Here is a 144179-nt window from a genome sequence, read left to right on the forward strand (position 1 = left end):
AACAATTCTCAGATGCCATTAGTTGTATCAATGACCCCTTTGCACATAAACCTAGATAGGATGTTTACTTGGGTGACTACACACAACAGTGCCATAAAAGTTTGAGTCTCTTTCTTCCCCAAGTTTTCCAAGCCTAACTGGATGTGTGCACATGGCCTTTAGTGCTTCCAGGAGATAGGACATCAGTTTTATTTCTCTTCACCTTGTCTTTATAGCAGCTATGTTGGGGCAAAAAGCTTGGAAATGATCAGGTCCACAAAGGACAAAAACAGCTCTGTTCTAGTAAGCAAAACACATTTGTATTTGGTTTCAAGCAGTGTGACAACAGCAAATGGCTCAATCAAATGAAACTTTCATATTTTCTGTTCACTCTAAATCCAATATTGAGTACTAACTGTCTCAGCTTTGGATATGTCTGGATTCTATAGCTATAGCCACATTGCTTTCCAGCTGTTGTCCATGGGATTATCCTCCTTTGCTGATTTGGGTTTTACTCAGAGTGGTACTTCTTTTTATCAAATTCACATGTATCTGGGGATCTCTTACTCTCTTACTAAAATAAAATCTAAGTTCTCACCCAGTTTCAGTATAAGGGCTAAGGGAGATTCCAAGGTGGTAGAGATGATTATAAGACTTTATATAGATTTCTTTAGGCCAGTTTTTCATTGCCCCTTGGATAGCATTGTAAACCTAATTTAGGGCAGTAGTATCCCCAGATAATAGTCAATATTGCATTTGTGTTTTCTACAGAAAATGGTATGTCACAGGGATATCTTCCTAGAAGAGTCAAAACTCTGTTTTAGCAGCCAGGACCCATTTCAAAAAACTATAAGCTCTTTTACTGTTGTCTCCAAATGGATCTAAATATGGTTTAATAGACCACAGGGGGCCAGAGGTGGGTAGTGCTTAGTCTCAAGACAGCACAGCTGTTGACATTCTTTGTTAATAAAGACTAAATGCCTTGCCATCCCCACCCCACTTATGCTTATCCTCCAAGTGAACCAACCATTGCTTGAAGATTCACCTGATTCTACTCATAGCAGCTATAATTTTTTCTCTTCCAGATTTAGTATAGAAAAGCATCTCTTTAATTTTTATCTGAAAGGAGGCAGAACCTTCTGCAGCTGATGAAATTTTTAGTTCTAGTTATTACAATTGTGTAGGACTGACCACCAGGTGACTCACTTGCTGAGCCCGAGTTAGCATCAACCAGGGTATTGTCCTTGCAGCTATCTTTGAATCTACTTCTGGCCACTTGGCCTGGAGCCACCTTTCCAATTTTGGCTCCATTTGGGCTCCAAACAGAAGACCATTTATTGCTTGGCCGCCCGTACTATTGGGTCAACATGGTTACTACCAATCCTGTGGACTTTCCTCAATTTCTATTAATTGGCACATGAAGTCCTCATTCTTTCTCTTTCAGTCTTGTAACTTTTCCATCCAGTCTTCCTTAACTGTCAACAAATGTGAAATGTCTGAGATTCTGCTAAGGTAACAGGTTTCTCTGCCACAATTTCATGGATCCAATCAGAAAAAAGAAAAAAAAAAAACACTCCTGGGTTAGAGGGGGAGAAGAAAGGACATTATTATTCACAACAGTAGCAGTTGCCAGAGAAGCAGCACTTTTGCTGAAACCCTGAATCCCAATTCCTGCAGAGTGATATGAAGAGAGTCAAGTAACATATAATGGGTTGTTATAGGAAGGGCTCCCCTAGCTGAGGAAGTGGAAAATTATTATGAGCTTTAAGCATTCTTGCCCTATGCTCTAGAGCAAAACATTGTATCTTCCAAAGTTGTCTACTGTATATTTTTAAAAGATAGTGTAAGAATAAAGGCAGTCAGTGCCTCTTCTCTCAGGACATGCAAATATGTGAGAGGCCCATGAAGTTTTGTCAATAAGAAACAACCACACACATGTAAAAATAAATGTCATGTTGGATAACACAATTAACATATCAGGCAAATTTCGTTTATAAGCCACAATCTTAAACCCAGAAGATGGAGAGATCTAAAGCAGCCTACTTCTGTGAGATTTTCTCCTTTCTGAGGTTGTCCACTGCTTTGAGTGTGTAAGGTCTTAGGAAAGGGAGCAGAAGGCCAGATGCTCAAGAGCAGCCCAAAATTCTGCTTCTATTTGGTCCACCTCATTCCCCGGAAGAAACACTGGAGCAGCCCTGTTATTATCTGTCCACTCATCACCACAGTACTGGGCTCTGTTTGCAGTTTACTGTATTATGCAATCCATCAACAGTAATATGGCAAAGAGCAAGGCTTCAGCTCAAAAGTTTGATCCTAGATAATTCTCTGGCAATGGCTTCTTACCCTTCTTCAGTCTTCTCCTTCCCCAGGGAATTCTTATAGTCTTTATTTTGATTCTTCCTATCTATTCAAAGTCGTTTTTTTCTCTGCTCAAAATCATTTTTTCATCTCTAAGGTGAAGTAGGGCAAGAGGCCAGCAGCTTGACCTAGTGTACTATCTTGATAGCAACAGCATCTGTTTTGCTTTTATCTTTTTAGAGTTGTTCATTTTCTTGTCCATTTTGGCTCCGAATTGATAAACTCATCCTCACTGAATGATATTGAATGTCACTCTTTTTACTTACTATGTAATTGGATTTAAAGCTGATCCTGTTAGGCATTAAATAATCAATATATTATTTTTTTTCTTGTTTTTTGTTACTGTTGCTTTTTTGTCTCACCACTCAAAACTGAGTTAATATTTTTTATTCTATCCTATTTTACTCAGCTGTAGAATATAAATACCCTGAATCAAGAAAAATTGTAAAATGCAATCTGGATTGAATTTCATGATAAAAGGTATTTTTAAAGCAAAGAGATTTTTTAACAGTCAAGAATTTTTTCATCAATAATGTAAGCTGCTTATTTTAAATTGCTGCACTATTACAGATGTGCATGATAAATTGCTCCTGAATGCATGTTATCCCACAGATTTGAAACATATGAGTAGGATGAATATCGTATTGGCTATGAAGTAGCTCAGCCTTTACAGAAAAGCTTGACAAAATATAGAATGTATTCTATTACTAGCAAGTGCTATCTCACCATTTAACAAGGAGATTATTATAGAAACAAAAAGGAAAGATGAGTCCTGACTTGGATAAATTGTGAATTCACCAACCTCTTTGATTGGCTCTATAAGATTCCAACTTGGACATTGAAGGCTACCCCTTCATAACTCAGAACATCCTGACTTGCCTGTAAGGTTTTCATGCTTGAACTATTTCTGGTGTTAGGCTTTTCAATAAAAATCCGTCCATTCTGGAACCAATTTTCAGTTATTGTCCCAATGTATTGATATGAGCTTCATTCATTCCCTTTATTGAAAGTGGTTTTAGGGGAAGTAACTGTTTAAATCAGTGTTTCATAACATGTGGCTCAAACTGAAATATAACTTTCAGATAAGTTTCAGGGATTGTTTTTTTTTTTGTTTTTTGGTGGGGGTGTGTTTGTTTAATTAAACTTCTTAGGTAATTATGAAGTATACAGATGTTTGAAAGGCACTGTCCTAAACTAAAGCAATAAATAATCCTAATGTTAGAGGCACTGGCTGAAAGGTATAAAAGAAAAACAGTAAGGCACGTAAGACAAGAATGATTTTGTTCCAAATATACCATACTGTTAACCAACTATTACACCCAGACATAATAATGCCTGTCAGGAATCAGTTAAAAATATTTAAATATTCATTATACATGCTCTGCAGTTATATAATTGCTATGTAATTTCTGCCTTTTGGATACATAGTCTTGTCCACATTTGTTCTTGGCATAAAACCACAAATGGATTGGTCCAATTCCTTGTACAATGCAATAGTGAGGGACATGGGTTTTGGGCCATGCTGGGGAATAGTTTTCAATATATGAAATAAATATTCAGTCTATATCACAACACCTGCTTTAAGTGAAATCAGGCTCTTCTCAGAAGAAAATGTTTCCCCCTCTAGCCTCTAAGGCTGGTCCTCATCCTTCTGTCTCACACCCATAATGTGGTTAAGTGAATCACCTTCTGCAGTGCGGCTTCACCCATTTCTTACTCTGTTTATTTGGGGAGTCTTGTGTCATAACTACTCTTTCTCTGGAACTATAGTATATTGGCTTTGGAACTGTCCAGATAGCTTATGACTTTGCTTGCGATTCATTAGCCATGCTATATAGAGTATTTATTTATTTTACTGACATTTTTTAAAAGCCAGATCTTGGTTTGTATGAAATTCTTTTGGTCAAAGAGGGTAATGCAAGCAGTATGTATGAGGCTTTCCTCCCTTATCACCTCCCCATCCTTTTGTCTTAGACCCAGACAAGAAAGAACCCCCATTTAAAGCTCTATGCTTTAAAGGGCACCACATAGCACCAGCATAATGATGGTGTTTAGTATATTATAAAATTTAAGTATACATGATTGCCTTTTCACTCAGCTTTAGGGCCTAATGATGGCATAGCACAGTTCAACTATTTTAGTAACTAAAACCTTTAAGGCCCCACAGAAAAGAGATGTCTCCACATCTCTTGCTTTGTTTTTGGATCAACAGATAAATGAGTTATGCCACTGCTTATGTTTTGAGTAATAGGCACTGCTTTGGAATGAGGGAATGTGAGTTACAGAGTACTTACGAAAGATAAAAGAGATTAATTGACTTTTTAATTCGTGTATCTTATATAACATAAATGCCAATTGATTATTATGTAAAAACTATTATTTTTAACTTTGTCAGTTATGTCAGGGCATTAATTTTCTGTTTTTGCTTATTATTTTTTTTCCATGTCCTAGGTCACTTTCCAGAATTCATCATTAATTAGCAACATTATCATAATGATTACACTATTGGTCTGAGAATAATTTTGAAGCTATGAAATATCCATATTGCATTCTATTTGTACATGTGTAGGTCCAGTTGTAAAGGCATGCAACATAGCAGCAGTTATTTACATTAGCAACTACATCAGGACTGAATGTTGAGATTAAAATATTACTGTTTTCGCAAAAGCAAAAATAAAACTGAATAAAATATTAAAATGTAAAGAAAAATGTCAGAGAATTTTGATTTAAAAATCCAAAACTCATTAACTATACATTTAAATTTCAAGAATATAACTGTTTTGAAAGCGCATGAAAATATTAGTCTTGCATTAATTTTAGCATTAATTTACATGCATGTAAAATCTTATCCAAATTTTGAGTGCTTTGAATACAAAAAATTTGCCAAATCCTTTAGCTCATCACTGTAAATTGAATGCCAATTATGTGAAAATCTTGATCATAACAACATGATCACTCAAATTTTTATGGAATAACTATCTACTAATTTATAAATTATGTATTTATTTCTCATCCATATGTCATTTGCCTATAAACCCTGTACCATACATGCATAATTTTAAGTTGTTTCTGATATTTTTCTTACTATCATGTAAAAAGTATAATTTTACACATATTTTTCTATTTTGTCATAAATTATATTTGTCATGGTATACATTTTTTTTAACAGTTAGCTTGATTTATTACTTTCAAATATGTGGATTCACAGTATATAGTGCCTTATTTATACTTCTTGCCATAGATGCTCTATATTTTAGGAGTGGGCCTCCTTTTCCCCAAAGCATGTCAAAGTAGAGACTCAGAAATGAGAGTGAAGTTTTTGTTTGAACTAAATTGTACTGTACCTATATGTATGTGTGTCTGTGTTCATCAGGTATGAAATCTGCCAGAGATGACAGATAATGGTAGTAGGGAGGAAGGAGGGATTCTAAAATAGTTTAACTCACCTAGCTAGAAAATCAAAAACAAGCACGGTAGCAAACACATTTTATTAGTCACATCGGCAATGTCTGACTGTTCAATTAATTGGGCACGTAGTTCTGGAATTAATATTACATTGATTTCCCCCATAATTAAGGTAGATGTATTTTCAGATATAACTTTTCTGTGGTTTTTCAAAGATGCCAAGAATATGGTTATAACAGGAAAACAATCAGATCTCGATGGGCGAGGAACTAGTTTGCTAATAAAATGTGAATGTGTGTGAAGATAGGTCTCCTCTCTTTCCCTAAAGAGTCAACATTTTTTATCATATGAAATAGAATGGGCTTATATATCATTCTCAGTTGTTGTATTAATTTAAACATTTAGAGGGGAAAAATGCTGAATATAACTTATTTATCAAAATAGGGCATTTTGTTCCACCCAGAGATGGCAATATGTACCCAAATTCAAATACTGCATGATTCCACTTACATTAATTATCTAAAGTTGTCAAATTAATATAATCAAAGAGTGGAATAATGGTTATTAGGTGCAAGGGGAGGGGAAAAATCGACGGGCATAAGTTTCAGTTAAGGAGGATGAATAACTTCTAGACATCTGCTGTTCAACATTGTAAATACAGTTAATAATAAAGTACTATACATGTAAAAACTTCTTAAAAAGGTAGATCTCATATTAAGTGATCTTACCAAGGTAAACGATATGGTGGGAAAACCCTGGATGTCGTGTAAAGATAAAGCACCGGCCCCTGACATAATGGGTGTCCTGAAAAGATTTTCCTGAAATCTGAAGAATGAGTTAGAATACATTAGGCAATGAGTGGGAGGGAGTGTTTCAAATATTTAAAGAGTAGGAACCTCACATACAAGTTCACTGAGATTAACAGAAGTTTCACAAGGAAGGGATGGTAAAAGAACCAATGTGATTTTATCACAGGGATGGATGAGAACAGTGGCAAAGGAATGGACTGCAAAGAAAAGCATAGGTTTTGGGTGCCTGGGTGGCTCAGTGGGTTAAGCCTCTGCCTTCGGCTCAGGTCATGATCTCAGGGTGCAGAGATCAAGACCCACATCGGGCTCTGCTCAGCAGGGAGCCTGCTTCCCCCTCTCTATCTGCCTGTCTCTCTACCTACTTGTGATCTCTGTCATATAAATAAATAAATAAAATCTTTAAAAAAAAACAACAACAAATCAAACATAGGCTTGATATGAATACCTTTATTGGTCTGAAGGATTTTATACTTTATCCAGAAGGCAATGAAAAAGAATTAAAATATTTTAGTGAGAGAGTAATGTGATATCTTTTTCTTTTAAAAGATCCTTATGGCTTACTATAGAAAGGAAACTACAAAGGTAGACATAGGAAGAACTGGTAGATGGTTACCAAAGAACAGGCATGAGTCAGAGTAACTCAGAATAGGAAGATTAGATAGACAGGGAAAAGAGTGGCCACATTTGAAAGTATTTGGAGAAAATCTTGAAAGGAATTGTGGCACCTATATAGTGGATGAGTGTGAAGAGAGTGTCAAGAGGCATTCCAATTTTCCACTGTGTTTAGCTGAAATTCCACTTTATTTTCTGCATATAATTATTTAAGAGTATAGATCTGGAAGACATGCCTGAGTAAAAAAAGAAATAATTTTTAGAGGATGGAGCCATTAATTGAATATGGGCATGAATAAGTTGTATGAACTAGAGTCAAGAGTGAGAAGAAAATAATAGCTTTGGGCTGTTAACAGTTAGAGGTCAGGAGAAAGTACCAAAACAAGACTGAAAAGTGGTCAGAACATAAATAGATGGTGCAGAGTCATAAAAGCAAGAGAAACTGAGTGTTTTGGTTTAAAAAAAAAAAAAAGGATGGTAAACAGTGTTAAATAAAGCTGAGGGGTCAAGTAAAATGGGTTTGAAAATGCGCATTGGAATTAGAGACCCTAGAGAAAAGCATTAATATAGAGTGGCGAAGATCAAAAACCAGCCTCCTGTGGATTAAATAGAATTGAACCTCTGATTCCTTCCAAACAGAAGCTAAAATTATGAGTCTATTAAAATAAGGCTAACACTTGACTTTGTGAGTCAGTATCAGCGATAGAATTAGCAACATGAATATGTCTAGAGATTTCTAGGCAGATGAGGCTAAATCCAAAGAGATGCAGCATCCAAAAAAAAAAATTTTTTTTTTGATGTAGTGATTCACTGGCCAAGAAAAAGTGCTGATATTGAAGAAATTAAGGCAGGAATAAAAAATGTGAGACAAGTGGGGATTTTTTTCTCAACCCCTTCGTTTGAACTCATTATATCATCTGTACATTCTTTGATTTAATTATATGTGTAACGTTTTTCTTTTTCCATGAGATTTTTGGGAGAGTTATCTACAGAATGAAAATTAATAGATGTGTATGAAAAATCACTTCTGTGTGGGGTAGAAGAAAAGTGCAAGGCACTGGCTTTGTTCTCAAGAAGCTTACGTACATAGACATGCATATATAAAGCTTTCAAAGTCCCTAGGTGGAACAAGGAATATTATAAACAAATAAATCCGTAAATCCATATGTTAATACATTTCTCAAGCCACAGATCAACACATGCCATAGGAGTTCAAAGAAATGATGGATTTTTCTAGGCCTAGCTCTAAGCTTTCTGTCATTCCAGTCAGTGTACTGTTTCTTGGAAATAGTCCAGTTAAATTGTCATTGATCAAAACATGCACAGAAATGGACAACATTACCATATAACATTAAATCAACTTTAGAATAAATTGTACATTTAATTCAAGGCATTTCATAAGTGCTGAATTTCTTACTGACAAAAGGGTTTTCTCTACTCCACTAACTTGAGACATCTTTCAAAATCTCATTCACCACTTTCAGTGTATTTTTTCCCATTCAAGTTTTTTCTTCCATTTATACAAACATTTCTGTTCTCTGGTAGATCCTTTTTCTTTTCCTACATCTTGTTCTTTTCCTAGCATGCGCACGTGTGTGTATATGAGTGCTCAACTACATATCAATTACATTAGGACATAAAGGTGGTATTTTTGTGATACATCAATAGAATAGCCATACATTTGCTAATGTATGTTGATCAAAAAATGTGAACAAAAAAGCAGAAATATTATGTGTCTTTTAATGTTAAAGCTAGCAAAGTTATTATGTGACCGGAGCATACATGATAAAAGTTTAAGTAGGCCCAGAGTCCCATATCTGAAAACCCTGAATCCACATGTATTTTGGAATTCAGAATTGTTCAGATTTCAGAAAGATAATACAGGCATAAATTATATTATATAACATTCTTGGCAGGTTCTAGAACAACACTCTCTACTTTCACAAATTGCTATCACCGAAGTTGAACAGCCACCCTACTTGGGACAAAAATCATAAATCATTTGTGTTTAGCTAGAGTCATATCATACAGTAATATTGTTAATAAGTGATACGGTGGATAAGTACAAGCTACAAATATTCCCATACTATTTAATTTTTTAAAGTTTATGTTTCTGTCTCTAAATTTACCTATCTACATGTAATAAATATTTGTTATGTCTGATTGTTTGGGAATCTTAGAGAAGAGTTCACTCCAGTATTGACACCTTCACTCTCATCAGGTTGAGGTGGATATGTGACAATGGACAGAGAGAATTCTCACGTAATGAGGCAGAACTTTGATAGTTGGCTTTTAAAGAGATATTTTAGTTTTGCCTTCCTCATTAAGTAGCCTTCTGTCTAAGCAGTGTCTGAGTAAACTGCTGTAACTTCCTGCTGATTGCTAAATGGACCATGATCAAGGAAATCAATTTTTGATCACATTTTTTTACCGTGTTTTAGGGACTTTTTCCTCCTATGTTCATGAACATTGCTTTCCTCATGCTCATTGTTTCAGCAATTTCTTCATCATCCATGGGATAGGACAAAAGGTGCATGATTGTAAATACTGACCATTCATTCCCTCAATTTTCTCCAAGGATTATGATTTTTGTCAATATCTTATCAGATTTGTCAATGTAATTTTCAGGCACCTCATGATTTGCAGAAATCTTTTGCTATAGGTTTTCAGGAATTTTACATAATGATGCTTCTTGAATTCCTGAATATGTACATTTATTTTTTATTTTTAGTTATTTGTGTAATACTCTAGCTTACTTCATCACCAACAAATCAGTTAGCAGTATAAGTTTACTTCACTGTCAAATCTACTTAATCAGTACCAGTCAGTCTTTATTTTTTATTTGGTTATTTGTTGTTTGTTTTACTGTAAGGTATTTTCCCATTTCTCTTTCCTTCTTGTAACCATTGTCAGGTTCCAGTGCAAAGACTTCAACAACTTAGGTTTCTGTTTCTTCAAGGCATATACGAAAGATTTAAAGAAATATGGAATTTTCTACATCACATTCCTCATTATGATACCACACAAATATACCTTGAAGAAGCTAATGCAATAACATCATTTGTCAGATATTGAAACTAAATTTTGCTGTAATTTTTAGTTTTGTTATTCCTATGGAATTATATTTAATACTTTTGACATTTTCACTATTCAGTTTACCCCAGTGTCATAAAATACAGAACAGTAAGCCAAATATTGAGGAAAATAGGTATGTCACTACTAAGAATACCTAATTTCAGCAGTTTGAATAAGATTTGGCACAAAATAAGTTTTATTGCCAAATTTCAAGAAGAAGGAGGAGGAAGAGGATGGACAAGGAAAATAGAATTTAGATTTTTTTACTCTGTTAGGTTTTGAAGTTGTTCTGAGATATTGCTGATCTATATCAATGTATTAATGAAATTTTGGCATGAGTTAAGGAGAATTTCCTTTCAGCAAATGAATAATCATGATTAATCTTAAAAGATAATAAATGTTAGTAAAAGACACATAATACTAGTTGTTTAATTCACTCCATTATGGTCATTAAAGTTGACGTTATACATTTACATTCTTCTAGTTATAAGATTTTTCATTGATAATGAACATCCTTATATATACCAAAAATGCTAAGAAATTCTTATTTTTTGTACTAAAAAAATTATCATTGTTTGCCTGTATTAAAGAATGCATTTAGAGTTTCAGATAGCAAGACATTCAGTACTCTTCAGAAATTGTTCATCTCACAGTCACTGACTTTTTTCAATAAGGAAACATGTATTATACATGCAAAGTATACCACTAACTGTAAATGGCTAGACCCATGGTATTCAGAAAATCTTAGATTTTTCTGTTTTGAGTATTTATACACAGTTCTATCACTCTTAACACTGTTTGACTCTAGTCTTTATATAACTGTAGATGGGATGATTTTCATTCACATTGCTAGGAAAGCAATAATTGAGGATATTAGGCAGCATATTTGTACTACTAAACACATTTTTATTCTGTTCCTACCATGCCAGTCTGGACCCAGCAGTGAAGGAGTCAAACCTCCTGAACTATGAAAAATTAAATGAGTTAATACAATATGATGCTTAGACGAGTACCTGAGAGAGTAAGCACTTAATAATTATAGCCATTAATACTATTAGTGGTGATTGTATTTTATTTTAAGCAACTCTTCTGGGAATTACATACTATAAATATACACAGCAACTATAAGAGCATTTTATGCGGAGGCTGATGCTTTGAAATAAACATAGCAGATTTAATAGGGTGGGGTGCACTTTAGTTAGAAAAGTGAGAAAAAAATCCTTTCAGGAACTGACACGTAAACTAAAAACTAAATGAAGGGAAATAACTAATGCTACAGAAATCTTGGAAAAGAGTATTTCAGGTAGGATAATATTTAATTGCAATGTGTACAAGGAAGGAGAGATTGGTATGCGTAAAGGGTTGAAAAAATGTAGCTGGCACATAGTACACCAGAAAGAAATAGGTAGGAAATGAGGTCAGAGATTTGTAGATTATCAAACCTCATAAAGGAGACTGATTTTCATGCCAATTGCAATGGGAAAGCAAGTTCAGGGTCTTACAAGGAATGATAATACCCTATTTGAAATTAAAACATCATGCTTGCTGCCCTTTGCTCATGTGTGTGGGGGGAAACCATAGTCCTGGTTTGGGCCACTTTTAGCAGTGGAGATGATGGGTTCAGGACATATTATAGATGGAGCAGGGACAGGATATGTTGGTGAATTATGTATAAGAGATGAGAGAATGAGAGGAATTAAGAATGGGTTTTGAATAGATAATACTATAGGAGAAACAGAATTGGTGAGTGAATGAACTTGTATGTGTGTGCGCATGTGTGTGTCAGGGGGAAGTGAGTGTGTGTGTGTGTGTGTGTGTAAATCATGACTTCTCTTTTGCTAACTATTCAAATAAGACAATGTTCTTTAAGTAGAAACCTATGTGACAAATTCCCTAGATTACATTTAAAGAAAAAAAAATCTTCAATAGTCTGTTTGCTTTCTTTAATTTGTCACTGAGTTTATAGGTGCAGAAAATGTTTACTCTTTCAAGTTAACTACTTGAAAATGGAGAGAAATTTTCATGCTTAATTACAATAAATGATTAATTTTAGATACATACTACATTGCTGTCTGTCTTCCTTCTAACTGGATTTTGAGCAAACTTTACATTTTAATTGGCTTGCTTCATATGTGTCTTAATCGTATATGTTACTTCACACTAGTTTGGAAGCTAGTTACTTAAATCTTAGAGGAATAAATAATAAATATATGAGTGAATTAACAAATATCAGTTTCTTCTAACTCCATCCATCCATCAACAAATTTGAATCAATAACAACACCACATACAAAATGCACTAAACAAAAAGGTTAATAGTATCTAGTGCTTGAAATTAAGCAGATCACCAAATTTGACCTGGGAATCATAAATTTTTTCTCTTTCCTGAAGAATTAACATTTGAATAATTGAGCATATTTTTTTACTGAATTGACAAAGTTGGTTAAATGTAGAAAGAGCCATAGTTTGCTTCAGAGTCATCCATTTAATGTAAGCAAAGGGGCAAGAGATTGTTTTAATTCATATACAGACCAAGAAAAGTCTTGTACACATGGTTTAAGAAGTACCCTTGAGAATGTTAATTTACATATTCCTGTTCAATGGCTGAGTTAATGCAGAAACAATGCATGCATTTAGTTTTAGCCTTAAAAGAGATGTATAAAACTTACTTTACTCTGTTTCCAGAGAAGCTAATAATTCTGGCCTTTAAGTGCTTTACACACACTGAACTCACTTGTTCTCTGTCAGCTCTGGAATAATAGCATAGCTCCACACCCATTTCAAGGAAAACATTGATGGTTTCTGGCCCATTTCCTCTTCTTTGCAACACAACAGAACTGTGCTGCCAGACTGCCCAGTGCTAGCAAACCGCTGTTCCTCTGCAAACTAGCTGTGTGCTCTTGGACAAACTGCTTGTCTTCTGAAGCTTCATTTCTCACTGGCAATCTAAATATGATATAGTACATTTTTCTTTCAATCACAAATAAATCACTTAATATAGTTATTCAGAAAAAAGCAAATGCTAAATTAAAATTAGCACTATCACAATACTGTTTTTGGTTTGTTTGTTTGTTTGCTTGTCTTTCACCTCTGGGCCCAATAACAGGAATGCTTCCAGGAAAGCAAATGATGATAGTTAATTCAAAGTGATTTACTCATTTCTTTATGGAGACTCTCCCTCCAGCAGAGCAAACAGCAAAAACTCTTGATTCACACAATCAAGTCATAAAGTCAAGAGTATGTAGAGGCCACCTAGGAAGTGTCAGGCACAGTAGTGAATAAGTAGTAACTGTATCTTCCTTATTTAGTTTTACATCAGGAGAGATAGAACAGTTATAAAATATTTGCTTGAGCAAGGAGACGAAGATGGAGAATATTGGGGAATGCATAACAATCACCAGTGTCTTGAAACAACACAAATGTCCATCCATGAATGAATGGATAAAGAAAAGTAGCATATGCATACAATGAAACATTATTCAGCCTTAAAAAGAAAGGAAATTATGCCAAATGCTATATTATGGATGTCCCTTGAGGACATTATGCTTAGCGAAATAAGCCAGTCAGAAAAAGACAACTCTTTATGATTCCACGTACATGTGGTATCTAAAGTAGTTAAATTTATAGAAACAGAAAATAAAATGCTGGCTATCAAGGGCTTGCAAGATGGACTAAGGGGAGTGAGTCACTGTTTATTGGGCATAGACTTATGGATTTGCAAGATGAAAAATTTCTGGAGATGTTTTAACGACAATATAAAATACTTAACACTAAAGAACTGTATAGGTATAAATAGTTAAGATGGTAAATTGTATGTTGTGTGTTTTTTACCAGAATAAAAATGCAAACAGATATAAAAATCCAAACAGGAGTGTTACAATTAGTCCACAGAGGTGAGATAGATACCCTTTCCCAAAATTTACTCAGATGTTGAGACTGATGACACTGTATGTGTGCTAGGAGGTTATGAAAAGCTTTGTTATTCACAGAATAACGAAGCTTTTTGGGGAGAGCAGAGTAGATTCCAAAACAGGTCCAAGAACGGTATGAGAGTACAGGAAAGAAAGCTAGCTTGATGTTTTATGGCGGCTAGGGGGTGAGGGAGAGTGAGGGTTCCTGCATGTGGGTTGGAGCTTGTGTGGTCTGTACTTTCTTGCAGTACCAAAGGAGGGGCTATCTGAACTTTCTTAGGTTATCTGGATATGAGGCAAAAGAGGGAAGAGGAGTAGTGGGTCTTGAAATTAATTCATCAGTGGTCAAGTAAGAAATGGAGTCAGAGTGCTACAATTCATAATTGTTACAGATTATTAGAATTCATGATGTTTGGCTGGTGACTAAAATATTCCATGTTTCATTTAATTATATTTGGGCTCATTTAAGTAGGCCACTACTACCCTTTATGATACTTATAGCCGTGAGACCATAAATGAGGTGAAATTTCCAATGAATGCCTTGTTCATGAGCTTGTCATTGTTGGTTTTGTATTGTGGTTTTGTATTGTGGTCTTGTATTGTGGCTTTAGATCTAAGGAAACATGTTTGACATTCATTATATTTAGGATATATGTGAAGGGAGCCATTCCTAGAGTTATTTACCCCAAAGTGGAAAAGCTTGGATAAGAAATTGTTGTTGCTATTGACTAGACCAGACAGTTAAATCATTGGAAGTAGTTTAAGAGTTTGCAAAAATGTGCACATAGGGACTCTTATTGGCCAGGGCATCCAGTGCTGAGATGACTGTCTGAATTTAACCAATTAAGCTGACTCTTGGGTCCTATCCTAGATCAGGTGTATCCTGGTTAATGAAAAGCAGTAGCTCCCCAAGGAGCTCCATCATGCATATGGTGGAGACAGAGTTCTTAAATTATAGGAATTCCCTTTATTATACATTCAGTATGATCAGGACAAGGATGACCTCATCATTCAGCACCATGGTATCTGGCAAGGGACTGACTTCAGGAGAGGTCACCCCTTCCTATAGGCAAAATATACCAGAGAACCCAGGCATGGCTCTATCTTGTAGCAAGGAGAGCTTGGTGACCATGCCAAGCTTGCAGGTACTGCAAAGCATAATGGGTAGCTAGGTGTCAAGGATCATAGACTCAGGGCCCATGAGATCCTCTATTTCCAGAAGAGTACAGTAGGACCCAGTTATTACCAGTCTAATGATGTATAGCATGGGCTGAGAAGAACAGTTTCTTGTACCAGAAGTTCACAGGCAATTTATGGCCATCATGAGTGGCTGAGAAATTCCAAGATGCATAAGGAAGACTTCACAGGGAAGGAACTTTGGGGAGGTACTAATGGGAACATTGCTGTATTGCCGCTTGGACAAATTCTAGAACCTTTGCTATGGGGGGCCTCATTTCCAAGTGGGTCAATTTTCAAGTAACAGCTAGCATAAGTAGGCTTAAGTAAGACTTTTGTAAGAAATTAAGTAAAATGGAGAGATATATTTCCTCTAGAATCTAAAACACAATGGTTTTGTTTTGCTTTTATGGGTATAAAGAGGGCCAGTGACTGTTTCATTTTTTTTTTTTTTTAAGATTTTATTTATTTATTTGACAGAGAGAGACCACTGAGAGAGAGAACACAAGCAGGGGAGAGTGGGAGAGAGAGAAACAGGATCCCTGCTGAGCAGGGAGCCCCTGGGGCTCGACCCCAGGATGCTGAGACCATGACCCAAGCCGAAGGCAGATACTTAACCAACTGAGCCACCCTGGAGCCCCAGCAACTATTTCTTGACAATGTTAAGAGCAGCCTTGATTACCAATTAATTTTCAGGAATTTAAGTGCAGTGACAGAGCCCTGTACTATGTGTGGGGCAAGGATCCATCTCCTTTTCATGAGTTCCTTTGTGAGTATTGTATATCTTGGATGATTGTCAACTGAATCTCCTCAGTGGAGGATATCCTCCATGTGATGTCATACCTGTGTTCTTAGAAAAAGTCAGATATGGTTAAAATCTTTCCTGCAAAGATTGTATGTGATGGGAGGGCTACTGAGGTACTCCATGAGTAGCTGGTGAAGGTGTATTGTGTTCCTTCAAAGAGAAGTGCAAATTGTATCTGCAAGCCTGTTGAAATAGGTACTAACTAAAGTGAATCTAATCTGTGAGTGAAGTGTATTTTGTACCCTGAAGGGTACTACCTGTTGCTGATTAGGTGGCATTGATAATTTTAATAACTGGCAATAGATAGGGACATCAGTAGAGTCACATGCCAGGATCACTTTAAGGAGAGTCTTGTTTTCCGTACTCATTCCTAAACACCAATTATAACTTCTGATTTAGTTTGGGATGAATCTGTAATGGAGGCAAACTAGAACCCAGCAAATATAGCACAGAAGGGCACAGATCAAAGTACAAACTTGCCACCAGGCATCAACACGACTCAAAGCAGGCTAACAGCAAGCAGCAGAGCTAGTGAGCAAGAGAGAGCAAGAGAATAAAGATTCCCCAGGGGCCGTGGTCATTGCCCAGGGTTGCTTTTCTCTTTGCCAGTAGTTGTGTCATCATCAGAATGGACTCATTCAAAATCTGGTTTGAAACTAACAATGTAACACGAGTATTAGGGGGATTTAAGAACATTTATTACTCACATAACAAGGCTTTCTGGGGGAAAGCAGGGTGGACTTTCCCACAGATCCAAGAATGGCATGAAGCAACAGGGAAAAGAGGCTGGCTTGGGGTTTAATGGTGTTTATAAGATGGGGGGTTTAGGATTCACATACCAGATCATTGTTTGAGTGGTTTGAATTTCCCATAGGTGCCAAAGGAGAAAGTGTCAAGGCTCCCTTACCCATTTGCCCAGATGTGGGGCCCAAGGGGAAGGGAAAGTGGTAGAAATTGAAAGCTGTCAGTAATGGAAGATCAAAAATGAAGTCAGACTATTAAAAAGAGCATGCTCAAGTCACTGAGGTCAGTGAGAACATAAAATTTTAAAGGAAATGTGAGTGTGGCTAAGTGTTAAGAATAAAGCTGGAAATAAAAAGGGAAGGCTATGGTGAAATGTGTTAATTATCTTATGCACATTCTTGCATATTTTTATAATAGCAAAAACACCTATTCTTCACAATGAGAGTAACTTAAAGAAATCTATGTGAGAATGCATAAGAAAATATTTTGACTACTGTTGGGATATATTTCATACTAGCTTCATGAAAAAGTTATCTACTCTTCCCACTTTCTGCATTGAAAGCTCCTGTAGTATCCAGAGACAAAAGGAAGAGAAAATAAACGTGTCCCAGTCTAATCCTGCTAACTTGTAGTTTTATTTTATTTTATATTCATTCTATATAGTTTCTATTTAAATAATTCATGTCAACAAATGGGATGTGTTTTCTTGTAATATACACACATAAAATTCTGAGATTTGCAAAGCAAGATGAACACAGCATTTTAGGCCAACTTAAAATATTTATTTTAAAATAGTGACTGCCATTTGCCTACACAATGGTTTTTGAAAGTCCTTTTGTACACATTATTGCATTTTGCCTCCAAAATAATCCCATAAAGACAAATAATATATTGAAAATCTGTGTACATGCATATGTCTATGCATACATGTATATGTTCTTTATGCTTCAGTTCATATGTAAAGCCAAAACACACATTGTATTCTGTTCAAAATTAGGTAACCAGAAATAAAATCTATCTCCTAACTTGCAGTTGAACACCTTCTTAATTATGAAACATTTAAATCCAAGCATTAGAAAAAAAAATATTAGTATAAACTGACATTATGTATGCATCAGAGTCCAGCCAAAAAACGAGAACCCACACTAGCAGAGATTATTGAAAGCAGGGTTTTGGTTGAAAAGGTGTTAGGAAACTGTAGCCAGCAAAAAGATGACTGGGAGATAACATATAGCCAATGGTAGGGAGCAGCTACCATCCCTGAAGGGAGATAAAAATGAGCCAAGCACTTGAAGGTGGGTCCTGAGGAGGGGGAGCAGATCACCAAGGGCAGGGTATTGCCCAACTGCTGGATACTACACAACTCCTTTGAGGCATTGTGATAAAATTGGTTTGGCAGTGGAGAAAATAATAGAATTGACAGTGGGAAGCAACAGCTTCTGCAGGAATTAAGAGCAGTTGGCTGAGTGACTCTACAGGCACAGTAGGCAAACAGGAAGGGAAGAGTCCTTGCACTGCCTACAGCTTTCAGATCTCCTTAAAGGGCCATTGTTGGCAGAACCTAATAGGGAGTCAGCTAGTAAAGAGGGAAATGTAGTTTTCACAGTCAAGTCTTAACCCCAGCATTATATAAGTGTAGGTGGGTGAGTTTGGAGCTGGAGGATTCCAGCCTGATAACCAGCACAACATGGAACTCAAAATCTATTCAGTGTATTTATAATGAGGTTGGCCTGAAATGATAAATAATATGTTTAGGGAACAGTAAACTATTTCATACTCATGTAGTGAAACATATAGTGGATATTTTTAAGGATGAGCACTGCCCTCAGTCCTCTTTTCTCTTTTCTCTTTGGGACTAGAGTAATTTTTGATCATCTACAACAGTGGTCCATAATACAAGAATGCTTTTCATAGATTGCTAGCATCTCAATAGTCTATAGGTCATTTTTCTAACCTTCTTTACATAGATACTACTTCTAATTTGGTAATGGTGCCATATTGATTAATTCAACAGGTGTGTGTTGAATATCTACAATTTTGTGTTATCAGTGGCTAAAAAAAAGCATTTAGATGTCCTAAGAACATGATAGATTTGGAAAGCTCATTTCTCCTGGTATATAATAAAAATATGAAATAATGATATCTGAAATTTATAGACATGCTGAGTTAAAAGTAGACTTTATAATCAAATTCTGGGCAAGTAAAAAATCTGAACTAATCATCTTCTTTCCTTCTGTTCTTGCTTCTACTAGCTCTTCTATACCAGGGACATGGGTGACCATGTCATTACATGGATTACATAGGCTTTCATCCTCAGTAATCTGGCGTAGTACCAGAAGCCCATAGGTCAGCAAGACTTAGGCTTATTGCACTTGTGGAACTTATACAAGCTGCCAGCTTCCAGATGATGATTCTCTTTTCCTGCCAAGTATAAGCAAGCAAAGAAATCTTGCTCACTTTTTATGGCCTCAAGACCATAGGGGGATTTGTGCAGCCTATACAGAAAAGAGCTCAGACTCTAAATTAAAGTATATCCCATCAATTTTCAACATGTTACATTTCAATGGCCTTCTTACCTTTAAAATCTGTAGTTTTAGGTAACAGATGTGAAATATTAGCTTACAAAAACCAGCTGTATATGGTGGTGTGACTTTTGTCCAGAAAAACCGTGTTACGACATTTTTAAATGATCATCTGCCTTTAGAAGCAGGAGGTTTCGTGTTGCACTCCCATGTGTGCCTTCCCAGTGCTTCCTCATTTCCATCATCTAGTCTGTGATAGATGTTCACCCTGAGCAAATTTGTCCTAATAGAGGTAGTTCTGCCCCTTTCTAACTAAATAGATGGGACAGCAAGTAAGGATAAAATCAACGTTAATTTTTGGTGAATTGTGTTCGTATGAAAATAACCAATCATTCCAGTTACAAGGAGACAGAAAAATAGAAAACAAAATGGAGAAGTACAGTTTCTGCTCAGCTTTTTTATTTGTTTATTTTGTTTCTATTACCGATAAACTCAATCTTCAATGATCCGTTCTGTATTCTTTCTCTGCCTAGTTTCACTGTTTTGCAGTGGATGAAGTAAAGAAATGGTAGCATCCATTGCTATTTAGAACATCTATCTTTAATTATGAAATATGCAGTGTTTCATATATATAATATGTATGTATGCATGTATATGATATATGATCTAGATGTAAACCATGTATTTTTTTTTTTTTTTTACATATCCTGCTGACCTGCCTGCTTTTACCTTTCTACTTATCTTTTCTTTCATCCTAGTATTTGTGAATGCTGTGAAACTGTTTGTAGGGATAGTACACAGGTATCAAAGAGGAGTTAGGTCTCTACTCCTTTCCAAATCCAAGATTTCCATAGGGATATGTAATAAGCATAACAATCAAGATTAATTGTACACAGTCCTCACTTCAATATGTTAAGTAGAATCTCAGGAGACTTTCCTTCTACAGAAACAATTTTAGAAATGGTACACAAGTCCCTAAACTGTCTATCTTATTCTCATTAATAACATGAATAAGTAATCAAGGAATAATAATAGAAAACATACAGGGAAGCAATGTTTTCATGGAAAAAGGCATTCAGAGTTCAACTTGTGGGCAACATAATACCCCGTCCACAAGAGGAGAGGCAGTAGATGGAGTCACTCTTTACCTTTAGACGACCTACTTGAGACAGTTTACTCATCTATAAAATACGGGCAATGACATCATCTATATCAGAGTGTGAGTGTGGGAAGTAAATGGGACAATATGTGTAAAATGCTTAACACCAGGCTTAGCATTAAATGAACTTGAGCTGTCACCGTGATGATGTCAGCACTTTGCCCTTTCCTTATGCCTTGGGAAATTAGAGATCAGACTCACTGCAGGAGCTTGTTCATGTTCAAGATTGTGTAGATATGGGTCTTGGTGTGGTAATAAAATGTGGCTGAAGACATGGGATTTAGGACTTTATGGTAGATAAGAAAGAGCATTAGACTTGAATCCAGGAAAATTAGACTTGAGTGTTGATGCATGAATCATTCATTCTCAGTAAGCTTTAATTCAACTACTTCATTTGAAAATAGGTGTAATATCCAGAGAAAAACCACGGTAGATGTGATGTTCACATTATGCCTATAAAAATTATGTTGAACTATAAAAATTTTGTAGAGATGCCATGTTCTATTATGATTTTTACCACAAGTAATAGGATTATCATTTAGTTCAGAGAAGGTTCCTTAATCAACCTTCTGTTTTCCTTACAGTCTCTAGAACAGACTAATCTATTTTCCCTTAATTATCACGACCAAGATGATTAAATTAACCCTCATCTTAATGGATATATAATAGTCTTACAATGTTTAACCAACTTTTTAGTTTCTAAAACAAACACAGCCCCAATATTGCTCAGTCTCCTCTTCTCTTTTCTTTTTTCTCTCCTTTCTTCATCCATCTCTTCCTTCCTTCCTTCCTTCCTTTTCTCTCTTTCTTTCTCTTTCATTCTTTCTCTCTCTCTCTTTCTTTCCTTCTTCTTTTTGGTTTTATAGGTTATTTTCTAATGTAAATAATGAGGTGATGGCTGAAATGTAGATAAAAGTAGTAGACGTAAATAAGTATATTTACAGGAAGACATATGTTTTACTTAGATCATGTAGGAAAAGACAACTTTTCATAGATCATAATTTGTTTTCAGAGAAGAAAGAACAGAAGGAAGATTGATCCACATTCATAAAAAACGACTGAGGCTTTGTTTTTCTGTTTGTTTGTTTTGTTTTGTTTTAACACCATGCTATAGCAAAGCAGTTGTGGTTGTTAAACAGAAGTCAGTTTGGGAGGAAACTTAAGGCCATTAGGCTGGGGTTAGGATGCTGCCCTAAGGAACAGGCTTCTGAGACTAAAAATGAAAAATTATAAAGTGAGGAAGGATGTACGGCTGCCTTAGATTATCCTTTTATTTTTCTCACTTGCTATCATATTCTAGCAATTGAGGAATTTCCAAAGTAAATGCCCTTCTCACCATTTCAACAGAGGTTTGTCGGCTACTGACCAATAATTAGAATCTTAAAGTTTGAGTTAGGAAAAGTCACAGGGGTCAACAAATGCAGTTATTTCCAAATCTCCCTGAACATAAGAGATACTAGGAAACTTGTTTCCTGGAGATTCTGACTTAAAATGTCTGTGGTGTGCTCCAGGAATTTATATTTTCAAAAATGCTTAGGTGATTCTATTGATCTAGCAATTGTAAGAATAATCTCAGGTTTTTGCCTTGGAGCTAAAAACTTTAAGACAGCATAGCAAACAAATGAATTGCAAGATCTTGTAAACTGAAAGGTGGCTAAAAACAAGTTAGTGCAAAACTTGTGTCATGAATCCAGAACTCTTAACTTTCAGACCAGAGCCCTTTTCTCTTTTTTTTCCCCCCTGATTTCATAATATTTATTTATTTATTTATTTATTTATTTTTAATTTTATTTTTTATAAACATATTTTTATCCCCAGGGGTACAGGTCTGTGAATCGCCAGGTTTACACACTTCACAGCACTCACCATAGCACATACCCTCCCCAGTGTCAATAATCCCACCCCCCCAACCCCCCTCCCCACATCAACCCTCAGTTTGTTTTGTGAGATTGAGAGTCACTTATGGTTTTTCTCCCTCTCAATCCCACTTGTTTCATTTACTCTTCTCCTACCCCCTTAACCCCCCGTGTGGATTCTCCTCTCCCTCATATCAGGGAGATCATATGATAGTTGTCTTTCTCCGATTGACTTATTTCGCTAAGCATGATACCCTCTAGTTCCATCCATGTCGTTGCAAATGGCAAGATTTCATTTCTTTTGATGGCTGCATAGTATTCCATTGTGTATATATACCACCTCTTCTTTATCCATTCGTCTGTTGATGGACGTCTAGGTTCTTTCCATAGTTTGTCTATTGTAGACATTGCTGTTATAAACATTTGGGTGCACGTGACCCTTCGGATCGCTACGTTTGTATTTTTAGGGTAAATACCCAGCAGTGCAATTGCTGGGTCATAGGGTAGCTCTATTTTCAACATTTTGAGGAACCTCCACGTTGTTTTCCAGAGTGGTTGCACCAGCTTGCATTCCCACCAACAGTGTAGGAGGGTTCCCCTTTCTCCGCATCCTCACCAGCATCTGTCATTTCCGGACTTGTTAATTTTAGCCATTCTGACTGGTGTGAGGTGGTATCTCATTGTGGTTTTGATTTGTATTTCCCTGATGCCGAGTGATATGGAGCACTTTTTCATGTGTCTGTTGGCCATCTGGATGTCTTCTTTGCAGAAATGTCTGTTCATGTCTTCTGCCCATTTCTTGATTGGATTATTTGTTCTTTGGGTGTTGAGTTTGCTAAGTTCTTTATAGATTTTGGACACTAGCCCTTTATCTGATATGTCGTTTACAAATATATTCTCCCATTCTGTCAGTTGTCTTTTGGTTTTGTTAACTGTTTCCTTTGCTGTGCAAAAGCTTTTGATCTTGATAAAATCCCAATAGTTCATTTTTACCCTTGCTTCCCTTGCCTTTGGCGATGTTCCTAGGAAGATGTTGCTGCGATTGAGGTCAAAGAAGTTGATGCCTGTGTTCTACTCAAGGATTTTGATGGATTCCTTTCTCACATTGAGGTCCTTCATCCATTTTGAGTCTATTTTCATGTGTGGTGTAAGGAAATGAACCAATTTCATTTTTCTGCATGTGGCTGTCCAGTTTTCCTAACACCATTTATTGAAGAGGCTGTCTTTTTTCCATTGGACATTCTTTTCTGCTTTGTTGAAGATTAGTTGACCATAGAGTTGAGTGTCTATTTCTGGGCTCTCTATTCTGTTCCATTGATCTATGTGTCTATTTTTGTGCCAGTACCATGCTGTCTTGATGATGACAGCTTTGTAATAGAGCTTAAAGTCCGGAATTGTGATGCCACCAACTTTGACTTTCTTTTTCAATATTCCTTTGGCTATTCGAGGTCTTTTCTGGTTCCAAATAAATTTTAGGATTATTTGTTTCATTTCTTTGAAAAAAATGGATGGTACCTTGATAGGAATTGTATTAAATGTGTAGATTGCTTTGGTAGCATAGACATTTTTACAATATTTATTCTTCCAATCCAGGAGCATGGAACATTTTTCCATTTCTTTGTGTCTTCCTCAATGTCTTTCATGAGTACTTTATAGTTTTCTGAGTATAGATTCTTAGCCTCTTTGGTTAGGTTTATTCCTAGGTATCTTATAGTTTTGGGTGCAATTGTAAATGGGATAGACTCCTTAATTTCTCTTTCTTCTATCTTGTTGTTGGTGTAGAGAAATGCAACTGATTTCTGTGCATTAATTTTATATCCTGACACTTTACTGAATTCCTGTACAAGTTCTAGCAGTTTTGGAGTGGAGTCTTTTGGGTTTTCCACATATAGTATCATATCACCTGCAAAGAGTGATAGTTTGACTTCTTCTTTGCCAGTTTGGATGCCTTTAATTTCCTTTTGTTGTCTGATTGCTGAGGCTAGGACTTCTAGTACTATGTTGAATAGCAGTGGTGATAACGGACATCCCTGCCGTGTTCCTGACCTTAGCGGAAAAGCTTTCAGTTTTTCTCCATTGAGAATGATATTTGCGGTGGGTTTTTCATAGATGGCTTTGATAATATTGAGGTATGTACCCTCTAACCCTACTCTTTGAAGAGTTTTGATCAGGAAGGGATGCTGTACTTTGTCAAATGCTTTTTCAGCATCTATGGAGAGTATCATATGGTTCTTGTTCTTTCTTTTATTAATGTGTTGTATCCCATTGATTGATTTGCGGATGTTGAACCAACCTTGCAGCCCTGGAATAAATCCCACTTGGTCGTGGTGAATAATCCTTTTAATGTACTGTTGAATCTTATTGGCTAGTATTTTGGTGAGAATTTTTGCATCTGTGTTCATCAAGGATATTGGTCTGTAGTTCTCTTTTGTGATGGGATCCTTGTCTGGTTTTGGGATCAAGGTGATGCTGGCCTCATAAAATGAGTTTGGAAGTTTTCCTTCCATTTCTATTTTTTGGAACAGTTTCAGGAGAATAGGAATTAGTTCTTCTTTAAATGTTTGGTAGAATTCCCGGGAAGCCATCTGGCCCTCAGCTTTTGTTTGTTTGGAGATTTTTGATGACGGTTTCAATCTCCTTACTGGTTATGGGTCTGTTCAGGCTTTCTATTTCTTCCTGGTTCAGTTGTGGTAGTTTATATGTCTCTAGGAAAGCATCCATTTCTTCCAGATTGTCAAATTTGTTGGCGTAGAGTTGCTCATAGTATGTTCTTATAATTGTCTGTATTTCTTTGGTGTTTGTTGTGATCTCTCCTCTTTCATTCATGATTTTATTTATTTGGGTCCTTTCTCTTTTCTTTTTTATAAGTCTGGCCAGGGGTTTATTATTAATCTTATTAATTCTTTCAAAGAACCAGCTCCTAGTTTCGATGATTTGTTCTATTGTGTTATTTTGGTTTCTATTTCATTGATTTCTGCTCTGATCTTTATGATTTCTCTTCTCCTGCTGGGTTTAGGGTTTCTTTCTTGTTCTTTCTCCAGCTCCTTTAGGTGTAGGGTTAGGTTGTGTACCTGAGACCTTTCTTGTTTCTTGAGAAAGGCTTGTACCGCTATATATTTCCCTCTCAGGACTGCCTTTGTTGTGTCCCACAGATTTTGAACCGTTGTATTTTCATTATCATTTGTTTCCATGAATTTTTTCAATTCTTCTTTAATTTCCTGGTTGACCCATTCATTCTTTAGAAGGATGCTGTTTAGTCTCCATGTATTTGGGTTCTTTCCAAATTTCCTCTTGTGATTGAGTTCTAGCTTCAGAGCATTGTGGTCTGAAAATATGCAGGGAATGATCCCAATCTTTTGATACCAGTTGAGACCTGATTTACGACCGAGGATGTGATCTATTCTGGAGAATGTTCCATGGGCAGTAGAGAAGAATGTGTATTCTGTTGCTTTGGGATGAAATGTTCTGTATATATCTGTGATGTCCATCTGGTCCAGTGTGTCATTTAAGGCCTTTATTTCCTTGTTGATCTTTTGCTTGAATGATCTGTCCATTTCAGTGAGGGGAGTGTTAAAGTCCCCTACTATTATTGTATTATTGTTGATATGTTTCTTTGATTTTGTTATTAATTGGTTTATATAGTTGGCTTCTCCCACGTTAGGAGCATAGATATTTAAAATTGTTAGATCTTCTTGTTGGACAGATCCTTTGAGTATGATATAGTGTCCTTCCTCATCTCTTATTATAGTCTTTGGTTTAAAATCTAATTGATCTGATATAAGGATTGCCACTCCTGCTTTCTTCTGGTGTCCATTAGCATGGTAAATTCTTTTCCACCCCCTCACTTTAAATCTGGAGGTGTTTTCAGGTTTAAAATGAGTTTCTTGTAGGCAACATATAGATGGGTTTTGTTTTTTTATCCATTCTGATACCCTGTGTCTTTTGATTGGGGCATTTAGCCCATGAACATTCAGGGTAACTATTGAGAGATATGAATTTAGTGCCATTGTATTGCCTGTAAAGTGACTGTCATTGTATATTGTCTCTGTCCTTTCTGATCTACTACTTTTAGGGTCTCTCTTTGCTTAGAGGACCCCTTTCAATATTTCCTGTAGAGCTGGTTTGGTGTTTGCAAATTCTTTCAGTTTTTGTTTGTCCTGGAAGCTTTTAATCTCTCCTTCTATTTTCAGTGATAGCCTAGCTGGATATAGTATTCTCGGCTGCATGTTTTTCTCGTTTAGTGCTCTGAATATATCATGCCAGCTCTTTCTGCCAGGTCTCTGTGGATAAGTCTGCTGCCAATCTAATATTTTTACCATTGTATGTTACAGACTTCTTTTCCCGGGCTGCTTTCAGGATTTTCTCTTTGTCACTACGACTTGTAAATTTTACTATTAGGTGGCGGGGTGTGGACCTATTCTTATTGATTTTGAGGGGGGTTCTCTGAACCTCCTGGATTTTGATGCTTGTTCCCTTTGCCATATTGGGGAAATTCTCTCCAATAATTCTCTCCAATATACCTTCTGCTCCCCTCTCTCTTTCTTCTTCTTCTGGAATCCCAATTATTCTAATGTTGTTTCGTCTTACGGTGTCACTTATCTCTCGAATTCTGCCCTCGTGGTCCAGTAGCTGTTTGTCCCTTTTTTGCTCAGCTTCTTTATTCTCTCTCATTTGGTCTTCTATATCGCTAATTCTTTCTCCTGCCTCATTTATCCTAGCAGTGAGAGCCTCCATTTTTGATTGCACCTCATTAATAGCTTTTTTGATTTCAACTTGGTTAGATTTTAGTTCTTTTATTTCTCCAGAAAGGGCTTTTATATCTCCTGAGATGGTTTCTCTAATATCTTCCATGCCTTTTTCGAGCCCGGCTAGAACCTTGAGAATCGTCATTCCGAACTCTAGATCTGACATATTACCAATGTCTATATTGATTAGGTCCCTAGCCTATGGTACTGCCTCTTGTTCTTTTTTTTGTGGTGAATTTTTCCGCCTTGTCATTTTGTCCAGATAAGAGTATATGAAGGAGCAAGTAAAATACTAAAAAGGTGGCAACAACCCCAGGAAAATATGCTTTAGCCAAATCAGAAGAGATCCCAAATCGTGAGGGGGGAGAAAGGGGATTAAAAAGTTCAGAAAGAAAAAAAAAAAAAGGAACAATTAAAAAAAGAAAACTAATAAAGAAAAAATAAAAAAGGAAAAAAATACATATATTAGATAAACTAGTTAAAAACGTTAAAAAAGTAAAGGGTAAAAGTTAAAAAAATTTAGCAGAAGAAGAGAAAAAAACAATTAAAAAAAATTTAAATTAACTGCATGGCTAAAGAATCATGGGGAGAAAGCCATGAGTTCCGTGCTTTGCTTTCTCCTCCTCTGGAATTCCGCTGCTCTCCTTGGTATTGAAACTGCACTCCTCGTAAGTGAACTTGGTCCTGGCTGGGTTTCTTGTTGATCTTCTGGGGGAGGGGCCTGTTATAGTGATTCTCAAGTGTCTTTGCCCCAGGAGGAGTTGCACCGCCCTTACCAGGGGCCGGGCTGAGTAATCCGCTCGGGTTTGCTTTAGGGAGCTTTTGTTCCCTGAGCGCTTTCTTTAGAGTTCCGGAGGACAGGAATGAAGATGGCGGCTTCCCAGTCTCTGGCCTGGAGGAGCTGAGAGCCCGGGGCCCCACTCCTCAGTGCGCCCTCAGAGAACAGCGCCCAATTACTCCCGTCACCCTGCCTCTGGCCGCGCTCCGAGCTGACCGAGCCTGCGACCAGTTCAAGGTATCCCTGAGCTTAGAGCTCACTCCTCGTCTCTGTCTCTGTAGCCGGCTTCCCCGTTCTAATACCTGTAAGCTCTGCGACACTCAGACACCCCCGATCCTTCTGTGACCCTGCGGGACCCGAGGCCACGCTGACCCCGCATGGGCTTCACCCCGGTCAAGCCTCTGGAGCGATGTCCCTCAGCGGAACAGACTTTTAAAAGTCCTGATTTTGTGCTTCGTGGCTCCGCCGCTTGCCGGAGCCGGCCCCTCCCCCCGCGGTCTATCTTCCCGTCGCTTTGGATTCACTTCTCCGCCAGTCCTACCTTTCAGTAAGTGGTTTATTTTCTGTTTCTAGAATTGCTGTTCTTCTCTTCGATCTCCCGTTGGATTTGTAGGTGTTTGCAATCTTTAGATAAGCTATCTAGCTGATCTCCCGCTACCTGACATAGTCTCAGTGGGCTACTTCTCCGCCATCTTTACTCCTCCCCCCCCTTTCTCTTTTAATTCAGAATCTGACTAATGTGAACAACAGTGCATGTCTTTGTATTTTTTGGTATTCAGCAGTCTACACCTCATAAGAACAATGCGTGTCAAAACAAGAATTGTTTTTGTCTTGTGTACTCATGAAAAGTAGAACAACCTACCCAAAACCCTTTTAACAAATTTTTATCTGTGAGGTGAGCTAGGATTTAAAACTGGAACTTGACAAGTTTACAAGGACAGTTATAAACTGAAATAAGCTACTGAGTGAGGCTTTAGAATCCTTTTCTCTAGGGATTGTTGTGTTATTTTTTTTGTTTTTGTGTTTTGTTTTTACATGCTATAGAACCAACGGGTAGTGGAAAAAACAAGTTGACACAGCTGGAAATGTACTTTAGTACTATAATTTTTTAATTTACCAACTTTTTTCCTTTAGATTCCAACTTTCCTTCATTTACAAGAAATGATTAATAATTATATGCATATATATAGGACCTCTGAATGAATACAAGGAAACAACACAGATACAGTATCTTAGATTTTAGATCAAACATGTCATTTACAACCAGGAATTGCTCCAAAAATGAACATAAATTTATCCACATCACATCTCATGCTTCTTTTCTTGTCATCAGTAATCACAAAACAATTTAAAAAAAGACATCAATAGTACAGTGAGAAAAATACATACACAGATAATTAATAAGATAAAAATGCAGTTGTAAAGAGAATAATGCTATTTAATATTATGACTAGTCAGATATATGAAAATCAGTCTTTTCATCTGATTTTCAGTTTTTTTAAATGTTCCTCACTTTATTTATTTATTTATTTATTATTATTTTTTAAAGATCTTATTTCTTTATTTGACAGAGAGAGACACAGTGAGAGAGGTAATACAAGCAGGAGGAAATGGGAGAGAAAGCAGGCTTCCCTTTGAGCAGGGAGCCCGATGTAGGGCTCGATCCGAGAACCCTGGGATCATGTCCTGAGCAGAAGGCAGACACTTAACGACTGAGCCACCCAGGTGCCCCTGATTTTCAGTTTTTAAAAAATTTAAATTAATGATAAATTTTAGAATAATCACTGGGATATACAAAAGGAACACACAGATTTTGTTGGGGAGTTAGTAAAAATTAACAGGAAGACAATTTGGCAATTTGTAAAATGTCTTCAAAATGTTAATAGTCTATAGCATGGTAATGCCACTTTCAGAAGTTTTTCTAAAGAAATATTAGACAATTTCCCCCCTGAAAATCATTTATTAATTTATTCACTCAACAAATATTGAGCATCTGCTATGTGTCAGGTAGTGTTTTCGTCAATGGACATATATATTTGACATATATATTTGAGCAAAATCAAGTACAGCTCATACTTTCAGGATACTTTCAATCTAATAAGGGAGTTGAGAAACAACCCAATAGTCACAAATAGATGCATATATAAACAGGGAAATTCTGTGAAGTTTAAGAACATGATGTTATCAGACACATCTCTACTTCTCTTCATGATTATTTCTCCTGAGAAAACAATTTAAGCTAAGACTTCAAGAACAAAATATAAGTGAATTACCCAAAGATAGTTTTGGAGAAGGAACAGTAATTCAAGGCACGGGATTGGCAAGCCGTATTCTAGTCAAGAAATTGAAATACGATCTATATGGAGATGGTAGGTGTGGGGAGAAGGATGATGCTGGAACAGTAAATAGAATAGGATGGAACCCTGGCAAGCCATCTTACAAATACTGTTATTTTATCTAAAAACAATGGAAATGCATTAAGCAGACTTAGTAGGGAGTAACAGAATTTTTCATTTTTCTTTTGAAAATGTCTCTCCAGTTGCATTATAAAGAACAGATCAAAGAGTCAAGAAGAGATTATAGAAAAATAGTTGGTAAGGGTGTGCTTGGGTGGTTCAGTCTGTTAAGCATCTGCCTTTGGCTTGGGCTCTGATCCCAGGACTCTAGGATCGAGCCCCACATCAGGCTCCCTGCTCAGCAGGAAGCCTGCTTCTCCCTCTCCCACTCCCCCTGCTTGTGTTCTCTCTCTTGCTGTCTCTCTCTCTCTCTCTCTCTGTCAAATAAATAAATAAAATCTTTAAAAAAAATAATAATAAAAAGAAAAACAGTTGGTGGGCAAAAACTGTCCTGTGTAGTAGAGGTGACTTGCTTATATTAAGGTAGTGTAGGATAGCTGGAGAGAAATAAATGAACTCAAGCATTACATAAGATGCAAAATCTCTAGGATTTGTTGTGGGTTGGATATGGGGAAGGAAGGAGAAGGATTCTTTAGGAGTGACTCCAAGGCTTGCTGAATGACTGAAAAGACAGTACACCCAATCAGAAAAATGAACAAATCATGGCTGGGGGCAGAGTTTTGATAAATTGTGGGGGAGAAAATACCAAGAATTTGATGATTTGTAGCTGTTATAAAGGAGTTGGTTCTAAGAATTCTAAGTAATAACATCAGTAATTCACTTGAATATTCAGGCCTAGAGTTCCAAGGAGAGATATGAGATGAACATATAAATATATGTTTACATGTATTTGATAATTATTAAAACTATAATCATGAATAAGTTTTCCTGAAAATATGTAGGGTAAGGGGAAAAAAAAGAAGAAAAGGAGGCCTAGGAACTTTGAGTTATTTGAAGACTCTGGCTTAAACAGTAGTGGAAGTTCTGCAGCAGAAACTGAGAATAACAGTTCTATCACTAGAGAGAAAACCAGGAAACCCTGGTGATAGAGAAGCTATTAGCAATAGAAGGAGTCTCAAAGAGCATAAAGTAATCAATATTTGTACTAAGATTTTATAACTAAGAAGATGAAGGCAAGGATTGACTACATTTAGTGAGTTAGAGCAATGACACTGTTGGGACAATGTAAAGGAGAGCCATGTTGGAGTGAGTTGAAGACTGAGTAGGTGTATGAAAGTGGGAGGCACTGAAGATTGAAACAGTACTAAAACAGAAATTAAGTTAGTATTGTATTCGAAAAGGGATGTGGGGTTAAGGAAGTAGTTTTGGTTGTTGTTATTTTTTTTCCATTTGTTTTGTTTTAAAATAAGAAAGATATGAAATAATTCAGAGATGGGGGAAGAAGGAAGCACTGATAATGAGATTTCCTAGGGAAATAAGAAGCATAGTCTCCTCTGTGTCAAATAAATGTGCATCCTTTATGTTAACAGGATACTTGTACAATTAGTTCATTAAATTGAAGAATTTGTTTTGTTTATTTGTTTTTATTCTAAAGGAAAGTTAGAAGTTGCCTAGATGTTAAGCCAATATGGGGTTAATTAAATAAAGTATTGTATAAATAGGAAATAAATTATAATTTGACCATTAAAGTCATCTATATTTTTATTTAACTGAAAATATCTTCACAGTAGTACTATTGTCCATGATTTTCTCTTTTTACCTTATGCTTAGCAAAATGTTTTACATATATATAATGGGTATTAAAAAAAAAACTGATGAAGTAAGTAGAGAAATGCACTATATGGGGTAAAAATTCTAGTACACAATGGATATACAAGGAATACTGTATACCTGTTCTTAATTCTCTATAAGTCACTTAATTTTGATGCCAAACTCTTCTTTCATGGGGACTGGTGAAAAATTCTGTCTTGGTGTCTACCTATGCTGTTTTGCTTCCAGGAACTCTACCAGAGTTTTAGGGAGGTACCTCTGCTCATGGCAGTGTTTATATATGGCTACCTATGTTCTGGCTTCTATGGCCCTTTCCAGTCTGTTATTTTGTCTCCTGTGGTAAGTGAGAATCTTGGGCTATAGTCCCAGGGTGCAGGATCTGGCTGGTCTCAAGTGTGTTAAGTATCCTTGCCCTCAAAGAATATATTGACACCTCTCAGGATACCACCAGAGAGGTAGCACAGGCCCTGTTGGCTTATATGACTCATGTCTATCTCTCTCATTTCCAGAAATGTTTAGCCAGTGAAGCACCTCCTCTTCTTTCATCATCATTCTTCTCAATGGTTTTGGACTTCGAAAGCAAAAGATAGCTCTATAGCCATACATAATGGGTATTTAAAAAAATACCCATTATGCCCTAAATCATAGAACATGCTATGTCTTAGGGTCCAAAAAAGTAATATCTCAAATATTATCTGGCCTAATATATTAATTTTGTGAAAAAGTCATGAGAATGTGGATGGATAGATAGATGGCAAAACAGGGAAATGGAAAGACTGATAAAACTCTGTGTAGTGGGACACTGTGGGAATACTTAAATTTTGTTTTACTTGACTCATTTTCTTTTTTCCATTACTTTTTAATGATGTCTTTGTTAAATATTATTTAATAAATAAAATAAATACTGGAAAAAGAAGAAATAACTTTAATATTCTGTAAACATAAATAGTTTGCCTTTGAAAAGTATAGCATTGCCTAGAGCTGACACATGGCAGAGTCTACTAACAACTCTAGCTTCTGAATGGCCAGAAATATATAGGTATAAGAAATCCCTGCTCCACTTTTGGCTCTTATAAGCTATATCCAACTGTTGCCTTGGGGATACACTGTATTAATTACATGCTGTACTTTTGAGTATTTTTCTTTTCTAAATAGTCATATTGTATGTTTTTCATACAGAGTAACACCGTATTTTTTTTTTCAATGGACTCCATCCTGCTTTGCATTTAAGTGGTTTTGGATATATTATGAAAAAGTCTCCAGTTACAGTTGGAGGACAGAGTTTAATAAATCACAGAGAAGGGAAATTTTATATGGGAAAAGGCATTTTCCATACCTTTGCCATTTCTAAAATTTATCATTTATCCATAAAAGGATTGTGCATGTTTATATCCTTTTTGAGCATATTCTTGAATTGACCAAGCTTTAGAAAGTGTAGGCTCTATTCAGACTGCAATACTTGTTACTTGATCTTCCAGCATTTTCTTTCTTTTGCTTCACTCTCTGAGAACTGTGAGATTGGGAATGAGAATTCTGTTTTCTTCTTTTCCCCTTAAGTAGTCATTTGCTTTGACTAAATTCCTCTCGGTAATGCTGACAGGCAAGCTGCCAAGAGCATTCACTGCTTATTGCTGTTGACCCTGCTCTGCTGGACTCAAGGCTACACACCAAAGGGCACATTCTGATCTCCTCCATAGTGAAAGCCAAAGCGAAGTATGAAATGATAGCTACCTACTGTTACTTTGGTTTGATTCTAAGAATTATACATGACCCATCTTTAATCTTCTCTTTGTATAAATTTCTCCTTGCTCCTGAGGCCAATGAACTAGGAAGATGGAAGGAAAAGTAAAGCCTGTAAATATTCAAGGCCAATGTCTCTGTCAAAACAAGACCACATCATAATGAGCCTTATGCATGCATTCGAGAAGACTATCTTTTGTTCCCTTGTGCCTTTTGGAAATTCAGTTCCAGAAAGTAGCTGTCAGCTATCAAGCCAAAACTTCAGTTAAAGGACTTGGGGCAGCTGCTACTAGGTACAGAAGCAGAAAAGAGAACTAAACTAGAAGAGCCAGGGACTAAGAGAAGCTGAGTAAAAGACTAAGCAGTGGATCCACAATATGCCAAAGAACAAAACAAAACAAGACAAAAAAAAAAAAAAAAACCCAGATATCCAGAGGCAAATAAAAATTGAAGAACACCATGAAATAGCAGTTTGGAAGTCATTGCTGCTAAGCAAAACTTCCAGACACATGGATCCTGGGGTCATACTAGAACAGCTCCTACAAAATGTGAGACCCACAACAGTGAAGGAAGAAGAGAAGATTTTAGACTATTAAATAAAAGTGAAATAAATTTTGATCACTTTATTTTACTTTTAATTACCTTTCAAGCCTTTTCCAAGAAAAAGCCTCAACTTAAATATATATATTTCATAACTCTCCAGTAATTTAATTTTTTATCAGAAGAAGACCTAGTCTCTGGTTTAGAGAGCTAAATGTTGTACTTTTTATCATATGTTTTTTATATCACCTCCTAGTATGGCAACTAATATTTTCCATTTTAATGACAAAGTTTTTTCTATGGCAAAAGTCCTGAAAATGGCACTCAGATGACAGACATTTGGGACATGTTGTTTATTGTTTTGAGTATGATGACACACTCTTGCATGTACACCAGTTTCCCTCATCAATTAGAAGCTTTGTCTGTTTTCATAGAGGACTGAGAATACTGAACACACACATGTATACACAAACACACACAAATAGATGTTACTGTGAGGTGTGGAGAGAAGGGAATCTACTTCTAACTCTTTTTCTTATCCAATAGTGGAATTTGAAAGGAAACAGTAGTAGCAGCAAGCAATTGCAAACCACAAAAGCTTTCTAATGTTTTCAACTCCTCTGAGTTAAGGTGCCCACCTAAGTGATCCAGTTTCAGATTATCAATGGCATTCCTCTTGGCCTATGACAGTAGTGTTGGGTAACCACAATATTCTGATATCAGGAAGGATTGTAAGATTTAAACATACTCAACACAGTATTTTTTATTCAGGATTCAGACTAGAAATTTTTTTATGGAATTGAAGCATTTTATTTATTTAGTTAGTTAGTTATTTACTTATTTATTTATTTTAGTATAGTCAACACATAAGTTACATTACTTGCAGAAATACAAGACAATGATTCAACAACTCGATATCGTTATGGTTTAAATCTGTAAATAAAGCAATTTTCTTCTGTGATATTGTGAAGCAGAAACAAGTTAGAATGTAGTCAACTGTCATACATCAGCCTATATTCTAATAATAAGAAAAGATGTCTTTTCTTTCGTATTGGATAACATATTTAACTTTATATCTAGTAGTCCTGTCAATCTAAACTTACTGTTTTATAACAACTGAAATCTAACATACATACAAAAAAGGGCATACCATAATAGTACAGTTCAAGGAACTTGCACAATCTAAACATGTTTATGAAAGAAGCACTTCATCCCTACTTATTATAGTCACTACAGTCTGACAAGTTTAACTGTTATCCTGGCTTGTAATAGTGTAGATTAGTTTTCACACTTTTTTAATTTATATAAATGAGGTAGTACAGAATATACTATTTTATACCCAATTTCTCACATTCAAAAATATATTTTTGAGGTTCAATGTTATGTTTATGAGTGCAAATTGAAGATTGTTCATTTTTATGCTTCACATTATTTAGGAAATAATATTGAACCTCATTCAGAACAGAGAACTGCAAAATAAAACTACACTGAGATACTATTTTTATCTATCAGATTGGCAAAATTAAAAAAGTTGAACAGAATCTATTAGTGACCCCATGTGATTAGATACTTTCAGACTTCACAGGTTGGAATGCAAATTGGTATTCTGCTTATGAAAAACATGCAGAATTACATGCATATTTAACTTTTGATCCAGTCTTCTCACTTCTAGGAATCTAACCTGCAGATATGCTTATCACAATATATATAAAAAATAAAAATACTATATTACTTAATGAAGAATTATTTGTAACTGGAAAATATTGGAAATAATATGTCCATACATGTGAGGATGCTTGAATAGATGATAATACATTCCCATAAAGGAGAGCTACATAACTTAAAAAAAAAGATAAAGAATTTTATGTTCAGAGTTGGAGTGATTTCCCAAAATATATTTTAAAGTATGGAAAGCAAAGTACAAAAGTGTCTATATTATTTTACTTTGTGATTAAGAAGGAATGTAAAAATTTTAAAAATACACAAATGTAGTACTAATGAAAAAAACCATGGGATGCATATACTAGTTATTACTGAGATCAGTTAATATCAAAGGATGATTGTAATGGCATGGAAAGGATAGAGAAATGGGGGAGGCACTCAGTTTTCCCACAATCTCACTAGCATGTTATTTTTTATTTTTATTTTTTAATAGCCATTTTAACAGGTGTGAGGTGATTCGCTTTTCCCTGATGATTAGTGGTAATGACTATCTTTTCATATACCTGGTGCCCATTTGTATGTCTTCTTTGGAAATGTGTATTCAAGTCCTTTGTCCATTTTAAAGATGAGATGCCTTCCTTCCTTTCTTCCTTTCCCTTTCCCTCCCTCCCTCCCTCCCTTCCTCCCTCTCTTCCTTCCTCCCTTCCTTCTTTCCTTCCTATTTTTCTTTTTGAGGGAGAGTGTGCCAGCAGTGGGAAGGAGCAGAGGGAGTGGGAGAGAGAAAACCCTAAGTAGGCTCCACAGCCCAGCAATGAGCCAATGTGGCAGGGCCTTGAGATCATTACCTGAGCCAAAATCAAGAGTGGTCGCTTAACTATGTCATACAGGCACTCCCCGCCCCTCACCATTTCTTTCTTTCTTTGATTCTGCTGTTAAGTTGTAGGGGTTCCTTATATATTTTGGAAGTTTAACCTTTAAGCATAAATGCTTTGCAAATATTTTCTCATTTCACAGGTTGCCTTTCACTCTGTTTATTGCTGTGCAAAAGTTTGTTAGTTTGATGGAGTACCACTTGTCTATTTTTGCTTTTGTTGCCCATGCCTTTGGTGTTATAGCCAAGAAATTATTTCCAAGACCAAGATCAGGAAGTTTTTCCTTATGTTCGCCTCTAGGAGTTTTATGATTTCAGATCTTACTTAGCACACCCAAATACACAAAAAGAGACACAGGAAGTTTTTGGAGGTGACAGTCATATTTATTATGGCAATGGTAACAATGTCCAAATTCACCAAATTGTGTACATTAATTATATACAGTGTTTTGTATGCTGGATATATACCTCAGTGAAGCTGAAAAGAAAAAGAAATGTTTTATAAATTTGTTAGTGGGGTGAAATGACACTTCTCTGAGTATGCTTTCTGGTAATGTTTCATGTTTTTTTAAGGTATAAGGAAAAATTAAAATGGAATTCCAACAAAAACAATTAAGTCATATTTCAAATAAATATTGTAACTTACCTAAAGATTAAAGAAAAAAACTAGCCCAAACATGAATCTAAATTAATATATCAAAAATTCATAAATGAATAACAAATAAACCAATAAGCAAACAAACAAACAGGGAAAATAAGAAGCTCCTCTCTCTAGTATAAAGCCAGATAATAAATGTGGAAATAATGATCAAATTATAATGGCAACAATCATTATAATAGGTTCAAACAGGGATTATTAATAAATGGTAATATGAGTAAGTGAAAATTTGAGAATTGGGAGTAATTTATATGGTCTTAAAGTAGTTCCACACATGTATTTATTAGATACAAAGGGAAAAATAAATGTATAATGAAGAAATGTTGCAGAAAACCACCCTTACCAGGAGAGCCAACTTAGTGTTACCAATAATGGGGAAAACTGGCCTCACAGACCACCTGATATTATTGCTGAGAAGACTACAACTTCATTCCTGTGATATCCTGGCCCAAACTGCATAATCTGAATCTAATCATAAGAAAACAACAGTGACCCCAAGTGAGGGAGATTTTACAAAATAACTGTCCTGTATCCTTCAAAAATATAAATATACTGAAATTCAAGGACTGCAAATCTATTTCAGAATCAGGGAGTCTAAAGAGTCAACTGGAAGCAATACACAACCTAGAATTCATTTTATTTTATTTTATTTTTAAAAGATTTATTTATTTTAGAGAAAGCACACATGGGGAGGGGAGGGGAGTTGGAGAGAGAAAATCAAGCAGACTCCATGCTGAGCATAGAGCCCTGTGTGGGGTTCGATCTCACCACCCTGAGATCAGACCTGATCCAAAACCAAGAGTGGGATGCTCAACTAAGTGCACCATCCTGGCATTTTTTTTTTTTAATAAGGAACATTACTGGGAAATGGATTAAATCTGAATATTATCAGCCAGTTGGAGAATCAAATCAATTACCTGACTTTTTATAATTCTGCTATAGTTATATAATAGGATGATGTCCTTGATCCTTAGAAAAGGAAGTTTAAGTATTTCAGATCAATGGATCTCATGTCTGAAAATTATTATCCAATGATTGTGGGGAAGATATGCACATATATCATATGTAGAGAATATAAATTATAAAATATCAACTACCATTGTATACACATGTATGTGTATATATATGTATATGCATATTATATGTATATATACTTATATGTATATTATATGTATGTATATGTATACATATTTGTATATATATGTATATATATGTATATATACATATATGTATATATATGTATATATGTATGTATAAGTATATATGTATATATACTTATATGTATATTATATGTACATATATAATACATGTATTATATATAAACAGATATATGAAAAATTTGGGGTATCTGGGTAATAAAATGTATATAGAGTAATTTTTTTTGGTACTTGAACTTTTCTGTAAGTCTATAATCATATCAAAATGAACAGATAAAAATTAAAAAAAAAAAAAAAGAATTCCAGGCCAAGCAGACAACTTTTTAAAAAGAGTGTCAAAAGATCAGGTGCCACTTTTTCGTAGAAAATGGAACTAGAGAATTCAAGGCTGGGAATGTAGGAAAGGTAAGGTTAGACAGGTACTTAGGAATCAGCTACCATGGCATACAAGCTAATTTGCCCAGTAGCATCTCTTACACCCAGAACTTTTTAAATTAGTCATGTATGCATGTACCAAAATGTACACTCCTATACTTTAAAGTTGTGGCCAGGAATTGGACAAAAAACTCCCATGTTCCTTTGAAAATACTAGTGATTTGACAATTTATCTCTATCCTTCAGCTCTATTGATGACTAGAAAGTGGACATTAATTAATTGAGGCAATCTCGTACATTCCTATTTTCAAATATAAATTTCCCTTCAGTAAAATAATCATGGTGCTTTTTATAAACTTTTTAATGGCTTTTATATAATAATAATAATATGTTTAAATTTGCAAGGTTTGCTTGACCTTCACAAGTATTTTTAAATGGACATAGAAATCTTTTCAGTGTTTTTACATAATTAGTAGTTAAGGCTGATATAGAAGCTTAATTATTTAAAATACAAACAGGATTTAATTAACAAATATGCTAGTTGTGCTAATTTAGAAATTAGGCTCAATTCAGTCTTCTTTAGAAAATTTTGAAAGGGAGTGGATTGTAGTCAAATATAGAAGATATACATATATTGGAATTTCTTTGAAATATGTTACTTGATTTCAGTATTTCATTGTTAGTGTTTAGAACTTATGTATTGTGTGTAAAATACGTGTGTATTTTGCAAAGTTTAAAAATGTCACTTGACATTATCTCAGCTTATTTTTTTTTTCAGTAGGAAATACACAGTAAGACATGGCTTAAACAGCCAAGCTGACCTTTAAATTAAAAAAAAATAAATAAATAAAGCAAACAGTGTTTGTGTTTTTGATTTGACAGACCTCAAAGACAAGTTAAACTTCCTGCTAACAGCTAGAGGGAAAAACACAGTGTGGTATTGGCTTACAATTATAACCTTTGCTGAAGAAAATGTTGACTCTGAAAGCCAGTGCAACAAACAAAGCTTTCCCTTAGATATTCATAGCTATTATTTCTTATATATGTGAATCAATGGTGACAACAAATGATAAATATTCCAAAGTCCTACCGAAAATAAAAATTCTTTGTTTTGTGGCTCCAAAGAGCCTAAATAAAAAGACTTTCTTTTTTTTTTAAGTTTTTATTTTTTAATAATTTTTTTTTGAAGATTTTATTTATTTATTTGACAGACAGAGATCACAAGCAGGCAGAGAGGCAGACAGAGAGAGAGGAGGAAGCAGGTTCCCCGCTGAGCAGAGAGCCCGATCCCAGGACCCTGAGATCATGACCTGAGCCGAAGGCAGAGCCTTAACCCACTGAGCCACCCAGGCGCCCCAAGTTTTTATTTTTTATAAACATATAATATATTCTTATCCCCAGGGGTACAGGTCTGTGAATCGCCAGGTTTACACACTTCACAGCACTCACCATAGCACATACCCTCCCCAATGTCCATAACCCCACCCCACTTCTTCCAACCCCCCTCCCCCCAGCAACCCTCAGTTTGTTTTGTGAGATTAAGAGTCACTTATGGTTTTTCTCCCTCCCAATCCCATCTTGTTTCATTTATTCTTCTCCTACCCCCTTAACCCCCCATGTTGCATCTCCACTTCCTCATATCAGGGAGATCATATGATAGTTGTCTTTCTCTGATTGACCTATTTCACTAAGCATGATTTGCGACGACGTGGAAAAAGACTTTCTTGACAGAAAATTTTTGCCATAGAAGGAATGCTTATTTTTTTGTGGAGGGGATAAATCTAATTTGCTAGGGCTTAATATAAACTACTAATATCTAAGTGGAGGCATCTATACTCAAACGATTCTTACTAAGTACCTACTATGTGCCAAACTAATCTGAAAATATTTTATAGAAGACAAACATTTTAATATTATGTTGATGTCTAAGTGATCAGCTGTGCTAATATCTATAGAAGAAAAGAGTATACATGGAGTAAAAAACAAATTATAAAGTTTTAAAATATGACAGGAAGAGTGTCAGTTGCCAGAGACAACAGATTATTGCACCCCATTCTCTTACTTCTCTTAGATTCTTATAGAAACTAAAATAATCTAGAACATTTTATTTAATAATTTTCTGATTTAAATAGAAGCTGGTAGTTTACAGTAGGTCAATTTCTTAAAGCCACTTTCTTTTCTTAATGAGAACAAGTTTTGCTTCGTTTATATGAGACCCAACAACAACCCTTTCTTACTCATTTGGATTAAAGTAACGATGCAATTTTTCTATCATATTTCTTAATCTAAACATTATAATTTCACTGCATTGAGGATTAGCCTTGTATTATTTCTTTTATATATAATATATATGTAAAATTATACTTTGTATTTTTTCTCTCTCTTAATTTTAATTAAATTAAAATAAAATAACATGATATCCATCAAGACTACCAAGAAGTTAAAGAGAAAGGAGTCCACTATAGAGTTGTCTACAAAATGAACGAGTATGAAATTTATGTACCAAAATTACATGAATTTAGTTTAGTTCTTTAGTTGCAGTAAGCAAATATTAAATGACAGTTCATTTTATAATGCTTTCCTACTCTATTTTAAAATAATGTTTTAATTCTGTTGAAAACTAATAGATAATGATGCTTCATGAAATTTTTTGTTAGTTAGGAATTTTAAATAATAGAACAAAGGGAAGAGAGAGAAAAAATAGGAGAGAGAAAAATAGGATTTTGTATATAGAAAACTATAATGTTTAGGGAAATTTTGATGAGTAAACATGGGACCAAGCTAAAGGAACCTTTGTTTTAAAAGCTGGATCTTAAAAATGGCTAAATGAAGCATCATTTTCCTTTTTTCCTGTGGACAGCAGATAAATCAGAAGAAAATAAGACTCTCCTTCATGAAAGGATGAAGGTAACTCCAGCCACACTGAATCAGTTAAAGTAAACTTTATATTGGTTTTTGATCACAAATGTCATGTCCACTGCATTTTGCCTTTGGTTTCTTTTCATTTGAAACCCTAGGAAACCTGAAACTCAAAATAAAATTCCTACTCTTTGCTGAGCTCTGTGGGTTTGGAAACTTCTCTAGGGTTTAGTTCATTTTTTCATTCTTACCAACTGGCATAAGAATTAGACACAAAACCCAAATGAAACCACAAAAATTGGTCTCAAAGCAGCCTGTGCTATCAAGAGAAAGCAAAATGTTAGGTTTATAGGTTCACTGAATGGTTCAGGGTTTTGGAAACTATTCACATTATACTTGGCCCTTTTTGTCTCTATTCTCAACCCCAAACTATGAAATCCCTCAGGATTTAAGGTTTCAATTTTAGGACAGAAGCTTGGATCTTAACAACAGAAATTTTCTTACGTAGATTATAGATACTCAAGAAAAGAGAATTATATGTGTTTGAATGTTATCAAAAGATAAATTTTAAATTTACATTATTAAGTTACTATGAAAACTTGTAAAATATAAACTTATTTCCTTGTTATGGCCTAAGATTGATGGAATATCACTGACTCACTCACTAGATTACCGAAACTACGATGAGTGGTATACAGTGTGGGTATTTAGTAGTTAAGTAATTTAAGAAAATTAAAACACACTTAATGGTTTTTGGAATAGTTAAAATTTTAACTACAATATAAATAAACTTTAATATTGACTTGAAGAATTGGAACTAAACTCACATTTACATTGTAAGTGACTGTGAGAATAAATGAAACTAGGCAAAAGCAACTTATGTTCATCTTTTCTGCTTTGAAAATAATATACCCACTTTCTTTTCCACCATCTCTGACCAATGGAATGATGGTCATCTGCTGCTCTCATATTTGAGTTCCACTAATGTCTTCCCATTCAAACCTATATGATATACTTTGTCTACAAACCAATGCCAAAACCAAAACCCATAATAAAATATCTTGCATTGACTAGGTGTCTTGTTAGGATTGACTTTGTATTGAATTTGGCTCCTTTATTAACCTATACACACATAAATACACACACACACACACACACATACACACACCACTTTTTCTTAACAAATTTTAAGTGTACAAAACAGTATCACTAACTATAAGTCTTTATCCCTTTCAATGAACTTTTGGGAATTTACTTATTTACTTATTTTAATTTACTTATTTTAATCTACTTATTTTACTTTGGCCAGAACTGCATCAAATGGCAACTTTCTAGAGGTAGGTAGTCTGTGAGTATAGGTATGTTTAATTGGACACAATATCGCCATAAAGAAGGCATGTTTTTAGTCAAACAGAATAAAAGAACCAATATTGAATATTATGCCACAACGAGCACTGTCTACTGATTTTTAAAAATTCAGCTGAGCGGCGCCTGGGTGGCTCAGTCAGTTAAGCATCTGCCTTCAGTTCAGGTCATTCCAGGGTCCTGGGATGAGCCCTGCATTGGACTCCCTACTCAGCAGGGAGTCTGCTTCTCACTCTTCCTTGGCTGTTTCTCCTGCTATTGGGTACTTTCTGTCTCAAATAAATAAATAAAATCGTTTTTTTAAATTAATAATATCTTTTTTATCATACATGTTTTAGTTGAATTATAATTGGCATACATTATATTAGTTTCAAGTATCTATCATAGGGATTTGTTACTTTTATATATTATGAAATCATAACCTTGATATTCTAGTTATCCTTTGCCATTATACCAGATTATTACAATATTAATTACTATATTCTCTATGCTGTATATCACATCCCCATGACTTATTTATTTTTTAACTAACAGTTCACACCTCTTAATCCCTCATCAAATAAATAAATAAATAATAAAAAATTCAGCTGATTTTTCAAAAATTCAGAAGTTCTTGCCATTTATTTTTATGTACCTAAGAAATAAGGGGTATATGAAATGATTAACCATAGAGAATTTTCCAGAAATGGAGAAAGTTACTAGCCTTTAGATCAAAAAGCACAATGAATAATGGGATAATTAAAATAAATCTATAAACAGTGTAATCTATAAACTGTAGTGGAACACCAGGGGGAAAATAGAAAAGATATCCTAAAGGCAACAACAAAGAGAAGGAGGAAAAAAAAATCAGAAGGAAGGGAAAAAATACCTGCAAATGAACAGTAATTTGATTAAGAACTTTAAAATGTAAGTAAAACCAAATAAGCATTAATGACTAGTTGGAGGGGTAACAAACAAGATAGAGCTAAAAGAATAGATTAGAATAATATAAAAGGTATACAGAAGGTAAGTTAAAATGTTTTAAAGACTGGTTTTGGCAGCAGAATAGCCTTGCTTATCAAAAGTCTTCCATGTTGGGGCACCTGAGTGACTCATTCGTTAAGTGTCTGCCTTCGGCTCAGGACATGATCCCAGGGTTCTGGGATCAAGCCCTGCTCTGGACACCCTGCTCAGCAGGAAGCCTGCTTCTCCCTCTCTCACTCTCCCTGCTGTGTTCCTGCTCTTGCTGTCTCTCTCTCTCTCTGTGTCAAATATAAGAAATAAAATCTCTAAAAAAAATAAATAAATAAAAAGTTTAAAAAAAAACCTACCATGTTGTAGGTATCCATGTTAGAAAAATATGGTTAACTTTAAAAAGGATCAGATTAGAATATAATATTAGAATAGAATTCAAACATTAAAATATAAATAGAAAATAAAGAATTACATGATCACTCCAAGAAAAACGAATAAATGACAGAGAAAATAAAGTAAAGGACCAACACATAGAGTACAAAATAAGATAGTGGAAAGAAGTATGGATGCATCAGTAATAATAAACTGTTTAAACATAACAGTTAACACCAAAAATATTCAAGATGAACAAAAACCTAATATTACAATATGAAGTTTACTAACATCATGAAAATGTAATGTCTCAGAAATATTCAAAGTACAGAGATGGAAAATTTATACTAATTTTTAAAAATCTTATATAAATATTAATGTTTGTTACAGACTTTTGAGGAAAATCTATAGATATGAGCAGCATTATTACTTTTTTATTTTATTTTACTACTGTAGCACTCTTAAGTCACATAATATATTATCAAAAATATTAATTAATCAATTAAAAGTGACAAATTTTTCAGGAAAAATTTTTAAGTCTGATGATGATATATATAAATAAAAATGAAACAAGAGAATTATTGATCTGTATAATACATGGGAAAGATCTTGAATTTTTTTTCCAAGAACTTGGCTGATAAAAAGACAAAAATACAGTACTGAAAAGGACACACAATACATTTGATCTAATGAACATACAGAACCCTGCTCATCAATTAGAGAACATGCATTCTTTTAAAATATACATGAAACATTTAGTGATATGAACCATAAAATAAAGAACTAACAACAGAAAATATAGAAAATATTATATGAATACAGGGACAAACTTCTGGACATTAAGAAGAAACAAAACCTCATACATTGGAAATTTTTTAAACTGTGATCTGTAATGAATTAGCCTAAGAGGAATTTATAATTAAAATTATAATTATTTAGATTTGAACATTAATGTATCAATACATACAAAATGTAAGATGCATCAAAAATAGCACATGGAGGAACATTTATTGTCCTAAATGTAAAATTTGAAAAAAAATTAATGACCCAAGACTCCAAATCATGAAATAAGAAAAAGAGGAGAGGAAAACAGAAAAACAAAAGATGAAAAAATGGGAGGAAATAAATTACAGCAATTAGAGTGGAAAATAACTAAATAGAAAATAAGAACTTATTAGAAAGGCTAAAGAAAGCCAAAAGATAACTCATGGGGGGAGAAAAATGTAGTCATATGCGACAAAGAGAAATTTAAGTTGAAATTATTAGGAATGAGAAAGAAAGAAACATTAATGTTATGGAATGAATATTTGTGTCCCAAATATTTTATGGCTTTTTGAAATATAATATACATACAAATTTAAAAGATACTTAAATGTACATCATGGAGAATCGATATAATATACATTGTGAAATTCATTATATTTGTATACATTGTATATAGACATACCTCTAAGATATTGTGGGTTCCTTGGAGATAATGTGCATTTCGTTATAGATCACTGCAATAAAGTGACTATTACAATAAAGAGATTCAGGTAAATTTTTTGGTATCCCAGTACATATAAAAGTTATGTTCATATTATACTGTCTAGTAAGTGTGTAATAGCATTATGTCTAAAAAACAATGTACATATACCTTAATTTAAAAAAAATACTTCATTGCTAAAGTGCTAACTATCATCTGTGCTCTCAATGAGTCATAATCACTAATCATAAATCACCATAACAAATATAATGAGAAAGTTTGAAATGTTGCAAGAATTACCAAATTGTGACACAGAGACATAAACAAATGCTTTTGGAAAACTGACACCAATAGACTTGCTCAATGCAGGGTTTCCACAAAACTTCAATTTGGAAAGAAAAAATTATCTTCAAAGCAAAATAAAGTGCAATAAGACAAGATATGCCTCTATACATATATAAATTGTATCCTCCCCAAATATTCATATAAATTGGTATTTGGAGATAGGGCTTTTGGGAGGTAATTTTAGGACTAGATGAAGTCATGAAGGGGAGGCCCACATGATAGGATAAGTACCCTTATAAGAAGAGAAAGGAGAGATATGTCTGTTTTTACCTATAAAAGAAAAATCATTCGAGGACATATTCAGAAGACAGCCATCTGCAAGCCAGAAAAAGTGCCCTCACAGGGAAACTCAGCTGGCACCTCTATCTTGGATTTCTAGTTTCCAGAACAGTAAGAAATCAATTTCAACAGGTTAAGTTACTCACTCTATGTTATTTTGTTATAGTAACTCAAGCGGACTAATACAAGTAGGTATTACATGACAATAGTATAAGCAACTAACTTCCAATGAAAAGAAAACTCAGATGTAAAGCAAACATTCCTAGAAGTATAAAAATTACCAAAATGGAGTCAAGAAAAAAATCTACTGATAAAAACCATAATACTCAGATTTTTTGGGAGAATTCTACAAAATTTTCAAGGAAGACAATTTCTTTCATATACAGTTTCATAAAACAGGAAAAGAAAAGAACCAAAATTTGGCAAGTACAGTAACAAAAAATAATTATAAGGTATAGTGATTAAGAACAACATAAATGTGAAAAACAGAATCAAAACTTAGCCGAATTAATGAAACTATATATAAGAGTACAAAATCACCCCAAGTAAATTTCATTAACAGAAAACGTGGACATAAGATAACCTTTAAAATAATTAACCTCATTAACATAATCAGGGTAAAAATCAAATGGTTATCTCAGTAGACACAGAATAAAATATTTGGGAAAATTCGTATTTTTGACAGAAATTTTAGTAAAATAAAAGTGAAAGAAACTTACTGAATTTATTACAGTTATCCATGTAAAACACAAAAACATCATAATTAATGATAGTATCATTCATTTTAAGGCAGGGAAAACACAGAAAAGGTAGCTACCATTGGTACAAGATTATAGTTTGCTTCAGCCAGGAAAACAATAATAGAAATGACATAGAAAATTCATTTAGAATTTGGAACAAAAATATGTCTTTGTAGATATCATGATCATATAGAAACTTTAAAACATCCTATCAAAAAATAATATGAAGACTGAAAGTCCAACATGATTGTTGGATATAGTATGCAACATCAAAACACAGCTATTAAAAAAGTTTAAAATGTACTATTTGGGAACCTCACCCATAATATTAAAGTAAAAACTTAAGAGGTATTTCAGAATAATAATATGTGCTAGAACTTTATAGGAAAAATCATAACATTTATTTTAATATGTATACAAATATTGAACACCAAAATTTTTTAAAGGACGTACATTCTACATGCATATATAGGGAGATGATATATTAAAGATGTCAGTTCTCCCCAGAATTAATTTGTAAATTCTTTGCAATCCTAATCAAATTCCAGTAGGATTCTTTTCAAAACTAGAGAATCTGATCCAGAAGTTTATATGTCTGAATAAAAAGTCAAATACTGACCAACAATTCTGAAGAAAAAAACTGTATTTGTGTGAAAAGCAGAGAGTGACTCACTGGACTGTTTAATATTTTGACTTAGTGTAAAAATTTAATAACTGCAATCAAATGCTATTTGTAAAGGGATTTAAGAATTAAATATAACCAAGAGCTCAGAAGGAGATCCAAATCATATAAAAACTTGATACATGACAAAAGTAGTACTGTGATTTTGTGAGGAATGGGCATAATGGAAATATAGTCAATACCTATCACTGATACCCGGACAGCACATATGAATAGATGGTTCCTATTTTACATAGTACTCCAAAACAAATTCCACTTGAATTAATGAAATAAATGTGAAAAGCAAAACTTTAAAACACTTAAAAAACAATGTAGGAGTAACCAGCTAATTATAAGAATTTAAAATATTCCAGTGTCTCCCCTATTACATAAAAAGATGAGAAATCTAATTAAAAGTTGGAAATAAATGTAAACATTCCATAATAGTGGGTGAGAGATATATATATATATATATATATATATATATATGAAAATAGAATTTAGTTTTGAAGTATAATTTGCTTTTGTGTAAAGTTATATTTCCAAGGTTATGTGATTTTTGCAAGCCTGAGACCACACTTCGACTAACAAAATCTCAAAGAATCATTGTGTGCAAAAGGATGCCTGTAATTCCTATGGAAGTTGATAAATTGTAAGCTTCATAAAAAGTGGATCATAGAAATAAAGTCTTCTGCAGTTGTACATTGAAATACTATCTAGTTATTAAAATTACTAAACCAAATTTAAGTGTTAACAACCAGAATACATTTGGAAAAATAAATGCTGATCTTAAAATACTGCAAGAAAATACTTACACTATAATAGCAAATCCAGTTAGAACACACCCTATCATCCTTTAAATGTGGTTATGTATAAATTATTATCTGAATAATACATAAATCATGCAAATGAATAAAATATACCAACCTAAGTATAATGGTTTCTACTATGATTAGAAGAAGGAATATGGGATGCATGAGTAGGTTTTATCTATATTCTCCATATGGGTTTTTTTGAGATTTTACGTATGTATGTATGTATGTTTGTAAGAGAGAGAATGCTAGCAGGGGGAGGGGTAAGGGAAGAGAGGGAGACATCCCAAGCAGACTCCATGCCAAGTGTGGAGCTGCATGTGGGACTTGAACCCCTGACCATTAGATCATGACCTGAACCAAAACTAAGAGTAGAATGCTCAACCAACTGAAATACCCAGGGACTCCTCTCCATGTGGTTAATAACAAAAACTACAGTAAAACTGTTACTGTTTTCAATTATAACAAAATAGTGAAGTTTTAAAAATGTAGATGTTAAGTACATAGGTCCCTAGTACATTATCTCCTGTATGTATGAAACATTTGATAATTGAAATAGTGTTAAAATATAATCATTTTATCAATAACAATTTCTCAATAGGAAATAGATCTATCTTACCAAAATGACTTTTTTAATGTAATGGCATTTCCTTATATATTACCTGATTATCATTCCATGGTCAATTGAAAATCAAATCAAAACCAGTCCTAAAACATAGCTGTGAGGGGAAATGTAAATCAAAACCATAATGAGATATCAACTAACATCTTTCGGAATGACTAGAATCAAAAAGACAAGAAATAACAAGTGTTGGTTAGATGTGAAGAAAAATGGACCCTTGCACACTTTGGTAGGAATGTAAATTGGTACAGCCACTGTGGAAAACAGTATGGAGGTTCCTCAAACAATAAAAAAAAATAGAAATATCATATGATCCCATAATTCCACTGTTGGGTATTTACCCAAAGAAACTTAAAACACCAATTTGAAGATATATACAGCCCTATGTTTGTTTATTGCAGCATTACTTATAATAGCCAAGATATGAAAGCAACCTTCGTGTGCAGAGATAAATGAACAAAGAAGGTGTGAAATATACAGATATCTGTATCTATACAGATAGATAGATATCTCCATGGACTCTCTCTTTCTGTCTCTCTCTATAGCCACATATATATGTGTATATATCTCAATGAACTATTACTCAGCCCTAAAAAAGATGAGTTTTTGCCGTTTCTGAAAACATGGATGTGCATAGAGGGTATTATGCTAAGTGAAATAAGAGAAAAACAAGTATCATGATTTCGCTTACATGTGGAATCTACAAACAGAACAAGTAAACAAACAAAAAGCAAAAGCAGACCTATAAGTACAAAGAAACTGATGATTGTCAGAAGGCGGGCAAAACAAGTGAAAGGAAGTGGGAGAGATAGGCTTCCAGTTATGGAATCAGTAAATCGTGGGAATAAAAGTTACAGCTATATAGGACATACGGTCAATGGTACTGTAATAACATTGTGTGGTGACAGATGGTAGCTACACTTGTGGTGAGCATAACATAAACCTGTTGAATCAATATTCCTATTGTACACCTAAAATTAATGTAATACTGTGTGTCAACTGTGCTCAAATTTTTAACATAAATAAATAAGTTAAGACAGCAGAAGGTGGTAAGAGACTTCCACTATTTAGGTTAAGCTATCTCAGGAGCTGAGAAAGCAAATAAACAGATACATAATATTTCCCTCTGTGTTAAAAATGGTGAGTCAAAGAAAAAACATAGCTATGATGATTAGGGTTTTTTTTTAAAGATTTTATTTATTTATTTGACAGAGAGAGAGATCACAAGTAAGCAGAGAGGCAGGCACAGAGAGAGAGGAGGAAGCAGGCTCCCTGCTGAGCAGAGAACCCGATGTGAGGCTCGATCCTAGGACCCTGAGGTCATGACCTGAGCCGAAGGCAGAGGCTTTAACCCACTGAGCCACCCAGGCACCCCATGATGATAAGTTTTATGTGTCAACTTGACTAGGCTATGCCCAGGTAAGCAATCAAACACTCATCTTAATATTACTGTGAGGAATTCTGTAGTTACAGTTAACATCTACCATCACTTAACTTTAAGGAAAGGAGATTATCCTCAATAATGTGGGTGGGCCCCATCCAGTTATTCGAAGGCTTTTAGAGCAAAACTAAGGTTTTCCTGAGGAAAAAGAAATTCTCCCTCAAGACTGCATGAAGCATTAGCTTCTGAGAGTTGCTAGCTTGGAGGAATGTTCTAGAGACTTCAAACTGGCCCCCCAGTTGTGTAAGCCAGTTCTTTGAAATAAATTATTTCTGTGTGGGTGTATTCTATTCTGTTTCCCTGGAGGCAGTGACTGATACATTCATAAATCATGATTCCATATCAGTTAATTCCTAAAGAAATTCATAAGTGTTTTATAATTTTAATTTAGGTCCATTTTAAGCAGTTTTATGTGAGAGTGTGTGTGTTTACACAAGTGATATGCATAATATGCATTTTTCTGTGTTTTAGAGGCTTTCTGCTATTTTGTTTTGGTTTTGTTTGTTTGGTTAGTTCTTTTTTTTTTTTTTTTAATCTCTTCTACAGTTTCTTGTCTGTAAAAAAATGCCAGTTACCGACACGACATCATCCCTCACTTCTTTGCAGACAAAATCACAATTTGTTCAGGTTTACATTCCTAAGAAAGTTTCTCCATGCCTAGCTAAGGGGTAAATCTTATAAATCTGAGCCTATTGTGATAATATTATTTCTCTCTCCAGTGACTGATCAAAGGTTGAGCATATGACAAATTTCTGAGCATTGATACGCAATGATAGGTCTTCTGGAAGGTCTACAGGAAAACTGGAATAGAACATTCCTTTTCTCCTTCTGCATATTGTGTTGTCAGATAAAATGCCTGGAATTGCTGCATCAATCAACTATGATGGAGCTAATCTGAATTAAACAAGCCTTTTAGGACATTTCACATTTTCTTCCTTTTTAGCTAATCTAGGCTGGATTTTTCTGTAACTTGTAGCCTAAGTCATCCTAACATACATACTTTCATATCTTTCTTTAGAAATTGTGACAAGATATGTAACACCAACTACCAAGTCCACTGCATTTCAACTGACAGGGTAATTTAAGACTTGAACATTAAACACCAGAATATTACAGTATATTCAGTGAAACCTAATATCTTGGAAGAGACTCTTCAAAGACCCAGTTTAAGTGAATTTAACTAATGACACTTAATTGCAGATTTTTTTGGCTGGTTTCAGTCAATTGAAGGCATTATTAACGTGGAGAGCAAATGGATCTAAATTCAAAAAAGCATTCATTCCAATTCTATTCTCATAATACTAATAGAGTATAGACCAATCTTTGTTAACTACTGAAAATACTTCTCAAGCATATCTGATTAATTGGGTAGACTGATAGAAATCTCTATTTGAAGAGCAGAATATTGCCTTATCAGATTGCTCACCTTTGAATCTTTTTCCAAATTAGAAGAATTTATAGAAGAATTACCTGAGAGACTATGCCACTAATAACCATTCATTTTCTTTTATATACTGCCTAAAATAGGAATGTTAACTGTTTTATATTTTTTAATGAAAATACAATATAATTCAATCTGTACTCTCTCTCGCTATGAATCGAACTAAATAGTAAAACGACAAAAATGGCAACAACAACTAAACTAACTTTTTAATCTCAAAGCTTTGTTTAAATACCAATATGTACACAGGTATTTCTATGAGTCATGCCTGTCTTAATTCATCTACTTATTGCACATGTTTAGCAAACTATGTATTTTCAAAGCTCAGTATGATATGGGAGTTTTCAACTGTTTGTATATCACTCTGTGTTGGTAGGATATTCTGTATGTCACCTATGAGGTTTGCTTTTTTTTTTTTTTTTTAAGTGTGCTACTTAGATAATAAAGAGGTTGACTTGGTCCAGTATTCTAACGACCACATAAAGGAAGGAGTCACTGGAAGTTAGAGTTCACTCAGGTCTTCCGCACGGATGGGACTACATCATAGGAGATCAGGCTCTTCACTGGGGAGCAATAAAATGTCATTGGTTTCTTACATTGTCTCTTCTGTCACTTTATCCAGAGAGGAGTCCTGTAACCTCCTGCCTGCATGAGAGTTGGTATGCGAAGGGATGGATCAGTTTTAGCCTGGTTCTTAGAATTTATGGGGCTGAGGTTCTTACCCATCAGTTTGTCTATTTTCACCAAATCTTTCCAAAACGCTCCCAATTCCACACTCCTCTCTGCCTTCCATCTCTGATGGAATGAGAGAGGCCAGTTTCCTGACTACATATCCAGGAGAGGTGACCTAACTTCCCCTCTACCTTCTCATACAAAACTCTAGCTAATCTTCCTATGTTCAACCTATCCCTACATTCTGGCCTTCAGCAATACCAGGAACCTCAAATTCCTGAGGATATGTGCAGTTTTCTGATCTTAGCGGTCTCGCATTTTATGAGAATTCCTCTATCTTTACCCTGCCAAAACTTAGATGTTCTTCAGTCTGAAATATAAAAGTTAACATCCATCCTTCATTTGTCCAATTTCTGGTCAACAGTTGTCTTACATTCTGTTCTCATTGTCTTTGTGGTTTTATAGCTTTTTGATAGTTCCACTGTTATTTCTGTGACATAGCAGGATGAAGTAAAAATAAGTGCAGTGTATCAATCTTCCATATATAATACAGGTACTCTATAAAATGGTATTGTCATGTTGCCACACACTCGTATTTGCATTATGTGTTCTTTTATGCTTTAGAGTGATTACAAAAAAGAGCGGTGGATTAGATATATGTACAATTTATAGCATTTGACACTTAATAATGCTAATTTTAATTATATATTTACCAGTTTTCTTTGTGAAGTGAATTTTATATTTTTTAAATTTTAAAAATATTAAATAATATATATTAACATAAAAACAAAGCAGTATAACTGATGACATTAGTATTGAATAAACACAGAAGCATAAAAACTGCATTTTGCTACTCTCTAATAAATCAGAATTTAACAACTTTCCTTTACCACACACAGACATTATGTTTTTACAACAGATCTGTTTTGAAAACTGAAAAAATGCACCTGCAAAATTCACAATATCATCTTCACTGATTTACTGACACTTGTCCTACTATGAGACATGTAATCTTTGAAAACTGGAATACTATAAATTTAATGAATATTCACAGGTTTTAATATTATAATAAACACATAATTTGATCAGAAGATGAAAACTCCTTGGTATAAAGTGCCCAAGAAAAACTGAAACTTTCTTGTGTATCTTGCTTTCTAGTCATTTTGACACAAAGGTATCTGTAGGAATGTTTCAAAAACAATGCCTCCTTATTTCAAAACCAAAATTCTGAATAGTCTTTTATGCCTGCTTTATAACCTAAGTATGTGATGATAATTACTGGGCATTTTCAGAGATTTTTAGCCTGGGTAGTTTCTGTATTATCCAATGCAATGTGATAGATTCCAGTAATACTTTGTGTATTAATAGAGGGATTTCTGGCAGCATAACAAATTAAAGCCTATGACTCAGAACTCCATAGGTTTTTTTTAATAACACATGCAATTGAGAATCATTTTTCAATTGTTAACATCCCATGATAATCATCATTAACTTATGGTGTTAATTTTTCCTGGACAGTTTTTATTGGGATGTTCAACTAAAAGTCTCATTGTTAGTTTGCCACTTAAAGTTGGGCATATTGTGGAATGGTTCTTACAGTATTCATTGTGATTTAATAATAATATTAAATATATTGAATGTATTGAGCCATATTTGGGTGTTGTAAAGTTTTGTTCCTAAGTTAATCAGATTGCTATGTTTTTGAAGGGGCTGTAGTTAATTATTTTTATGCAGAATGGGTTATACTTTAATTCAAATATGTCTGATAAACTGGCAGGAGAGGAATGAATTGAAACTTGTATTTTTTTATTATAACATGTTTATACCCTCAAACCTGTAGTGTAACAGTAGAGAAATCAGCATCTCGTTTATGCCAAATAGTAATTCCCTGGACAGAGATAGCCTCATAGGCTTGTATCCAAGAGTCACAGAAAGAGAACTATGAAGAGAAACTGTGGATAATTTTTTGCCTCTCTCTTTCAGGGTAGCTGTTTTCTTGTTTTAGCTAAATGATCAAAGGCTATAGGCCTACCTTCCTTGACCCTAGCTTGCAGAATATGAGATGTGGTTTCCCAGAGGTTGAGAGACAATTTTCCATGTGTCTCACATTGCTGCATGTCTTGCGAACAGAAGCACTGACTGTGTTCTGGAATATCCTTTTTTATATAGCAAACAGCCTTGGAAGTCAGAGATATTGTCACCCTTTGGGACAAAGAGCAAGTTTGCTTCTATCCTTGGAAGCTAGACATAATTTTTCTCTGGATAGTTTCCTTGATATTCTCTGGAGTAAAAGATAGACATGCTTGCTGTCCATAGCAATCCATTGTATGTACAGATATCATTTTGTCTTCTTTACATTTCCCTGGGGAATCTGGGTTTGAGGAAACAGAACAGGAAAATGCTGTACTCTGACTACTGTTATTACTGTGAGTGATAAACCGTTCTTTGTCTCTGACTGAGGTGTCTTGTATCTTATGTCAGTGTTCATTAAACTATCATAGTTCAGCTTGTTAGCTTGCAAGTCAGGTAAAATCTCAGAATCTACAGTTTTCACAGAAGAAAACCTCCTATTTCCTTGCTTCAAATTCCCCCACTCACCTTTCCTGTTTCTTACAAGATTCGCTAAGTATCTTGCCCCCACTTGATACCTCACTCTTTTTTGGAGATATTAAAAAAGATCTTGTTTAATTTAAGAAAATGTACAATTTCTGAAGATAGATAATCTTTTAGTTTAAGAGAACACTAACTTTAGGAAAGATAGTTTTAGTTAAAAATTATATTCATAAAACACTGTTTAACAAAAAAAGTTAATTGCATGTGGCTTTTCAAGTGGGTGCAAGCTCAGAATTTATTTTTACATCTCTTTTTCTTTGACCTTAAAACCATCTGGAGTCAAAAGTGCAGTACCACCCAATGCTAGAATTCACACTCTCTCAGTAGGAACATTTGAGTACGAGGAACTACAGGTCAACCCCATTTCAACATGGCTTTTGTCAGCTCTACAGATCTAGTCAAATTCTAGCCTGCCTCATCACAGGAATTCTATTTCAGATTTATACATCCTAAAGGGACATTCGTGGCAGTGTGAAATGTTCTTCTTTCTGTTTCTAATAGAATTAAAGGCATTTAAAAATCTGCTATGAATGCAAGTGACACTAATTTGATTGCTAATTCTGATCTGTGCTTTGGTGCATATTCATGTTTATTACTTGCGTTTAATGAGCGCAGATGGGTGGAAAAGTCACACAAGTCAGTGTCTTTCTCTCTAGGGAGCTAGTAAATCAAACTCTGTTATCTAGCCTTGGGTATTAATATCTGGCAAATAACTTTGGCTTATATTCTAATTTGAATTAATTATTTTCATTATAAATTGTGGTTTCTTTAATGTTAAAATACAGTTTCAAGTTTTGGAATGTCATATAAAATAAACTGAATCATAGAGGCCAACACTACTCTTGATGAAACTATAATGATCCCACCTGCTGTATAGGCAATTAATTGTAAGAAGTATATGCCTTTATTTTGATGGGGAAATAGTCCTCATGGTGCCATCAATATTGCCATATATGCTTTTCAAAATAACAAAAATAACCTTGACACTCATTTATTAACTTACTGATTTGTGGGCAAATGATAAGACTACAGAGTTGGTTTTAAAGTCTTTAAACTATCTGTTTTTGTTAAGTTTTAGAATTATATATTTCTTTGAAGGATTATAGTCAATGCTGTATAATTTCTACATTTTAAAGTTAAGGAAACTAAGGATAGAGAATGTTGGTTTCTCAGTTCATAGGGGCAAAACACTAGCTCTACAATTCTGGTTCAAAGTACTATATTAATAGAATCAGAATTACCATAGAAATTTAAGTATATATATTATATATATGTACATATATGGACACATACATACTTACATACACACATATACTTTATATGTATATATACATGTTTGATATATATACACGTTTGATATATATATATATACTGTATCTTTATATATACTTTAAATATGTCATATCTACTTTGAATATATCAGATATATCACACACACACGCATCCATATTACTGAGCTCATTCCAGGAAATTCTGTAATAGGAAGTTTAGAATCAGTGTCAGATGCTTCTGATGCATGGCTAGATTAGGAAAACACTGCTCAACCTAACATTGCCTCCTTCAAGAAAGACATGGTCACCAACTAGATCATAACAAAAGAAAAAGGACTTCAAAAGGAAATGAATGCATCAAAAAAGCAAGGGCATGGGAAAGTCTTTAAATGAAGTGTGCACTTGTTGGCAGTCATCTGTGTGGGCAATCTAACATACACTGAAAGTTTCCTAAGAATATAGACATTTATTGTACCAGGCTTGTATTCACCTGCTTTATTCAACATTTATATTTTGGAACATATATTTCCAGCAGAGATATGATGATGATTAAAGATACACTCAGTATCTAGTATGAGGATATTTAAAAATAACTTTACATGTATATGTATCATACATATAATTTTATTATTATTAAAATTATAAATTATATTACATTAATATATATTTACATTATATATGAATTATTATTATTAAAAATTATATATATAACTGTAGAGATATTCTGAAGGACAGATGAAAGTAGAAAGCAAAAACAGAATTCAGAGTATGGCAGATTTTCTGAGAATATGTTGATGATCTAAGGTCTAGAGGATAAGTAGGAGAGCTAACAAAGTTTTTGGAAAAGTTCCTATGAAGGAAGCATTCTTGTCATATTCAAGAAACAAGAGTAAGTAGAATAGAATGTGAATATATTATGGATAAAGATAGGAAAACACAAATGGGATGAATATCCATAGAAAAAGGATTGAGAGGAATAACAGAAAAGAAGATAAATAGCAGTTATTTCTTTAGAGCATGTGCATTGAGCCTTGAGTATTTGCCAGATACTTTGATCAATATTCTAAAGTATAAAATAATCAAAACAATTTACCTTCTAATTTAGGTCAGATACCTATTTGAAATAAATTTGTGAACATAACCATAAAATTTTTTTATATTTGGGTTTGATAGTTTGTTAGAATATTAAATGGCTTTCAAAGAAAAGTACGTAATTTGGCAATATATAAAGGACACTAAAACTTCAGTACACAAACTTTTTCTGGGTTAGGGTAGTAGTTAGAGAGTAGTTTTTTGTCCTTAAGCATTCAGCATCCTTGTGTATCAGTTAGCATATACTAGCAAGGGAATGACAAGTACTGGTTAAATTAAAAGGGGAATTGCTTACAGGGAGGATGGCAAAGAGAGGTTCTATTAAACTTACATTTCCAGACACTTGTATCACTAACAATACAGCTACAGTTTACTGGGTTCAATTATCATTGCAAATTGGCAAACAGCACTTGCCAGCCTTCTAATCATTCAATATATTCTTTCATGTTCAAGCACAGCTGACAGTTTAGTTGAATAGTTAATGTCAAAAATTTCTTCAGTTATATCCACCCATACATACAGAGCTGTTAGATGGCAAACAGGGAAGAAAAAAAAAAACACGAGGTTTTGCATCCCTGTTTCCTATTTTTCAAATAGTTAAAGTGAGTGGTAGATTGCCTATGTTGCTGGCTGAAATTTGAAAATACAAATTCAGGTAAAATTCTCTAACTGGACCTGTGTTCTTCCAAGTGCTAAACTATGCAGGCTATAGGGAGATACTCATTCAGATTTGTGGGGCTTATTCCCTGGACAATTTATCAAAGGTCAAGATTACACTTTTTCCAATAAAAACAATGAAACTACATTTTGTATACTTTGTAGACTTGTACACCATACTTTACAGACAAGACCTGCTGAATTCTCTCTATAGAAATAGGTTATAAAGTGTTGCACAATTTTTACTCTTTCTCTTTGACTAATCTTTTGTCTTCTCTGCCCTTCTTCATGTGAAACACATTATTTTTAACAAATAAGTCATTGATATTGTTTGACAATCCATTGAATTATACGATCACCTAGTTTCCTGACAGAATTTAATTCAAACTATAGCTTCCATCTTCCCACTGCAGACAGGAAGAAATTCACACCAGAGGAGAAGCATGTTATGTTAGTAGATCACAACTACAGTCACCAAAAAATGGCTCTGGAAGGAAATAATTTTGAAATCTTATGGGGGCAGGTATCTTCTATATCCGTTCAGCTTGACAGAGAATTTGTATTTTTTTTTTTTCCTAAAGGAAATTCCAAATAGGAGACTTAGTAGGTTTTAACTTGCATCTTCTACTTGGGAAGTGTTTTGTAGTACCTCTCTGACTGTGCAACTTGAACTTGTCATTGAGTGCCCTTCGTGGAATGCAGGTTTCTTTATACAGGCTTAAAAATGCAGTCTTGTAAACCGAGGGCTGCTGTAGGAGGGGAGGTGGGTGGGTGGATGGGGTAATTGGGTGATGGGCATTAAGGAGGGCACCTGATGTAAAAAGTACTGGGTGTTGTATGCAAATGATGAATCATTAATTCTACCCCTGGGAACTCATAATACACTATATGTTAACTAAATTTATTTTAAATAATTTTTTAATGCAGTTTTAATTAGTTACATGAATTTTTTCAACTCATTTTATCTAAGATACTAGCATATTAACAAATATAAATAGAATTTAAGTATCTCTATCTAAAACATGAAGTAATTAGATACTGGTTTTTGTTGTTGTTGTTGTTGTGTTTTTCCCCTGCAACTTACCATCTTTCTTTGTTTGGGTGAATGAATACATGCTAACTAATGAATTAAATACACTTTCTAACTTGGTGATTCATTTTTCAGATTAGAAGTGAATGCTCAATGATTTCTACTACAGTTAATATAAACATTGACCTGATCAAATGCAGAGATCCCTATATGCCATTAAAAGGCCACAGATTTATCACTTCTGCCAAGGTTTTGCTCCCAGCATCTGATTAAAAACCATAGGCCAATGTCTGCTTTTATCTACTTATTTTGATTTCCTATTTGGATCTCTTCACTGGCACTGTTCTCATGACTCCTTGCTGTTTAGATGCTTTCTAGCGTTTATTGTCTTGGTTTTTCTTTCAGCGGCACCACAGTTCAACTGCATGATATACTTGCCTATTCCAGGATAATCCACATCTTCATCATTCAACCATCCTAAACATGAGTATAATGCTGTGGTATAATAGGGAGGAAAGCAATCACCAATGACCCTAGGTATTTCAAGAAGGTATGGAATGCTAATAAAATGCACCATATGCAAATAAAATGCACCAAATGAGCAAGAGTTTATTATTGAAATCCCTGCAAGGCAGAGATGTTTTGGTTTAAGTGATGATGTCATCTAGAAGAATAGTCTTCTGGAGAAGTTAATGGAACTGAGTCCTTATTACCGGTTTATTCAAATCCACATGGGCACTCCTCTCACTCAACCATTTATTAAAACAAATGACTTTTGCTTCCTAATGATCAGACTGAATTTATACCTCCCTTAAATAAAGGAGAAAAGATTGATACGCTAAGACGACAAGATCTTTGGGTATAAATGATAGCATATTATGCTAATTTATTAATCTTATAATTTTTGATAAGAAGGGAGAGAGGAAATAGTAGAGAGTTATTGCTAAATAATGGGTAGATAGATTGTTTCCTTCTATAGCCACCAAAAATATGCATTAAGTATTCTCTGTATAATGTAACTCTGTGCCATTGATGTAGTTTCTCTATTTTTGTGTGATTTTGGTATTTAATCACTATATTTTGTGATTAATATCCATATTCTATTTCAGAAGACTCAACAATTAGAAGAAAATTACCATAAATATAAAATTATTATTTAATATTCACTTATCTTTGAATTCATTACTAGAAAATGTAGTATGCACCCATAATATGAGGAAAATGGAGAAATTGAGCTCTATAACAAATTAACAATATTTGGGGATTTTCTGTTTGTACAATGTTTTGAAATACTTATTCATAGTCTCTTTCTATGAAAATCTGAATTTGCAGTTGCTAGATAAAAAAGTACTGTTAAAATTACTTAATGAAGAGCATGGTGAATTCATTCTGTATGCTGTCATATGGAGTATGTTCTATTGTATAATGAAAGATAATTGCGCTACTTTTCCCATTAATGTGTTAATGTATATGTGTAAATAATATAGAATTAGTAACATTTGCTTTTATATAATTGAATTTGGGAAATTGTCCCTTCTCCTTAGGCTACATTCAGTTTTACCTACTCCTTCAAAGTACATAAGTAACAAAAACAGATGGAAACAATGTACTTATTTAAAGTCAGCAAAAGAAAATGGACAGTTTCGTGGTGTCACCTGAGAGATTTCCATTTTATTAAAGATAGAAATTACCTCAGTACCTATTCTCATAGTGTAAGAAAAATAAAAGTCTCAAGTAATATAGCATCTTGAGAATAGATAAAATTTCCTCTTTGTAAATGGATGTAGATACATATGTGTACATACATAGATATATACATATATAGATATAGATATGTATGTACAGGTATATATACATAGGTATTTATGCATACATATAGTTAAAGTCTCATTGCCTATGGGTCTCGATGACATTATCACTATCATAAAATTAGACAAATTTCTTTTAGATTTATTTTAGGACTCATCCCATGAGTTTATTATATTAATAAACATTATAATTTATAATTTATATTATAAATTTATTTTGTATAAATTCATAATATATTAATTATATATTATATGTGATATAATATAATATGACATATAATATATTAATATGTATTAATAAATATTATTAATAATATAATTATATAAAATATATGAATAATATATATTATAAATTTATAGATAACATTAATAATTTATAATTAACTACCAATGATATATTTAAGGTAAAAATTAGTAAAACTAAAAGCAATAGAGGCATATGATATGCACATAAATGGAATATAATATTATGAATTATTATAATACAGGCTTTTTATTTAGTTGAACCTTTTCTCATTTTAGGCAAACACTGAGATGCTTAAGATTAACAAAGACTTATCTAATTGGGTTGAGTTTGAGTTAAGAGGTTGATATCTTAAAGCAGCATTTCAGTAGACAGGATTTCCCAGGTCACATTTTCGTAATTCCCATTTTTCATGGGATATCCACTTTTCATATCACATACTAATTTTACACTTGGGATAGTCCTTTGTAATATTAGACCTATATGTGATTGTTATGTCTCAGAGCTCCTGGAATAAAAAAGGAGTTGTACTTTAGCCCTGCCACAAGCCTTTAGTAATTAGTTAAATCCTAAATTTCATTCTATCTTTATTATTATAATTGGTTGGTTAATGTATCATTTGCTTTTCATGTATTTTACCTGTTGCTGAATATTAGAGCTAAATCATGTAAGAATAACAATAGGTAAATATATAGATAGTCCAAAAGACAGTAAAACAGATAGATAAAATTGGGGTGGTAGATATAATTATTGTTTCCCTTTCTTTGGGAAAGCTAGATGCCTCATTTTGAGTTTTCACAAATGGAGATAAAATGCCTAGCCACTGGTCTTTGAGAAGAACTCTGAAAAATCTAATACTTGAAATGTACTTGTTCTAGGCTAAGAAACTAAATCTTATGTTATTGTAAACTATGTATATTGCTCCAGAGATAAATATCTACAAATATTGTTCCTTCTTTCTTTGACCTGAAGTGTGGCCAGACAGTGAGAAATAGTTTCCTTTCTCATGTATACACTCTGTAGACTCTTATTTTCTTGTGAAGATGATTTTCTATTTTTCTTGATGAGGCAGTTACAAGACAGGCATAAGCTTCACCTCATTTCAGAAGAACCACTGTAAAAACAGTGCCGAATGTGGTGTATGATCCTGAATAAATCCTTACTTTGGGAAACACACTAACATTGTATTACTATGGCTTTAATCATGGTCCCAATAGATACAAGGGCAAGGCTACACCTCTGTTGGTAGGAGGTAACATTCCAGCTATAAGGTATGAACATTTGCATTGTCAGTCAGCCTGAGAAATAGATCTTGCATAATTTGGAAAGCAAAGTATCATTAACAGTATGTTTCAAATCCAGTATCACCAACATAATCATGCTCATTTTAAATGTTAATTGTGGTCTTGTCTGCAACAATAAAACGTATTAACTGAGAAGCATTTTCATCATTACTATCAACAACATCATTTTATCATTACTATCATTGTACCCATTCTGTAGCAAGAAATCTCTGGAGTGGGGCGGGGAACTCGTTAATTTGTAATGGGTACCTCAACTACTTATGTTCGTTAAAGTAGTTTAACTACTATTTAACTTAAATAGTGCTCATCTTCCATGTTTCTATTTCTATAGCTACCCAGTGTGGACTAAGAAATTAATTATCTGGGAGGATTCTGATGCAGGTGGTGAATGATCATTCTTAAGAAATATTGGAGGGGGGGCGCCTGGGTGGCTCAGTGGGTTAAGCTGCTGCCTTCGGCTCAGGTCATGATCTCAGGGTCATGGGATCGAGCCCCGCATTGGGCTCTCTGCTCAGCAGGGAGCCTGCTTCCTCCTCTCTCTCTGCCTGCCTCTCTGCCTGCTTGTGATCTCTGTCTGTCAAATAAATAAATAAAATCTTTAAAAAAAAAAAAAAAGAAAGAAATATTGGAGGGATGCCCGGGTGGCTCAGTCATTTAATTGTCTGCCTTCAGCTCAAGTCATGATCACAAAGTCCTGGGACAGAGCCCTGTATTGGGCTCCCTGCTCAGAGGGGAGCCTGCTTCTCTCTCTCTCCCTCTGCTCCTCCCCACTGCTCATGTTCTCTCTCTCTCTCAAATAAGTAAATAAAAATCTTTAAAAAAGTAATATTGGAATAAATTTTGGGGCAGCTGAGGTTTTTTTCTTTCTTTCTCCTCCCTTCCTACCTTCCTTCCTTTCTTCTTTTCTTCCATTCTCACTCTGTTTCTTTGTGCTTGTGAATTCTGGACAATAAACACATGACTCACTTCAGTGGGAAACTGAGGATAATTGGTATCAATCCTCTAGACAGGCTGGGAACTGTGTCAGAGATGCTACAAGCAGCAGTGTGTGTCCATGGCATATTGCAGAAGGCACATCCAGTTGCAATTTGATGTTAAGGTCTACATTGTACATTCATCTTGTGATCTTTCAGGGAAGGCTGATACTAGTTTGGTTTGAGGAAGCTTGGTCTAGGATTTGGACAGAGTAGTGAATGTAAAGTCAAAGCTTGAAACCCATCTGCCAAGAAAAGTCCGCAAGTGGCCGAAGGATTAATGAAATATTAAGAAGTAATAAGAGGATAGGATAAGTTTTTACTTTGTTGGGATCATTCTGTAGTTCAGAAGAAAGATAAGAAAACTGTGATGAAAGGCAAAGACAGATGATTTTCTGCAACCATTACTCTAAATGATAATAGCAGTTCTTAACTATTTTAAGGTTTATATACATTCTATTATATATAGCTATGTACAATTGATACTATATTTGCACATAGTTCATCTCATTTTGTTTCCACAGAACCTTCATGAGATAGGTTTGGCAGGAGTTGCCTTTTTTTTTATGAAAAAATAGAAACCTAAATTATTTATTCAACTTTCCTTCTTAGTCCTAAAACATCTTACTTTTCCTGAGTAGGTAGATGTCAATAAAGAAAAGGTACTAGGAGTTACAGCCCTTTGGTAAGTTTACATAGCAAAAGCTTGTGAAGTCACATTCATTTGATCAAGAGAGTGATATGCAAAATCTGTAAATTTGCAGAAGGAAAGATTGTTTAGTTTAGCATAGCCAGCTAAATTGAAAAATAACAGTATTTTTATTTTTAAGTCTATGGAGAGCAATTATAATATCTGGGGAATGAAAATGGTGATGAGACATTTAATATTGATTTTAATAATTCTAAATGAGATATGAGTTTGCAGCATCATAGTACCTGTGCCCAAGTTTAGTAATAAACTAGTCTCAAAACCATTCTTTTGCTTACTTGTTATAGCCATTTTTTTTTCATTTAGCCTTCTTATTATTGGGTAATAAATGATATGAATGTGAACATGAAATTGTCTTAGGCTGTAAAATTGCACCAGATATTATGTGAACCTAGAAGAAATTTCATGTACTACTAAGAGTGTACTATCTCTTTTCTTTCTATAATGCCACAAATGATTTCAATGAAAATGAGTCACAGTACCCAAGAAGAACTAGATATTGAACTTTATAAAAGTACAAGCAGACCTTACCGACAGGCAGTTCATCATGCTTCTACATTTAGGTATTAATTTCAATTTCAATCTTCCTGTAAAACAAAAAAGGAAGAATTTTTTATTATGGAGTAATGGCCTTGCTGAAGTGACATAAATTATAGTTGAAGACATTAAAGTTACACACTAAAGGCTACTTCCCAAACTTTCACCCCATGTATTTCTTTCCAGTACTGTCTGGGTTGCTTCTAAAAATAATCTAGATTTTTACCAAACCATGCACTCTACTTTCCATACAGGAAATTCTTGTGTAAGAACAATGTAGTTTTGTTCTTATACAAGGATTGTCAGAGGCAGTTGTGTTATTTGGCCTTACTTGATGGGATACCACATTGAGCGTATCCTAGAAGACCCTCTCACACTGATGTCAATCATCTATGAATCTGAAAGCTGCTAAAGTCCTACTTTGGTAGCCAAAGACAAAGTCAAGTTGCAGACAAAACTATTAATTAGACAAGTAAAAATTTTCATTTCTTCTGTCTTTTCTTGTTTTTCTTCTCCCCAATTATATTTCCTAGATTTTATCTATATTCAGAATTCCTTTAACACTACTACATATTTTATTGAGTATAAATAATATCATTAAGATCTATTTTAGCTGCAAGAGTTACAGTACTGAATATGGCAATGTGGTTTTCTTCCAGGAGATTTGGTAATGTTGAGGGACACCAAAAGATAGAAAGTTATGAAATAAGATGACAGTACCATAAAGTCAATGAGTGTAGAGTGCTTTCATATAAGGGTATCCTAAGCAAGTCTTACAGTTCATAGAAGTAAGTTCCTAGAATAAGTAACATGGAAGTTGAAGCTTGAGAGATGAGCTGGGGAATAAAAAGTTGTCTGGAAGTTAAGTGTAGCAAAAGTGGAGGATGCAGGACTGGCAAAGTTTCAGATTTAGGGGATAATATGAATGTTTAAGGCATTGCAAACAATACTATTTTAATAAGAATATCATCTTTAAAAATTTCAGTTTCAATGATGTGGAAATAATACATAAATATCAAAATTAAATAGTGCAAAGTAATTTAGAATAGAAAATAAGTGTCCCTTGGAATACAAGCCATTGGTCTTATGCTCCAGATAGAAATCATCCACCACTTATTTTATGTCATTGCAGTCCATTTCAGAACCTCTCCAGGCATTTGGGTATGCATACATAGATAGTACAAAGGCTTGTGTATCATTTTACATTAACAATATTTGCAGATTTCATATATCTATGTATATAAATATGCCTTATTCTTTTAAACCAGATAATACTTCTGTTAGATACATTTATTAAATTGTTTTAAAAATTAATTTTTACTTGCTTTAAAAAGCAATGCTGTAATTAATGTCAATGGATACAAAAATGAGTGGATCTATCTGCAAAACTGAATTTCAATTTTGGCATTGTCAAAGATTTTTCAAACTATTTATTCCAGTTTAGTTAAAAAGTGTCAGAGTATCTGCTTCCACATTATTCTAAAATTAATGATACTTAAGTTAAAAATTATAAAATTGCAGATTTATGCACGTTCAGCTATTTCTTAATGTACAACTTAATATTATAATGTTTATATTTGCAAAATTTTAAGTGAATTATTTTTTTAAAATTTCTGTAGTAAAGATAAATTAAAATATTTCCAAAACATTTTTTTCTAATTACCTTTCATATCTTTTGATTATTTTTCTATCAATTGTTTCCCTTTCTCTTATTAGGTTGTTCATTTTTATGATTTATATAAATAATTTATGGAAATCATTACTGTCATAAATGCTGCCTTTTTTCCCCCCTGGCTTTTATTATACTTTTTTCAGAATGAATTTTATTATAGAAGTTGTAAAAAAATAATTATAAGCCAAATTGTTAGTCTGGAGTTTTATTTTAGGTTTAGAAAAGTCCCTCCTACTCCAAGATCGTGTGTGTGTGTGTCTGCTATTTTCCTCTAGTACTTTTATGTTTTCATTCTTTTAAATTTAGAATATTGATCCAGTTGAACTTCTTTTGTTAAAATAGGTAGAGAATTACTCAATTTCATTTATTTCATGAATTTTAGAATGTTATCACAACATCATTGAATAAACAATACATTTTTTCTGCAGTGATTTGAGTTGCAAGTTGAAAATACACGTATCTGTTAGTGTTTTTATTCCCCCAGTTTTCTATTATGATCTGCTCATCTTTTTGTCTGTTTATTCCTGTGACTACACTATATCATTTTAATTAGTGTATGTTTAATGTGAATCTTGGAAAAATACCCAGTAAAACTTCTCTATGTGCTTTCTTCTGACAGTTTTTACAAATCTATTTTTCTTCACAGAGCCAAGTTTTGCTAAGTTACACATTTCCATTTATAAACAAAAAATTTGTTATTTTTGAGGATACTTTTATCTACACACATATGTGTGCATAGGGAGAGTTGATGTCTTTATGATATTGATGCTTTAAATCCAAAACAATCACATTTTTTCATTTATGCAAATCTCGATTTAGATGCTTCCGTAAAATGTTAAATGTTTTATATAATATGTTCACACTTTTTAAAAAAATCATCCAGATTTTACATACATTAGCTTAAAAAACACAAAGCAATAATGGCTATACCAAGAATGAGACTAAAGATGGCAGCCTCCTACCTCATACACTTGCCAGCAGTTTCAGCCTCCAGACACTTAAAGTATTTAGAAGGATTTCTTCTGTTGGTTTTCTGGTTGTTATCTTCATAGTATGCCCGTATTTCTCAATTATTCAATAGTTTAATTGATTTAATAGCACTTTTAATAGTTCTTCCAGATATCAAAGATAGTGGCTTATACTAAGTGAAATACATTTTCTAATCTCCTTTTACCATTTATACCATTATCTTTATATCAGTTGTTAATAAAATGTAGTTTAAAAGCAGAATTCAAACTTTATTTCTTGTGTCTCTTAATGAAGAAATTGATACCCCTGTGTTTCCTCCTTTGTCTGTTGCCTTCACATTTCTGTTAACTATGAAATAACATTGCATCATCAGATCTGTAACATTTTCTTCTGTTTTACAATCATTATTGAAACTGTGGTATTTTGCTTAGACACTGATTCAAAAAATTAAAAATAAACTAATAAGGAGTATTTATAATATAATTTGAAGATCCCAAACTCCATCCAGAATTGAAAAAGAGAAAATTAGCCCAAACTGAAGAGAGAAAAAGAAATCCTTCCAGTCAGGATGGGGAGACAAGATAAAGCCAGTTGCAAGCTGAAAACATTGTTTCTTCCAAGTTCATGCAGCCATTGTAAACTGCTTTAGCAATACCTTTCTGAGTGACTACTTCTATCTTACCAATGATGCCTCAGACATATTTTCATTTATTACTATAGATACCCAGTTGCTAAATTCCCCTTAACTCATGACAGCACCCAATGCCTAGTTTATTGCCACTTCTCCTAATTCCACTTTGAGAAGCAGAATTCAGAATGGATCCTCCTTTTCTACCCTCTTCAAAAATGTTCAGCACAAACTTAACTTTGCAAAAATTGTTTCCTTTCTCTTAGTTGAATAACATTTCAGGGTTCACTCTTCCTTTTGGTTGAGTGATAGTCTGCAGTTCCTTCTTGAGAGTTAATAAATCTGATTCTGTCTGAAAGCTAGCTGGTTCTTGGTAGTCTTTGGCTGATTAAGCTTTAACAATTTGGAGACTTTAACAAGATTTGTTCCAGACTATTAGAGCTATGAACCAGGACCCCTGATTAGATAACAATGCATGTATCTGAGCCCCTTTGTGACCTCTGATGTGATTAAGTTTACTTTGAACTTGGGCTTTGATAGCTTCACTGAGACTTTCAATGTTAGATTTATTCATTTCTCGGGATATGCATGTGTGTTTTCAAAAGATTGATTTATTTATTTTAGGGAGAAAGAGAGAGAAGGAGAGTGTGCCTGTGCAAGCATAAGCAGGGGGAGGGGAAAGAACATCCCAAGCAGACACCTGACTGAGCACAGAGCCTACTTGGTCCCAGGACTCTGAGATCCTGAGCTGAGCTGAAACCCCTTGACTGGAGCCACTTAACTGACTGAGCCAACCAGGGGAGTTCCCTCAAGATATGTATTTTGTTCATACTTTGGTGTCCTCTTGTGAATTTTTTGGCTTTTAAGGGTTTGATTGCTTATATTTTCCTTCATATGCCTTGCATGTTATCTATTAGAAGGAGTCTATAGGAAAGGGCTGTTCTATTGTGATAAACTTACTTTTAACTGGCCCAAGAGCTGAATTCAGAAAGTCTCTTCAGTCAGGCACCCTAAGTCACTTTTTAAAACCATATAGATAAGTAAAACCATATGATAATTGACTCTCTCCACTTGACTTATTTCACTTAGCTTAATCACTTACTTGTGGAGCATAAGGAATAACACGGAGGACATTGGGAGAAGGAGAGAAGTGAATTGGGGGAAAGTGGAGGGGGAGACAAACCATGAGAGACTGCAGACTCTGAGAAACAAACTGAGGGTTTTGGAAGGGAGAGGGGTAGGGGATTGGGTGAGCCTGGTGGTGGGTACTCAGGAGGGCATGTATGGCATGGTGTACTCGGTGTGGTGCATAAACAATGAATTTTGGAACACTGAAAAAAATTAAATAAAATTAAGTTAAAAAAAAAGAAAAAATGCCATTATAAACTTAAGAGATCATTAAAACAAAACAGAACAAAAATTAAAACCATATAGGGACTATACTCTGTGCTGCTTTTTGTGTCCCTAAAATATCTTTGTTTAGTTCAGGGTTTTGTCAGAACCTTGGTGATGGCCTTTTTTTTCCCCCTAAAACTGGATTGTAAAGACAGGAAGTTATATAGCAATCATTTTTACCCACTATACTTTTCTCATTGGGTCATCTCACACAGCCTGCCCATCCACTGGGTTGGAAGCCCGTTTTTCTCATATATATATACTATGCTAATTCATTTACTTGTCTCTCCAAATGGCACAATCCAACGAAGGACAATTTAATATCACTATGGCCACATAGTGATGAATTTGGGAAACTTTTAGTATTGGGCAAGATTTTTCATTTATGGGGTGCCTTAGAATAGAAAGACAATGAAAAATATATCTGCTCTGGTATGATGAAACTTCTAAAGGCAATTAGGACTCTAAAACTATTTCCCTAAAAGACTTCTGGCAAAAGTGTGGTGGGTTGAATTGCTTCCCTACAAAAGATATGTTCAAGTCCTAACCCCCCACACCTATGAATGTGGTCTCATTTGGAAATGGTCTTTGCAAATGTAATCAAGTTAAGGTGAGTTTATACTGTACCCTAAACCCAATGATCAGTGTATTTATAATGAAAGGAGAGGGAGGCTTGTATACAGAGATATAGAAGAGAAACACAGAGGGAAGAGACCATGTGAAGACAGAGGCAAAAAAAAAGAACAATGTGTCTTCAAAGCCAAACAATGCCAAGGATTATTGGCAACTACTAAAAATTAGAAGAAAGGATTCTTTTGCCCCTGCTGACAGCTTGATTTTTGAATTCTAGCCTCCAGAACTTTGACAAAAATTTTTATTTTAAGCCACGTGGTCTGTAGTAATTTTACAGAACCCCTAGGAAAATGATACAAAGGACAAATAAAAAATGAGAAAGACTTGAGACTGCTTCTCTTAAATTCTACTCCCCTGACCTTTATCGTTGCTTTTCTCCAATTCTTACCTTTCCTGACTTGTCAGTAATTCCCTATCCTTCTCCCAGACTCCATGGGCCATGCCTGGTACCTACCCACTGATGCGTTTTTCCTTTGATTTCTCCTTCGATCACACCTGTAAAACCCATGCAACCAGAGTTTGTATTATACCTGTCTAAAGCCCAAACATCTCTCCCCATTTTTTTCTGTTTCTCTTTTTTATCCTCACTCGGGAAATTTAAAAGATAAATTGATCAGAAAAAAGCAATCTTTTTGTCATTATGTGAACACTCTAGGAATATCTAGTTCAGATAAGTAGTTAAAAATGTGTAAGAAAAAGTTAATTAACTGTGATTCTTTTGCTTTAAGAAATGTGAACAAGTAAATTTAAATAATAGCTTTTGTTACTATAGTTACAAGATAAGAAGAAAAGGCTTTGGTTCAAGATAAAAGAGGAGCCTTCAAAAATGATTTAAAGATTCTTTAAAATTTAGTTCATGAATATCAGATTTGTAAATTATATTTTTTGAAGTTTGTGTAATATTTCTGATAAATAGATAAAATTTTGAACTAATTGAAATGATTATTTTAAAGACAACTCTACATCACTGTGGCTTACTACATGAAGTAACATTCTTATTTAAATAAGACTAAATCTAAACTTCTCATAATTCAAAGTTTCTAAATATATTATCATTCTTTCTAAAGGTTGTTTACAATTACAATCTAAGAAATAGTATTTAGCTGTATGATATGATGATGATGGATATCTTTTTAAAGGTTTTTTAATGAAACCTCTGTTAAGGTATAATGATATGCAATAAATTGCACATATTTAAAGCATGCAGTTTGATTTTTTGCACATACCTATGCACTCATGAAGTTATCACACTGTCAACGTAAAAAAAAAAAAAGTAGTCATTATCTCTAAAAGTTTTCTTATCCCTTATCCTAATTTCTCCCTCTTACCTCCCTATCTTCCACCCTGACCTTCTCCAGAAGACTACTGGCCTGTTGTCATTATAAATTAGTTTTCATTTTCCAGATTTTTATAAAAGTGGAATTTTACAATATGTATGCTCTTTTGTCTGAGTTTTATCATTCAGCATAATTAAATGGAGATTCTTCAATATTTTAGTGTATCAGTATTTTATTTCTTTCTATTGCTGAATAGTATATCATTATATGGATATCTCACAGTTTGTTTGTGCATTGATTTTAATGGCAATTAAATGATCAGTTCTCTCAGGTGTCCTTGGTAGCTTTGCCTATAAACTGATAGCTAGTGATTCAATATGCCTCAGAATATCTCCCCTAATCTTAGGTTCTGCCTTATTACAAGCTGACTGTATTATATATCCTAAAGGACTCACACAATATGCAGTGCAATTGTCAGGAGCTATGAGCCGCCTTTCCTCAACATCCTCCTAAATAATCTTTGCATACCCTAAAACGTGGACACCTAATTCTCTTCAGGTATTGGAAACAACACCAGACAAAAAGCTATTCTTGCATATTGATGTATAAGGACCTTATCAGGCACTGTTAACAACCAGCACATCAGTGAATGTCCTACGGTATTATCTTTGGATTCATGTCTCTCAATTTAAAAATACTCAAATCATTATTCCAAAAAACTTTCTTTTTTTTTTTTTTTAAAGATTTTATTTATTTGACAGACAGAGATCACAAGTAGGCAGAGAGGCAGGCAGAGAGAGAGGGGGAAGCAGGCTCCCCGCTGAGCAGAGAGCCCGATGCGGGGCTTGATCCCAGGACCCTGGGATCATGACCTGAACCGAAGGCAGAGGCTTAACCCACTGAGCCACCCAGGCGCCCCCAAAAAACTTTCTTTATTAGAGACTACAAGCTGAGGGTTTTTAAGCAACCCCCAATGAATACACACATACATTCCCAACCTTAAGCTTACAGTCTTTAGAAGGAACTAACTCCACCCAAGAATTTTGGATCAAGTAAATGACTACAATGAGATGCAGGAATTTACAACATGAGATCTGCAGAATACAATCACAGATTGCTCTCTTAATCTTCATTATTTTGTTTTTTAGTTTCCTAGCTATCTTTCTCTTCTGGTTTAAAGCTACTTTTAACCATGTTACTTATAAGATCTCAATTCTTAATATTGTTTTTTTACATCATTAGTTACCCCTTGGTATGAGTTAAACATCTGTCTGCAATTTGCTCATGATTTGACTAAAACCTAGTAGTTAAACCAACTATTGAATTTCCTTTGGATGCTATACAATATCCCTTGGTGCCAATTTCTTATAATAGATCAATTGGCTTCCTAAGTATTAAGATTTTGTTTGGAAAGCAAACATCACAATTCAGAGAAATAGAAATCTAATCAACCTATTAAGTCATACTTTTCTCCTCACTGAAATAACACTGAAATGCTCTTTTGTAGCATTTAGCTTTATAACAGGACTTCTATAAATATAGAATTTGAGGAAGTCCTAGGGAACACATTGTATATATTTGAAGGCTTACTTTTCGGGCTATTTAGGAAATGTGTAGTACCTAGGCTCAGGTTTAAGTTTATTTAGTTTAGGTCTTCCTGATGGTCTATATTTGAAAAACATCATCATTTAATGCGAAGGAAAACTTGATAAACTGCACCAAAGTGTTATAATACTATCTGGCAAGCCCACAGGTTATTTTGGCCAACGACAGGCCTTTAGGTGGCCCCTAATAACAGGCAACAGTATTCCAGCACAAAAGACTATTGGTATTACCAGCTTATCAGAAAAAAATCTGCTATTTTGGTTAAACTAATGCTTACCTTCAGGAGAGTCTCTGATGTCATTCAGCTCATCCTCTTTTCTATTCATGCCCTTTTCTCACCATCAAGCCCTGGTGACAAGTGATCAGTTCTCTTTAAATATTTACTTTTTCCAGAATTATATGTAAATGGAACCTATTGTTGTTTTTGAGATGGCTTCCTTTACCTAACATAATGTATCTGAGATCCATTTATGTTGTTTAAATCAGTCATCTACTCCTTGTGTTGCTCAGTGCTCCATTTATGAATGTAACTTGATAGGCTCTTTAGTTTAAAAATCTAACCTTCCTTTGGCTCTGAGACATTGTCTTCTAATTGTACTTTCATCATTTCCTTCCTCCCTTTTGTTCTGTTTTCTTCCTAGTACTCTTCCTCTTTTATGATTAGTTTTCTTCAAATATTCAGCAAATCTCTGTTTTCCAATGACATGTAAGACTAAAAGCTTAGTTTAATATTAATAATTTTAAAATATTGATAATCAATGTAGGTTTCCTCTAACTCTCCCTACAATGTATGGAGATGCAGCATTTTCTTTTTAGATGTCACCTGGTTTAGATACTTCTTTCAGAGGAGGCTCAAGAGTACAAAAGAAGACTCAGTAGGAGGGTCCTTACATTAGAACTCCCAGTTTCCCTCAGGAAGATTATTTAATTCTTTTAGAGAAGAGTTCTCAGTTTTATGCCTGGATTTGGATACTGGGCTACCAAGTACTATTCATGCATTCAAGGGCAGAAAAGATGATGGCTGGGGTACTTTTCCTTAGATAGTCCTTGAAGTAAGCATTCTTCTTTCATTACTAGCTGCTCCTTTTCTTTGTACACATGCTAGCAATTTCGCTGTGCATCTTTACTGGGAAACCTGTTTTATCTCTGCTATGGTATTTTTCTCTTTGTCCTCCAGAAAATGCCTTCTTTGGTATTTGTTTATCTGTCTAAATGTTCTCATTTACTTACTGTCTTCCAGAAATCTTCCAAGGTGTCTGGACTTGGAGGTCTCTGATCTGTTCTCAACAATGTAGGATTTCTCTTTTCAACTCTTTGTATGTCATTCTTAAATGACCCAGACATTTATAAAATCTGATTACTGACAGAAAAGAAAGGAAATGCATACTGCCATACTGAAATATTTATTCATGTATTCACTTCAACTTTGTCATAAAAAATTTATAGCTTAATTATTCTATGTGTAAACCATATGGCTACCATATAGTTACTAACTAAATGTGTATAGAAAGTATTTTCTTTCTGTATATTTATTTATAAATTATATATAGATTATTATATGTAATAAACTATACTTAAACATGAAGTATTTCCAATTTTATTTTAATTGGTAGAATATTATAACTTTTATGGTTTCAATTATAAAGTATTAAAATTATACTAAATAATTTCTTCCTAGCATATTCTTTAATGGATTTCTTAAAATAAATTGTATTCATTATAGTACTTTGAGTCAGCAAAATTTACGTTGCATCATCACTGAAAAAAAACCAAATAATCTTATCTCTTATGTTTAACTTTTAACTAAATTTGGATCAGCATTTACAATGGTATCAAATGTCTCACCTCAGACAGAATAAACTTCCAAAGCTTTACTTAGATTCAATGAGTTGGATGAACATAATCAAACTATCTTCAAGTGAACTGGGTTTCAATGTATGGGATCCCACAGTGTTGAAAAAGTGGCATTATGTAATTGTTTGTAAAGTCCTTCTGCCGCTAATGGCATCAATGTATTAGTACCTAATGCTTCACCTGTATTTCCTGAACAAGAAAATGTGGGATCAAAAACTAAATGAAATTAAGTCGGAAGAGTAGTCTAACTGAAGAATCATGCTTTACAGAGGGATATGTGTGTGTGTGTATATATATATATATATATGCAACATTCTCCAGATTTACATAGTAAAATGTTCATTTCAAACATGTTCTTTCCAAAATAGTTATAACCTTTCAAAGTAGAAGCTAATGTGTTTCCATCACATATATGTCATTCAGTTCTCCTAGTCAGTGATATCACTGTGGCCTCCATTGGGATAGTAAATATTGACAAATATTTTATGCAAGTTACATTTCATTTTTAGCTTTCTTAAGAAATGGAAATTCATTAACTTTTCATTAAACATGGACTTAGCCCCTGACCCCCTAAAGCAATTATTACAAAATAAAATACAGCCGGTAGGTAGTAAAATAAACAAATAGTTGTACAATTATCACAATAAATGACAAAACTGTTATGGCAAGAATATTTAGACTATTTTTAAACAGTTTTATTGAGGTATTTTTTGCATACCATAAAACTCGCTTATTTTAAATGTCTCCATGAGTTTTAGTGAATTTCAGAGTTGTGCAGTCATCACCACAATTCAATTTTGGAATATTTCCATCATTCCAAAAACAAACCACATGCCCAAATGCAGTCACTCTCTGCTTCTACCCCCAGGCCTGGGAAACTGCAAATCTATTCTTTATAGATTTGTCTTTTCTGAGCCTTTCATGTAAACAGTAGCATACAATATGTAGTCTGTGGTTTCTGGCTTCTTTTGACAACACTGCTTTAAGGTTCATCCATGTTGTAGCATGTATCAGTACTTTGTTCCTTCTTAAAAATTCCTTGATGGGAACTTTGAGACTCTTGTGTTCCCAAACATATTCCAATAACACCTAAGCTACGAACTCTCACAATTGACCTTGAATATCCAACCGACTAGCCGCTTCACCTATCTCTAACAATACCACAGCACACCGGGCACTTACACCACTGGCTAGAAGAGGCAGCAGTGTCCCCTTCCCCCAGCACCCTTGGGACTGGAAGATGTTGGCTGTCAGAAAGTGAGAAGATGTTCCCAGGTCATCTTTCAGGATTTCACCACGATTAAAGTGGGAACTCTGTTCACCGTGTGTTGCATATACTTGTACATCATAGCAAATATTAGGAGTAAAAAAAAAAAAGCCTTCCTAACCTATTCCACTCTATTTTAATCCTGTTACTAATAAACATTGCTTTAAATTTAAAACTCTGGATTCTGTGACAAGAGACATAAACTGAGTCTGTTGTACACCAGCTATCTTGTGTGATCATTCTAAGCCCAGGGTCTTATCGCCAAATATAAGCAGTCTGGACTTCTCTTGTTACAATGATTGTAATCATTGTCATTGCTGCTGGGTTTTTTTTTTTTTTTTTGCATTTTCTGTAATTACATATTACATATGTAAATACATATTAAATGTTACTGATGTTTGCATATTAATATTGCTAACAACTACTATATCCTCCTATTTTATCTGGAGAAGTTTTTGTTGTTTCTTTTGCATTTTCCCTGTATACAATCACATCAGATGCAAGTAATAAATTCATCAATTCAGAGTAGGTATGGAGAGGAAACTGGGGAAACAGAGGTCTATATTGTTTTACCTAAAGAAAGAGGATAAAATGGGGAGGTATGAGGTAAAGGTGATTTGGGGAAATGTCCTATAATTATGAGCACCAGCCTGCTGTCTTATGCCTCTCTTGTGAGACAGTGTCATTGTCATATTTCCAAAACATCTCAGGTCTGGTTTATAAAGCCAATCTAAAAAAAATATTGTCAAGTGCTAGGTAAAGAGCCAATCAAGTTATTATAATAATCTATTTCTACCTAATTATATAGCAAGAAGAAACAGAAGAAAGGAAAGAAATGGACATTGCCTTTGCACCCTGTTTGTCAGTCAAACGAAAAGCAAATGTGTTGATTGTGGTTAGAAAGCTATCTCTGAACAAGGCAGCTTCAGGTTAGCATTAAACTTGGGACACTGCAAATTATTTCTTGCAAGTCACAAAGAGATGCTAATGAGTATCATGGTGAGAAACCTCTATTGCTCATCATGTGGCTTCAAAGCTAACATTAATCCAGAGGCTGTGTGAATGCTGCTAACTAAATATAAAAGACTTTCTTTTCTTGATATTCATCTTTTGGTATCTTCTATGTGGGACACAGCAACACAGTTTGCAGCCATGCAAACTATTTTGTATCAGGCAGGGGCTACAAGAACAATATACTGAACAGAGACAAGTAAACAAATAAACAAACAAGCAAAAACTAAGGATTGAAGATCTTCGGAATCAATTCTAATATAGGCAAAAATTAGAAGGGAAGTGCATCACATGACTTGAACATAGTGATAAAAATGAAATGAATGCACATTAAGGGGAGGATGGGTGAGAAGCTTCTTTATAAGAATATGGAACTCTCAAAATCAAAGGATATTGGAAGGAAACTTGTGCTATGTCAATTGCAGGTCTATTTGCAAGAGAATTTGATAGATCTTTGTGTTAATACCCCTTATTTGTAGGACCCAACATGACCTCAAATTCTCCCACATGAAAACCTGATGGCATGGCCCATTTTATGGGTTCATCCATCTACATTCAGAGTTTCACCCTATTCCAATCAGTCATATCGATAAAATACTAGAGAATGTTATCCCTCACACACTGTGGGTGGAATAACAAAATTTTAAAAATCATTAAAATTGGTGAGTAATGGTTGGATTCTTCTGATACAGCCTATTTTACAGACTGTGTTCTGTTTTGCAACTCAGTATCCATCTATAAGAAAGGATCATAAGTAGTCTTAGAGTAGGTTCTATAATCAGTCTGCAGACATTCTTCACTAAGGAACTCATGAAAGATTTTAACAATATGACTAAAAATATCTCTTGTGAATCAGTTAACATCTCTTATCTAACATCACTTATTACAATGACCTAAGTCTTCCTCCTTTGGAATTCTCAAAGTTCACTTTGTAGAAGATTATGTCTTTAATTCATGATTTCACTTATACAAAGGGTCAATGGATGCATTCTTATAAGCAATCATATAATAATAATAAAGCCAAAATTTTCAATCTACAACTCAAAATTTAGCCACAGATTTCATTTGAGTAAATGACTCTGGAGATTTTTCTATGCATTTTACATTTATATGAATGCATATAGAAATATGTCTGAGGGTATCCATATTTTATGTATGCAATCACTTTATATATACATATATTTCTACTTCTACAGCATTCTTTTATATGCAAATTATATGCTTTAGAATTTTTCTATATTGGTGCCATTTTTCTGCCTCATTCTTTTTAACTCTTATACTGGTTCTATAGTATGGCTACAACATAATTTATCTAGCACTTTCTCTGGGAATACAAATTAAGGTTGCTTTAACTTTATTAAAAATGTTGCCAAAATGAACATCCATACAAATACCTTTTGCAAACATTTCTTTGAGGATCTTTCAGTCTCTGTCTCTTTCTCTCTTTGTCTTTGTCTTTTTCTCACTCTCTACATATTATTATATTATGTATTTTTATTTATTTGAGAGAGGAAGTAAGGGAGCATGTGCAGGGGGTGGGAGGAGAGACAGAAGGAGAAACAGACTCCCCGCTGAGCAGGGAGCACAAGGTGGGGCTTGATCCCGCGACCCTGAGATCATGACCTGAGATGAAGGCAGATGCTTAGTGAACTGAGCCACCCAGGCACCCCTATTTTTATTATATATATAAGAAAGAGAGAGAAGGAAGATGGAGAGACAGAGACAGAAAATTGGAGAATTATTCACATAAATATTTTTTTATTTTTTCCCAGATAATATATCTAGGATATATTTTTCCCAGATAATATATCACAAAATTCCAGCAATTAGATGCCATTATGTTGTTGCTGCTTTTAACTCAGTAATCCAAGCTTTAACATTAATCACATGTTATTATGAGGGTAGAGTTTGGGCGAATGTCAGAAATTTCAGCTATGTCTTTGTAAAAATCATGATGTAGTAGCTCATATTTCCCAGATAGTTACCTATACTTTAGGAATAAAGGTATATTTCCCCAGCTATTATAATTTTGAAGAAGATTGATTGAAGAAGAAGATTGAAGAAGAATTCAGGTTAAAAGAATTCAGGTTAAAAATTCATAAATTTTGAAGGTTGACAAGTTCCCAACTTTTGTTAACTATTCCCTGGAATTAGGTGAGGGGAGTAGTGCATAAACTCACAGAATTGTTGAAATTTTATTAAGACAGAAATTCATTATATTGAATGAAAAAAAACTTATTCTGTATCATTTTTAGTTTTATCATTTACTTGACAAAATTGCATACCAGAGATTAACATTTAAGATGGTGCATACAAAACCCCTTCAAGATTGACTAATGCAATCAAAAGGTAGTTTAATAGCTTGGAGAGATGAGAAAATATATTAATCTTTTATTTTCTAAAATCACAATTTTCTGAGGTAAGATAATAAATGTGGTTTTATTTCATATTTTTAAACTCACGTTCTGATAACCTCCTAGTTAACTTTTGTGTGTCTAACAAAGGCTGTCTCTTCCACTTCACATTGGAATCACTAGATTATGATGATTTCTCTAGAATAGTAATTTTTATGTGACTAGAGACGAAATATCCAATGATAACAGCAAAATCAGTTCTAGTTTGACTTCCAGCTCCTCTAGGTCAGAGGTTCAACAGAAAATGTCAGAAAGGATTCCTCGTAAGATTTACAAAAAGAAATATGGTCGAGCTTTTGAGACAATATAATTTTAATTTGATTACTATATATTTTTTCAAACCATGTGATCTTGGGTAATTTACTCAACTGCTCTGTGCTTCAATTTTCCCTTCTGAAAACATGGGATAATAATACCCTTATCCTCACAAAGGACTAAATATGCTATTTCATCAAGTAAATAGCTTAGCACAGTGCCTGGAATATTAAGAACCAGATAAGAATTTGTCTTCCTCTGACCCCAGCTGCTGGCCAGGAAGGAAAGAAGAAAAGAAAGGAAGAAGAACACAAATTAAAAAAAGAAGCAAGAAAGGAAGGAAAGGAGGAGGGAGAAAGGAAGGACCATCATTCCTGAGGTAAAACTAATTAACCGACTTAGCTGAGCTCCAAAGTGAAAAGGTGTCATACGGACATAGACCATTCCTGACACGTCAAAAATCTCGGCTCTTGTGCTCAGGAGAACCCTTTCTCCCAGTTCATTCTTCCTTTCTCCTTCGCTTTGCCACTGTCCATATCCAACTGCCAGACCAAAAGTGCTTCTGAAAGTGCTGAGTCTCTGAGAAAAACTGGTGGTGAACATATGTTCTGAGAGTTTTTCCTTCACCACAAGCCAAGAAACTCAAGGGTCTGCAAAATGCTTCACAAACAATTGGAATGGGAAGGGCTCAGTGATGATGATGATGATGGTGGCAGTGGTGGTGGCGGTGGTGGTGGTGGTGGTGGTGGTGTCGACATCAAATGATATTAAACAACTCTTTATAGACCTCCAGTCATGAACCAGGCTGTATGCTCAGCCCTGTGGGTCCAAAGTTGTGTTAGAATAACTACTGTTTATTACTTTATTTTTACAGATGTATATTTGACATAGAACATTGTGTCAGTTTAAGATGACTTGATACTTTTGTATTGCAATACAATTATCATTGTACTGGTAGCTAACACCTCTATCATGTTACATAATTCTTATTTCTTCTAGTGTTGGGAAAAATTAAGATCTAGTCTCTCAGCAAGTTTAATGTTTCTGATATAGTTGTTGTCTATAATCACGGTACTGTATATTAGGTCTCTGGGACTTTTTATCATGTGCCTTCAACAATACCTCTCCCATTTCCCTGCCCCCAGCCCTTGGTAACCACCACTTTACTCTGTTTTACAAGTTTGGGGGTTTTTTTAGATGCCACATAGAGGGGTACCATTCAGGGGGCACCTGAGTGGCTCAGTCGGTTAAGGTTCTAACTCTTTGGCTCAGGCCATGATCTCAGGGTCATGAGATCAAGCCCTGCATTGGACTCCAAGCTCAGTGTGGAATCTGCTTGAGATTCTCTCTCTCCCTCTCCCTCTGCCCTTCCCCAACTTGCATGCGTGCTCACTCTCTCTCTCTCTTTATCTTTCTGTCTCTAAATAAGTAAATAAAGTCTTTAAAAAAGAAAAAAAAAGAATTTGTCTTCCTAACATTAGGGATTACATAAAAATTCCATTTTTATCTAGCTAAAATAATTAAAAGTTTCCTTAAGCATTCTTATCCTTCTAAACTTGAAATTTCCATTGTGATACAAATCATCTTTATTTGTGCATAATATTTAACAAACTCCTGTTTAAACCACAGCTTGAGAACAGTGATCTCACAATATGCTTAGGTAGGAATAGGTGCACAATGATGGATGAAGCAAAACATTGGGTAGGAATCATTGCACTTCTTGGATTCTTCTTATATTTTCCAGGAGTTTCTGTGATATCAAACATTGAAGTGTATACAATTAAAACACATATAGGTGTGTGTCTATTTTTAAACTATGCAGAGGATCCTCTCACTTTTTACACCTGCATCAACTAGTACACTATTGGAAAAGTTAATATTACACTTAAATACTTGTCCAGTGGCCTGCAAAAGATCATAACCTTTTGAACTCTTGCATTTTTTTCCTAGATGAGATTAGAAATGAGAAGGGTGAGAAGGATATTTTCCCTCCTTACTGCTGCCTCCAAATCTAACTCCCTATCTTTCCTATAAAATTGGCCTTAAAAGTATATTTTTATAAATATAAGTATATATAGATATGGCTAAACACAAAATTAATATTTTCTCATGTTATTCCAGATATGGAAGTATTGATATCTATCTATATATATGATCATATTTTTTCTACAGAACCTCAAATGGTCTTTGAAATATATGTGTGTTTGTGTGTGTGTGTGTAGACACACATTTACCCAAAAATCATGTAAATTATTTTTGGCTATTATTTTTTTTGTTGTCACATGAATATGTTTGATCTCTGATGAGCTTACTTTTTCTTTGATCATTGACTGAGTTACCACAGAGACTGTGAACCAGTCTATGTCCCAGTTACTGGCAAGTAGAAATGGCATCTCTTTTGCCTCACTGAATTGTCCAGTATGGCTTGAAAAGGATAAATTATAGAATTAGAATTATCTGTCTGACAGTAAACATTTTCTAAAAACTTGGTAGAATTCTTCTTTAGGTATTTGATATGTATAGATGTAGATTTTTTTTGTGATTTTTATTTACATTTTTCCACCAATTCTTTACCTACTAACTTTGGTCTATTTCCTATTCTGAGAGTAATGTATTACATTTAGAATTATCACTATATTCACTATTACATTAATTTCCTCTTGCAGGTTATTTTTAATTTCTTAAATTTATTTGATTACTGTCCCAGTAGGCAGTGTTTATGGCTCCAAGTTAGTCTATGTAATATTCACTGTTCATGTCAGTATTAAACACTTATGTTTTTATTGATATGTCAGAGGTTAATTCACATGCCTGGAGTCATAACAAAATGGCTGTGAATCCTGGTATTTAAATGTAGGCTGTGTGCATAAATGAGCCTTTTGAGATTCACAATGGCAGTTGTGCAGTTAAGATAATGTCAAAGTTATATATTCCAAGCCTGTACAGGATCTAAGCAAATAATGTTGTTACCTATAGTCTGAACCTCATATGGCAGGAGGTTTTTTTGTTGTTGTTTTCGTTTTTTATTTTTTAATTCTCTCAACAAGATATTCTCATACTCATTTTCAGGTGAGACCATTAAGTATTAGAGATGTTAAGTAACTTTCCAAAGTCAGATGGCAATGTTCTCTATTTTTTCTTTTTTATTCTTCTTACTTTAGTATCCTTTTAATTTAAAAATAATTTAACACATCTTTCTAGAAAAGGATATGATTGTAATGCTTGGCATGCTGAAGAGAGAGCTGGACAAATAGGAGGCATACTGTTTAAACTAGCTCTACTGCTTCTTAATGCCATGATATTACATATTTAAATTTTTACTTCTAACATTCCTTATCTGTAAAATGCACAGGTTATATTATATGACTTCTAAGTTCCCATTGGGCTCTAATACTCTCAGATCAGTACCCTATAATTAATTATTTTCCCAAATTGTGACAACTAAGTTCCACCTCAGTTTTAGTCTTTAGAGATAACAGGATAAGTCATGTGTTAGGACCTGATTTTATAATCAAATTCATGTTCTTATATCATTCTAATAATCTTTTTATTCTAGAGAAGTCTGACAAATTATGGGTTATTTGGCTGACTGGGTTGTCTGTAAATTAATAGCCATGGCTTCTCAATCTTGGCATTATTGAAATTTAAGTTGGGTTATTATGCTGTGGAGGGCTATCCTTTCCATTTTAGTATGTTTAACACCACCATGGGTGTGAGCAGCACCAAACTGAGTATACCTTCACCAACTGTGACATTCTTAAATATTCCTCTAGTGATAATCACTGATGCACTTATAACAATATGAATAGGGGGTATCTAGGTGTTTCAGTCAGTTAAATGTCTGCCTTTGGCTCAGGTCAAGATCACAGAGTCCTGGGATTGAGCCCCACACTGGGCTCCCTGCTCAGTGGGAGTCTGCTTCTCCTTCTCCCTCTGATCCTCCTCCCCACTTGTATTCTCTCTCTGTGTCTCAAATATATAAATAAATAAAATCTTAAAGAAAATGAATATAATGTTGCACACTAGCCTTAATGCTTCTGTGTTTTAATGAAAAAGAAAGAATTCTTTTTTTTAAAGATTTTATTTATTTATTTGACAGAGACAGGTCACAAGTAGGTAGAGAGGCAGGCAGAGAGAGAGAGAAGCAGGCTCCCTGCTGAGCAGAGAGCCTGATGTGGGACTCGATCCCAGGACCCTGAGATCATGCCCTGAGCCAAAGGCAGCAGCTTAACCCACTGAGCCACCCAGGTGCACCAAGAAAAAATTCTTCTTATGAGTATATTTTAAAACTCTTGTGCCCAACAAATGTAATTTTCCCTGATAGTACCCCCATAGGGAATTATTTGGGGTTACCATAATCATCAGCTTATCATTTGACTCTAGGATACTTGGGAATACATCTCTTGAAACCCTAAGGATTATTTATCCTAGGTCTTTCCTAGTTTGAGATACACTTAAATTTCTGCTCCAAATAAGATCAGAACAGATGATGTGGCTCCCTTCTAAAATAAAAACAAAACCTGCTAATGTGTCTTTACCTTTTAGAGAATGGAAAATCTGAAGTAAACACAACAGTTAATTTTCTTTTCCCACTTTTCTTTCTCTATATATGGGTATAATGCATTAAGTATAGACAATCAGCTGAAATCTTGCCTGTTACCAAGCTCTTGTGGCTTTTCATTAAACGCCTAATGTTATTTAAGAGAGACTTTTGTAGATCATTATAAAAACCTGCTGCCTTATATTACAACTGGGGCTCCCAGGGAGAAACACATTTTTTTGCTATTGTTCCCATTTACATGGCATATCACTTCTGAGAATTCAAAGCACTTTGCTATCTTTAAATAAACAGAGGTATGGTTTATATAGGGGATGATGAGAGAGAATGAAACACAGAAACAAGGAATAAGGATAAAAAGATAAAGAACTGAAAAATCCAGAGAAAAAAAATCTTTCGGAATGTAGGTAGACTCAGAAACAGGTCATTTGTGTAACTTCTACAAGCTGAGAAGGAAAATTTTTCCTACAATTACCTCATTTGTTTTCTTACATACAGAAACAAGAGAGCAATTACTGCTTTCCAGACTCCTCAAGCATCTAGGGTTAATTCTAGCTCCCCCCCTTTTTTTAAAGATTTTATTTATTTATTTGACAGACAGATATCACAAGTGTGTAGAGAGGCAAGCGGGGGGTGGGGGGTGGTGGGAAGCAGGATCCCTGCTGAGCAGAGAGCCAGATTAGGGGCTTAATCCCAGGACCCTCAGATTATGACCTGAGCCAAAGGCAGAGGCTTAATCCACTGAGCCACCCAGGTGCCCCTCCCTTTTCTTTTTTTTCTTTCCTTTATCACTCTCAATCCATTCTCATTGTATCACTAAACATTTCTTCTTATCATCGTGGTCCTATAAAACCATAAAACCCAATATGTATGCACGTGTGTGCGTGCATGTGCGTGTGTGCGCGTATGCGGAATTTTCCTGGAAGTTACTGTGTCTCTTTCTTTACCTCCATACTCTTCAGAGCTCTCCAATTTAACTTCGTAAATTCACCCAAAGTAGCTTGCACTGAAGTCACCAGGAAATTCCAAGTCTTAAATCCAATAGGAAATTTTCATTTATCGTTACTTTGCTCTCTTCAGTTTTCAGGATGTTGGTCATTTCTCCTTCTGGAATATTCTATTCAGGAGGTTCCCAAGACAAAATAGTCTCTGGATTGCCTCCTTTCTTTGTGAATGCTTCTTGATCTTTATTTCACATTTATTTTCTTACTTGTCATAAGATTTTCTCAGGATTGAAGCCCAGGCATTCTTATTTTCTTAATCAATTTTATCAATTTAGGGCAAGAACATACAAAGCTTCAATTACACACTATCTACTGATGGATCACAGAATTTTTGTCAAAAGCCTGATCTTTAATAAGAGCTCCAGACCCCTATTTAATGAGCTCCAGCAGCCTATTTAACAAGTCATCTTAGAAGTTTCAAAGCCAATTCATTTCAACATGCATTTACAATCACAAACATGGTATAGTAGATCTTTCCATCTCATTGAGTGGCATAATCTTATCTCTACTTGTACAACAGATAAATGTAGGCTGTTTTTAAGCAGTCGTTCACTCTTACTCCCTCTATCCAATCATCAAATTCTGTCTACTTTTTCTTCTAAGTATCTCTCTAGTCTAGGAAGAAAACCATTGGGCACTCCTCATTACAAGTCATTTAACAATCTTTAGCAATCAACCCTTGTTTACTATATCCTACTGTGGTAGATTAGAAACATGGCCACACTATTTTTTTTTTAATTGACACCCCTTTCCCATGTAATTTTCTGTGTTCTCCCATTCTCACCCCGGGTTCTGGCATGTGATTTAATTTGGTTACTAGGATGTTAACAAATATAAATAAAGATGGATTTGAAAAACACTTATATAAAAAGGCTTGTCTTATCTTTATTTTCCTGAGACTGCTGCCTCCATTGGCACCATATGACAAAGCCTTAGCTAGCCTGTTGGAGGATGAAGGACATACAGCCCCATCATGTCTGTTGCAGCAGCGAACAGACAGCTACCTCTTGAAATACAAACACCTAGCTGACTGACAGGTGACTGCACATGCCGAAGCAAGTGCAGCTGAGTCCAGTGTAAATTGCTGAGCCACGGAATAGTGAGCTAAATAAATGATGAAAGTTTTAAGCCATTTAGTTTCCTCGTGTTTTGTGGCACAGCAAAAACAAACTTTAATTTTTTAAAAAATCTCTCTTCTAAGCTTTTTTTTATTTTGCATCTATAAATAGTTTTTGTAAAACAATCTGGTTATGTCATATCCCAATAGATGACAATCACGTTTAGAATACAAACTCAACTTTATAACATGGAATAAAAAAGGGTGAGCATATTCTGGCTTCTACCAACATCTCCAATTTAATTAATTACGAAGTTCCCTTTGCTCTCTCTACAAACTATAGTGGCCTTTTTTTCTGTCATAAGAATTCCATGCTCTCTACTAGCTCATGGCCATTGTATAATCTAAACTTTGCCTAACCTAATTTCTCTGCACGTAGTTTTTATCCGTTTAGTCATTATGCATCCTTCCTATTTAAGTTTGATTATCACTTTCCTAGGAAAGATTACCCTGACCTCTCTGACAAGGTCAAGTCATACCATTTGTTATACTTCCTTACAGTATAAGTGTCCTTATAAACTTCTATTCATGTTGTGATATTATATTTATTTGATTAATATATAAGTTATTTTAGTAGAATGTAAGCTCCAGGAAGACAGTGACCTTATCTTTCTCACTGTTTTATTTCTAGTGTTTCACTGCGTCTAGCATGTGGTAGACAAACTATAATTGTAATGATGAGGAAATTAATGAATTTAGTTGAAACATGTTTAGACTATGATTCTAAAACTTGTTAACTATTAGACTAACAATGATACAATCTAGGTTTTAGAAGTAAATGATACTGATTCTGCATTATGGGAGCATATAGCTTGCCAGAGTTTAGTATCTTTAAGAATCAGCAGAGTAGTGTATTAAAATAAAAATTCCTGATCTATAGTTTCAGAGATGGGAGTAGGAATTTATGGGATATTGCCCTTGAGATTGCATTTTTATTAAGCTCCGCAAAGTGATTTAAATGTGCATACTTCATGGAATTTACTCTGAGAAATACCAACTATTGAATTTCGCTCACCTACTTAAATACCAGGCTATGTTATCTATTCCACTTAGAATATTTCTGGTTACCTATTAAAATGTGTTCAGAATATATAAGTTCATTTTAATATCGGTCTAAGTAAACCACGAATTGGAAAATAAATGCTAAAAAACTAAAATAACAGAAACAAAATAACTATTATTCTTCAGCAACAGTCTTTTTGATTAATCTATGTTTAGATTTATCCTATCTCTTCCCTACTTCCCCATTATGATTGGTAACTGACAGTTAATTGCATATAAAGAGATGGAAACCTATCTTGTTCTAAGACACAGACAATCTGCTGTTTCTTCAAGAAGATATAGATTCATCCAATTTTAGCATTTGAAAAGGATTTGGGGTCTTTTCTAGTTCAGTTGACAAATTGTGAGTACATGTCCTGATAAAGATGAAGGTCTCGCTTGGGAATGATTTAGTTCTTAGTGTCCCCAGATTGCAAACTACTCACTCAAAAAAGAGAAGATTGATATTATTTTGTTATTATTGAATATACAGGCTCAACTACATTCTTTAGTCTAAAGGCCTCTATGGCATTTCTTACTGCACTTGGACATGAATACTTTTCCAAAGTAATAAAGTAGGAAGAGAGAAATCTAATCTATCATTTGTTTTGTCTCTGAAGGGAATCTCCAGAAAATCAAGATGGTAAGAATTACTGAGTAATTTGTTACATTTGCTCATTTGAGTCTTTCATATCCTTTTCTTTGTGGTGATTTTAAGTAGAATAACTGAGGTTAAGAGATTAAGAATGAAATGACCAGATTATAGATAATGAGTTAGGGAAAAAGCTGTCTGTACCTTCTATATGTTCTTGAGGAGAAATATCTATACAGAAGTCAAGGGCAGACAAACATTATTTTTATTATTATGGTTTATATGGGCGACCTCTTTTATCCTAGAATAGGTGTCTTATTTAGTCTATTTGCTAATTCAGTAGGCCTAGCTCTTACTATTTTACATGCTTTTTCTTTCCTGCAAGCTAGGTTCCCCACCCTCTGTGGTTTGACAAAATGCAGCAGTAACAATCTCAAACGACTGCCACCTAAAAAGAAAGATATTGATTGCTTTAAGAATGCTTTTCAATCATAATATACTTGCGATCAAAGATGGGGCCCAGCATACAGTGGCACTAGCAGATACTCAAAGTGTGTCTTATCCTTTCCTGCATAGGGCTTCTTTTTGGTCAACTGGCTTGTCTATGCCAGAATGAAGCCAGGAAATGGATTGAGTGGCCAGGGATCTGCTGGTGAGAGGACAAGTCAGCTCCTTGGCTTGTTTAGAATTCCCAGCCCAAGGTGATTTTCTAAGATGACGTGATAATTTCTATAAAACTAGCAAGCTGTCGTGACAAATAGTCCCAAATGCCTGTTGTTAAACATATAATAATATTGTTACCACAGTAACAAGCAAGCATGGATCAAGTAGGATTTTCACCTCTTGCCTGTACTCTCAGCCGTAGAATAGTACTGATTTACCTGTATATTGGTTATCATTACCAATGGGAGTGGGAGGTAACAACAACAACAAAAAAAGGTAAGTAAAAATTCCCATGGGTTTATGAAATAGTTTATGTTTGTTTATTACCTTTTACTTGAGAATTTAGGCAATTACTTTGATTATTAAGGGAAGTCAGACATTCTATCTGGGGATTTACAATGGCTAATTACACCTTCTCGTGTGCACAGATCCATATATATATATGTGTATGTTTGTATTGGTATATATTGAGTTTGGGGCAAGGATATTGTTTAGGGACTGTAAGTAAAATCTCTGCTACTTTCTTCCCCTTTCCCTTGAGCTCATAACAAATAATGATGAAACACCAGAGGTTTCTCTGATCAGGTGGAAGATATACATAGAAGAGGACAAAATAATTAGTTTAATGAAAAATAAACTCGTTTCTTCTCTCTCTGTCTTTCTTTTCTTCCTTCAGCTAGTACAAAAAACAAATTATGTATTGGTTTCAAGAAGAATATTAGCATGTTTAACAGTTATGTTCTTCAAGCCCATTATATAAGGTCATAAATTGTTACAATTTTACGAGGCCTTTTTGTGGGTATGTGTGTATAAAGCTTAGTTTTGCCTGGAGACTGCCTTTCAGTTGATCTTTAGCTATCTCTAAAATTGGTTTTTAATTATTTATTCCTTCTCAATTTCAAAATGTTTCACTGTAATCATTGAATGCTGTATGTTTTTCCTCCAATGGCTGATTCAAAATTTAAGTGTCTGAATTTTTTTTTGAAAGACAAGAGTATAATAAATAATGGTGGCTGATATCAATGTCAAACATATAGTTGATATAATTCTTATTGATGATATAGTGATGATATAGGTCTTACTCTGTAAAGCTCTATTTTCTTGCCTTCATTCTCACTTCCCCAAATAGTCTTTGTCTGTTTAAAAAAAAAAAAAAAAAAAAAAAAGATTAGGTGATAGTATGAAGAAAGTGGATGCTCTTAGTTGCCTCATGCAGATCCTTTTCACAAGACCAGAAAATCCATTCCATAGATGCTGTGAGTTTACTGCTACTGGTTCAAAATAACTTCTCTTTCTCTGAAAAATTATCTAAGGAATTGCTTCAAACCAAAGGTTATCAACCTCTAGGGAGTATCAGAATATTCTACAAGGGATGCTAAAACACTGATTGCTAAATCCCATTCCACTCCCAGATCTGGAGTTCATAATTTGCATTTCTCACAAGTTCCTTGTGATGCTTATGGTGCTGGTCAGGGAGACTGGACTTAAAGGAAGCTGCCTTGCCTGAATCATTTTGCCTTCCAGCAGTGGAATGGCCCTTAGAGTAGAGACATAGGACCCTTCTTGGGTGTGATTTTTGCTCAAAAGTTACTCCCTTCCTCGGCTCAGAACAAGAATGGGATTTCTCTAGGTCCACAAACTTGCTCAGCTCTTTTGCCTTCATTATATTGCTTCCCTTATTCTCTTAAAGGCTTTGCTGAAGCACATTCTCTGAATAAATCACGTGCTAGAAGCCCTGGCTCAAGCTCTACATCTAAGAAACAAGCCTAAGGAAGACTAAGATAATTATTTTTCCTCAAAATAATTAAACAATTTTAAAAATCATTAATTGTCTTAATTCCATGTTACTATTTTTACCTTGATTTGTCAGATTTGTTAAATTGGGACCAGAGCAGAAATCCATTGTTGTTGGGATCAGTGCAGAGATTTTTGTAGTAGCTGGTATTCAGACATGGTTACCAACTGAGCCAGAAGAAACCTCAGTTCTTGGACTTTATTGCCTCCCTACCTGTCTCCCTCTATTCCCACCTAAGGCTGAACAGAAAAATCAGTTATTTGACTGAATTTTGCAGGTAAGGCAAGCCAAGGCTCATATTTTCAAACTTAATCAGCTTGCCCTAATGGACATATGATCTATAGAATACATCTGTGTACACATGACGTTAAATATACCTCTAGCAGGAGATGTAGGAATATAAATATAAAGAATAATAAATAAGGAAAAGAAAATGTATCTGATTTAGGTTAGTCTACCTGTATTACTATTACTACCCAAATTATGTACTTTTATATTCTCCTTTCTTGATGTTCTTGATGTTCAAATATTTATATATTTTTCTGTAATTTGTTTTCATTCTGTTAATTTTTTTAACAGAAGTGGTGTCATCACTATTCATTTAATAGATGAGCATTTATGCTTAATTTAAAGAAATTAACATGGAGTAAGGTCTTCTCTTTAGGCAGCTTCTTAGGGAAAATGGAAGGAATAATTTTGAGAGATGAATGAGATACTTCTATTAAATAAATTTGAATAAATTTAGTAGACATAGGGCTTAGTGAATTATAGGAGAAAAGGAATTGCTTGTTACATTCCTATCCACTAATGTCTGTATCATGGCTTTCACAGCTCTATGGAAACAGGAAGGACACACACACATACACCATGTTTTATATGGTTATGTGGCCAGGTAAATTATGGATTAAGAAATACATGCTGTAAAATAAAATCTTTTACCATTACATGAAGAGTAAATTATGTTGATAAGCTTAATTTGCAGTCCCATGGCAGGGAAAATATTCAGAGGAAATATGCATTTGAGAATATAATATTTCTCTAAAACTGATGAATTATTTAGAGGTGGCAAAAACTGCATTACCCATCAATGCTTTATCAATTATAGATACCCATTTGTTGTTTGTTTATGTAGGAATCCAATTTAGCAGTTTTATCCAAATAAACATCTCAGTGCAACAAGTGGAAAAAACCGAAAAGGCTTATAGAAAGGAAAAGCTGTCTTATCTGCTTGCCAAATATTCCATCAATAGAAGAGGGTTTGGGTATGCTTATACTAAGTTTAAATTCTGCTTTTCAAAAGGAAGCTGTTTTGCTTTTTACTTAATTGCAAACGTTACTCTATGCGTTTTGAATAAAACAGATAGCAGAGATTTTAGGATTTAAGTGCCTATAAACTGTTTGTTGTTTTTATTTTTAGGATTTTGCTCCTTGAAGAGAAATGGGGAATGCTTTCTCTCTCTCTCTCTCTCTTTTTTTAATTCTCAAATCAGGTTTTTACCCTCTGAGGCAAGCCTGTGTAACTTCTGATTCCAGTTCTAACACTACATCTATAAATGTGTTACTAAACATGTCTCAGTTCTATAGCCTGTGAAGTAGGAAATAAAACACTGACCTCATAACTACTTGTGATGATTAATTCAATTTATATCTGCAAAGAATGTGAAATAGTGAGTGCCTATCACATTGCTCAGCAGATGCATTGGTATTTGTTATTATTGCCCTTAAGGAGCCCATATTCTAGGGTGTGTGTGTGTCTTTTAAATACCATAAAAAGCACTTATTTCAAATTCAAACACATTTCCTTTTTGAGAGATGAAATGCCTAGCTCTTGCAAAAATTTTCAAACAAAACCATATTTCATTTTGTTACTTAAAACACAACTTAAGAAAAGAAACACAAAAATACATTTGAGAATTAAAATAATTATACTAGTGTTTTAAATATATCTGGTAGGGTAAATAAGAAGTAAATATATTATAATGAATCAGAAAAAAGTAAACATATTATAATATGTAATATAAATATATCATATATATGTATATATGTAATTATATAATATATAATATATAATATATAATTATATAATATCGTTATGTAACTATGTAATGTTAAATATAGTATAAATATATTATCTGGTAGAATAAATAAGAAGTTAGAAGTACATTCAGGAAATTTATGGTGGCATTCTTATCTGTGCTCCTACTCTCCACCTTAATAATATAATTTTTTAAGATTTCATTTATTTATTTGTGAGAGAGTGTAAGAGAGCACAAGCAGGGGAATGGCAGAGGGAGAGGGAGAAGTGGGCTCCCCACTGAGCAGCAAGCTCCAACGTGGGGCTTGCTCCCAGGACCCTGAGATCATGACCTGAGCCAAAGGCAGATCCTTAATGACTGAACCACCAAAGCACCCCAATAATAGTCTTAATAGTGGACATTTTCATAATTTCATAAATGAATACATTAATTAGTAGTATCTTTGTTTTTCATTAAGTGTTAACAAATATTTTTGTGTGCCTACTATGTAACAAGATAGAGTCCTAGGTTTTAGAGCTTTATATTCTAGTGAAGGGAATACAGAAAATAAAAATATTAACAAATGAAGTTTTAGATACTGATAGACACTACAAAATAAAAGAACTGGGCAATGTAATAAAGAATAACTTGAGGAAAGAGATACATGAAGGAGTTACTTTAGCCATGGTGATCAGAGAAGGCTTCTCTGGAGACCCAGAAGAAGCAGAAGCCAAGTTTGGGAAAATCTAGTAGAAGAACAATCCATGATGAAGAAATCACTGTGTAAAAGACCTGAGCATGTTTAAGGGATGCAATAACAGCCAATGGGAATGAAGTGTAATGACTGAGGGGGAGAGAGGAAAGAAAAGAGATCAGAGATTTAGGCATCAGTCAGAACATATAGTACCTTGCTGAACAGAATGGAAGTTGCTATATTTATTCTGATTGCAATAGGAAGTCACTGGAGAATTTTAAGAAGTGTGTCATGAGATTTATGCCATCCATAGCTACAAACAGCAGACTATCAGAAATCCTTTGAGAGCCCAGCTTATTAAAGTCCCATATGTCAAATTGTAATTTATTTATCATTTTAATAGGCACTAATCATATTTTGAAGGTATTATACATTCAGAAGTTATCTTGTAAATCATTGGGTTTTTATAACACTAACAACATTTGGACTCAGAGGTACAAGTGTGGGGAATAAAACTTTGGTAGAAGAATCACCCTGCACATCTCTAATCAGCCATTGTTCATAATTAGCTAAGCAACTGTTCACATAGGTACCTTCATGTTGCTTCTCTCTCTAGGCTTGCAAGCCTCAGTGGATACTTGTTGTATTTATTGAGTAGTAAATTAACATCACAGTGCTTCAAGCAACAACATGTTTTTTAATTCTGTTATGATTTCAGCCTGTCTGCCTTCCCTGCTGCAATTCTCTGACAATGGAGCCAACTCACAAACTGAATGCTGAGATAGCTTTGTCAACTTGGCAAGTCATTTTATTGTTCTCCCCTTGTTTGGTAGCAATAACAAGAAGATTCTCTTTCAGTATAAAAATAAAAGAATGAATAGTAGAAATTGTACAGAAACTTAATTCTTGAACATTTTATGTAGGCAATACTGGATCATCGCCTTTTACAACAAGAAAAGCCATTGCTACTTCAAATGTTCTAATTCCCTTAAAGATCCACAATATACTTTCTGAGAAACATCAATTGCAGTAGAAAGAAATATTTCAAAGAAGCTTTAAATGGATGACAACACTCATATCCTTATACTGATACTATACAGTAGGATAAATCACCATTATAAAAGACATGAACATTCTTAATCCAAGTATCGTCCGCTGAGTCACTTATAGAATAGGAAGAATGACTGAAAAATTGACTGCTTTGAGCTAATTGAACAAAACAGAAAGAAAAAAGGGTCAAGGCAACCTCCTGACAGAGCAGAAAAAATATGTCAAAAAATGAGTTAAATTAGAAACAGGAACAAAGTTGTATTTGAACTTTGAGGACAAATGGGGAGATCTACAGTTTAAAAACAGGTGTTTAGTGATGCTAAATCATGCAAAGAGAATCTGGTTAAAGTAGAAAGTAAAAGAGAGAATTGTTGCTCTATTTCTCTTTTGTTGGTAGTGGGATGGGCTGACATTACCTAAAGATATTGTCCCTTTCATAATTATAACTATGATTTTGCTTGCTGTACATTCACCATGTAAAGAAAGGGCAGAATTATTAGATGCAGTCCATGATCTTCAACCAAACACAATGATAAAATGTCAGTTACATTTTAGCTCAATTGTTGTGGTAAGTATATCTCAAGTATCATTAACCACTACTGATTTTTTTTGGTATTTAACTGATTTATTTGTAGAGGGAGCTAAACCAACAATCCATACTTTAGTTTACATATTTCTAGAATGGGCATAAAAATATCTGCTTTTCTGTGTTGCTTAGAGTAAAAAAAAATGTTTCTGTATTCTATGCTAAACATACAAACTATAAACTAGGTTGCTAACAAAATAATGATAACAGGTGAAATTTACAATTATGTCTCAGTTTTCAAGTGCATGGGATTATTGAATCATAGAAAATAATAGGATCCTGGGTTCCTTTTGTGTCTCCATGGATATATTTACTTTACTTTTTTTTTTAAAGATTTTATTTATTTATTTGACAGACAGAGATCACAAGTAGGCAGAGAGGCAGGCAGAGAGAGATAGGAGGAAGCAGACTTCCCACTGAGCAGAGAGCCCGATGCGGGGCTCGATCCCAGGATCCTGGGATCATGACCTGAGCTGAAGGCAGAGGCCTTAACCCACTGAGCCACCCAGGCGTCCCAGATATATTTACTTTATTAACTTTACAATAGAATTCTAGAAAAGCAAGGGTCTTTCAGGCCATATTTAAAAAAAAATTAAATTCAAGTTATTTAATATATAGTGTAGCATTGGTTCCAGGAGTAGAATTTCATTACTTATATATAATATCCAGTGCTCATCCCAACAAGTGTCCTCCCTAATACCTACCACCCATTTAGTCCATCCCTCACCCACCTCCTCTCCAGCATTCTTTGGTTTATTGTCTTAACTATAGAGTTTCCTATGCTTTGTCTCCCTCTCTGTTTTTATCTTATTTGATTTTTCCTTCCCGTCCCCTATGCTCTTCTGTTTTGTTTCTTAAATTCCACATACAAATGAAATCATAAGTATTTTTCTTTCTCTGACTTATTTCGCTTAGCATAACACCTTCTAGTTCCATCTACATTGTTACAAATGGTAATATTTCATCCTTTTTGATGGCTGAGTAATATGTGTGTGTGTGTGTGTGTGTGTGTGTGTGTGTGGTATATGAATATTTTACTTCTGTGTGTGTGTGTGGTATATGAATATTTTACTTCTGTTTCCTTTACCTGTGGAGACGCATCTTGTAAGAAATTACTGCGGCCAATGTCAGAGAGTATTCTGTGTTCTCCCCTAGGATTTTGATCATTTCCTGTCTTACACTTGTCTCTCATCCATTCTGAATTTATTTTTGTGTATGGATTAAGGAAGTGGTCCAGTTTCATTCTGCATGTCACTGTGCAGTTTTCCCAATACCATTTTTTGAAAAGTCTGCCTTTTTTTCCATTGGATATTCCTTCCTGCTTTGTTGAAGAGTAGTTGGCCATACAGTTGTGGGTCCATTTCTGGGTTCTCTATCCTGTTCTATTGATCTGTGTGCCTGTTTTTGTACCAGTGCCATACTGTTTTGGTGATTATAGGTTTGTAATACAACTTAAAGTCTGGGATTGTGAGGCCTCTCACTTTGATTTTCTTTTTCAACATTCCTCTGGCTATTTGGGGTATTTTTTGGTTCCATACAAATTTTAGAATTGCTTATTCTTCCTCTGTGAAAAATTCAGCCCACATTTTAGCTTGTATACTAGATTTCAGCATTTTAAAATACCCCCTCCTTTATTGGCTTTGATATTTCATTTATGTGGCATGGCTATAGGAAGAACTTTGCTTTACTTTTCTTAGGCCAAATTCGTTTATGGAAACCAAACTCATTATGATGTATTAAGTACCTTTCCTTAGAAATGAAACAGGTTGACTGGATGCCTTAGAAAGTACAATACCGTAAAAACCACAAGAGTAGGGGCACCTGGGTGGTCCAGTCAGTTAAGCATCTGACTTGATTTCAGCTCAGGTCATGATCTTAGGGTCCTGGGTTGGAACCCCGTGTTATGTTGGACTCCTGCTTAGCTGGGAGTCTGCTTGTTTTCCTCTCCTTCTGCCCCTACTCCCGCTCACACGTGTGCTCTCTTTCTCAAATAAATGAATAAACTTTAAAAAAAAAAAAAAAAGCCACGAGAGTAGGGAACGTCCTTAACACAGCTTTGCTGGAGTTACTCATTCAGTACAATTACTGAACTGAATTTTAGGAAAAGCTAGTTTGTTCCTGGAATATTTGTTGCTTAATGTCTACCATTACACAAATATCTACTCCCACACCATTGTATATGAGAGAGTAATCTTAAAAAATAAAACCGAAGTGTAAACTTTGTGTAAAATGTACACTAGAGAGCTTTCATTGAAGCATAATTATGTATTTTAGTGTTACACTTTTCCAGTATATCTAGATCATTCCATAACATATACAATTTTTCTAAAATATGAACTATATTAAAATTTTGTATTCTGTTTATCTGAAATATTTTAGTGTAATAAGATACACATTTTAACTTTTAACCTGGTGACAAAAACTTGTGTATCGCCAATTTACTTCTGGCAGTATGGGTGAATTGACTCCCTGATAGACTCTTGGATTTAATACAACTAAACCATGAAGGAGAGTAACATGGTATAAATGACCGAGCAATTTTGAAAATATTAAACAAAATTGCTTATAATAATTACAATAGAAATTAGAAATAAATCACAATGAATTAGTTAATGGCAGATTTTATTAAGTTGTAGAGAGAATTTAGCGACTTGAGGAAAGTATTAAATGTGTATGTGATTCTCAGTAATAATTTGCTGTTAAGATAACAAGAATAAGCATGTGTTATCCTAGTTTACTGATGGACCCTTGACTTACATATATATCAGTTAGGAAAAAACAATACTACCTTTTTGTATTTGTTGCACAAATTTGAAACACTAATAAATGATCGATTTTCATAGAAATTCTACAACATGCTTAGTATGAATTTTTAGAAATTTTATCAGCCAATACAAATTATATAGTGGTTATTTTTGTCCTGGTTAGCATTTCAATTAAAAGACTCTTTAATTTGATGTTATTTATCATTACCATTATTTATATTTCTTAAATCTGTGACCTTTTAAAAATATTGTGTTATAGTTCCAATCCACTAAATAAATAGATCACTTTAAAATTATTCATTAAAATGTAAAATATGCTGAAATGGTAATATTAAAAGTCATATTTTCAAAATGTTACATGGACAAATATGGAGGTAAATAGTAAACTGAACTCAGGATATACAAAATGTAAATTTTCATGTTTTGAGATAAGGAAATATGTGAAAAAATATTTCTGCAAAAGTAACTCAAAAATTATAAAAAGAACAAATAAAGTATATCTTTAAATTATATGTATTAGACCAGCTATGTATTCACAGTTTCTTTCCTGTTTATCTGTATGTTATACAATTAAGTTTTCATACAGTTTAGAACAAAGTACAGAGGTTGTTGTTAAAGTTATTGGTTTTTGTGCATGTTTATTGAATAGTCATGAAATGTTTCCAGTACAAACTGATAAATTTTTGTCATGAAAGGCAGGCAAGAGCCCAAAGCTAAAGAAGCATCATTAAACCTACTAATATGGCTCAGTTTTGTCAAAGACCAAAAAAACCGAGTTTACGCAAAAATTATTTAATAGTAGAGTTATATCCAAAGTATCAACTCAGTACCCTGACTACCAAGGAAAAATTCTCCCATGCATTTTGGTACTAAGAGAAGACACAAAATATTTATTGGTGGCATTGATAATACACACAAAAAAATCAGTATCAGTTATTTCATGTGATCTGCTACATTGCCTGAATAGGAATATATTTAATATCTTGTGTAGTGAGAACCAGATAATTTCCCAGGTAAAAATCATTACTTTTAACATTGATAATAAAAATTCAATTATTTAAAGCAAAATCTCTGATATGAATAATTTGAAAACGAAAAGCTTGACTCATTATTCCTTTCTTCTCTCATTACTTCTATACAGTAGTGATGCCTTATTGGGTGTATTTTTTTTTTAAAAAGACCTAAATATGCCATAGGAATTATGACACTCTTTTCACTATTTAACATAAACAAAGACTAATTGAAATACTCAAAAATAAAAACTAATTCTGATACATATATCATGTTAACATATTACATAAGATTGCTAAACATTTTCAGGGATAAATATTTCCTTATTTTCTGAGTCCATGCCAAATATTCAGATTCATACAATGAAGACACCAAGCACTTGCTGCTATTCCCCAAACTGTAGCTGTGAGTTTTGAACTTTAAATAATTATAGAGAAATAATTATATAGAAAAGAACCTGGATAAAGTATCTAAACTAGAAGTTCACTGTGTCAATTACCAAGTCTCAAAAAGATCCTTTAGAGTTTACTGGGTAAATCTTATAATCTCTCCCAAACATATGAAATTATTAGTTTCATTAATATTATCATATTAACAGAATGTATTTTATCCATTTTAGTTAGGAACTGTTCTTTTACCAAAATTTGCCTACAATGGCATTGAGCTCCAGTTCTATGTTGAAGAACATTATGTTGACCTCAACTGCAAAAGTTTGAGAAATACTGACCTAAGTAAACTGGTAAAAAAGAGAAAACACAAATTTGGACTATAGCATAGTATATTATTAAAATTGGAATATTTCTGTGTGTAACCTGGTGATTCACAGACCTGTACCCCTGGGGCTAATAATACATTATATGTTAATTAAAAATTTTTTAAATTAAAAAAAATTAAAAATGGAATATATCTGATTAATGTATTTTTCTCCCCATGGCCATCTCATAAGACTTTATCATTGAAGTTATTATTTTCCTTCAAATCTAGCTGTTACTTTGGGTATAATATGCTTACATACATATAATAGAACATTATAAAAGGCAATTGACTTAGGTCGTAGCTGAGGTTTAACTCACATGATGACTAAGATAGTTAACCAGAAGTTCTATTCTTTGCATGAATGTTTAAAAAATACAACCTTGTTTAAAACGTAAAAAGATTTTAACTGATCTTATTAATTGACAATGAGGTCAGTGTTCTGGTAAGAGAAATACACTTTAGTGGCTCAATATAACTCTTTGATGTAGAAAATAAACCTTTGGGAATGTAGGACAGGGTAGACATACATGTATTATCATTTAATATAATGGGTTTACTAAAAATTATGTTGTATGACAATGACCATGCTTAATTAACTTAATCTAATGTATGATTTTCAAAAAAAAATTACTAAGAGCAATTTTGTTCATGGCTATATTAGATTTAGACAAGTTACTTTGTTATTATTCTATAAAGTATATGTATCTTTTTTTTAAGGTTTTATTTATTTATTTTTCAGAGAGTATAAGCCGGGAGAGCAGTAGGCAGAGCAGGCAGAGGGAGAAGCAGGCTCCCCACTGAGCAGGGAGCCCAATGCAGGACTCAATCCCAGAACCCTGGGACCATGCCCCAACCTGAAGACAGCCGCTTAACCAACTGAGCCACCCAGGCGTCCCTAAAATATATCTATCTTAAATTATTTTTATCATGTCTTAAAGAATTATTTGCAGAGTTGAAGGCAGTGCCACATTCAACTTAAGGGAAAGCTCAGTAATAAAATCAGACATGTGGGGTGCCTGGGTGGCTCAGTCATTAAGTGTCTGCCTTCAGCTTGGGTCATGATCCCAGGGTGCTGGCATCGAGCCCAGCATCGGGCTCCCTGCTCAGGGTGGGAGTCTGCATCTCCCTCTCCCTCTGCTGCTCTGCCTGCTTGTGCTCTCTCTCACTCTGTCAAGTAAATAAATAAAATCTTAATAAAAAAATAAAATCAGATGTGTTTAAATCTTGCCTTTCCAACTACCTCAGTTTTCACAATTGTAAAATCAGAATGACAGTTACACGTATCTCATATAATTTTGTAAGATTTAAATATAATAAATGCAAATAACATATACCTATGCAGGAGACATTTGTGGATATTCTATATTTAGCCATTATTATCTTAGTACTCTTAGCATACCATTTTTAATTATGTATAGATCAATATTTTTATAGATGTGTTGATAAAAGTATCAATATCTTCAGGAAGATAAGTAGAGTAAGTGTCAAAGATAAAGTTCTCTCCTTCAACATCTTCCAATTTTTTCTACATATCTCTCTTTGTATATGTATCCACCTAAATAAAGGCAGAGCTATATATAATTTCTCTATATATTTTTTTCTGTTCTATTTATTTGGTTAATAGTAATGGATATCTTTTGGATAAAATATTTTTTTATCAATAAGCTTTGAGAAATATGAGGAAGTCATATGAGGTGGTTACTCCCTCACTGAAACCCAAAGATAATCTGGATATATTGCTTTAAAAAATCATGGTTTTGCAAAACTCCTTGTAAAATTGACTTCTCTCTCTCTCTCTCTCTCTCTCTCCCTCACACACACACACACACACACACACACATACACACACACACTCATGTGAAAACAAATATATTCCAGAAAGCCTGGGGTTCTACTCAGGAGAGAAGAAACTCACAACTATTTCCATCCCTGGTAGAAATATTCAGAAGAGCAATCCACAAGAGAAGTGAGTGAAGAGACATTAGTAAGATTTTAACAAACATTTTAACAGTGCTGTGTGGGCTGGTGTGGCAGAATAGAATCTGGAGAATTCTACAATAGAGGAAATTGCATCTACGTGCACTCTTTACTTGTTATTCTTCATTTATGTGGTGGTGGGTGTGGTGAAGAAGCCAGGAGTACTGAGAAAAATTCTTTGAGAGCTCCCTAGGTCTTCAGTTATAAAGAGGCTCTCTGGTCAGTCAGGGTAAGACAGCATGAGAAAACTGTAGGTGCTCTGGGCTTTCACCTACAAATTACTGAGGGGATGGCAAGAAAATGGAGAAACATGCTACTAAAGAATGTTGTATACCTGAAATTCATATAATCCTATTTGTCAATTATAGCTCAATAAAATAGTTGGGGAAGAGAACTTCTGCACATCTATAACTTTAGTCATACAGAAGCTAGGAAAGGGGCAACTGAACTGGAAGAGATTTACTCAGGCTCAGAAAACATAGGGCAGAACTAGATATCAAAGACTTTCACAGAAAACAAAAAACCTGGTAGTGAGGCTATTAAGAAGGATGAGATTTTCCACATATTTGAAAACTAGAAGTTAAAATGTGGAACAAGAAGATCTTTAGAATCTTCCCAGGGTTCAGATCTCTCTCTCTACTCTAGGCTCTACCCTCAAAATGTTTGAAAACAGTTGTAATCTGAACCAAATTGAGGCTGTACAAAACTCAGACCCAGAATAAATATAGATTATATTGACTTGAACTCACTCTTTTGGGATAACGGGAAAGGGATATGCCCTTTTCTGGATATTAACATTATTTACTTAAGTCTCCATTATGATTCTTTATAAAACTTTCAGTAGAAAATCTAATATTGGATACATCCCCCCATAACAAGAAAATATGACCCAAGTTCAAAAAAGGAAATGGCGAATAGAAACAGTCTTAGAGATGGTCTAAATGTTGGAATTATCAGACAGGGGCTCTCAAATAATTCTGTGTAAATAATCAAATAATATATTTGAAAAAGTGGAAGAATGTGTTGAGATGTGAACTTTCAGCAGAAATGTGAACACAAAAAATGAACTGAATGGAATGCAAGAAATGAAAAATATTTCAGAAGGGAAGAAATCATTTGATAGGCTTAAATTCAGACTAGACCTAGCTAAAGAAAAGATGAGTAACCTTGAAGAGAGGAAATAAAAAGTATGTAAATGGAAAACTGGGAAAAATAGTTGTAAGTGCAAACCAGAGAGTCTGAGATCCTTGGGATACTTTCAAACAGTTTAACATTCTGTAATTTAAGTTCCAGAAGAAGAGAAAAAAATATGGGAAGAATAAATTATTGAAAAGAAAATGGTTAATTATTCAAATTACTGAAAAGAAAAAGGGTAATGTGTTACCCTTTTAAAGATGTACTTATTCTTTTATTTTTTTTTAAGATTTTTATTTATTTGAGAGTGAGAGAGAGAGCAGAAGCTCCCAAATTCAAAAAATACTGTGGCATGTTACACAATGAAATAGTACTCAGCAATAACAAAAAAGTAGTGAAACCGAGGGGTGGGAGGTTGGGTGAGCCTGGTGGTGGGTATTATGGAGGGCACAAATTGCATGGAACACTGGGTGTGGTACATAAACAATGAATTCTGGTACACTGAAAAGAAATTTTAAAAAATTAAAAAATTTAAAAAAAAAGTAGTGAAACTATTTACTATAGTAGAACTACCAGTACATGCAATAGCAACACTTTTGAACCTCAAACACTTTATGCTGAGTGAAAGTAAACAGACCTACAAGAAAATATATATTATGTAATTTTACTTATAAAGTTTAAGAACAGCCAAAATCTTTTTATAGCATTAGAAATAAAAGTATTCAGTTTGGAGGTATGGAGAGGGAATTTGCTGGAAAATACATGAGGAAACTCTCTAGGGTGATGGGTGATGGAAATTTTTGTATCTCAGTTTGGGTGGTGCTTAGATAGCTATGTAAAACTGGCAAAACTCCTCAAACTGGACTTCTTATATATGTTACTTTATTTTATAGTAATGATACATTTGTAAAAAATAAGTAGATTGCATTTGGAAATATCATACCATGCTCAAGTGTATAATGTCTTAAATATAATTTATATAATATCTACAGTTTTGTGATTTTTTTCTTACATAAACAATATTTCAACAGGAGATTTTTCTCTAAGTTTCATGAATGTTCTAATATTTTAAATTTAACTTATTCTTTTCTACTCTTAATTGTTGCAAGAAGCAAGGGAGACATGAGTAACTGAATACTGATATATTCCTATCACTTAAAAGAAAATAGTATAGGGTTCAGATTTAAGCAATTTTTGTTCCCATTTGATTAAATTTGCTTTACTATTTTTAATAATAAATTTATCAATATTTTGTAGATGTTATTCTGTATATGACATTTAATCATATAAGTGTGCTTAACTTATTCTAAACTCATACATAGGAAGTTACTAAGATAAAAGATACCTAAGGGAAAGCACTTATTTTTTCATTAAGCACACAACTATTAATCACCTGTACACTCTTAAGCCCTTGGGAAATTCCTATCATGACAGGATGAAAGAAAGGAAATAAAAAATAAGAGATAAAGTGTTTTTAATGCTTGCTTTCCTTTATTTTTCTTTTTGTTTGTGTTTTTAATTACGTGAATTAAACTAAGGAAAGATGAGAATGATTAAATTCTAGATGCAGGAAAAGGAAATGGAATTCAAAGAACATAGAGAGGAGACCTGGAAAAAATAAATCAGAAGCCAAGAAGTTAAGAATGTGAGCATCTTGCATACTAGTAATTTTATTTTATTTTATTTTATTTTATTTTTTAAAGATTTTATTTATTTGACAGAGAAAGACACAGCAAGAGAGGGAATATAAGCAGGGGGAGTGGGAGAGGGAGAAGCAGGCTTCCCACCCAGCGAGAAGAGAGCCTTATATGGGGCTAGATCCCAGGACGCTGGGATCGCGACCTGAGCCTACGGCAGAGGCTTAACCCACTGAGCCACCCAGGCACCCGCGACCATATCTTCTTTATCCATTTGTCCGTTGAAGGGCATCTTGGTTCTTTCCACCGTTTGACGACTATGGCCATTGCACCCAGGTGCCCCATCATACTAGTAATTTTAAACTCCCCCCTCCCTAATGTACATCTAAAAGCTTCTCTTTTCACTGGTAAGAAAGTAAAATCACCTAGTAGAGGTGAAGCTCTATAATGAGAGCATGTCTTACATTTTTTTTTCCCCCACTATATACACTGTCAGTTCACAAATTGGGGCTTCCTAAAGGAGACAGTGGTAGAACGTTTTGCTCTTTAATAGCCTATTAACTGAACAAGAGTAATACTTTTCCTACGTTTATTTGGCCAGGAAATTATAGTAATACAATATTAGGGTAAAAACTACTAAATAACTTATTTCAGATTTGTGAATCCTTATGTTCCTGAAAATCTCCTTAACTATTAAAAGCCAATGAAAATATTAACTTCATAAATATAAAATCAGGATTTTCTAAGAGGAATTAATGTAATTTTTAGTAGACACAATTTTGAATGTTCTGATTCACTCAATAGTGTTAGAACCAAAAGTTTTACTCAAAACATTATCCTTAACATCTGTCATCTTACTAAATTAAGTTTCCATGTCTGCTAATTGGTTGAATGGATATTGATTGACCTAGGAAATTTTAACCAGAAAAAGTTAAAATTTCTCATGGATAGAAAGAAATACATGCACATATTTTTTCTAGCCATGGAAAAGCATATACACTGTACACATACACATATTGATGCTTTGAAGTTAAAGCATATGTTAAAACCTATACAGAATTCTAGCAACATGAGATGCATTTAAAAGTCGGTTATCAGTACAATTTTACAGTATTTACTAAGACCTGTCAATGTTCTCAGCTAGGACAGTTGAAACAAATATAATCTTTTGATATTATTAATTTCACTTTACTTGTCTCTAGATGATTTTTATTTTTATTTTTATTCCTTCTAATGGTTTTCCTGCTTTCCTGACCTAGACTCAAACTTCAATGTTAGATTAGGGTTGGGCAGGAGTGCATCTCTAAATGAAATTACCTTATAGCTGAATATACCAAGAGTATATAATATAGAATTGTAGAATCAGTAGAAATAGAAGATAAAACAAGAAAATTTTGTGAAATCACAGAGAATTGTAAACAACCCAATTTCAGGTAGACAAGTTTTTTTTTTAGGATTTCCATTTTAAGAAAGAGAAGCAGAATTGGGAAGCTTGACAATACGTGCTGAAAAAAAATTCTACACTAGCTTGATTAAGCATATGAGCTGAGAAAACTTAAAAAAAAATCCCAAAAAACAAAAACCAAAAAACCCCCCAAAACACCTATGATCATATAAATAAATATGAACTTATTAAAAATTAACATCCACATAATAATTAATAATAAAATCTTTCTAAGTAAAAGTCACTTTAATCCCAAGAATTCCTGGTCACTTTACTCTTAGTATAATTTTCAAATAAGGTAGACACGACCCACTTTGTATCTATCTATCGTTTCCATGTGGTACCACTATGAGACAGATTTTAGTTCAGTTTAAGGAAGAGTTTTTAGAAAACTAGGGCAACCCAATGGAACAAATTTCCATACTAAGCAATGCAATACTACATTCTGGAGGCTTGATGCTATCTTGAGTTTTTTCAGATAGGATTCCTCTCAGTTTCTTACAATGTGTGGCATATATATATATACAACACTAAATAAACAAGATGATTTTAAGTGGTACATAAAAAATAATCAGGCAAAATCGTACTCAAAAATATAATTAACACATTGAATCTGATTTTAATAATGATATTTCCTAGGGTGAGACAAATAGGTTGTGATTACATACCTTATTAGCTCTAAATGGAAATATTAGTATAACAATAATGAAATTATTAGGTAATATTAAAGTGAGAAAGTGATAAGAGGACATTTGGAGAACATGCTAAATTCTAAAATATCTTGACTTGCTAACTTCTAAAGTTTTCTTATTTTATAATATCTTAGCTTTTAAATAAAGGTCTTCTATTTTACTCTTCCCATATTTTGCTATTAGTGTTTGTTCCCTCTTCCTGAATAGATATTGAGTAAATAGTAATTTATTTGATTATGTGAGTTCAAAAAATTTTAACTTTTTCCAGAAGTTTTTGTGTTTTGAAAAAATAATTTTATTGGTTTACAAAGGGGCAATTTGATATAATTCATGGTCTAAATGGAATGTTACCATATTTCAAAAAGTTTTCGTATCAGTCAGCTAACTGAAAATGTGTCCCTGTAGCAATCAGACTTTCAAAATCACAAAGCAGAAACAATACTGCTCAGTTTTAAACCGCCTTGGTAAATATTGGCAGAACTTTTTATGTTTTGAAATGATTAAATCATCTTGGAAAGTCTTTATGAATCCAGATCTATAAGAGATTAACAAAAATGTTGGCAAAATATTTAACTTTGCATTGTCTTCAATATGACTGAGGACATATTTGATAATATTGGCAGGCCTCAAAATTACAAATATATTGTGTTCCTAGAGTTCATTTTAAGTTAACTATTTATAACTTAGAACATATATTTTAATGAGAATAATATTATTAAATTTGTTTAGTTCTTAGCTTAGTTCTTAAATGCTAATAAACTCTAGTGTAGCAAAAATGAAATGTTAATATTGCTGGCCTGAGTTCAGGACCCTGCCTTTAGGAGATAATAAAATATCAAAAGGAAGAGAAGAGATTCCTTAGTTTTCAGAGGATAGTTTTTTTTTTTTTTTCCTTGAGTTGTAAAAGTTTCTTTTTATTTATTTTGTTGTTTAAGTTTTTATCTAAATTTTAGTTAGTTAGCATACAGTGTAAGATTGGTTTCAGGAGTAGAAGTTAGCGATTCATCACTTACATACAATACCCAGTGCTCACCATAAGTACCCTCCTTAATACCTGTCTCCCATTTAGTCCAGCACCCCCGATCAATCCTGTCTGTTCTCTGTGGTTAAAAGAGTATCTTATAGTTTGCCTCCCTCTCTTTTTTTCTCCCTTTCCCCTATGTTCGTCTGTTTTATTTCTTTAATTCCACATACAAGAGAAATCGTATGGTATTTGTCTTTCTCTGACTGACTCATTTCACTTAGTTTAATACTCTCCAGCTCCATCCATGTCCTTGAAATGGTAAGATCTCATTCTTTTTGGTGGCTGAGTAACATTTTGTTTTATATAGATATATCGATATATCGATATATCTTCTTTATCCATTCATCTGTCAATGGACATTTGGGCTCTTTCCATATTTTGGCTGTTGTGAACATTGCTGGTATAAACATCGGGGTGCATATGCCCTTTCAAATCACTATGTTTGTATTCTTTGGATAAACACATAGTAGAACATGTGTTTAGAATATGCTAAGTCTGGGGCGCCTGGGTGGCTCAGTGGGTTAAGCCACTGCCTTCGGCTCAGGTCATGATCTCAGGGTCCTGGGATCGAGTCCTGCATCGGGCTCTCTGCTCAGCAGGGAGCCTGCTTCCCTCTCTTTCTCTCTCTCTCTGCCTGCCTCTCTGTCTACTTGTGATCTCTCTCTGTCAAATCAATAAATAAAATCTTTAAAAAAAAAAAAAAGAATATGCTAAGTCATAGGGTAGTTCTATTTTTAACTTTTTGAGGAATCTCCCTACTGTTTTCCAGAGTGGCTGCGCCAGTTTGCATTCCCATGAAGAGTGTAAGAGAGTTCTCCTTTCTCTACATCCTTGCCAACATACATTGTTTCCTATGTTGTTACTTTTAGCCATTCTGACAGGTGTGAGGCAATGAGTCATTGTGGTTATTCTTGTTATTTTCTTTTTTTTTTTTTTTTTTTTTTTTTTGAGAGAAAGAGAGAGAGCATGAGCAAGGAGAGGCAGAGGGGAGGGAGAAGCAGACTCCCTGCTGAGCAGGGAGCCTAACACAGGGCCCTATCCCAGGACTCTGGGATCATAACCTGAGCTGAAACAGCCACTTACTGACTGAGCCATCCAGGCACCCTTGTTGTTGTTTTGATTTGTATTTCCCTGATGACTAGTGATGTTGAATATCTTTTCATGTATCTGTTAGCTTTCTATATGTCTTCTTTGGAAAAATGTCTGCTCATGTCTTATGCCCATTTCTTAACTGGATTGTATTTGCTTTTTTGCTGTTGAGTTTAATAAGTTCTTTGTAGTTTAAATATTAAAGTTGTGTTGTTATTCATTATCATGGTTACTGTTATTATTGGTATCTGCTGTTCTCCATTTCAGTAACCTTTTCTTACCCAGTTTCCTTTGTCTAGACTGTTCTGGGTTTTACCCTTCCCTAAGGCACCCACCCTGTATCCTCCAGTGAACCCATTCCACTGACCTGCTTCCAAGTGTTTCGTAGTTCAAAGTCATTGCCCTTCTACATGATAAGAAGTCCTTTTTATTAAGGGCTGCTGATTTAACTATAGGAAGAATGTAATATGATTTAACTGTTTTACACTAATCTAAGACTACTGCCCCTTGAAACCCTTAAGGATTACAAAAGGTTATTACTTTTTCTTTTTTTTAATTAACAGCGAATATATCTAAAGATAATCCTTTTTTTTTTTTTTTGAAATTGACTTCTGAATTTACTTCCATCAAGGCTGATTATTTTCTGGGTTGGTTGGAGTAACGTCATTTATTTTATTATCATTCCGGTTTCTTTCATTATTCTGCCCATGAATTTATAAGTCCACCAAAAATTCCAAGTCTTCTTTCCCTCTCAGAAAAGCTTATGTGGTCAAAGTGGTGAGCTCTGGTGGCGTGGGGAGAGTCAGAGGATAAAAAGGGCCAGGAAAAGTCTATAGGAGAGGTGGCATCAGTCAAAAGGCGAAAGACATTTATGATAGAGATTGTTCAAAGTCAGGGTTCTCCAGATAAAGAGAACCAGTAGGGTGTGTGTGTTAGAGAGAGAGAGACAGACAGACTTGAAGGAACTGGCTTATGCAACTGTGGGTACTGCCAAGTCTAAAATCTGCAAGGCGGGAGGGTAGACTGGAGAACCCAGGAACTGGTGTAGCTAGAATTTGAAGGCATTCTGTAGACAGAATTGCTTCTTCTTTGAGGAACTTCAGTCTTTTTCTCTTAAGGCCTTAAACTGATTGAATGAGGCTGTTGGTTATGGAGGTTAATGTACTTTACCCAAAGGTTACTAATTTAAATGTTAATCTCATCCAAAAAAATTCTTCTACAACAATACCTATACGGGTGCTTGACCAAATATGTGGGTATGTTAGCCTAGCAAAGTTCACACTTAAACATAATCATCCCAGAATGACTTCCAGAACTCTAAAAATGATGTTTAAATATATTTAAATGTACGTATAATTACTCCCATTTTAATGTAAGCAATAGTATCATTGCATAGGATGATTTGTATTGTTAAATTTTACAAAGTAAAGAAGTAGGGACCGAAAATAAACAAATTACCTTTTTGAAATTTAGTACTAATTATTTTTAATAATGAATTATTTATATTTTTATGATTTTTGTTATTTAATCATTTAACAAACCCTCATTTGTGAAACTGATAGAGAGTATGTCCATTTTTCCCTCAAAACATATGTATGGAATATACATTCACATAAAAATTAGTCCAAATTGAAAATACTTCTTAAAGTGAATCTTGTGGTTTCATCAGCTAAAGAGATGATTATAAGAGTAGAGCATATTTATATTTTGTAACTGGATAAAACTCAAAACACTTATGTACATTCTCAAAAACAAGAAAGGAAAAAAAAAAGAAAAAAGAAAAAATTTTTCATCCTGGGCTCTAAATTCCTGCTTTAATTTGACAACACACTTTATATAGTACATAAAATTCTTTTTTACCTAGAGTGTGCAACTAATCCCATCATCATTACTTCACTGCTCTTTCAACAATAAAAGTCAGTATTTTAAGGTTTAAAAGACATACAGATTTTCAAAATCTGAACAAAACGAGAAGATAGTAAAAGCTCTTTTCACTGATATTATAATAAACACAAACACGTTCATAGTGACATTTTATGTTTAATGAAGTTCCTTTATTTAACAGATTATAATAAGAAAAGATGCTGATTTTCAAATGAAATACTTTTATCTCTGTATCTATGGCAATATAAATCACTCTTTTATGGTTATTATAATGCTGAGCAATGATAAAGTCACATACACACATAATGAATACAAATGAAAGGTAATAGTTAGCTAAATAATGTGTGCCACATAGATGTATGAAACACTAATTTAGAAATTTCTAGCAACCAAAGGGAATATCAATGAGAAATAACCTAGAGCAAGAAAAAATCAGTTTGATGAATTGGGCTATATTAAAGAAGTTCTGAGACTTTTTCTTTTTTCAACTCTAGCAATAAAATAGACAAAACTTTCATGTGAGAAAGTAATATTTTACTCTTGGAAAATGAAAACTTCGAACCTTTTCCTTAAGGGAAGAACTTTGCATTTAAACCATTGGCTCTTTAGAGACATTTTCAGGATGAAAAAAATCAAAAGATTCATTTTACTTGGAGCATTAAAAAAGATGAAACACATGGGGCTTCTCGTATTCCTCTCATTTAAGTTTAGTGTCACGATGGTTTGATAGGGCCTGAACATTCATTTAAAAAGATATGCCAAGTAATTAAAAATATTGCAGGTAAGTTGAACATTTGACCTATTTGCTTATTTTAAGCTCTGCCTCGGGATCACTCCTATTCCACATTGTAGGCTATTCCACAGAAGTTATAGGCCATGCATATATTTTAGTATGATGAATGTTGGTATTAAAAGGCTACAGTATGTCCCATCTGAGGCAGCACTTTATATCAATATAGAAACTTAGCATGAGATTGAGGGTTACTGCAGCATCCCAAGGAATCAAGAAAAGTCATACTCTAATGTAATGAATATTCAGAAGGAACAACATATAAAAATACCATGTTTTATCAACATCTCTAAAAGACTCTTATGTTTTATCAACACCTCTAAAATACTATTATATGCTCTAAAGCACTATTACATGTTCTAAAAACCCTATCTATACATTTTCATTTTGAGAGCAACATTGTTCAATTTTATACTTTAATTCACTCATTTATTTATATACTTCTTCATTTATTCAATATGTATTTATTGAACAATTATGTTTTCAGGAGCTCTTCTAAGTCCTGGAACTCAACCATGAATAAAACAAAAGAATTTCTAACCCCTGTAAAGTAAGGGGAAATAGAAAATAGCAAAATAAATAAATAAAACATATGGTTTCTTAGGTGATTAAAAATAAAGCAGGCTGAGAATAGGGAGTGATGGGTGGGAATGGTGATATGGAATTTTAGTAAACACAATAACAGAAGTCTTCAGTTAACAGCTGCCATTTGAGAAAATATCCAAAGGATGAGAGGAGAGCCATGTTTTGATAATTGGGAGAAAGGCCTTCCAGGCAGAAAGAAAAACAAAACAGGGATGCCTAAGTGGGTTAAGCAGCTGACTCTTAATTTTGGTTCTAGTTCATGATTTCAAGATCCTGGGATCAATCCTGAGTCAGGCTCCATGCTCAGCAGAGATTCTGCTTCAGGAGAAGCAGAATCCCTCCCTCTGCCCCCCTGCCCCTCTGTCTCAAAAATAATGGAAGAAACAAAGAAAGAAAGGAAGAAAGGAGGAAGGAAGGAAGGAAGGAAGGAAGGAAGGAAGGAAGGAAAAGGGAAGGAAAGGGAAGGGGAGGAGGAAGGAAGGAAAAGGGAAGGAGGAAGGAAGGAAAAGGGAAGGAAAGGGAAGGGAAGGGGAGGAGGAAGGAAAGTAGAAAGAAAGAAAGAAAGAAAGAAAGAAAGAAAGAAAGAAAGAAAGAAAGAAAGAAAAAGAAAGGCAAGTCCGAAGGCTGTAAAATGGGAATATGATTGGCAAATTCAACAGACAGCAAGAGGCCTTGTTGTTGGAGTGAGGAAATGAATTCAGAGGAAGGGATAAACTTTCCAGGACTTTGTGGACCTCAAGAACTTTGGTTTTCTTCTGGCCATTCTTCTTTTAGAAGCCATTGGAGGACTTGAGCTAAGATACTAAAACTTAGGTCTTAACAGTAACATTCTGACTGCTGCCTTGAGAAATGACTGTATGCAGACAAGGAAGAAAACAGTTATACCAGTTACCAAACAGTTATAAAGTTAAAGGACCTTCCCAATAATACAGGTGAGAAATGACAGTTGCAGATCAGTTGCTGAAAACTGGTCAGGTACTACATCAATTCTGACTGCAGAGCAAACAGAATCGAGGCACCTGAGGATTTCCTGCTCCTCCTTCATGGGCAGAAGACTTTGCTTCTACCTTAAATTCAAATTTCATGCAAATCATGAATCATTTTTAGTATAAGTATGTCCTGTAGAATATGCTGTTTATGCAAACATGTCCCATGCAATAAACATATTTAAAAATATTTGTTTTGTATTTGAAATTTAAATTTAATTGGAAGTCTTACATTTTTTATTTGCTGAATCCAGCAACCCTATTCTCCTTTCCCCAGCTATAGTGGGTCTCTATTTGTGTCCTATTGGTGAGAGTGTTCTTTTATTTCCCCAGATACAGATATGTTTTCCTCCTCCCAACCGGGACCCTCTAGAAGCATGGGTTCTGCCTGGTTTTTGAGAGCTAGAGAGTGTGCTGTCCTTCACCAGTAGCCTACAATTTTTCCTCCAATGAAAGCATGTTCTGAAGGAAATGGGCATGGTTTTGTGTCTTTCTCCAGCAGCACCTAATCATCTTCTGCATCCTATACCAGGGAGAAAGGATCTTTTTGATTTTCTGCCTTGTCCCCACACCTTGTTTTTGTGTTTGTTTGATGTTTTTTAGTCCCCACGCCTTCTTATGAGCACCTTTTGGAGGGCTATAAATTTACCTTGGGTTTGGGGTCCTAGCTTTTCCAAACTGTCATTCTTCCTCATATTTGGCCTTTAAAAACTGGTTAACATTTTAGTCAATTTCTTCTTACCTTTTAATAAACTCCTTCTTTCCTATGGTCTTCTGAAGGTTAAAAAAAAAACCTCCTGTGCCTCACCGCTTCCAGTAGTGACTTGTCACACTTTGGAGTTCAATTGATTTGTTACCTAATGGTAACAAATGTCTTATAGATTCATAAAAATTATGATTTTTCAGATTACTTGGACTTTTTTTCATTGTTAGGGTAAAAGCAGTATTCCATTACAGTTCCTACTGGCTCAGTGGAAAGAGATCTGTAAAAGCTTAAACAAAATTTAGACACTTTATCACATTACTTTTTTTTTTGTTTTCTGTCTACCACCCAGAAAGACTAGAGATCAGTGTGTTTATTTATTTTAATATTTGTATCCCTCTGTATTTTTATCCTATTTTTTTCCTTCCTCTATATCTTAACCACTGAAATCAAATAGTTAGAAGGAAGTATCAATAAAGAGAGCAGAAATTTAGATGATTAACATTTAAGTAAATGAACAAATAGAAAAACAAGGCTCCCTAAGATAATACTCTGCTTGTGTCTTTACTTCATTTCTTGCTTCCGTTCAGACTGATATTGCTGGAAATGTTCACGGAACATGAGACAAGCATCCAGCATGATAATTTATTTATCTTAGGTCTTAATCTCTACCTAGAAATCTGTTTATTGGCCTTATATGGATTCGTCACCTATAGAAGTATTTTTACATTTTTTATTCTTTTTTAGATCTTTATTTTAATGTCATTTTCAGTATTATTCTTCTCATTCCACAGAGAGGCATCCTGACTAATTTATTGAGGATGGAGGTCATTTTCACCACTTACATCATTGAGTTTTTTCCCTCCTGCCTCAAAAGAAGATTCTTTTTTTCTAAAACTAAACCACCACCCATTACCTTTGTCAAATTCCCACATTTAACAAATTAGCATTCTTATTTATTTGTGATTGATCTTTCTCCTTATAACAAAGTATTCCCAATTCCTTTCTCTATCCTTGTACATTTTTCTCATTCATTTTATTTACAAAATATATTTTTCCAATATATGGTTGCTATTATTTTGAAGAAATAGCTCTGTTAAATCAATTAAGAGTAAGATAAATAAAATATTTCATTTTACCATTCTTGCAAGGCAGACCTACCGGTGACAAATGCCCTCAGTTTTTTGTTTGAAAGAAAAAGTGTTTGTTTATCCTTCATTTTTTTATTAATTATTTTTATTAACGTATAATGTATTCTTTGCACCAGGGGTACAGGTCTATGAATCGTCAGGCTTACACACTTCACAGCACTCACCATATCACATACCCTCCCCAATGTCCATAACCCAACCACCCTTTCCATACCCTGCTCCCCCCAGCAACCCTCAGGTTGTTTTCTGAGATTAAGAGTCTCTTATGGTTTGTCTCCCTTTTGGTTGCATCTTGTTTTATTTTTTCCTTCCCTACTCCCCAAACCTTCCACTTTGCCTCTCAAATTCCTCATATCAGGGAGATCATATGATAATTTTCCTCTGATTAACTTATTTCACTCAGCATAATACCCTCTAATTCTGTCCATTTCATTGAAAATGGCAAGATTACATTTCTTTTGTTGGCTGCATAATATTCCATTGTACATATATACCATCTCTTCTTTATCCATACATCTGTTGATGGACATCTAGGTTCTTTCCATAGTTTGGCTACTGTGGACATTGCTGCTATAAACATTCAAGTGCCTGTGCCCCTTCAGATCACTACATTTGTATCTTTAGGGTAAATACCCAATAGTGAAATTGCTGGGTCATAGGGTATCTCTATTTTCAACATTTTGAGGAACCTCCATGCTGTTTTCCAGAGTGGTTGCACCAGCTTGCATTCCCACCAACACTGTAGGAGGGTTCCCCTTTCTGGGGATCCTCTCCAACATCTGTTGTTTCCTGACTTGTTAATTTTAGCCATTCTGACTGGTGTGAGGTGGTATCTCATGGTGGTTTTGATTTGTATTTCCCTTATGCCGAGTGATGTGGAGCACTTTTTCATGGATCTTTTGGCCATCTGGATGTCTTCTTTGCAGAAATGTCTGTTCATGTCCTCTTCCCATTTCTTGATTGGATTATTTGTTCTTTGGATGTTGAGTTTGAGAAGTTCTTGATAGATTTTGGATACTAGCCCTTCTTCTGATATGTCATTTGTGAATATCTCCCATTCTTTCAGGTGTCTTTTGGTTTTAATGACTGTTTTCCTTGGCTGTGCAAAAGCTTTTGATCTTGATGAAGTCCCAATAGTTCAATTTTGCCCTTGTTTCCCTTGCCTTTGGTGATGTTATTAGGAAGAAGGTGCTGTGGCTGAGGTCAAAGAGGTTGCTGCTTGTATTCTCCTCAAGGATTTTGATGGATTCCTGTCTCACATTGAAGTCTTTCATCCATTTTGAGTCTATTTTTGTGTGTGGTGTAAGGGGATGGTAGTTTCATTTTTCTGCATGTGCTGTCCAATTTTCCCAACACCATTTGTTGAAAAGACCTTAATTTTCTTTCTTCTGTCTTGCTGTTGGTGTATAGAAATGCAACTGATTTCTGTGCATTGATTTTAAATCCTGACACTTTACTGAATTCCCATATGAGTCCTAGCAGTTTTGGAGTGGAGTCTTTTGGGTTTTCCACATAAAGTATCCTATCATCTTCAAAGAGTGAGAGTTTGACTTCTTTGCTGATTTGGATGCCTTTTATTTCTTTTTGTTGTCTGATTGCTGAGGCTAGGGCTTCTAGTACTATGATGAATAGCAGTGGTGATGGTGGACATCCCTGCTGTGTTCCTGACCTTAGGGGAAAAGCTCTGTTTTTCCCCATTGAGAATGATACTCGCTGTGGGTTTTTCATAGATGGTTTTGATGATATTGAGGTATGTACCCTCTATCCCTACACTTTGAAGAGTTTTGATCAAGAAAGGATGCTGTATATTGCTTCTTCAGCATCTACTGAGAGTATCATATGGTTCTTGTTCTTTCTTTAATTAATGTATTGTATCACATTGATTGATTTGTGGATGTTGAACCAACCTTGCAGCCCAGGAATAAATCCCACTTGGTCATGGTGAATAATCCTTTTAATGTACTGTTGGATCCTATTGGCTACTATTTTGGTGACAATTTTTGCATCTGTGTTCATCAAGGATATTGGTCTGTAATTATCCTTTTGGTGGGGGCTTTGTATGGTTTTGGGATCAAGTTAATGCTGGTCTCATAAAATCAGTTTGGAAGTTTTCCTTCCATTTCTATTTTTTGGAACAGTTTCAGGACAATAGGTATTAATTCTTCCTTAAATGTTTGGTAGAATTCCCCTGGGAAGCCTCTGGCCCTGGGCTCTTGTTTTTTGGGAGATATTTGATGACTTCTTCAATCTCCTTACTGGTTACAGGTCTGCTCAGATTTTCTGTTTCTTCCTGGTTCAGTTTTGGTAGTTTATATGTCTCTAGGAATGCATCTATTTCTTCCAGATTGCCAGATTTGCTGGCGTATAGTTGCTCATAATATGTTCTTGTTTGTATTTCTTTGGTGTTGGTTGTAATCTCTTCTCTTTCATTCGTGGTTTTATTTATTTGAATCCTTTCTCTTTTCTTTTTGATAAATCTGGAAGAGGCTTATCAATCTTATTAATCCTTTCAAAGAACCAGCTCCTAGTTTCGTTGATCTCTTCTACTATTCTTTTGGTGTCTATTTCATTTATTTCTGCTCTGGTCTTTATGATTTCTTTTCTCCTGCTGGGTTTAGGATTTCTTTGCTGTTCTTTCTCCAGCTCTTTTAGGTGTAGGGTTAGGTTGTGTGCTTTCTTGAAAAAGTCTGGTATTGGTATATTTTCCTCTCAAGACCATCTCTGCTCTGTCTTATAGATTTTGAACAGTTGTGTTTTCATTTTCATTTGTTTCCATGAATTTTTTAAAATTCTTTAATTTCCTGGTTGACCTATTTGTTCTTTAGTAGGATGCTCTTTAGCCTCCATGTATTTGAATTCTTTCCAACTTTCCTCTTGTGATTGAGTTCTAGCTTCAGAGCTAGAAAATACACAGGGAAAAATCCCAATCTTTGGGTAACAGTTGAGACCTGATTTGTGACCCAGGATGTGATCTATTCCGGAGAATGTTCCATGTGCACTAGAGGAGAAAGTGTGTTCTATTGCTTTCGGATGGAATGTTCTGAATATATCTGTGATGTCCATGTGGTCAAGTGTGTAATTTAAGGCCTTTATTTCCTTGTTGATCTTTTGCTTGGATGATCTATCCATTTCAGTGAGGGGGATGTTAATGTCCCCTACTATTATTGTATTATTGTCCATGTGTTTCTTTGATTTTGTTATTAATTGGTTTATATAGTTGGCTGCTCCCATGGTAGGGGCATAGATATTTAAAATTGTTAGATCTTCTTGTTGGACAGACCCTTAAGTATGATATAGAATCCTTTCTCATTTCTTATTATAGTCTTTTGTTTAAAATCTAATTGATCTGATATAAGGATTGCCACTGCAGGTGTCTTTTGATGTCCATTAGCATGGTAAATGGTTTTCCTCCCTCTCACTGTAAAATTGGAGGTGCTTTTGGATTTAAAAGGAGTTTCTTGTAGACAGCATATTGATGGGTTTTTGTTTTTTATCCATTCTGATACCCTGTGTCTTTTGATTGGGGCATTTAGCCCCTTTGCATTCAGGATAACTATTGAAAGATAGGAATTTAGTGCCATTGTATTGCCTGTAAGGAGACTGTTACTGTATGTTGTCTCTGTTCCTTTCTGATCTACTACTTATAGGCTCTTCTTTGCTTAGAGGACTCTTTTCAGTATTTCCTGTAGGGCTGGTTTGGTGTTTGTAAATTCTTTTAATCTTTATTTGTCCTGGAAGCTTTTGATTTCTCCTCCTATTTGCAATGATAGCCTAGCTGAATATAATATTCTTGGCTGCATATTTTTCTCATTTAGTGCTCTGAATGTATCCTGCCAGTTCTTTCTAGCCTGCCAGGTCTCTGTGGATAAGTCTGCTGCCCATCTAATATTTCTAGCAGTGTATGTTACAGACTTCTTGTCCCGAGCTGCTTTCAGGATTTTCTCTTTGTCAATAAGACTTGTAAGTTTTAATATTAGATGACAGGTCGTGGACCTATTTTCATTGATTTGAGGGGGGCTCCTGTGCCTCCTGGATTTTGATGCTTGTACCCTTTGCCATATTAGGGAAATTCTCTAATATAATTTGCTCCAATGTACCTTCTGCCCCTCTCTCTCTTTCTTCTTCTTCTGGAATCCCAATTATTCTAATGTTGTTTCGTCTTATGGTATCACTTATCTCTCAAATTCTCCTCTCGTGGTCCAGCAGTTGTTTGTCTCTTTTGTTCAGCTTCTTTATTCTCTGTCATTTGGTCTTCTATATTACTAATTCTCTCTTCTGCCTCATTTATCCTAGCCTCCATTTTTGATTGCACCTCATTAATTTTAGTTCTTTTATTTCTCCAGAAAGGGATTTTATTTCTCCAGGAAGTGTTTCTCTAATCTTTCCCATGCCTTTTTCAAGCCCAGTACACCTTGAGAATCATCGTTCTGAACTCTAGTTCTGACATATTAATAATGTCCATATTGATTAGTTCCCCGGCTGTTGGTACTGCCTCTTGTTCTTTTATCTGTGGTGAGGTTTTTCTGCCTTGTGATTTTATCCAGATAAGAATATATGTATGAGAGAATAAAATACTAAAAGGGTGGCTGAGACCCCAGAAAAATGTACGCTAAGCAAATCAGAAGAGATCCAAACCGTGGGGAGAAGAAAGGGGAAAAAAGAAATAATAATTTAAAAATGAATTATATTATATTATTATATAAATATTATATTTATATAATATGTATAATTATTATATTATTATATATAGTTATTATTTTATTCTATATGTGTATTGATTTTGGGTATATTTTGGTCTCTTAGAAAAAAGTATGCCCCAAAATTTTAAAGAAAGAAAAACATATATATACACAAAAATAAGGGTTGACACCATGAAGAGATAGAATATGACCATAAAGAATGAAAATTTAAAAATAATTCTGAAAAGGAGTTGATAAGTTTGTTGGAAAAAAAAAAAGAGGGAATGTGCTCAGACTGGAGATTAGAACAAAGCCATGTGCTAGATTAGGGTATGTTTTGATATATTAGAAAAAATTTGTATTCAAAATTTTTAGAAAAATAAAACTTGTATGTATACAAAAATTATGGTTAAATACAATGAAGGGAGAAAATATGACTATAACAATGAAGGGTAAAAAAGATTTTTTTTTAGAAGTTAAACCAGTTTAAAAACGTTAAAAAGGACAAAGGAATAGTTAAAAAATAGTAAATGAAAGCAATAAAATTAACAAAATTTAACTTTGCAAGACTAAAGGATCATGGGGCAAAAGCCATGAATTCTATGCATTGCTTTCCCCTAGCTCTGGAGTTCTGCTGTTCTTGATAGGTGACCTTGGTCTTTGCTGGATGTTCTTGCTGATCTTCTGCAGGAGGAGCTTGTTGCAGTGATTCTCAAATGTCTTTGCCCAAGGCGGATTTGAAGCACCCTTACCAAGGACCAGGCTAAGTAATCTGCTCAGGTTAGTTCTCAGAGCTTTTGTTCCCTGAACGCTCTCTGTACTGCTTTGGGGTACGGGAATGTAAATGGTGGCCTCCCAATCTCCAGCCCAGAGGAGCCAAGAGCTCAGGGCCCTACTCCTCAGTGTGCCCTCAGAGATAAGCAGTCAATCAATCCTGTCTCCCTGGTCACCAGCCGCACTCCAAGCTCATCTGGCCTGTGACTGAGCATTTCTATCTCTGGCACGTGGTCCCTTTTGGAGTCTCCAAACCCAGCTGATTCTTGCCGTGCTGCTTCAAGCTCACTGATTTTTTTCCCTCATTGGTGTTAGTCTAATGATGAATCCATCAAAGGCATTCTTTGATTCCTTAATTCAGTCTTTGATTTCTTGGATTTTCTTTTAAATTTTTCTTAGGGTTTCCATCTCTTTGCTACATTACTTATCTGTTCTTGCACATTGCCTGTTTTCCCTGGAACCCTTAACATATTAAACATAGTCATTTTACATTTCCTATCTGATAATTCCAAAATACTCCCTTATCTCATTTTGGACACTTTTGTCCCTTGAGACTGTACTTTTTCTTGCCTTTTGTACCATGTCTTATAATTTTTTGTTGAGAACTGAACATGCTGTATCAAGAAATAAGAACCAAGTTACATAGGCTTTTTTTGTGAGAAGTGATATGTTTATCTGGCTAGAGTTTATGCTGCATTAATGTTTGCTGTAACTCAAAGGGTGAGAGGCTTCAGCTTCCTCTGTGCCCTTATTTTTGTCCCCATTTTCTCTGGGTTTCCCTAGAAACTCCTTAAATAGAGTCTGTCTTGAAGCTCTCTCAGTAATCCACTATCATTTTACTGGATCCCTATTGAATTGGTTAGAAAATATTGGGGAGGAAGAACATTCTGTAATTTTACAGTTACTTGTCCTTTTGGGGGTGTGCCAGTGTCTCTGGGTTGTGACATTTAGAAGCATTTTAGCCTTTTTCTTTTCCTCCCCCTGTGAGACCTGAAGACTAGTTGTTTATTTCTTCTTTGCCTTAGTTGGATAAAGCTCTGGTAAAGTATTTTCCTTTGAGGACAGTTTGTTATGGGGAACATAATGGTCTGGGACTATTTCAAAATTGTGATTCTCTAATTCTCCATGACTGGAAGTAGGACATAATTTTTCTCGGATCTTCAGCAAAAGCCTGCCTCCTTTCCTGAAGGAGCTCATGAAAGTACAGGTGTTGTCACCTTCATGAGGTGGGGATCCTGGTGATTGGAGCTGAAGTGATGGGGGACTATGGACTGGTGACCAGTAGACATCTTTATTTCTTATAATCACTTCTTTTATACCTTCCACAAGATCTGATTACAAACAGGATATAGATTTATGTGCAGGTCATGGGCTTCCTGTGAGATGTGATTCGTGCGTGCAGGCAATCATGTCAGACAAGTGCACAAAAACGATTATCTCTTAGCTTTAAATGACAATATCTCTTTGCTTTAAATTACAAGAGCAAGTTAAGGATTCTCCACACTTATCAGATCTATCTGAAGGAGGACAGGAAAACACTCTAGGGATCCTCCCACATTTATTCCCGGCATTGGCCCAGGAAGACTCTTGCCCTCCATCTCCTAGAATTTTCTCACAGGATTCAACATGACCCCAGTCACACTGGCAAGGATCCGGTTTGTGCTCCAACAAGGTGTCCTTCCCAAGACTGGATACTCGGGAGTTTTTAACTCTCTACTCTCCCTATGAGCAAGTAATAGGTCTATATACGTCTGTGTCTTCAGTTTTTGGGGCAGTGGTTTGCTATGTGACCTCAGTGCTCTGCTAGATCTAACAAGAGCTATTGATTATGAATGTGTTTAGTTTGTTTCTTGTTGTGAATATGGGAGTGATCCTTTCCAAGATCTTTGCATATCAGAGCAGAAACTGGAATTGTCCCTTGGAGATTTTTAAAACCTGCTCTTTATACTAGTCTTGGAATGATTATCATACATAATGAAGCAAAATATATTTTGTACATATCATACTTTGTGAAACTTGCCACATACCTCAATTAATTACAACAAACAGGGATATTTTTTCTACATCCTTTCTCTTTAATAAATAAATCCTAAAGCTAAGACCATGTCTTCTGTGCAGAAACATTTCAATCTGTGTCATTTTTGCAGTAGATATTTATGGGAGGCCTGTTCCAATTGTGCATAAATGAAAATATTTAATAAGCACCAGTTTTTCTAACTTGATACTTATTTTTTTTTATTTTCAGAGGTAGTTTCAGATATTTAAGTTCTTCTTAAGTTAAAAAGATGATTCAAGTTCAGTACTAAATAGATTCTTATTGACAAATAATGTCTATTATGTAAAAATTGTATGTAGTTTCTTAGCTTTGATATTTAAGGTCAGCATTGTTTTCAATTTGTTATGCATTTTTAAAAAATTTGGTCTTTGCCTCTTCTTGAACCAAATCTACCCTAACAGATAGGATTTTAAAAGAGTTCCCCTGGAGAATTATTTCAAGCTATTTAAGCTGCCATCAGTTCCTGATTTAGCATTTTTAATAAACTTCCTAGGGCAAAGGATTAATTTCCCTGGACCCTCTTTATCCTTGATATAAAATATAATGTTTAATTGAGGATGGATCATTGTTTGCCTGCTGTCTTCCCTGTGTGTTTATGAATAAATAGATACAAGTTTAGAGAATGGAAGAAAGCCAGGGCAAAATAAAAGTATTCCCAATCCTTAAAATTTGTTGCTAAATAAAAACAGCAACTAATACATATGAATGTAAATAGGATTACTTTTACCACATTAAAGTGAACGCATTAAAGAAACATATGTCTACTGAGGCAGTTTATAGCCAAATAGTTGCATTAAATTGCCTACATGCTTATTGATCCTTATCTAAAATTCATCTAAAAACAGAAGTTCCCTTATCTTAGCAAAACTGTGGTTCACATAGTGACCCAGAAATTTGGGGCTATAGCATTGTTACAGAGAATTAGATTAGTGTGTCAGTGCTCAGTAATTCCTCAGCATTATAATTGGAAATAAGTCAAGAAAATACATACAATTATTCCTACTGTTATTACATATATATATGTAAATATCCAGAACTCAGTGATTTCACAGCATAACAAATTATTATTTGTAAGATTTCCAAGTCTCAAGGTTGAACTCACATAAAACCCTCTCAAGAAAATAAGAAACTAGATGAGAAGCCATATATTAGGTGGAAAGAGGTATAAGGATTGCTGGCAAACAACATGTGAATTAAGAATACTCTTTGTTAAAATCAAACTTTCTCTCAGCATTTCTAATAAGATCTGGTAAAACTTATTTATGACCAAAAATCCTACCATGGTGCCATGAGGAAAGCACAAGCTAGAGCCATTGACAATACTTTTCTTAATGATAACTGAGGATGATATTATCTCACCTGTGTCACTCTTATTCTTATTGATAGTGACCATATAATATATTGTCAAATGAAATAAATTTGAAAATAAAAGATGGCACTTACTGGACAGGATGTTGAGACAACAGGCTCAAATTGAGACTATCTCAAGAAAACTGAGATATATTTGGTAAAGTAAAAAACATCAGCCTTATGGTTAGGTGACTTATTTTCCTTCTACCCAAAGAGAAGTGTTAAAAAAATTATCAATGTTTTCTATGGTAGAATGTATATATTAGTAAATGGATAATATGAAATATTTTAAAAATAAAAAAAATTTTAATCATTTTAAGGTCAGTTTTAAAAATAACAAGAAAGCAATCATTTTTCAAAAGAAACTGATGCTAAAGCAAAAGAATTTAGAACCAGAGCCTTGGAAATACATCTAACATGTTTTTCACATATAAAAATTCCATCATCTATGTACTTCTACAAATTAGAAATTCACATCTAGACTCTTTAATAATTTCCAAAAGGAAAAGATTTAATGGAATATTAATCCATAATGGGATATGAATCCACTATGTACTTTTTTCTTTTTTATATATTTCTTAATTTTACTTTTAAAAATTTGTAGATTTTTTTTGGGTGCTGTCGTAGGGTTACAGACAAATTCAAAGAAAATTACAGAGAGTTCCCATGTACACCTTCACACAATTCCCTTCCTATTAATATTTTGTGCTAGTGTGGTACATTAATTACCTTTGGTGACCAAGAATTGACATATTACTAACTAAAGCCTATAATTTACATTTCGGTTTATTCTTCATGTTGTATATTCCATAATTTTTGATAAATGTACATGTATTCATCATTACAGTATTGTACTGCATAGTTTGACTGCCCCCCCCCCAATATCTGTGGAAAATCAGTAAGGACAAAGTTGAACTGAACAACACCATGAATGAACTGGGTGTCATTGGCATATATAGACTACTTCATTGATTAATAGCAGAATTCACATTTTTCACAAGTAACATGAAACACTCATTAAGATAAACCACATTTTAATGTATTTAGAAGAATAGAAATCATTCAGTGTCTACTCTTGGATTGATAGAAATGAACTAGAAATCAGTAACAGAAAGATAACTGGAAAATCCCATAATACATGGATATCTAAATAATACCTGGAGTAAAAAAGAAATCTCGAGAGAAATTTAACAATAGTTTGAAGTAAATGAAAATAAAAACACAATCTACCAAAATGTGATAGAATTGAACTAGAAATCAGTAACAGAAAGATAACTGGGAAATCCCATAATACATGGATATCTAAATAATATCTGGAGTAAAAAAGAAATCTCAAGAGAAATTTAACAATAGTTTGACGTAAATGAAAATAAAAACACAATCTACCAAAATGAAAACAATACATAAAGGGAAATGTATAGCTTCAAATGTATATGTTAGAAAAGGAGAAAGATCTAAAAATCAATCACGTAAGTTTCAATCTTAGGAAAGTCTAAAAAGAAGAACAAATTAAATCCAAAGTAATAGAAGAAGAGAAGTAATACAATTATAGCAGAAACCAAGACATTAAAAACAGAAAATCAATAAAGAAAATCAACAGAAGCTAGTTCATTGCAAAGATTAATAAAATTGATAAGCCTCTAGCCACACTAAGTAAAAAAAGAAAGGATACAAATTACTAATATCAGAAATGAAAGAGGGAACATCACTACAGCCTGGGGAATTTAAAAGAATAAGAAAAAGCATATTATGAACAACTCTATGTCCACAAATTTGATAACTGTAGAAGATCCAATCTGTCAAACTCACACAAGAAGAAATAGAAGATTTGAATAGGTCTGTGTCTACTGAAGAAATTTTCGAAATAGAAAACAACAGGCCTAGTACAGAGAATTTTTAGGCCAGTGAAAAATACTCTGAAAAAGAAGAAGAAGAAGAAGAAGAAGAAGAAAATACTCCGTATGATATTATAATGATGGATAAATGTCATTACACATTTTTCAAATTCACGGGATGCACTATACTTATACAGAACCCTTAAGTCAACTGTGGACTTCAGGTAATTATGATGTGTCAATGTAGGTTCATCTTTGGTAAAAAATGAATTTTTCTTGTGAATGCTGTTGATAATGGAAGAGGGGATATATGTGTGGAGACAGGTGGTATATAATAAATCTCTGTACCTTACTCTCAATTTTGTTGTGGACCTAAAACTAATCTAAAAAAAAAAAGTAAATCTTTAAAAACTATCCCCTATGGTCTACTTATTTATTCTTACCTACTTCACCCCAAACCTCAGGCAACCACTAATCTTTTTACCATCTTTATAGTTCTGCCTTTTTGAGAATATCTTATAGATGGAATCATGAAGTACATAGCCTTTAGAAATTGGTTATTTTTGGGGTGCCTGGGTGGCTCAGTGGGTTAAAGCCTCTGCCTTCGGCTCAGGTAATGATCCCAGGGTCCTGGGATCGAGCCCCGCATCGGGCTCTCTGCATGGCAGGGAGCCCGCTTCCTCCTCTCTCTCTCTATGCCTGCCTCTCTGCCTACTTGTGATCTCTGTCTGTCAAATAAATAAATAAATAATCTTTAAAAAAAGAAAAAAAAAGAAATTGGTTATTTTCACTTAGCAGCATGCATTTAAAGTTCCTTGATATCTTGCTATTAATTGATATCTCATTTATTTTTATCATTATAATAATATTCCATTTTAAATATACCAGTTTACCTATTCATGTACATCTTGGTAGATTCCAAACTTTAACAATTATGAAAAAGCTACTATAAGCACTCATGTATAGTTTTTATGTGGACATAGCTTCATTTCCTTTGGGCAAGCACCAAGTAGTGCCATTGGTAGATAATAAGGTAAGAGTGTGTCAGTTTTGTGAGAAACTGCCAAACTGACTGTCAAAGTGGATGTGCTATTTTGCAGTCCCACCAACAAAAATGAGAATTTTGTTGCTCCAAAACTTCATAAATAATTTGTTTCTCATGTAAAAATTCCGTTGTCTGTAGGATTTCAAAAATTCAAAATTCATATATAAGCTCTTTAATATCCCAAAGTAAGAGTTTCAACAGTTATGAATCTATATAACTAATATTGTTTAAGCAGCCATTTTTAAAGTTTTAGGGGCAATTTAATGTTCTCAAGAACGTTAGAAATTTCCTTGGCAATTAAAGATAAGAACACAAAACAAAACAATATGTATTCTTGGTGGGTGGATTTGAAAATATCTGTAAATATTTTAGTGAGCAAAACCCATGATTAATTCACTCTGTTTTGATCTATATAAATTTTATTATATCTTTACTTATGATCGTTATTATAATTAATACATAAAACTAGAAAGATTGGAGTCATGATATATTATATTAATAATATAAAACCAGAAAAAAATATAAAACCAGGATTTACTAAATAACTAAATTTATTTATTCTGCTATAATCACTTAAAATCTGTTACTATTATTATTGATATTTTGAGGGAGAGCCAGTAAGTATTTTTACTAATGATAGATAAAATAATTTAGATTACCCTTTTATTCCATTTTTGCATCTTTTTAAAAATATTTTTGTTGTGTTTTGTTTTATAAAATGTTTGGAAAGATGAGATTAAAAATAAGGTTTTTCCCTAGGAAGTAAATTTTTAGTGATGTTAATAATTTTAGAAAACTATATTTGAGACTTCTTAGACTTATACTGCTATATGGCATTTTGTTTAACACTCTACAAATTAAGAGAGAGCCAAAGAAAAAAACATGGTATATGATTAAGATATTGTAAATAAGCACTATTAGGAAAGAATAAGGAATGAGAGAAGACAGAAGCAATGACTTAATTGTAGTTCCTAAATATCATTAGAGATCTTGAATGAAACTCACTGAGCCTTTGTCCTTTCCTTCTGAAGATCACGGGGAATATAGTTTAAATTTGGCAGTGCTGGTGTTAAGAGTCATGTTGTCAGTATGGACAATGAAAACCCACAATTAACATCATATTCAATGATGAAAAATAGAGCTTTTGCCCTAAGATCAGGAATAAGACAAGGATGTTTGGGGCACATGGGTGGCTCAGTGGGTTAGGCCTCTGCCTTCGGCTCGGGTCATGATCTCAGGGTCCTGGGATCAAGCTCCACATTGGGCTCTCTGCTCAGCAGGGAGCCTACTTCCCCTCCTCTCTCTGCCTGCCTCTCTGTCTGCTTGTGATCTCTCTCCCTCTGTCAAATAAGTAAATAAAATTAAAAAGAAAAAAAAGACAAGGATGTTTGCTCTCACCACTTTTATTCAACATAGTACTGGAAGTCCTAACCACAGCAGTCGGACAACAAAAGGAATAAAAGGCATCCAAATTGGCAAGGAAGAAATAAAACATTCACTACTTGCAGATACTATGATACTATTCTATATAGAAAACCCTAAAGACTTTGTGGAAAAGGGACTAGAACTGATAAATGCATTCGATAAGCTCACAGGATACAAAATCAATGTACAATATTCCATTGTATTTCTATACACTAATAATGAAGCAACAGAAAGATAAATTAAGAAAGCAATCCCATTTACAATTGCACCAAAAATTATAAAATACCTGGGCATAAACTAAACCAAGGAGTTGAAAGATCCATACTCTGAAATCTATAAAACACTGATAAAACAAATAGAAGACAACACAAACAAATGGAAAAGTATTCCACACTCATGGATTGGAAGAACAAGTATTGTTAAAATGTCTATACAACCCAAAACAATCTACACATTTAATACAATCTTTATCAAAACACCAACAGCATTTTTCACAGAAGTGGAATAAACAATCCTAAAATTTGTATGGAACTTCAAAAGACCCCAAATAGTCAAAACAATCTTGAAAAAGAAAAATGAAACTAGAGGTATCAGAATTCCAGATTTCAAATTATACTACAAAGTTGTAGTAATCAAAAGAGTATGGTGCTGACACAAAAATGGACATATTAGTTAATGGAACAGGAAAGAAAACCCAGAAACAAACCCATGTTTATATGGCCAATTAATCTTCAACAAAAGAGGCAAGAATATGCAATGGAAAAAAGATATTTTTTTTTCAAAAATGATTTTGGGAAAACTGAATAGCTACACACATAAGAATGAAACTGGACAACTTTCTTTCACCATAAACAAAAATAAATCAAAATGAGTTAAAGACCTAAATTGATACTTGAAACCATAAAAATCCTAGAAGAGAGCACAGGTAATGCTCTCTGATATCAACTGTAGCAACTTTTTTCTAGATATATCTCCTGAGACAAGGGAAATAAAAGCAAAAAATAAACTATTGGGACTACATCAAAATAAAAAGCTTCTGTACAGCAAAATAAATAACAAAACTTAAAGGCAATCTACTGAATGGGAGAAGATATTTGCAAGTGACATATTTGATGAAATGTTAGTATCTGAAATATTATACAGAATTGATATAACTTAACACCCCCAAAACAAATAATCCAATTAAAAATCGGCAGAAGACTTGAATAGACATTTCCCCAAAGAAGACATCTGAACGGCCAACAGACACATGAAAAGATGTACAATGTCACTCATCATCAGGGAAATGTAAATCAAAACTACAATGAGGTATCACCTCACCCCTGTCAGAATGACTAAAATCAACAACAAAAGAAACAACAGGTGTTGGTGAGGATGTGGAGAAAGGGGAAACCTCTTGTGTTATTGGTGGGAACGCAAATCGGTGCGGCCACTCTGGAAAATAGTATGGAGGTTCCTCAAACCATTAAAAATAAAACTACCCTAGGATCCTGTAATTACAACTGCTGGGTATTTACCTAAAGAGTTCAAAAACACTAAATTAAAAGGATATGTGCAACATTACTTATATATAGTATGTTATAACAACATTATTTATAATACTCAGATTATGGAAGCAGCCCATTGATAGATGAATGAGTAAAGAAGATGTTGTATATACAACATATACAATGGAATATATTCAGCCATAAGAAATAATGAAATCTTGCCATTTACAAGAATATGGATAGAGTTAGAGAATATAATACTAAGTGAAGTAAGTCAGAGAAAGACAAATACTTTATGACTTCACTCATATATAGAATTCAAGAAACAAAAAAATGAACAAAGAAAAAAAGACAACTACAGAGGGAAGACTTTTTTCTTTTTTAAGATTTTATTTATTTATTTGACAGAGAGAAATCGCAAGTAGGCAGAGAGACAGGCAGAGAGAGAGGAGGAAGCAGGCTCCCTGCCAAGCAGAGAGCCCAATGTGGGACTTGATTCCAGGACCCTCAGATCATGACCTGAGCCAAATGAGGCTTTAACCCACTGAGCCACCCAGGCACCTGGGAAGACTCTTAACTGTAGAGAACAAACTGATGATTAGCAGAGAGGAGATGGTGGGGTCATAGGTGAAAACGGTGATAGATTTAAGGTTATAATTGTCACGAGGTGCCCTGAGTAATATATAGAATTGTTTAATTACTATATTATACACCAGAAACTAATATCACACTAAATTTTAACTATACTGAAAGAGTTAGAAAAACACATACACACACACACACAAACAAAAAAACATTTCTTTAAAGAAAAATAAGAGGTAAGATTTAAAAAGAAATACTGGTGGTCTAACTAAGGAAACATTGTTATTTTCCTTCTAATTTGAAGCTTCTTTTCATACCTGGGGAAAAAAATTAGTCACTCTTTCTACTACTTTGTTAAAATTGCCTGCCCAATGTGAAACAACTTCCTACAGTAATATTTTTAAAGTGTTCTGATGCTGTGAAGAATATTTAATTATGTGATTATCTTTCATGATGTGTGTAGTTAATTGTCCTTACGTCAAATGTAAATGATTTTGAACAATAAAAGTGAATGAGTAATGTTCCGGCTGTGAACAACAGATGTCATGTGGATTTTGATTTCCTAGTCATTTATAAATATTTCTTTTCAAGTATAGAAAAACAATTAGTTAGGATTACAGACTAATACCCATTCATATCTAAGTTTAAGAATGAAAAGCAATATGAATCATGGAACTACAGAACACTACATAGGAAAAAATTTGTTATATTCATGTTCTTAAAAAACACAAAGTATGATATTTATAAACTATGGATAGCCTAATTATAATTCTTTGGAACAATTAGTGCATTCTCATATAAAACAACATCTTTCTCTGCTTCTGACCAGTGCCTTATATAGTCTTGCTGACAACAATCTGTGTTTAGAGTAAGAGTAAGAAAAAAAATAAAGGATACTTTTTTAGTTTGGTGGCTATTTTCTGTTAACTGACAGGCATCTATTCCCCTTTTACTTGAAAACAGAACATATTTTCTTGGTGATCAGCTATCCATCTACTTTGAGCCCGCGTAATTTAGGTAGAGTCATTACGATTCTGAGTCCAGGATTAGTCCAGGATTAGTCATGTGACACAGATCCAGTCAACAACGACATCACATTCATCCCTCAGAGTATTTTGGCTCAGAGAGGGTAACATGATTCATGGAGTGTCAAACTCTTGGAACTTTTGCTTGAGTGATTAGGAGAAAGGCAAACATTCTTCTGCATTGGAATTACTGAAGTGACCAGAAAAGCTTCAAGCTCAGGGAATCACGAAGAGCAGTCATTTTGCTAAGGAGAGAAGCCAAAACAGAAGGAAATAGAGCTGTGAGGCAGAGAAAAATAAATATTGATGAAGTCATTTGAGCTGCTGGATTCAGCCATGTGATACTTCTTTCTCTAATTTGTGAAAAAGAGTCTCTTCAGACCAAACTCTAGCCAGGTTCCTCTGAGCTCTTTCTTGACTAGGCCTCAACTTTTTTTTATAAAGACTGGAGCAAACATGAACAGTTACTAATACATCAAGCCTACATCCCTAAGATGACCCTAGGATCAGTTGAAAGGCCTGCCTGAGAAAACACAAGGCTGCCCAATGGATTTACTGTTTGTTCCAGCCAACACCCAAACATAGCAGCCCCATCTCCCAGTGTCTGTGGGAGGGTAGGAGCCTACTTTCCAGAAATGTTAGTTAGCAAATGCAGATACGTGGATCAATCCCTCATTTGCTTTTTATAATTTTCCACTTCCCTGACTCTTTTGAGCCTTGCTCACCCAGCTCCCTACTCCTGCATTCTCCCTTTAGGGCTCTCAGTCACCTCTGTATAGACTGAAGCTCAGCTCAGTTCATGGTAGGCTCTTTTCCCTATTGCAATAACACATTATTGATGAAAATCTGTTCTTACCACTTTAACTGGCATACAGCCGTATCTTTGACGTATGTGTATGGGAGCCAATAAGCTGACATGTTGCAAGTTGAGTTCAGTTTCTTTATCATCTGCAAGCAAAAATAATTAAAGTTAATTTACTGTATGTGTAACCTGGAGTTTGATTTCCCCTCTCCATGTGCCTATATTTGTATTTTGTAAAGATGATCCTGATAATACCATCGTGAGAGAGTTGTTCCACATTCCTCTTCATTTCTAGGAGGAAATAAGCATAAACCTTGTTTGATAGTTACACTGATATTGGCTTGATTGAAGGAAAAGTCTAAATTGTAGGAAACAGCTTAAGACAAGATAATATTTTTCTAGAATGATTACTACTGACAACTATAATTTGTTTTTTCATAAGCACAATTTTTAAAGTTCTTCCTCTTATTATTCGTTTCCCATTCAGTAAAGCCCTTAAGATTTTCCTCCACCTTCTTTCTCTTTTTCTCTCTCTTTGTTGATTTTTTCTTTTTTTTCTCCTTGTTCCCTCCCTTATTCCTTTACTCCTTTTTCCATACATACAGGCTAAATCCAAAGTGTTTGTCTAAGTGAAAGTCCTGTGCTTCAGAGTGGTAGCAGCTACCCCAAGCTGAGTGAATTAACACTGACACATTTATACTCTAAATTATGGTTGGAGAGAGCCAATAAAGACTTTTTTCCCCCCTAAATCTTTTTAAATCAGATCCTTAGCAAAATATGATGTTCAGTGTGGCTTTAACTGTGGAGAGCAAAGAAGGATCAGACATGGGCAATCGAGAGAGGTAAAGGAATGTAGCTATTGACCTACAGGAAAATTTACTTCAAATAAACAATGACCTGTGCCTACAAATATATACTGTATCATCACACCAGAGTGTCTCTGTATGAAAATCATGTGTTGAAAAAAATGGCACTAAGCTTCAGAAAAGCAGTAGTTTCTGCAAGCAAAGAGGGGTTTGGTGAAACAGGAATGCCTTTTTTTTTTTTTTTTTTTGGTAAGATTTTATTTATTTGAAAGAGAGAGAGAGCACGAGCCAGGGAAGGGCAGACGGAGAGGGAGAAGCAGACTCTCTGCTGAGGTGGGAGACCTATGTGGGTTTGGGACTCGATCCCAGGACTCTAGGATCATGACCTGAGCTGAAGTCAGATGCATTACTGACTGAGCCATCAAGGTGCCTCTGGAATGGCTTTTAGAGTTGTTACTCTCCAAGTTGATTGCATATTGAAATAAAAAAGGATATTATTTTGTTTCTTTTTTCAAATTTTTATTTAAATTCTAGTTGGTTAACGTATAGTGTAATATTGCTTTTAGGAGTGTAAATATTTAGTGATTCATCTCTCTCTCTCTTCTAATGCTGATGTCTCATTTTTGCTCCACAGATTCTGATTTAATTCATCTGGAATTAAGGCTGATGATTGGATTTAAAAAAAAATATATATATAGGGGCATCTGGGTGGCTTAGTGGGTTAAGCCTCTGCCTTTGACTCAGGTCATGATCTCAGGGTCCTGGGATCGAGCCCCACATCAGGCTCTCTGCTCAGTGGGAAGTCTGCTTCCTCCTATCTCTCTCTGCCTGCCTCTCTGCCTACTTGTGATCTCTGTCTGTCAAATAAATAAATAAAATCTTAAAAAAAAAAAAGAAAAAGAAAATATGGGTGTAATGTGAATACAAGGTTGAAAATTATTCTTTTGAGATCCCAGGTCAAAGGCAGGCTTCTAGGCATTGTGGGGCATTTCTATAGTGGCCTCCAGTGTAGCTACTTGATACTAGGTCCTAGAGATTTATAATTGAATAAAGATTGAATATTCTTTTAAGGTTAAGGGGTGCGTGGCAGTAAGCATCTGACTCCCAGTTTGAGCTTAGGTGATGATCTTGGGATCATGAGATCAAGCTCCACGTAGGGCTCCGAGCTCAGCACACAGTCTGCTTAGATTCTCTCCCTCTCCCTCTCACCCCACCTGCTCACTCTTTCTCTCAAATAAATAAGTAAATCTTTAAAAACATATATAGCTCTGTGTTGAGCTAAATATGCTTTAAATTGGAACTTAAGCAATATCTTTATTATTTACATAGGAAAAATGTGAATGAGTTCTTAATGAATTTTATTTATTTATTTATTTATTTATTTATTTATTTATGGAGCATAATACCCACATTTTTTAGTTCTTAGAGAAAGTGCATGGAAATAATTTTTTTTGACCTTCAAAAACTGAAGAAAAAGGTTTTATTTTACTCTTACCTTTCTTTGATAGATAGCTTTCTATGCATATCTCCCTGACTAAAAGTACCCCTTCCCCCAAGTATTTTCAAAACATTGCTCCTTTGTAACATTTCTTCTTACTATTCCTTGTGTAGATATTTATTTTGGTGCCATTCTTATCAGTACAACCCATTACTCCTTCTTCAGCCATGCTTGGTGTCACTAGGGCTATATTGTTTTTGGTTCATTCTCTCTAGAGAGCAACTCCTAACCTTCTGCTTAAGTAAGGAAATTTACCTGATAGAGACCCAAAAGAGCCTAAGGGCTTCATAAAATTGCTTTCAACTGCTTGTCTTCCCCTCAGTCCCATTCTGTGCTTCCAATTCAGCAATATGCGTTTGCAGTGCCTGGCTTTACTGCATTAATCAGCTTGCATCATGGTGAGTCTCCATTCAGGTATTTACGTTGTAGTCACTAATTTTATGTCTTTTCTGTCATTAAACATTATATTAAAAATGATCCATGAGGGGTACCTGGTTGACTCAGTGGGGTTAAGCATCTGCCTTTGTCTCAGGTCATAGTCTTGGAGTCCTAGTATCAAGCTCCACATTGGGCTCCCTGCTCAGTGGGGTGTCTGCTTCTCCCTTGCCTTCTGCCCCTCTCCCTTGCTTGTGCTCGCTCTATCTCAGGTAAATAAATAAAATCTTAAAAAAAAAAAAAGGATCCATGAAAAAGAGCTTTGATAATCAGGTAGATACACACAATTTTAAAACTACGGATATTTTTAAATAGCATTGTACATTACCTATTTGTACCAAAAAACATAATTTCCAAGTTTTAGGGTTTTTTTGTTTGTTTGATTGTTTGATTGATGTTCTTTACTTTATAAGTGATTCTTCCTCATTTGTTCAGGTCTCTATTCAAATGACACCTTCTCAGCAAAGTCTTCCCTGACCATGTCACCAGCGCCATCATTTGCTATCATTATGCCTTTATATGTCATTATATATTGTGCCTTTATCCCAATTTCCTTGAATTTACTTGAAATAACTCATTATATTTCACACACTTCATCTTTCTGTCTTGTTTGATACTATATACCAATATTGGGGCACCTCTGTCACTTAGTGAGTTAAGCATCTGCCTTTAGCCCACATTGGACTGTCTGCTCAGTGGGGAGTCTGGTTCTCCTTCTCCCTCTGCTCCTCCATCCTGCTTTCTCTCTCTCAAATAAGTAAATAAATCATGTGCTTACTCTCTCTTAAATAAATAAATAAATAAATAATCTTTAAAAAAAATACTGTATGCCAATTTCCTTGAAAAGTACCTTTTTGAAGATACATAGTAGTGTGCCATAGATGTTTGATGAATGAAAAAAATGAATAAATGAATATGATGTTTTGTATATTCAAGATTTCGGTTACTGAAAAGATGTAACAAAAGATTAGCATTGGCATAGGTCACATTACTTGTAAGCATCTTGGCACAAGTTAGGCACTTAAAATGTTGATTTAATAGAGATAGAAAGAATTTCAGTTGTCATTCCAGATGGAATTTTCTGTAATATACACCCATTTTTCTAATAAGCAAAGCCCCTGAGTATCAGAGATCGTGTTAAGTTTTCAGAGCATTAACTATGTGATACTAATCCTTTAAGTTGTTTTTCAAAACACCCCAGTTGAGTTATAAGTTATGAAAGTTATGTTATGAAAATAAGTAAATACTTATTTTCATTAGTAAATACAAAATCTTGAACTACGATCTTGTTACAACTTCAGGGGTTTGTATGTTTGTTTGTTTTTTAAGGTTTATTTATTTGACAGAGAACAAGAGAGCACAAACAAGGGGAGTGGCAGGCAGAGGGAGAAGAAGAAGCAGGCTCCCTGCTGAGCAAGGAGCCTGATGTGGGGACTTAATCCCAGGCCACTGGGATCATGACCTGAGCCGAAGGCAGAAGCTTAACACGACTTCCGTTTTTAATGTTTTGGTAGCTTGCTTCCTTTCTTTCTTAGAAAGAGTGTGTGCATCAGTGCACCTGAGCGGGGTGGAGGATGGGGAGGCGAGCAGAGGAAGAAGGGGAGAGAGAATCTTAAGCAGGTTCTGTGCCCTGTGCAGAGCCCTGCAGGCAGCTTCATCTCTCAACCCTGAGATCATGACCTGAGCTGAATTAGTAGTCAGTTGCTTAATGGACTGAGCCACCTAGGCACCCCACTTTGTCTTTTTAAGTATCCTAGGTCAACATGAGTTCTTGCTATATGAGCCTAGATGCACAATTCGTTCTTAGATGACATTTTTCTTCTCTTTAGAAGAATCAATGTCCTGCTGTTTCATTATTTGTGAACTTTTACACATTGTTGTATATTTATTGTTAAAAAATATGCCAAAAGAAAAGTCCCTCAAAGGGCTAGAAAAGAAAAATTGAAAGCTTTAAAGCATCAGAGTAAAATGCATATTTCATATCATAGTGGTAAGTGCTGCATTATATTAGCAATTTAGCTATAGGATCAGTGACTTTTCTGTCCTTTATTGAATTTCTAATATCATAAGAAAGTTACTAATGTGATAAAAGTCTTAAAGTATTACTGACTTTCTATCATGCTCTTGAAGTGAATTTTTATAGCATTAGCAAAAACAGAGTTTCAGAATACCATATAAACTGACCAAAATGATAATAAAAAAGCTTAAAAAATCAATAATACAGTTTATTCAGCTGATCTCTTTGAAGCTTCTCATATTTCATTTTCAGATCTTTCTCTTTCAGTGGCTCCCGTTCATTGATAAGAGTAAAGTTGCAAAATCCCAACTTCCTCTGAAACAACATCTAGCTTTTAATAGATTGTCTAAGAACAGTCTCTGAAGCTTGCTGGTAGTATTATTTACAGGAAAAAAAATGGTAGCAAAGTACTTACAATACAATAAATGTTACTGTCACCTTTAAAAAATCTTTAGCAAAAATAAAGTGCAGTGACTGAATCATACTCTAAATGTTATCAGCTGTCATTCTGAATAATTTTTCTATTTTAGGTCTTGTACATATAGAATGTTTCACTTCTGACAGACAGATTATCAGGTATAAGGAGAGTTACTTCAGTTTTCTGTAAACATAATATTGAATATGAAAAATAAGAAAAAACAAGAAAAATTTTATTTTTCTCCACTTCTAAAGAGACTAGAGTAATTGTTATTCTTTAGCACCCATTAATTTTTTCTAATGTAAAGTCATTACAGTTGTTTGTAATTGAAATGCAGTATAAGCTGACGGCAAAAACAAATTTTAAAAATACACACATATTAAAACTAGTTTATACAGCTTAACTTTTCCTTGGAAGCAATTCTATCTTATTTGACAAAAAGAAATCCTTAAAATTTGCTGGCTTATTGAGGATTTTTATACTTTCTTGTAAAATAGCTACTTTGGATTACTTACTGATTAGTGCTACTTGCTCAAACATTTTCTAGTATACTCCATGTGTAATTAAATGCCAAAAATGCAATTTGGAAGATAAAATTTAAAAGGTGTTAATCATTAAATAAAACATTTGGTTCTATAATTTTTGAAAAAAGTCACAAAAATGATTAATTCTCCCATATTTTGTTTCTGTAATAGATCACAAGTAGAAATTGGTGCTGTTAGCAAAATAACTAAAAAGAGCTATTTTTTTAATCCCTTGGTTATTTCACATTTCTTCCCAAATAAGTATACATAATCGACTGATTTTTAACCTCCTCTGAAGTTGATTCTTAATATATTTATCTGTGTTCTATGTATATTCTCCTTGTACTATGTATCTTTTAACAACTGTATTAGAACTTTACAGTTTCCCACAATTTTTTATTGTTTAGTAGTTTGTTTTTGAGTAAAAGAACGAGGGCAATGAAGATTGCCAAAATGTAAATTGTAACAACTGTTGAATCAAAGACACACATCATTCCACTCTAGCTCTGTGTTCCTTTATTTTTTTTTAAAGATTTTATTTATTTATTTGACAGAGAGAGAGATCACAAGTAGGCAGAGAGGCAGGCAGAGAGTGAGAGGAGGGAAGCAGGCTCCCCGCTGAGCAGAGAGCCTGATGTGGGGCTCGATCCCAAGACCCTGAGACCATGACCTGAGCCAAAGGCAGAGGCTTTAACCCACTGAGCCACCCAGATGCCTCTCTGTGCTCCTTTAAACCTTCTTCATATATTGTTCATGATGTGCTTATAACCAAAGTGCTATGCACATTTATTTTCCTGACTAGAATGTAAGTCATATGTGTGGACATCATATGTAAGTCATGTAGACCAGGACACTTAGAGCATAACTCAATATGACCCAGGAAATACAGAACCAATTTAAAGCACATTTCAAAGAAGCCATTTGAATTAATCTTATCATTTATTGCTTAAGTGATCTTATTGCTTAAGTGACCTTAAGCAATCTTATTCAGAAAACTGATATCTTCCTGAATATAGTCTTCCATAATTTTGTTCATAGGTTTATTTGATGAGACAAAAGTTGCAGTGGCACATGGGCATACCATTTTAAAGATGAAGTTCCAAATAATAGCATGCCAATCACTTCCAGCCAAAGACCAGCTTGAACACACTATAGTTTAACAACTTGAATTTACTTTGTGTTGCACCAAAGAAGATACTCTTTGGGAAACCAAGGGAAGTCTCAGTAAGAACATGTTAGATGATTTGAGGGAGGGCTTAAGAAAGTAGGGACTTGTTACAGATTGTATGCTATCAAGAATTAGGGTAAATCTGTGCTTGGGTATTTTTAAATAATGATGATAAGACAGAGGGTAAAGGTGTAATTTATTAACAAGAAGAAATGGGAGATGTTTGTTATCTTGTGCTGGACAATGTTTCTTTTTGTTGTGTTCAGACATGATTACTTAGTGGTCTTGTTTTTGTTTTGATCCACCATGGTCAGAGTAAACCTTGTCTGATGTTGGTTTTCTTTCAAATTCTTTAGGTTCAAGAGGAGAATATTCAGACTTAACTGTGAGTGCCAGGCTGGTTCATGGTTAACAACAAAGTCTAGCTGACATTACCAGCAGGACTCCTGGATGTCAAAGATCACTTTTCTCTTTCTCATTTATTAGTATATCATTTAAATATATCATTTAAATATATGTACCAGCATGTAAGACATCCATTAAATTTATTTTGACTTTGTATTAGAAAATACGCATTGGAGAGACTGGCTTAAGTTTTTGTAATTGTTAATTGCTTTCCTCAAAATTATGTATAATACTCATTTTTTCCAAAGTAGTCTAGTAAATCAGTAGAAGTAGAGAATCAAATATAAATAATTATTTTGCATGGGAGCTTAGTCCCCATATATGTAGAATGAACCAACTTTGATCTCTATTTCAGTAGCAGTATGTGCTTGCTTCTAACAACAAAACAAAATGCTAATATACAAAAACAGCTTTCCATATTCCTGAATGAAGTTGATTTATACTCTTTAATATTATCCCATGAATTGATGCCAGACACTTTGGGCAGTTTGAGGTTTATTTTGGATGTTCTTTTAATTGAATCTTCTAGAGGAGAGATTTTAACTTCATCAATGTGTGGATCAACTACTGCCCCTCTCAGAAAAATTGCATTATAGATACAGAAAAATCATTATGAGCTTGTAATTGTCAATTTAAATATTATTAGTTGTGTTAATTATAAGTAAATATTTGACAAACCAAGTTCAGGCACGGACTCCCGTGTGGAGGCTTGGCAGTCTCTGTATGAGTACTCATTCCATCACTGCTGTCCTGTTTTGGAAAAATAGATTAAAGTTTCATGAATGTGAAATTTAAAACCATATTCCTGGAGCTCTCAGTGAAGGATCTTTAACTAATTTAATAAAAATGCTCCTTCTTATGGGCCTGAGGAGTGAAGTCCCAGAAAATGATAAGAGGCTCTGCCTAAAGGCAGAAGAAAAGGCTGAGCTTCAGTAAGATTATCATTTCCACAAGTTTAGCCTCACAACTGCATCAGAGAACCAATAGTAATTTTATTTGCTTTGTAAATCTACAAAGATGACTGAGCCATTGTACAGGGTAGAAGGCAGTGATTACCATGCAGCCCAGTTGCCTTGGAATATCTCATTCCATCTGAGCAAGAGTGTAGCCTTCTCAGTGATTTTTGTCATCCTTTCTGGCCAACCTCCCACCCCGTAATATTGCCAAGTAGGACTGAAACAAAAGTGTTCAGACATAAGAGAGGATTTATGGCTGATGTCGAATGGAAAAAGTTAATTGGATATTTTCTATGTAAGGGCACTGCTGCAATTGCTAACTGTATTCTGGTCACAGAAGAAGCCGTGTGTCTAGGAACATGATGATATAGCCCCTATTACTGGTCAATTAAGAGATAACAACAGTGTGGCAGTAATTTGCCTTTCCATCTGCAGCAATCTGTCACTAACTTTAAAAGCCACTTATCCTAGGAAGACAACCCTAAAATAAACCTCAGAATTAAAGAATAATATATAAACAGCAAAGGAAGATTTTAGGCAAGAAGACAATGATTAAAATCAATCAATCTGACATCATTATACATTATTTTGTATGTTCTAAATATCTTTCCTATTTCATATAGAGGTTGAAGATAAATCTTTCCTTAAATCTATGGAAAAAAAAGGGAAAATTATCTTTTTACAAAAATAGAATATTTGAAATAATTTGTATTTTATTATTTCCAAGGAAAATTTTAGATTTGTAGAGAACATAAACATTTTAATTTCCCAGGTTTATTTTGTGTTAAAACATATACACAAACAAAAAAGAAACTGAAGCACTAATTTTCAGTGAGATTTAATCATGTCTCTCTATTAAAACACCAGAAAATTTCTAAATTTCTAGACGACATTACTGGTTGTCATTTTTCTCATATAATGAGTTCATAAAGTGAATTTCATACCAGTTTAATGACAAAAGAACCAACTGATGTACATATATTGATCTACTTAAGCTTTATGGGAAGGTATTATGTTTGTTTCTATTTTACAAATAAGGAAACTCATCAATAACAATGGTTAAATTGCTTGCCAAACACCATATAAGTAGTATATACTTAATGTACTACAATCTTTGTACACTACAATCCAGTAAAACTAGTATCAAAAATGTAGTAATTCAGTTAACACATGATAACTATGTAGCTAATCTCCTTTACAAATTTATATATGAATTATAAATTTCCAGTTAACACAGGATAATTATGTATTAATCTCCCTAACAAATGTGAATAATAAGTATTGAAAAAGGTAGTCAATCAAAGTGAATTCTGAGGGACAACACAGATTTGTTTTTGGTGATTTTTCATTTATTTGGTAAGGGGGTAGGGAGTAGTGTTAGAAAATAATAGATTATCAGGAGGTTAACATTATAGTGTATAATAACAATAAGATCATAGTAGTATCTTATTTCTTTAGACTATGATACAGAAATGTGAAATGAAAGAATTACATTAGAAACTTATTTGAATTCAATGTAGTTGGTTTTTTTTGGATGCAACAGAACTGAAGGCTTATCTTTCTTTCCCCTTGATCATCTTAAAAATCACTCTCCCCTTTAAGAAAAAAATAGTTGACTTTATGTACTAGATCTGAGACCCTATATTTCGTAAGACATGCTGTGTGGTTACATGTTTTGTTTCTTCTCTCAATATAAATTTCCAAGTATGCCATAAATATAAAAACCATTTCAGAGTAGAAGTAACTAACTAGTCATGATCTTCCATCTTTAAATGTCTTATGGATTCTGAAAGACTTTTTTTAAGGCTTGACAAAGTTGCCATGTTCGTTTCATTTCAACCAGAATATTAAATGCTTTTGAAGCTTGAAACCCCAAATTTCTTTGTTAAAAATATTTGTTTGAAAACTGACAGCTATTAAAAGGTAAGAGAAAAAGAACATTTAATAACAAGAGTATATAATTCTATCAAAATCTTCAACAAAATAATATACTCTTCTCTTTCGCTATTTTCTGTCAGGTTTGTACATTTTACGTCACTTTAATGGTTGACAAATACTCAGTAAATTTCTCTGTAGGAAATTTATTTTCAATCTTCAAATTTACATTTGACACTTAAAACTGTCATTACAATTCTCACCATTGATGCATATCATAAGTTACTCTATTTTGTTTACTATAGCTTCATGCATATAAGAACACACTGTTAAATTTAAAATATCAAGTTTACAATTTTTCCATCTCATCAGGTGAACTATTTGAAGCAAAACTCCCTGTCAACAGTATGATACATAAATTTGAAGAAAATATTTTCAATTAAATTACTGTGGGATTATATGTTTCAATTTAACATTTCAAAATACTTGCAATCTTTTCCAAAGTTCTGGTTTCATTTGAGACATCATTTTGGTTTTCATTTGAGATGAGAAACTTAGTAATTATTTTTGTTTGGAGGTAATTTCATTTTGGAAGTAAATAACAAGTTTGCTAATGCTAAAAATTGCCTCTGGAAATGGACACAATAAAACTTGAATAGCAACAGAAGGAATAGAGAACTTGATATTAATGGCCAGTGACAGACATTTTTAAGGGATCTTGTATATATAGGAAAGGAAGAAATAATCACTATACTATCAATGATCAGAGTTTGACAGGTGTTCTTTTAGCCAGTTCATAGTAAATTGTATGTACTAAATATTCTATCAACATTTGCAGAATTAAATTGATATTATTACCTAATCTGCACTCCGCCCTCCCAAACTACTTTGAGTAAGGTCTCCAAAACATATAACATATAAGATATAACATATCTTCTTTCAGTAGATCAGGCATATTTTGAACAGACATGTTCAAGGTCTTGAAATATGCTTGGCATCTGTGGATACTTTGTCATCATTCAGACTGTTGTCTTTCTCCCAGAAGAGTCTGAGCTATACTGAAGATCATTTCTATGCATATAGCTTGAGGAATAATCTGTCACATCTCCCATGTCAGGATGTGATTAAATCTTAACCAAAAGGACAGGTCTGCTAAAAATATAAAACAATATTCAACCATCTTAATAAAATAATGTGGTACTAACACATTTTCATACAACTAAATCAGTTGCTTAAAGTATTATGTGTAGGGGCGCCTGGGTGGCTCAGTGGATTAAAGCCTCTGCCTTCGGCTCGGGTCATGGTCCCGGTGCCCTGGAATCAAGACCCGCATCGGGCTCTCTGCTCAGCAGGGAGCCTGCTTCCTCCTCTCTCTCTGCCTGCCTCTCTGCCTACTTGTGATCTCTCTCTGTCAAATAAACAAATAAAATCTTAAAAAAAAAAAAGTAGTATGTGTATATCATGGCAAAAGAAAAGGGTGTGGGGGCGCCTGGGTGGCTCAGTGGGTTAAAGCCTTTGCCTTCGGCTCAGGTCATGATCCCAGGGTGCTGGGATCCAGCCCCGCATGGGGCTGTCTGCTCAGCAGGGAGCCTGATTCCCTCTCTCTCTCTCTGCCTGCCTCTCTGCCTACTTGTGATCTCTGTCTTTCAAATAAATTAAATCTTAAAAAAAAAAAAAAAAAAGAAAAAGAAAATGGTGTGTGTGTGTGTGTGTGTGTGTGTATTTGTGTGTAACTTACTTGTGACTCAGGTAAGCAATTCCTAAGAATGCTAAGGTCAGTATAATGTGTACTAAGATATGAACTTAAAGAGAAATATCACATGTAGTTAAATTTATGTTTTCATTTGAAGAATAGATTACATTTGAGTTACTCAGAGTTGAATGTTAGGTCTGGTGCAAATTATTTCATCTCTTAAGTTGTATCCAAAAATTTAAGTTGACTACCTTTTTAAAAAATCACTATA

The sequence above is a fragment of the Lontra canadensis genome, unplaced genomic scaffold, assembly GCF_010015895.1.
Source record: "Lontra canadensis isolate GAN:19392208 unplaced genomic scaffold, GSC_riverotter_1.0 scaffold4, whole genome shotgun sequence".
In the NCBI taxonomy this organism is placed as follows: Eukaryota; Metazoa; Chordata; class Mammalia; order Carnivora; family Mustelidae; genus Lontra; species Lontra canadensis.